Source organism: Aotus nancymaae, unplaced genomic scaffold (assembly GCF_030222135.1).
Source record: "Aotus nancymaae isolate 86718 unplaced genomic scaffold, 86718_ANA_hifiasm-v0.15.2.pri h1tg000058l, whole genome shotgun sequence".
In the NCBI taxonomy this organism is placed as follows: domain Eukaryota; kingdom Metazoa; phylum Chordata; class Mammalia; order Primates; family Aotidae; genus Aotus; species Aotus nancymaae.
In genome coordinates this window covers 6,985,467-7,128,657 of record NW_026988472.1, presented here as the reverse complement: position 1 = coordinate 7,128,657, position 143,191 = coordinate 6,985,467, and the positions used below count along the sequence as shown (strand labels likewise).

At 48.1% G+C, this 143,191-nt stretch overlaps 2 protein-coding genes and 3 long non-coding RNA genes across 16 annotated transcripts; 2 read left to right on the top strand and 3 right to left on the bottom strand.

Annotated features, from left to right (window-relative positions):
* Nucleotides 1–4,268: 4,268 nt before the first annotated feature.
* Nucleotides 4,269–9,475, bottom strand: LOC105711149 (uncharacterized). Its single transcript, XR_001105967.1, has 3 exons — nucleotides 9,379–9,475; nucleotides 6,057–6,226; nucleotides 4,269–4,574 (listed from the first exon to the last, which is right to left on the bottom strand). It is a non-coding gene; the product is annotated as an uncharacterized LOC105711149 (long non-coding RNA).
* Nucleotides 9,476–9,803: 328 nt separating this feature from the next.
* On the top strand, nucleotides 9,804–42,007 carry LOC135269896 (protein FAM156A/FAM156B). Of its 4 annotated transcripts, XM_064364341.1 has the most exons (6): nucleotides 9,804–10,356; nucleotides 12,232–12,305; nucleotides 12,889–13,226; nucleotides 15,372–15,474; nucleotides 32,715–32,797; nucleotides 40,473–42,007. In XM_064364341.1, the coding sequence occupies exon 6, from the start codon at nucleotides 40,590–40,592 to the stop codon at nucleotides 41,310–41,312; it is 723 nt and encodes a 240-aa protein (XP_064220411.1). In that variant the 5' UTR covers nucleotides 9,804–10,356; nucleotides 12,232–12,305; nucleotides 12,889–13,226; nucleotides 15,372–15,474; nucleotides 32,715–32,797; nucleotides 40,473–40,589; the 3' UTR covers nucleotides 41,313–42,007. The 4 variants fall into 4 exon arrangements, with proteins under 4 accessions (XP_064220411.1, XP_064220412.1, XP_064220414.1 ...); XM_064364342.1 differs by lacking the exon at nucleotides 9,804–10,356 and having other exon boundaries at nucleotides 12,889–13,222; XM_064364344.1 differs by lacking the exons at nucleotides 9,804–10,356; nucleotides 12,232–12,305; nucleotides 12,889–13,226; nucleotides 15,372–15,474 and adding an exon at nucleotides 30,231–30,642.
* A 13,955-nt stretch (nucleotides 42,008–55,962) lies between these two features.
* LOC135269897 (uncharacterized) lies at nucleotides 55,963–66,380 on the top strand. The gene is made up of 2 exons (XR_010338152.1): nucleotides 55,963–63,175; nucleotides 65,810–66,380. It is a non-coding gene; the product is annotated as an uncharacterized LOC135269897 (long non-coding RNA).
* On the bottom strand, nucleotides 58,819–80,322 carry LOC110569578 (uncharacterized). The gene is made up of 2 exons (XR_010338151.1): nucleotides 75,580–80,322; nucleotides 58,819–59,499 (listed from the first exon to the last, which is right to left on the bottom strand). It is a non-coding gene; the product is annotated as an uncharacterized LOC110569578 (long non-coding RNA).
* A 294-nt stretch (nucleotides 80,323–80,616) lies between these two features.
* Nucleotides 80,617–130,897, bottom strand: LOC105734474 (protein FAM156A/FAM156B). Of its 9 annotated transcripts, XM_064364337.1 has the most exons (6): nucleotides 130,767–130,897; nucleotides 130,237–130,357; nucleotides 111,357–111,530; nucleotides 109,112–109,214; nucleotides 89,818–89,900; nucleotides 80,617–82,151 (listed from the first exon to the last, which is right to left on the bottom strand). In XM_064364337.1, the coding sequence occupies exon 6, from the start codon at nucleotides 82,032–82,034 to the stop codon at nucleotides 81,312–81,314; it is 723 nt and encodes a 240-aa protein (XP_064220407.1). In that variant the 5' UTR covers nucleotides 82,035–82,151; nucleotides 89,818–89,900; nucleotides 109,112–109,214; nucleotides 111,357–111,530; nucleotides 130,237–130,357; nucleotides 130,767–130,897; the 3' UTR covers nucleotides 80,617–81,311. The 9 variants fall into 9 exon arrangements, with proteins under 9 accessions (XP_064220407.1, XP_064220405.1, XP_064220406.1 ...); XM_064364335.1 differs by lacking the exon at nucleotides 130,237–130,357; XM_064364336.1 differs by lacking the exon at nucleotides 130,237–130,357 and having other exon boundaries at nucleotides 111,361–111,530.
* Nucleotides 130,898–143,191: the final 12,294 nt, after the last annotated feature.

Sequence of the window (143,191 nt, the reverse complement as noted above, 5' to 3'; positions counted from 1 at the left end):
TTTGATTTGCGTTTCCCTGATGACTAGTGATGTTGAGCTTTTTTTTATACATTTCTTGGCCATTTGTATGTCTTCCTTTGAGAAATGTCTATTCAGATCATTTCCCTATTTGAGCGTGGATGGGTTTTTTTTGCTGTTGAGATGTTCCGCTTCCTTGTATATTCTGGATGTTAATACTCTATCTAATGAATAGTTTGCAAAATCTTTTCAATCTTCTGTAAATAAATATGGGATTTCATTTTTATTTTATTTTATTTTCGAGACTGAGATTTGCTCTTATTGCCCAGGCTAGAGTGCAATGGCACAATCTCGACTCACTATAACCTCCGCCTCAACTGTTCAGTAGATTCTCCTGCCTCAGCCTCCCAAGTAGCTGGGATTACAGGCATGTGCCACCACGCCTGGCTAATTTTTAGTAGAGCCAGGTTTCTCCATTTTAGGCAGGCTGGTTCCAAACTCCTGACTTCAGGTGATCCGCCTGCCTCGCCTCCTAAACTGCTGAAATTGCAGGCATGAGCCACTGCGTCTGGCCAGGGATTTCATTTATTTAATTTTTTTATCTGAGACAGGGTCTTCCTCTGTCACCCAGGTTGGAGTGCGGTGGCACAACCAAAGCTCACTGCAGCCTCAACCTTCCCGGCCCAAACCTTTCTCCTACCTCAGGCTCCTGAGTACCTGTGACTCCAGGTGCTCACAGCTCAGACCAGCTAGTTTTTAATATTTTTGCATAGAGAGGGTCTCGCTGTGCTGCCCAGACTGGTCACCAACTCCTGGCCTCAACTGATTCTCCCACTACAGCCTCCAAAAACCTGGGATTACAGGACTGAGCCATTGTGCCCAGCCTAAATGTGGGATTTTAGGCATTAAGCAGAGACAGCTGTTTGGGTGAGCATAGCTAAGGAGCTGGGTTCTTCAGTCAGAGAGCATCCACCAGGCATTGATTAAGCCGGGACTGTGTTCAGAGCGTTGGAGGAAATGCTGGAGATGCGACACTGGGCTCCTGTGGTTCTGCAGCAGTGCACGTCCACCAGGGAATCAGAGATGGCCACTGAGTGTGTCCCCAGGAGCCTCAGGCCCACTGGCCAGGCCCACTTGAACCTCAGTACCCGAATTCCACAGCCTGTTTTCACTCATGAGCAAATAGCTCTGCCTTAGGGCTGGTGTAGAGGAGATGGGGCAGGGAGGTGTCTATTCTTCCCTTTGCACAAAGCCCTGCAGCCAGCATGGATGCCCTCATGTCCCGTCTCCTATAAAGCAGAATCAGGCATTGAGAGGAGGGGGATGGGGCCCTCGCGACAGAGAGAGGAAGTTGGTGGGGAGACAGCAGCGCCCCCGAGTGTCAGCTCTTGGTCTGTGCCACAGAGCCTCAGCACAGCACGGCCAGCTGCTTCAGCCTCCATCCACTTCAGCTGCCTCTGCTTCACTCCCTTGCAAAGGATCTGCAGGTGTCCCTCTGTTCAAGGCCACACAGGGCACAGGGAAACCAGGTGTCCGCTGTGCCTCCTGAGTGCACTTGCCCAGGAGGCTAAAGCAGAGTTGTTCAGGGCAGATGAAGAGGATGTGGACAAGCAATCCCAGGGCTGGGGAGGCTTCCAGCACTGTCATAAGCAGCACAGACCCATGCTCTTATTCCATCGGGGCACAGGCACCCCTTCCCGACACTGGGACAGTGGCCCCTCAGCAGAAGGGCAGCTGAGGCCTTAGGGGCACAGGGTTCCACTCCATGATGGCATGAACCCTCCAAACCTAGAATGGACCCCCGTTTTGATGGGGAAAGGGCTCCACTGGTTGTGCAGGCCAGCTCCGGCCCTCCTGGGTGTGGTCTAGTCCCAGAAACAGCCTCTGAGGGCAGAACCTGGGGTCTCCCTTCACCTGGAAAACAACAGGTTACTCGGCTGCCTGGGCCCGGTTCCTGAGATCAAGACCAACTCTGTAAGGACAGAAGCTGCCCAGAAATGCTCTCCCTAATCCTCATTCCTTTCCCCACCCCATTACTACCTTTGACTCTGTTTCTGTTTCCCTCTGTCTCTGTGTCTGCCTCAAGAGGGTGGGTGATCTCTTGCTGTGACTGCATCTGACACGTGTCCTGTACCAAGTGACTTTTTAGGTGTCTCCATTGCAAGATGTCATTCTGCTGAGCTCTTTCAGGCTCTGTGTCCAGATTCTGAGGTCTCTGACCAATTTGGAGGGCAGTGTCCCAGGTCGGCAGGTCTCTGAGCTGTGGAGGGCTTGTGTCCAGGGTGACAGTCCTCTGGGCTTGTTAGGGTTTTCTCCCAGCGTGTGAGGTGTCTGATCTGCTTTAGGTGTTGTGTCTAGAATGCAAGATGTGGGAGCAGTTCTGTATTTCAGGAAGTAGGGTTTGAGCTCTCCCGAGGGTCTGTGTCAAGGATGGGACACAGTAGCGCCCCCTGGGCTCCATATCCTAGGTTGTGAGAACACTGAGGTTATTCCAAACTCACAAAAGATGTCTGATCCATTTTGGGTCCTGCGTCCTGAGTGTGTCCTCTCTGGTTATGAGTCCACACCCGAACAGTTGAGGCTGCTGACATGTTGAGTAGTTGCTGTATCTCAGGTTGTAAACTCTGCTGTGTGGGAATGGCGTGTCCCACACTCGGAGGTCTCCCAGGTGTTTCTTGCAGGTCATATTGTGCCCAAGGCCTCTGCGTTCCCTGTCCTGGTTCCCTCAACTATTTCTGTGTCTACATCCCAGGGTGGGCGCACTATAGTTTTGTGAGCTTATGTATCTGTGGTGTGAGGTCTGTGAGGTAATTGGGTTTCTACATAACAGGTTCTAAAGTTTCACAGATACACAAGGGTCTAGATTTTAAAATCTGACATCTCCAAGCAGGCTGTGTCTGTGTCCTTCACGGAGCTCTTGGAGGGCTCTGAGTTCTACAAACTGTTCAGTGTTGTGTGTCCAGAGTTGAGGTCTCTGAGCTGCTCATTTCTGGGTTGTTATCTGGGTTCTCTATGTCATTGGGGTATCTTGAGCTTTGTAACTCACCCTGTGGGGTTCCTGAGGTATTTGAGAGTCTGTGTCCAGGGTAGGAGATTTCAGAGCTGGTGGGTGATGTGAGTCCTTGTCTGTCTTCAGTCCCGTGTTCCAGGGATTGAAATGTCTGTCCTCTTTGGGAGATCATTTCCAGCATGAGAGACATTGTCACACAGCAAAGTTCAGTCATGAAGTGTTTGTGACCTTCTCCTGATGTTTGGGATTCACCCTGTGCAGTCAGTGAGAGCTTGTCTCGAGTTGGCTTTCCCAGACTTGTCCACTCCAGCCCCTCACAGCTCAGCTTACCTTTCTAGAACCCTGAGTTTACACAGCCAGCTTCCTTTACAGTCACCCCTGGGGTTGGAGTCAAGCAACTGTTTTGAGAGTAACAGGTCCCCCTCAGCACCTGTTGTGGAGATCTCAGTGTGGGGAAGTATTTCTTTTGTGTCTCTGACAAAAGACACAGTGCAGGGACCCCCTCTCTCAGGGGTGAACAGGACCTGCCCATGTGGTCCTGAGTCGTGTGGTCTGTCTCCTGCTAGACCTCACTGACACCCAGAAAATAACCTGGACATGGCGTCCCCATTGCAGCTCTCCAGAACACACGCCTCAGACCCAGGATCCCCTGTGCCCTGGTGGGATGGCAGGAGACTCTAGCTGTTTGGATCATCTTCCCAAACCCTAACTTCACTTTTACATAAGGATCTATAGAGCGGCATCTCGGCCCCTTCCCACACACAGAGCTTCTGAATGCAGGGTTCGGGGCTAGGGAAGAGAGGGAATGCAGGTAGATTCCATCAGTGGCCAGGGGAGGTGTGGGCCTGAGACCGTCCAAGCTGGAATGTAGGACTAATGGGCACAGACCATTCAAGAGAAATGTGTGTTGGGCTGAAGAAAGTAGAAACTCCCCCCAGAATGTCCTCTCCATCTCTAAAACATGCACGGTTTAATTCTGTTATTTTATGAGGCTCTTTGCACTATGATGCAAGGATGCATACAGGGCTCAGTCACACGGGGGAGAACGAGACCCTGAATGGTCTCACAGTCTAGTGGGGGAGGCAGATGTGTTCCTTCAGGCAACAAATATGGATGAAGGTCTTCTACGTGCCAGGCACTGCTTGAGGTGTGGGGATACATCAGAGAACCAAATCAATAGAAATCCGTGCCCTGAATCTGACATTCCCTGAAGGGGACATGGTAGGTGGCAGACAGCAAACCCTCCACAAGGGAATAAATTATGAACCAAAACGTACTCGAGACAGGTCTCTATCAATTACGAAGTTTATTTTGTTAGGTTAAAAATGTGCCCCTGATACAACCTGAGGAGGTCCTGATGAAACATCCCCAAGGTCATCAGGGTACAGCTTTGGTTTATACACTTTAGGGAGATGCAAGACATCAGTCGGTGCATGTACGTTGTACATTGGTTTGGTCTAAAAAGGCGGGACAACTACAAAAGGCCCACGTGCACTTGCCACGCAGTACTCGGAAGACACCAGTGCACCAGCAGGAAGCTGAACGGAAGGCAGGAGGTACCACAGTGACAGGGATGGGATCCTGTTGGGCCAGGTATGCTTCTGCTCTGCCAGTGAGACAGAAAGGGACAGTGAAGGGCCACGGATTCCCTAAGCACTTCTATGCAGCCTGCAGAGTTCAGGCAAAGGAGGGACCCGGGTAGGAGCAGTCAGAACCAGGAGGGCTTGGGGCGTGAGCTAGAACAGGCAAGGGCAGCTGACATAGCCCGCTCAGACTTGACAGATGCGCTCATCCAGGTGTTCGTGTCCTTGTCGCCGTGGACATCTGTGTTGTGGCCACAGAACCACATACTCGATTAGGAGGCCTGAACCCAGTCAACAGTCCTCCTTCCCTACAGATCTTTGGGGAGGTCCGCGTGCACTTGCCATGGGGTACTCGGACAGTTTGGTGAACCCATCACTGTAGTCCTACTGGGAGGCCAGAACTGAGCCTGGTGGAGTAACATACTGGCTGAGACATATTTTAAAATTCTGGCTGGGTGTGGTTGCTCACATCTGTAATCCCAGAACTGTAGGAGGGCAAGGCATGCATATCACTGGAGGTCAGGAGTTCAAGAACAGCTTGACCAATATGGTGAAACCCCATCTCGACTAAAAATACAAAAAAAATTTCCTGGGTGCAGTGGCACATGCCTGTAATCCCAGCTACTTGGGTGGCTAAGGCAGGAGAATCACCTGAACTCAGGAGGCAGAGGTTGTGGTGAGCCAGTATTGTGCCACTGCTCTCCATTCTGGGCGACAGAGAAAGTATCCATCTCAAATAAATCGATAAAGAAATTTGTAGGCTCTTTCATTGGGAGTTCCAGAATTAGGGAGGGAAGGAGAGTTGCAACCCTCCTCCCTGAATCCAAGGGGAGACTATCTCATCGCACAGATGACCTCTGGGCCAGGTGCGGTGGCTCACTCCTGTAATCCCAACACTTTGAGAGGACGAGGTGGGCCGATTACCTGAGGTCGGGAGTTCAAGACCAGTCTGACCAACATGGAGAAACTCTGTCTCTACTAAAAATACAAAGTTAGCTGGGCGTGGTGGCACATGCCTGTAATCCCAGCTAGTGGGGAGACTGCGGCAGGAGAATCGCTTTAACCTGGGAGGTGAAGGTTACGGTGAGCCAAGATTGTGCCATTGCACTCCAGCCTGGGCAACAGGAGGAAAACTCCGTCTCAAAAAAAAAAAAAAAATGTCCTCTGTTCATTCGATCCTCCTGGAGCATTTCTAATGCACAAAGAGCTGCTACAATCATCGCCATTACTGACCAAGTACCCTGGGTGAAATTCCTTCATTAACCAAATAAACTTGTTCTGAGCACCAACTGGACAGTCTAGGGACAGGGGGATGCTTTCAGCTGTGTCCTTTCTGGCAGATGACCCCCACACTGGTAGGGGTAAGGAGAGCCATGGCAGAATTCAAACCACAGTCCCATAGAAGCACACAGGAGAGCACCCTACCCTCACCTGAAGGCTGTGTATGTGCAAGGGTTTGGTCAGGATAGACTCTTCAGAAGAGGGGAGGTGTGGGCGGCAGTTACCTTGTTTCCACACAGCTTACAGCCCAGAGAGCCGAAGAACAGGAGGAGCCAGATTCCCATCCTCAGTCTGTTGATTTCTACACCACATTAGAAGTCTGAAAAACTCCACAGCTGTGTTGCAGCCACTAACAATGCTGCCTCTGCTCTGTTTGCCTCTAGATTCTTCTTATCTGTTAAATAAAGTGAGAATGGAGACATAATTTAGGGCGGAGGTAGATTGTGTCTCTGTGATAGGGCAAAGTGCCTCCTGGGGGAGCCCTAGAAGCTAAACTCGACTGTTAGCTGTGAGGCAAAGGACTCCGGGGCAGCTCCTATGGACTGTGTTAGAACTTTTCAAGGTGGCTATGCCCTTCCAGGGGCCTGAATCTCACACAGGTGGACGTGGTGTTGGAACCAGACTGACTATCCCATCACGGAATAATATCTGCATCTCAGCAAGGGGAACATAAGCAAAGTATGTTGTTGTGAGTTTAAAGACGCCTGGCTTTGGAGTCAGAGAACACGCGTATGAGTCCCAAATCCAGCCTCTGCTTCAGCGCCCTGACCTCTTTCAGCTTGGTTCCTTATCTGTAGATGGGGGTTTGATACTTATGTCTCTGGGTCTTTGGGAAATCAACACTGTACATGCATGGCACACAGTAGGTCCTCAACAGCCAGGCTCCAGGAATAGCCATTCACACTCTGCCATGTTAGGGGCACATCAGCATGGAGGCCAGCGTGCCAGGACAGGGTGAGTCCAGTGTACCCTCCAGCCAGGGTTCAGGCTTGAGCTGCCAGTGGCAGGACCAAGGCCATTTCCATCTTTTCTTTTATTGTCCACATGTCCAAAGCAGATGCTTCTGTTCATACACAGGTGTGCCATGCTAGGAGCTGAAATAACAGGCTGTAGTGAACGAAGCTAAGCCTCACTTAAGCTAAGTCCACTCTGGCAGGAAGGACCAGCTGTGAGGCAGGTGCTCAGCCCACATCACTTCATGCTACTGAACCTGGGGCCACAGTTCCAAACTCAATGTTCACACAACGATGAGTCTACAGGAAGAGAGATCAATGTTGTGTATCTTTATTGTAATTTATGTTTTTTGTTTTTTGTTTTTTTTGAGACAGAGTTTTGCTCTTGTTACCCAGGCTGGAGTGCAATGGCGCAATCTCGGCTCACCGCAACCTCTGCCTCCTGGGTTCAGGCAATTCTCCTGCCTCAGCCTCCTGAGTAGCTGGGATTACAGGCACACGCCACCATGCCCAGCTAATTTTTTGTATTTTTAGTAGAGACGGGGTTTCACTATGTTGACCAGGATGGTCTCGATCTCTTGACCTCGTGATCCACCCACCTCGGCCTCCCAAAGTGCTGGGATTACAGGCGTGAGCCACCACGTCCGGCCCTGTAATTTATGTTTTTATTGTATATATTTGAGTTATAAAACATGTTATAAACACAGTGAAATAATTGCTATAGTCAGGCAAATGAACATGTCACCTTCCCCAGTTACCTTCCTGCATCCTATTCTTTCCATGTAAACTTTTCCCAAAAACCCTACTCTGAGGTGACATTCCAATTGGTTGGCCCATTGGAGGAATTTTGATGAATCCTCATCATATGCTATTTAGTAAAAATAACAAACCCACTAAGTGTGCCTTTTGATCCACGTGCTCCTTAGGTAAAGTAGAATTTGCTCTCCTTCACTTGACAGCTGAAGGTAAGGAGGAATCAGGCAGAGGGGGATGGAGCAAGTACAGGCCAGACAGAAGGAATTGGGGGTATGAGGTGGTGGACATAAGAGGGAGAGTGAGAGAGAGAGCACACATGCTAGAGAGAGAGTACAAGTATCAGCCGACTGATGAACAGAGAGAGATCTAGAAAGTGAAATACTGGGGTCTGCTACAGAGGATGCATTTGGGGATAGCCAAGGCCTGATGTCCCTAATCCTGGGGGCTGGACTTTATCCTAAGGGCAGCAGACAGCCCTAGTAGAATTTCAAAAGGTTTGACATGACCAGATCAGAAGTTAAGAAAGGTGCCTCACGCACTGAGACAGAGAATGTGTGGAAGGGGTCAAGACTGGTAGCAAGAGGATGAGCTATGAATTGTTGGTGGTCATCAAGGAGGGAGATGAGGGTGACTGGACTGGGGAACTTCCTGTGGTGATGGAGAAGAGTGAGTGCCAAGATCTCACTTAGAAAGACTTGGGAGGTTGAACTGGCCAGGCTCGGTCACCCTGGGGGTGGTGAGAGAGAGGTAGCAATCAAGGATGGCTTCCAAGATCTCTGGCACAAGCTGCTGGGTAGAAGGTGGTGCCTGTCAGTGAGTCAGGCAGCACAGGAGGAGGGGCAGGTGTGCTGAGAGTGGGGATGGGTGGGTTCACTTTGGGCCATGCTGAGTAGCACATGCTGTGGGACTCAATGACATATGACTTGAATGACTTCACAGAGCTGACCTAACCACTCTGTGCCTACTGTGCCTCGTCTGTAAAATATTACTTTTTGAAAACTATAAACTGCTGCTCAGGAGGTGACTTCTTCCAGGGTTAAAAAGGAATGTACTATTCATGTATCTGCTAGGAAAGACATTGTTGCATATCACTTGACTCCTGAAATAGGCCACGGTAAAGAAATCTCTGCACACTTTCGTATTCTGGGAAATCGCTGACCACAAAGGACCAATATTCTCCCTGGGACTTAGATAAGGGTTGCTGACTGTCCACTCTGTGCCATCACTCCCAGATGGTAGATCCCACCACTCCTTGTTCTTTTGTCTCAGGAACGATTCCCTTAAACGGGAAGTCTGTCCTTCTGAAAGTAGCTAGGCACAGACAGAAACATTCCCTGTTCAGCTGGCTCAGACTTCTGCTGATTACAAAAAACCCCTGCCCCATAACTCTCTCCATTAAAAGTGGTCTACTCCTTCCTATGAAAGTAAAAGACATCCCCCCCCATTTACCCCATAGTGTGATTTCCACTTCAGGGGCATTCTCCCTACAACAGTAGCCTGAATAATTTCAATGTCTTGGATTGTTTGGTTTCTGTCTTTAAAGGGTGCATATACTGCTCATGCAAAAACAGTAAATAACGAAAATGAAACATTAAATAACGAAAATGAGACTGTAAATAACGAAAATGAAACAGCAGGTGTCCCTTCTCAGGGACACACCCTAGCGCAAAACTCCCAGCCAATCACAGGAGAAATCGGCCTCCTTCCATCCCTCCAGCCCAGTTCCCTGGTCCCTCGCCCATGAAGTAATGTTTGCCTTCCCACAGCCTCCGGAAACATTCGTCCTGTCCACGAGACGTGCTCCCGAGCGGGTCGCTCCAGGAACACAGAGGCGCACCTCCAGAAGGGGGCGGCCTCCAAGCCTCCCCTCGCAGCGGGCGCAGCTCTCGCACAGACACCCACTAGCTCCCTCTGGCGACCAGCGGCAGCCAATCGAAGCTCCAGTTTTTCGCCAGTGTCGCATCCCTGTGACGTCAACCCAACCCCGCCGACGTCGACTCAACCCCGCCATCGCTTCCTTCCGCGCTACTGCCCCTCTAGCCAGCCGGAGGGCGCCTCTTCTCGATGGTCTTAACCTTTCAATTCCAAGCGGGGCGCGCTGGCGCGTGAACGGCGGGAACCCGCTCCTGAGCGAGAACGCGTGTGAGCTAGCCCAAGAGAGACGGAGGGCGAGCAAGAGCGCAGGAGAGACTGAGAGGAGGGTGCGAGGCGGGGTGGGAGAGGCACTTCCAGAGAGACAGAGCGAGATGCTCAGATCTAGGCTGTCCCGTAGCACAGGCCAGTGTGTCTTGGGACTCGAATCCCTGGGTTGGGCCTGCCGGGAGTGGGGCTTTCGGAGGAAGCGGGTGGTTTTCGCTGTCGCCCTTAGCTCCCCGCTGTGGGAATGGCGGTGATGCAGTCTGTGGGTGACGTTATTCTCTTTCCCTGCTTAGGGATGGCCTTTTTTAGCGGAGAAAGAGGATGCTGAGACTTGCCACGGGCATTGGTAGCCGGAGGGACTACATTTGGGCTATAATCATTTTTCAACAGGTTTAGAAATCACCGTGTTCGCCGGGCGTGGTGGCTCACGCCTGTAATCCTAGCACTTTGGGAGGCCGAGGTGGGTGGATCACCTGAGGTCAGGAGTTCAAAACCAGCCTGGCCATAATGGTGAAACCCCATCTTTTTAAAAAAAAGAAAGAAAGAAAGAAATCACCGTGTTCTTGGCATCACCTCCTTCCCCACCTCCTCTCCCACCGCACAGCAGGAGACACTGTGTCTGGAGGGATTTCAAGAAAGACTGCGTTGTCTCTATTGAAACAAACCGTCCCACAAGGTTTGTTTCAATAGGGTCATGTGACAGAGAGACGTTAAGGATGTGACATATGAGTAGACGTGCATTTAATGGGCGCTGTGATTCCTGTATTCGTGTGCAGTGAATGGTCCAGGTCATTTGTGTCCAGTAGCCGCACAAGCTGTAGGGTCTCATGTTTAGAGAAGGAGGGCCTCTCCGCCCTCCACCTTGCTGGAGTACAGGCCACCATGGGCGGTAGCCCTCTGTGCCATCAGAAATGTAGTGCTCTGAGTAGGATTTCCAGCTGCATCTCCAATGCCATTTCCCTCTACTAACATATCCCTCTTGGGTACGTTGGATTTTTGTGTGGGTGTGAGAGTGGATTGGTGTGTTTTGCTCAAAAAAAGAAAAGCAAATGGCCTTGCTTGGCTGGGCTTATCAGGATACTAGCAACGGAGAGAGAAAGGACTTCTGTATTCTTTTTTTTTTTTTTTTTTTTTTTTTGAGACAGAGTCTTGCTCTGTCACCAGGCTGGAGTGCAATGGCGCAATCTCAGCTCACTGCAACCTCCACCTCCTGGGTTCAAGCGATTCTTCCGCCTCAGCCTCCCAAGTAGCTAGGACCACAGGCGCGTGGAACCACACCCAGCTAATTTTTTAATATTTTTAGTAGAGACGGGGTTTCACCGTGTTGGCCAGGATGGTCTCAATCTCTTGACCTTGTGATCCACCCACCTCGGCCTCCCAAAGTGCTGGGATTACAGGCGTGAGCCACTGCACCCGGCCAAGACTTCTGTATTCTTAGGAGCAGAATTTCAACAACTCCCTGTCAAAGGGGCAGTATGTCTTACCTGGAACGCTTTGGCATTTAATAAAACGTCCTGTGAATACTTTTCATAGGGAAGCACTGTTTTTACTGTTTCTGGTTGGAATTGGTTACATTTCAAATCATAGTTCAGAATTCGTGAAATACCTAAGTTAACTCTACATGGCAGTAATCTATTTCCTTTCCTTAGTGCGTGGTTGGAAGATGAATTCCAGATAAATGTTCAGTTCCAGGCTGGGCAATCGTGCCTGGCACAGGAAATTTAGGTTCTTGAAGGGAAAGGCCTGATATGCTAAAACAAAATGTATACCTTATTTAGCCGCTTATGAGAATATGAAGGTCAGTGGAGCCGCAGGTATGTATATGTCAGTGAATGCGAATTAAAACAGGTGGCAATATAAAGAGAGATTGGTGTCACAAATAGTGGAGTGACTTCTGTATTTCAGCAGACCTCAGTGAGAAATGGTCACCACCACTGCCTAACTGTGTGACCTTCAGTGCTACTCAGAAGTTACTCTCTGATCCTGTTACCTCATCTGCAACTGGTGCAGATAATATATATCATACCACACCCTGGGAGAAGCTGTTCCTACCACCTGGGCTATGGTGGTTTTGACTTCCTCTGTGTCAGAAGCCCCCCTTCTGCCCCCCCCACCATGGTTGTCTTTTTGTTTTGTTTTTTGGGATAGTGTCACTGTGTCACCCAGAGCAGACTGCACTGGCCTCAACCTCCTGGGTTCAAGTGATTGTCCCACCTCAGCCTCCCCAGTAGCTGGACCACAGGTGTACAGCATCGTGCCTGGCTGATTTTTAAAACTTTTTGTTGAGATGGTGGTCTCACCCTGTTGTTTGGTCTGGTCTCAAACTCCTGGGCTCAAGCAGTCCTCCCGCCTCAGCCTCCCAAAGTGCCTGGATTAGAGGTGTCAGCCACCATTTGCGGCTCCCTGGACAGTATTTTATTCTTCAAACTGAGACTTGGCCTTGGGATGGGGCTGCATTGGACAATTCACTGAAGGCACCGCTGAATGAAGTGGTCCCTCAGTAAATACTGCACAAATGTGACCTGGCCAGTGAGGTTATTTTCTTTTGTAGGTGAAAGGTGTAGCAGTCACCCAACTGACACCCATAGCATTGACCATATGAACCCAGCAACCTGACTGCCTTGGGTGAGTCTAGGTAACCTCCTTTCTCATGAGAGGATACTTGCCCTTTCTCTTCCTCTTGCTGCTCTGGACACTCGCCTTGGCCCCTCCCCGGTGCCCCTCCCTGGACTCCCAGTTGTACTCCTGCTGCTTTTCTGTGTACTCACCTACTGGGAGACCCCTGATGCCAGCACCACACTTCACTGCTGTCTTCATTTTCTTTCTCTCTTAAAAGAGGGCATTGCTGGCTTTCTTACTACCTGTTCTTTTGTTAGAAAGCTGCTAAGAATTTTATATCCTTCACTCCAGACCCAGTAGGATAGAGATGATCTGTGTAGACATCAAAAAGAATGTCTGTGAGCCATGTGTAGGACAGACTCTTTCCGCAATCTGTGTGGCATTGCCTGGCTAAGAGTCAGACTCCTTTGCCCTGGCATGGCACGAGACTAGGAACACAGTTTTCAACACCCAGAGACCTTGCACAGATCTTAGTCATTTTGCTGTAGGATTCTGCCATTTATAGAAAAAAGTCCATAGTTAATTGGGATTATTAAATGAAATCTGTGTTTTTAAACCACAGTAAATCCACTTTATATACCTTCTGCAGACTGCCGTCCATGGGGCTCATCACTGTGACTCAGCGTTTGGTCATCCAACCATGTAGAGATCACTACAATTCCACAAGTGTTCCCTGCCCTCCTTCTGCCTGTGAGGTCACCTATCCCATCTTGAGGACACAGGGATCTACTGGGTGTGTTTCCAACCTTCCAGGAGAGATCACGGAGCCTGGTGAGGGAGATACACCTGCAAAGAGAACTTCAGTGCAGTAACAGCAACGGGCATAGCCAGTGTGTTCACCAACTCATGAGAGATCACACTACCAGCATCTCCCGCTTGATTTCCCCAACAACAAACAGCTTATCCTGGAAATGACCCCTTCGGTAGGTAAGTTGGACTCCCCTTACTGTTTCCCCTAGGCATGCAGAGCTACAAAGCAAACTGATACTGGTATGTTGTGTCAGAGTGGAATCCAAGAATGGAATGCCCTGCAAGTGATGTGATTTCTAAAGCAATCAATAAATCTTTCTAAATTTCCAGGTGAAGCAACACACAGTCCTCCCTCAGTTCACAGGGAAGTGATGTGTATGGAAAAAAATCCAGTTTACTTAAGACTCTGGAAAAAGATGTTTTCCTCCCTGTAACCTTCACCCCACAAATGCCAGGAGCCGCTTCTAGTTATTTGAACATCCAAAGCTGCCCTTGGAAATTTCCAAAATGCCCCAAAGTGGGTGATGATATTCTGACTATAAACCACAAGTTTAGGATTTAAAAGAAGTATCCTAGAACTTCTTAATGACGTCAAAAGGATAGGAATGTTGCAGTCTGTACAGAGGAAACAGCGCGGTAACATGGGGAAGGACACAATGTTCCCCAGGAGGGGTTGTGGGAACCTTGTTCCTCTGTGTTAACTTTCTGTGATAAGAAAATGTTTCAAGGCCAGCCGTGGTGGGTGGTGAAGCTTCATGTCAAAGGGCAGCCACTGCCATAGGACACTGATGCTCAGGATGGTTCTGTGGTGGTCATGGCTCTGGGATCCTGGGACTGATGTCCTCCTTGGCGAGCACAGCCCTCTCCAGGCTGGGACACGGGAGGAAGGGGCCAGGTTAGGTTGTCAGACTGCCAGGGACAGCTGTCTGCTGTGGGAGAAGGAGAAGGACAGCTGAAGGGAGGAGAAGGGAGTCGAACTCCTCAGGTGAGGGGCAGGTGTCTGTTAGTGAAGGGAAGACATTGGCCCTAAGTCCTGTCATTGCTCTAGGCTCCCATGCAAGGAAATGACAGTGCAAGAAAGAAACCAAGGCTGGTGGGAGGGGGACAGTAGCTTGCGTCTCCTCCCGTCCTGTGTGTTCAATGGTCCCTGAGAGGACTCCATGCCATTTTGGGATCTAAAAGGTCACTTCCTGGCACCCCTTCATTCTCTGCCCATGAAGAGAAGAGATTCGAGATAAACAGAGGCCTTCAAGGAGAAAGGCCAGACAGAGTTGTGAGGCCTTCTCAAAGGTCCCTCTGCCCTACCTTTATGGTGAGTCTCACACTGAGTTCATCATGTCCTGTGTTCCTGTATGCTCTAAGGTCACTCTTCTCAACCTCATGTGTGTCCTGGGAAGAGAAAGATAGCCTTGCTACCAAAGGGATTTAAGAAGCTTTCTGAAAGTTCCTTAGGCTGAGCAGCAAATATCCAGATCCTAGGACACCGTTGTGGCCACACTACATGAGATTCACTGGGTGTGATTCCTGGAGTCTGCACTTTTTTTTTTTTGGAGACAGAGTTTTGCTCTGTGCCCAGGATGGAGTGCATTGGCATGATCTCAGCTCACTGCAACCTCTGCCTCCCGGGTTCAAGCAATTCTCTTGCCTCAGCTTCCCAGGTAGCTGGGAATACAGGCACATGCCACCACGCCCAGCTAATTTTGTATTTTTGGAAGTGATGGGGTTTCTCGATGTTGGTCAGGCTGGTCTCGAACTCCCGACTACAGAAGATCTGCCCGCCTCGGCCTCCGGAAGTGCTGGGATTACAGGCTTGAGCCACCGTGCCCGGCCTTGGAATCTGCACTTTTAAGATCCTAAGTTCTAACTTTCATGGAAACATGTCTGAGCAATACTAGAGCAGGGGAATAGTCTCCTTTCCCAGTTACACAGCTTCTTTCTCCTTTGTGAAGGTATAGCAGGGACAGGTTTCGTGTGTTCTCTGATGTACAAACCCAAGACCTTCAGGTGAGGAGACCGACACTGACATGCTGCCTGTTATTCTAATGACGCTCTTAGGACACTGTCTCCGAACGATACCCAGACCAATCCTTTCAAGTCTCCATCTCTTAAAGATTTGTGAAGAAATCAAATGTCTATTGCCTGTGAAGTCCCATGCTGTAAAATTCTAAATATTTTGCAGTAGTCTTTAGATCTTAGCCTTGATTGCACAAATATGCAGCACAGTAGAGTTTTCATGATGCCCGTGGCCCTTGGCTCCACCACTCACTGCTGGGTGATGCTGAGAAAGTTCCTTAACATCTCTGTGCCTTCTTTCTCCATTAGTACCATGGAAATACTACCAGTAACGTCATCTACTTCTTGGGGCAGTTTAGAGCACTGACTGTGTGAAGACATGTACAGTTGTCTGGACAGTCCCTGGCATATGGTAAGTTTCCAGTCAATTCTAAGCTGTTTTTGTTGCCGATCCCTCGTTTCCCTGGAGCATGTTCTGGAGAGACAAATGTCAAGTCTACCTTTGACCCCTTGGATGATGTGTAGATTGTCTCTTCAGCTCTTCAGGGACTCAAGGTCTGAGTCTGTGGGGCGGGGGGAAGGCATATTTTATTAGCGTAATGAATATTCAGCTCTCCCTACGGGATACTGTGGAGCCTAAATGGAGTGGTGGGGTTTCATCCTCATGAGCTTGTATGGAAAATTTGAATAGAAATTCCTCTAGGAAATTAGAACTCTAGTGACCTCTCCCTGTGACTTGTATAATGCTTGGACAAGTAAGTGGGCATTGGATAATCATAGCACAAATGCATATAAATTTTTAGAAACATTTTAAAGAGTGAAGTTTAAAGGCCAAAAATTATTATCGTATAGATTGTTCTATTGCTATTAGTTCTATTAAGTCCAACTCTCCTCCATCAAATTGTGAAGATGTGAATCCGATGGAGATACAAAGCTGTTAGCAGTTAATTTTCATTAGTGGCATTTTATTTTTTGTATACTATTCACCTCGTCTGTTGTATCTTGTGTTGATTACTTCTACCATTAATATTCGTTGTTGGCTAGGCATGATGGCTCACGCCTGTAATCCCAGAATCTTGGGTGGCCAAAGCAGGATTGCCTGAACCCAGGGGTTTGAGACCAGCCTGGGCAACATGGTGATACCTTGTCTCTGCAAGAATAAAAAAGTAAGCTGGGCATGGTGGCTCATGCCTGTATTCCCAGCTACTCAGGAGTCTGAGGTGGGAGGATTACTTGAGCCCAGGAAGTCAAGGCTGCAGTGAGAAATGAATGCACCACTAGACTCTAACCTGGGCAGTGGGAGTGAGACCCTGTCTCAAAAAAGTGAATTCATTTTTGATCTAATGAAAGACTGATGGTACTAATATTTTCTGAGCTACATCATGAGAAGATGGTATCAATTTATTGAGATCCAGAGTGAGAGGAAATGGGCAACAGGGAAAGAGAGTGGAGTGTGGAAGGAAGGTGAAGGTGTGTGGGAGCAGGGAGAGGGGTCTGGGGCAGACAGGGGCAAGGAATAACGGGGAAGAGCAGAAAGCAGAAGTTCAGAGATGTGAGAATAAAAGCTCACACTTCTGGATACTTGCTGTAGGCCAGATGTTTTTAGTGCACTCCGCCCTCTCTCTCTCTCTCTCTCTCTCTCTTCATTGACGTATGTATATACATATTAAGCTATATATACATGACTATATTTTTAAATTATGACAGAAAAGGAACTGTGAGACATAGGTTAAGAGACTAAAGAAATTGCCCAAAGTCACTTCACCAGCAAGGGCAGAGTCAAATTAGTACCCAGGCTGGAGAGGGGCATATAGACATGCGCAGTCCGACCCTGACACTCTAGAATGCACTGCAGTGTGGAATGGTCGTCCAGGTCAGAAGACAGGTGAAAGCGTCCAGCAGCATTCATGAGATGACATTATCTGCGTGTGGATTGAACATGAGGCCTCTTGAGTGCGTTTGATAATATGGGGTGGCGCGTCATTACCAGGAAAGCACAAAGATGGCCTCTGGTGCATATCAAGCTTTCTGTATGTGTTTGCTACCATGGATGTTAGCAGCAACATCCCTGTCACTGTCATTATGGGGAGAGCTTTGGTATAATATTAAACAAAACAACAGATGCAGTATTATAAACACCCTACTTATTCTCCAGTCACATAATTTTTTAAAAAAATGCATAGAAAAAAGCCTGGAAGGGAATGCACCAAATATGAAGTGTTGTTGTCTCAGCGGGAAACTCTCGATCATTTTGAAATAACATTCCTTTCACGATTTTACTTGCATTTTCTTCATTATTATTACTTAGCCACTGTTTCTATAATAATTTTTTTTTTTGGTGACGCGATCTGTTGCGCAGGCTTGAGTACAGTGGTACGATCTCAGCTCACTGTAACCTCCGCTTTTTGGGTTTAAGCAATTCTCCTGCCTCAGCCTCTTAAGTAGCTGGGATTGCAGCTGTGCGCACCCCCATCTGGCTAATATTTGTATTTTTAGTAGAGACAGGGTTTCACCATGTTGGTCAGGCTGGTCTCAAACTCCTGACCTTGTGATCCGCCCAACTGGGCCTCCCAAAGTGCTGAGATTACAGGTGTGAGCCACTTTTCCCGGCCAATAATTTTTAAAATAGATGTTCTGAAGACTCATTCTTTGAGGTATATTGAGGATTAGGGGTAAAAGGTGTTTTGATATCCTTATCAGGAGGAAAACCAGTCAGAGACCCTCAGTAGCAGCATTTAAGGCAGAAGAAAGGTTTCTGGTAGGGTAGAGAGGGCAGTGAGGGAGGCAGAGTAGTGCAGATGGAAGGTTAGCTGAAGACCGCAGGCATCCTGAGAAATGCCACATTCAGTACATGTCGAAACAAACCAAAACACCCGTATGTCCGTAAGAGGAGGCTGCTGTGCTATCGAGATGGAGATCTTTATGAAGTCTCCTTAGACCTTTCCTCTCTTCCGGCTCCTTTGTTTGTGTTGTTGCTGTAGTTATTTTGAATATAACACAATACTTCAGGTTCAGGGTACAAGACACCAGTACGCAAAAATCAATTGTTTTCTTCTTTATTTTTATTTTATGAATGGGCATAAGAATTGTACATATATATGGAGCAAGTAGTGATATTTTCATACATACAATGTATAGTGATCAAAGCAGAGTAATTAGCATATGGATTGCCTCAAACATTCATCATTTCTTTGTGCTAGGAATATTCAATGTTCTCCTAGCTATTTCAAACTATATAATATATTAATTATTTATTTTTTCAAGACAGAGTCTTGCTCTGTCACTCAGGTTGGAGTGCAGTGGCACAATCACAGCTCACTGCAACCTCTGCTTCCCAGGCTCGAATGATTCTCCTCCCTCAGACTCCTGAGTAGCTGGGATTACAGGCGACCACCACCATGCCTGGCTAATTTTTGTATTTTTAGTAGACACAAGATTTTGCCATGTTGGCCAGGCTGGTCTCAAACTCCTGACCTCAGGTGATCCACCCACCTCAGTCTCCCAAAGTGCTGAGATTACAGGTGTGAGCCACCAAACCCAGCCTATATATTATTGTTAATTATAGTCATCCTACAATGCTATGGAATGCTCTAACTTACTTCTCCTATCAAGCTGCAATTTTGATTCCTTCAACAAATCTCTCCCTATCCCCACTACCCCTTACTCTTTCCAGCTTCTAGTATCCTCTGTTTTGCCATATATATATATATACACACTTTAATTTCTAGGATACATGTGCAGAACGTACACGTTTGTTACATAGGTATATACATGCCATGGTAGTTTGCTGCACTCATCAACCCATCATCTACATTAGGTATTTGCTATAATGCTATCCCTCCCCTATACCCCAACCCCTCAACAGGCCTCAGTATGTGACATTCCCCTCTGTGTGTCCATGCGTTCTCATCGTTCAACTCTCACTTATGAATGAGAACATGTGGTGTTTAGTTTTCTGTTCCTGTGTTAGTTTGCTGATAGTGATAGTTTCCAGCTTCATCCATGTCCCTGCAAAAGACATGAACTCATTCTTTCTTATGGCTGCACAGTATTCCATGGTATATATGTGCCACATTTTCTTTATGAAGTCTATCATTGATGGGCATTTGGGTTTGTTCCAACTCTTTGCTATTGTGGACAGTGCTGCAATAAACATATTTCTATGAGAACAGTATTTTTTACCTTCCAAATATGAGTGACAATATGTGGTGTTTAAGTTTCTGTTCCTGGCTTATTTCACTTAACATAAAGCCCTCCACTTCCACCCAGGATTGCCGAGAATGACAGAATTTTGTTCTTTTTTAGGGCTGAAAAGTATTCCAATGTGTACATGTACCACATTTTTTTCATCCATTCATCTAGGCTGATTCCATAGCGTGGCTATTGTGCATAGTGCTGTAATCAGTGTGGGAGTGCAGATGTCTCTCTGACATGGCTGATATCCTTCCTTTTGAATAAATGCCCAGTAGTGGGATTGTTGGATCATATGGTGGTTGGTTCTATTGTAGTTTTTGGAGGAACCGCCCTTCTGTTCTCCCTGGTGTTTCTACTAGTTTGAATTCTCACCAATAAGTTATGACGGTTCCCTTTTCTCTGCATCCTTGCCAGCATTTGTTATTTTTTGTCTTTTTGACAATGGGCATTCGAACTTGGTGAGATGATAATTCATTGTGGTTTTACTATTATTTCTTTTCTTTTTTGGAGACAGGACCTCACTATGTTGCCCAGGCTGGTCTTGAAGTCCTGAGCTCAAGCATTCCTCCTCCCTTGGCTTCCTAAGTAGCTGGGACTACAGGCCTGCTCCATCTCAGCCAGCTCTCACTGTGGTTTTGATTTGCGTTTCCCTGATGACGAGTGACGTTGAGCTTTTTTATATACATTTCTTGGCCATTTGTATGATTTCCTTTGAGAAATGTCTATTCAGATCGTTTCCCTATTTGAACTTGGATGGTATTTTTTGCTGTTGAGATGTTCGACTTCTTTGTATATTGTGGATATTAATACCCTGTCTAATGAATAGTTTGCAAATCTTTTCAATCTTTTGTAAATAAGTAAATATGGGATTTAATTTAAAAAAATTTTTTTTGAGACAGGGTCTTGCTCTGTCACCCAGGCTGGAGTGCAGTGGTGCGATCAAGGCTCACTGCAGCCTCAACCTCCTGGGCCCAAACCTTCCTCCCACCTCAGCCTCCTGAGTACCAGGGACTCCAGGTGCTCCCAGCTAATTTTGAATTTTTTTACAGAGAGAGAGTCTTGCTGTGTTGCCCATAGTAGTCTCAAACTCCTGGCCTCAACTGATCCTCCCACTTCAGCCTCCAAAGAGCTGGGATTACAGGACTGAGCCATCGTGCCCAGCTTGAATATGGGATTTTAGGCATTAAGCAGGGACAGCTGTTTGGGTAAGCATAGCTAAGGAACTGGGTTCTTCAGTCAGAGAGCATCCACCAGGCATTGATTAAGCCAGGACTGTGTTCAGAGCACTGGAGGAAGTGCTGGAGATGAGACACTGGGCTCCTGTGGTCCTGCAGCAGTGCACGTCCACCAGGGAATCAGAGATGGCCACTGAGTGTGTCCCCAGGAGCCTCAGGCCCACTGGCCAGGCCCACTTGAACCTCAGTACCCGAATTCCACAGCCTGTTTTCACTCATGAGCAAATAGCTCTGCCTTAGGGCTCGTGTAGAGGAGATGGGGCAGGGAGGTGTCTATTCTTCCCTTTGCACAAAGCCCTGCAGCCAGCATGGATGCCCTCATGTCCCGTCTCCTATAAAGCAGAATCAGGCATTGAGAGGAGGGGGATGGGGCCCTCGCGACATAGAGAGGAAGTTGGTGGGGAGACAGCAGCGCCCCCGAGTGTCAGCTCTTGGTCTGTGCCACAGAGCCTCAGCACAGCACGGCCAGCTGCTTCAGCCTCCATCCACTTCAGCTGCCTCTGCTTCACTCCCTTGCAAAGGATCTGCAGGTGTCCCTCTGTTCAAGGCCACACAGGGCACAGGGAAACCAGGTGTCCGCTGTGCCTCCTGAGTGCACTTGCCCAGGAGGCTAAAGCAGAGTTGTTCAGGGCAGATGAAGAGGATGTGGACAAGCAATCCCAGGGCTGGGGGAGGCTTCCAGCACTGTCATAAGCAGCACAGACCCATGCTCTTATTCCATCGGGGCACAGGCACCCCTTCCCGACACTGGGACAGTGGCCCCTCAGCAGAAGGGCAGCTGAGGCCTTAGGGGCACAGGGTTCCACTCCATGATGGCATGAACCCTCCAAACCTAGAATGGACCCCCGTTTTGATGGGGAAAGGGCTCCACTGGTTGTGCAGGCCAGCTCCGGCCCTCCTGGGTGTGGTCTAGTCCCAGAAACAGCCTCTGAGGGCAGAACCTGGGGTCTCCCTTCACCTGGAAAACAACAGGTTACTCGGCTGCCTGGGCCCGGTTCCTGAGATCAAGACCAACTCTGTAAGGACAGAAGCTGCCCAGAAATGCTCTCCCTAATCCTCATTCCTTTCCCCACCCCATTACTACCTTTGACTCTGTTTCTGTTTCCCTCTGTCTCTGTGTCTGCCTCAAGAGGGTGGGTGATCTCTTGCTGTGACTGCATCTGACACGTGTCCTGTACCAAGTGACTTTTTAGGTGTCTCCATTGCAAGATGTCATTCTGCTGAGCTCTTTCAGGCTCTGTGTCCAGATTCTGAGGTCTCTGACCAATTTGGAGGGCAGTGTCCCAGGTCGGCAGTTCTCTGAGCTGTGGAGGGCTTGTGTCCAGGGTGACAGTCCTCTGGGCTTGTTAGGGTTTTCTCCCAGCATGTGAGGTGTCTGATCTGCTTTAGATGTTGTGTGTAGAATGCAAGACGTGGGAGCAGTTCTGTATTTCAGGAAGTAGGGTTTGAGCTCTCCCGAGGGTCTGTGTCAAGGATGGGACACAGTAGCGCCCCCTGGGCTCCATATCCTAGGTTTTGAGAGCACTGAGATTATTCCAAACTCACAAAAGATGTCTGATCCATTTTGGGTCCTGCGTCCTGAGTGTGTCCTCTCTGGTTATGAGTCCACACCCGAACAGTTGAGGCTGCTGACATGTTGAGTAGTTGCTGTATCTCAGGTTGTAAACTCTGTGCTGTGTGTCCCACAGTTGGAGGTCTCCCAGGTGTTTCTTGCAGGTCACATTGTGCCCAGGGCCTCTGTGTTCCCTGTCCCGGTCCCCTCAACTGTTTCTGTGTCTGCATCTCAGGGTGGGAGCACTATGGTTTTGTGGGCTCCTGGGTCTGTGGTGTGAGGCCTGTGAGGTAATTGAGTTTCTACATAACAGGTTATAAAGATGCTCACATGCACCAGGGTCTGGATTTAGAATCTATCATCTCCAAGCAGGTTTAGTGTCTGTGTCCTTCACAGAGCTCTCAGAGGACTCTGAGTTCTGTGACCTCTTCGGTGTTCTACATTAGGTATTTGCCATAATGCTATCCCTTCCCTAGCCCTCCACCCCTCAACAGGCCTCAGTATGTTGTGTGTCCAGGGTTGAGGTGTCTGAGCTGCTCATTCCTGGGTTTTTATCTGGGTTTTCTATGCTGTTTGGGTATCTTGGGCTTTGTGAGCCGCCCTGTGGGGTCCCTGAGGTATTTGAGAGTCTGTGTCCAGGGTAGGACATTTCAGAGATGGTGGGAGATGTTCTCCTAGAGGGAGGCCTCATCTGTCTTTGGTCCCGTGTTCCAGGGATTGGAATGTTTGTCCTCTTTGGGAGATCATCTCCAGCATGTAAGACATTGTCACACAGCAGATTTCAGACACGAGGTGTTTGTGACCTTTTCCTGATGTTTGGGTCTCACCCCGTGCAGTCAGTGAGAGCTTTTCTCAAGTTGGCTTTCCCAGACTTGTCCACTCTAGGCCCCCACAGCCCGGCTTACTTATCTAGACCCCTGAGTTTACACGGCCAGCTTCCTTCATAGCCACCCCTGGGGTTGGAGTCAAGCAACTGTTTTGAGAGTCACAGGTTCCCCTTAGCACCAGTTGTGGTGATCTCAGTGGGGGAAGAGTTTCTTCTGTGTCTTTGACAAAAGACACAGAGCAGGGACCCCCCTCGCTCAGGGATGAACAGGACCTCCCATGTGATCCTGGGTCATGTGGTCTGTCTCCTGCTAGACCTCATTGACACCCAGAAAACAACCTGGACGCAACGTCCCTGTTGCAGCTCTCCAGAACACACGCCTCAGACCTGGGATCCCCTGTGCCCTGGTGGGATGGCAGGAGACTCTAGCTGTTTGGATCATCTTCCCAAACCCTAACTTCACTTTTACATGATAAGGATCTACAGAGCGGCCTCTTCCTCGCAAACACACAGAGCTTCTGAATGCAGGATTCAGGCCTAGGGAAGAGAGGAGAAACAGGTAGATGCCATCTGTGGCCAAGGGAAAGGTGTAAGCCTGAGACTGTCTCAGCTGGGATGTAGGAGTAATGTGCACAAATCATTCAAGAGATACATGTGTTGGGCTGAAGAAAGTAGAAACTCCCCCCAGAATGTCCCCTCCGTCTCTAAGACATGCACGGATTAATTCTGTTATTTTGTGAGGCTCTTTGCACTATGATGCAAGGATGCATAGAGGGCTCAGTCACACGGGGGAGAACGAGACCCTGAATGGTCTCACAGTCTAGTGGGGGAGGCAGATGTGTTCCTTCAGGCAACAAATATGTATGAAGGTCTTCTATGTGCCAGGCACTGCTTGAGGTGTGGGGATACATCAGGGAACCAGATCAACAGAAATCTCTGCCCTGAATCTGAGGTTTCCCAAGGGGATGTGGTAGGTGGCAGACAGCAAACCCTCCACAAGGGAATCTAGGAAATGTTAGAAATTATGAACCAAAACATACCCGAGAAAGGTCTCAATCAGTTTAGACGTTTATTTTGCCAAGGTTAAGGATGTGCCCCTGATACAACCTGAGGAGGCCCTGATGAAACAGCTCCAAGGTCGTCAGGGTACAGTTTCGGTTTATACACTTGAGGGAGACATAAGACATCAATCCATGCATGTACGTTGTACGTTGGTTCAGTCTGAAAAGGTGAGACAACTGCAAGTTGGGGGCAGGGGGTGGCATCTTACAGGACACAGGTGGATTCACAGATTTTCAGATTGGCAGTTGTTTGAGTTTATCTAAAGACCTCCAATCCATAGGAGGGAGTGTCTGGGTGAAGATAAGGGGTTGTGGAGACCAAGGTTCTTATTATGCCAGTGAAGCCCCAAGGTAGCAGGCTTCAGAGACAATAGACTGTAAATGTTTCTTATCAGATTTCAAAAGATGCTGGACTCTTAGCTAATTCTCTCGTAGATCCGGAAAAAGAGCTGGAAAACAAAAGGGATTCTCTACAGAATTTAGACTTCCTCACAAGAGATGGCTCTGTAGGGCTATTTCAAAATGTGTCAAAGAACTATATTGTTGGGTGAAATACTTCTTTCGGGGCCTATTTGTCATGTGATGCTATACTAGTCAGGCTGGAACTTGGTGTCTTATTGCTACAGTTTTAAGATCTGTGACTTAACATAAATGCTGGTCAGTTGTACCTGAATTCCATAGGGAGAAGGGTTTAATGATGCATGTCTGACCCACCCTTCCCATTATGGCCTGAACTAGTTTTTCAGGTTAACTTTGAAATGGCCTTGACTAAGAGGAAGGGTCCATTCAGATGGTTGGTGGGTGGGGCTTAGAATTTTATTTTTTGTTTACAGAGGTGATGGGGGCTGTGTTAAAAAGAAAAAATATCCAGATGGTGGTACAGGGACTGGGAATAGGGGGAGGTTACTTATGACACAGAGTGACCAGGGTAGCCTGGGTTGAGAAGGTGACATTGTCACAAAGATGTGAAGGGGGAGGAGTCAGGCATATATCTGTGGTGAAGGCCTTCCAGACAGAGGAACCAGTTGGGAAAAAGGTCAGAGGCTGAGTCATCCCGACAGTGCACATACCACAAGGACACCAGCACACCAGCAGGAAGCTGCACAGAAGGCAGGAGGTGCCACAGTGACAGGGACAGGACCCTCTTGGGCCAGGTATGCTTCTGCTCTGCCAGTGAGACGGAAAGGGACAATGAAGGGCCACAGATGCCGAAAGCACATCTGTGCAGCCTGCAGAGTTCAGGCAAAGGTGGGACCTAGGCAGGAGCAGTCAAAACCAGGAGGGCTTGGGCAACAAGCTAGGACAGGCAAGGGCAGCTGACGCAGCCCACCCGGACTTGACAGACATGCTCATCCAGGTGTTCATGTCCTTGTCGCCATGGACATCTGTGTTGTGGCCACAGAACCACATACTTGATTAGGAGGCTGGAACCCAGTCAACAGTCCTTCTTCCCAAAAGACCCTAGGGGAGGCCCACATGCACTTGCCATGGGGTACTCGGACACTTTGGTGAACCCATCACTGTAGTCCCACTGGGAGGCTAGAACTGAGCCTGGTCGAGTAACATACTGGCCGAAACATATTTTAAAATTCTGGCTGGGTGTGGTGGCTCACACCTGTAACCCCAGCACTTTGGGAGGGTGAGGCAGGCAGGTCACTTGAGGTCAGGACTTCAAGAACAGTCTGGCCAACATGGTGAAATGTCGTCTCTACTAAAAATACAAAAAAATTAGCTGGGTGCAGTGGCGTGTGCCTGTAATCCCAGCTACTTGGGTGGCTGAGGCAAGAGAATAGCTTGAACCCAGGAGGCAGAGGTTATAATGAGCTGAGATTGTGCCACTGCACTCCACCCTGGGTAACAGAGCGAGTCTCTGTCTCAAATAAATAAAGCTGTAGCCTCTTTTATTAGGAGTTCTGGAATTAGGGATGAGAGTTACAGCCCTCCTCCCAGACTCCAAGGGAAGAGAATCTCATTGCACAGATGTCCTATGTTCACCCGGTTCTCCTGGAGCATTTCTAATGCACACAGAGCTGCTACAATCGTAGCCATTACTGACCAAGTACGCTGGGTGAAACTCCTTTATTAACCAAATTAACTTGTTCTGAGCACTGACTGGACACTCTAGGAACAGGGCAACGCTTTCGGCTGTATCCTTGCCAGCAGATGACCCCCACACTGGAGAGCCATGGCAGAATTCAAACCACAGTCCCCTAGAAGCACACAAGAGAGCACCCTACCCTCACCTGAAGGGTGTGCGTGTGCAACGGCTGGGTCGATAGACTCTTCAGAAGAGAGGAGGTGTGGGCAGCAGGCACTTTGATTCCACACAGCTTACAGCCCAGAGAGCCGAAGAACAGGAGGAGCCAGATTCCCATCCTAAGTCTGTTGATTTCCACACTACATTTGGAGTCTGATCAACTCCACAGCTGTGTTGCAGCCACTAACAATGCTGCCTCTGCTCTGTTTGCCTCTAGATTCTTCTTATCTGTTAAAGTGTGGATAGAGACGTAATTTAGGGCAGGGGTAGATTGCAAGTGTCTGTGATAGGGCAAAGTGCCTCCTGTGGAGCCCCAGAAGCCAAACTTGACTGTTAGCTGTGAGGCAAGGGATTCCGGGCTGTAGCAGGAGCAGTGGGGAACAAACCTTTTGAACACTGAACTGAGGAAGGAAGTGGCTTTTTATTTGGCCAGGAGCTGCGGGGTGCTACCTTATCCAAGAAGCTCCCCGAGCTGCAGCTTCTCTCCCCTTTTATAGGCTTACAACGCTAAAGGGGGAACTGAGGCAGAACTATGCCATTGTTCATTTGCTGGACATCCGACCTTATAATGTTTGTGGCTTTATTGATTTGCTAATTTATATACAGCGCAAGTTGGGACCAGCAAGGGAGGGGGCTTACAGAGACAAGACAAAAGCAACAAGCTGTTTGTTGGCAGAGGTGTTTCCAGGAGGGAACCTGGTCTGTAGAGATGTTGGGGCGTGAACCAGTGCCAGGCTCCAGCGGGCAGAGATAGCATTCATTTGCAGCTCTTTCCAGGTTAACAGATAGCAGAGACGCTGAGAACTAAAGAAGGAGTCATTTTCCCAGCTCTTTGGTATTTCATTTTTTTTTTCCTTCTTCACCCTCCTTCCCATCTGAAGGTGGGGGGAAAGAGGTAAAATTAAAGGAGGTGAAGGGGGGGTCTCCCCTCTCAGGGGCAGCTTCGGTGGACTGTGTTAGAACCTTGCAGGGTGGCTTTGCCCTGCCAGGGGCCTGGATCTCACACAGGTGGATGTGGTGTCAGGACCAGACTGACTATCCCATCACGGAATAATATCTGCATCTCAGCAAGGGGAACATAAACAAAGTATGTTGTCATGAGTTTAAAGAGGCCTGGCTTTGGAGTCTGAGAGAACCACATGTGAGTCCCAAATCCAGCCTTTTCTGCTTCGGTGCCCTGACCTCTTTCACCTTGGTTCCTTATCTGTTGATGGGGGTTTGATAATTACCTCTCTGGGTCTTTGGGAAATCAACACTGTACATGCATGGCACACAGTAGGTCCTCAACAGCCAGGCTCCAGGAAGAGCCATTCCCACCGTGCCATGTTAGGGGCACATCAGCGTGGGTGCCAGCATGCCAGGACAGTGTGAGTCCAGTGTACCCTCCAGCCAGGGTTCAGGCTTGGGCTGCCAGTGGCAGGACCAGGGCCATTTCCATCTTTTCTTTTTTATTGTCCACATGTCCAAAGCAGACACTTCCTTTCATACTCAGGTGTGCCATGCTAGGAGCTGACATAACAGGCTGTAGTGAACGAAGCTAAGCCTCACAGTCCACTCTGTGGGAGAAAGGACCAGATGTGAGGCAGGTCCTCAGCCCACATCACTTCATGGGGCCTGGGGCCACAATTCCAAACTCCATGTTCACACACAACAATGAGTCTGTAGGAATAAAGGAGAAATCAATGTGTGTATCTTTATTATTATTTATGTTTTTATTGTATATATTTAAGATATAAAACATGATGTTGGCCAGGTGCAGTGGCTCACACCTGTAATGCCAGCACTTTGGGAGGCCAAGGCGGGCGGATCACAAGGTCAAGAGATTGAGACCATCCTGGCCAACATGGTGAAAACCCTTCTCTATTAAAAAAATACAAAAATTAGCTGGGCGTGGTAGCGCACGCCTGTAGTCGTAGTCCCAGCTACTTGGCTACTTGGGAGGCTGAGGCAGGAGAATTGCTTGAACTCGGGAGGCAGAGGTTGCAGTGAGCCGAGATTGCACCACTGCACTCCAGCCTGGTGCCTGGTACACAACAATACTCTGTCTAAAAAAGAAAAAAAAAAACGTGATGTTATACACACATACACAGTGAAATAATTGCTATAGTCAGGCAAATGAATCTGTCACCTTCCTCAGTTACCTTCCTGCAGCCAATTCTTTGCAAGGAAACTTACCCAAAAACCCTACTCTCACATGACTTTCCAATTGGTTGGCCCACTGGGGGAATTTTCATGAATCCCCATTATATGCTATTGAGTAAAAATAACAAACCCACTAAGTGTGCCTTTTGATCCATGTCCTCCCTAGGTAAAGTAGAATTTGCTCTCCTTCACTTGAGAGCTGAAGGTAAGGAGGAATCAGGCAGAGGGGGATGGAGCAAGTACCGGCCAGACAGAGGGAAGGTGGGGTATGAGGTGGTGGACATGAGAAGGAGAGCGAGAGAGTGAGCATGCACACTAGAGAGAGAGTACAAGTGTTGGCCAACTGATGAACACAGAGAGGTCTAGAATGTGGAATACTGAGGGTGGGTGCAGCAGGAGGAGGCATCTGCTACAGAGGATGCATTTGGGGATAGCCAAGGCCTGATGTCCCTAATCCTGCGGGCTGGACTTTATCCTAAGAGCAGCAGACAGCCCTAGTAGAATTTGAAAAGGTTTGACATGACCAGATCAGCAGTTAAGAAAGGTGCCTCACGCACTGAGACAGAGAATGTGTGGAAGGGGTCAAGACTGGCAGCAAGAGGATGGGCTATGAATTGTTGGTGGTCATCAAGGAGGGAGATGAGGGTGACTGGACTGGGGAACTTCCTGTGGTGATAGAGAACAGTGTGTGTCAAGATCTCACTTAGAAAGACGTGGGAGGTCGAGCCGGGCGTGGTGGCTCAGGCCTGTAATCCCAGCACTTTGGGAGGCTGAGGCGGGTGGACCACGAGGTCAGGGGTTCGAGACCAGCCTGACCAACATGGAGAAACCCCGTCTCTTAAAAAAAAAAAAAAGTAAAAGGAGAAAGACGTGGGAGGTCAAACTGGCCAGGCTCCATCACTGTGGGGGTGGTGAAAGAGAGGTAGCAATCAAGGATGGCTTTCAAGATCTCTGGCGCAAGCTGCTGGGTAGAAGGTGGTGTCTGTCACTTAGGCAGCACAGGAGGAGGGGCAGGCGTGCCGAGAGTGGAAGTTGGTGGGTTCACTTTGGGACATGCTGAGTAGTACTTGATATGAGACTCAACGACATGACTTGAATGACTATGTGGAGGTGACCTAACCTCTTTGTGCCTCATCTGTAAAATATTACTTTTAGAAAACTATAAACTGCTGTTAATGGCGGCTTCTTCCAGGGTTAAAAAGAAAGGTACTATTCATGTATCTGCTAGAAAAGACATTGTTGCATGTCACTTGATTCCTGAAATACGCCATGGTAAAGAAATCTCTGCACTTTTATGTTCTGGGAAATCGCTGACCACAAAGGACCAATATTCTCCCTGGGACTTAGATAAGGGTTGCTGGCTGTCCACTCTGTGCCATCACTGCCAGATGGCAGACCCCACCACTCCTTGTTTTTTGTCTCAGGAATGATTCACTTAAATGGGAAATCTGTCCTCCTCAAAGTAGCTAGGCATAGACAGAAATATTCCCTGTTCAGCTGCCTGAGACTTCCGCTGATTACAAAAAAAACCCTGACCCATAAATCTCCCCACTAAAACCGGTCTACTCCTTCCTAAGGAAATAAAAGACACGGCCCTTCACCTCTCGCCCCAGTTACAGTGTGACTTCCACTTCTGGGGCGCGCTCCCTACGGCAGTAGTCTGAATAATTTCAATAGCTTGGATTGTTTGGTTTCTGTCTTGACCAGCGTGCATGTATCGCTCGAGCAAAAAAACAGTAACCAAAATGAAACAGCAGGTGTCGGTTCTCAGGGGCGCGCCCTAGCTCAAAACTCCCAGCCAATCACAGGAGAGGTCGGCCTCCTCCCATCCCTCCAGCCCAGTTCCCACGTCCCTCGCCTGTGAAGTCACGTCCGCTGCCTGGTGTCTCCTCCCGTGACCTCCGGAAGCACTCGTCCGGTCCACGATCCACGCTTCAGTGAGGACCGCTCTGGGAATGCCGCGAGGCTTCACGCCTTCTACCCTTGCAGGCAGCCGGGCGGCCTGGGTCGCAAGAAGCCACTCAGCCGCTCTCAGACAGACACCCACCCGCTCCCTCTCTCGGCTCCCAGACGGCCCGCGGCAGCCAATCAAAACTACAGTTTCTCAGCCGCCTCGCATGCCTGTGACGTCAACGAGGATAAGCCAACGCTCCCTTCCGCGCTGTGGCGCCTCTAGCCTGCCAGAGGACCACTCCTCTCGGTGGTCTTAACCCGTCAATTCTGAGCGGGCAGCGCTGCGTTTCCAAGGCCAAGGAAAGGAGGCGCCGCGCTAGTGCCTGGACGGCGGGAACCGGCTCCGGAGCGAGAACGCGCGTGAGAGAGCCCGAGAGAGACGGAGCGAGCGAGCGAGCGCGCGGGAGAAACTGAGAGCGGGTGGGGGACGGGTGGGAGAGACACATCCATAGAGACAGGGCGAGAGGCCGACACCGAGGCTGTCCCCTAGCACAGGCCGGCGTGTCTTGGGACCGGCAGGGAGCGGGGCTTTCGGAGAAAGCGGGTGGTTTTCGCCTTTGCCCTTAGCTCCCCGCTGTGTGAATGCAGTCGCGCAGTCTAGGAGTGGCGTTGTTCTCTTTCCCTGCTTGGGGGTGGCCTTTTTCAGCGGAGAAAGAGGATGCCAAGACTTGCCGCGGGCGTTGGTAGCCGGCGGAACTACACTTGGGCTGTAATCATTGTTCAACAGGTTTAGAAATCACCGTGTTCTTGGCATCACCTCCTTCCCCACCTCCTCTCCCACCGCACAGCAGGAAACACCGTGACTGGAGGGTTTTCAAGGAAGACTCCGTTGTCCCTTTTGAAACAAACCGTCCCACAAACCCTTTTTAGGACGTGTGACAGAGGGAGGGTCGTGATGTGACATGAGTAGACGTGCGTTTAGTGGGCGCTGTGATTCCTGCATTCGCGCGCAATGAATGGCCCAGGCCATTTGTGTCCAGTAGTCGCACCCACTGTAGGGTGTTAGGTTTAGAGAAAGAAGGCCTCTCTGTCATCCACCTTGCTGGAGTACAGGCCACCATGGGCGGTAGCACTCTGCGCCATCAGAAATGTAGTGCTCTGAGTACTCATGGATTTCCAGCTGCATCTCCAATGCCATTTCCCTCTACTGACATATCCCCATTGGGTGCGTTGGATTTGTGCGTGGGTGTGATGGTGGTTTGGTGTTTGCTCAGAAAAAAAAAAAGCGAATGGCTTTGCTTGGCTGGGCTTATCAGGGCACTAGCAACGGAGAGAGAAAGGACTTCTGTATTCTTAGGAGCAGAATTTCAACAACTCCCTGTCAAAGGGGCAGTGTGTCTTACCTGGAACGCTTTGGCATTTAATAAAATGTCCTGTGAATACTTTTCATGGGGAAGCACTGTTTTTACTGTTCCTGGTTGGACAGTGGTTACATTTGAAATCATAGTTCAGAATTCGTGAAATACCTAATGGCAGTAATCCATTTCCTTTCCTTAGTGTGTGGTTGGAAGATGAATTCCAGATAAATGTTCACTTCCGGGCTGGGCAATTGTACCTGGCACAGGAGATATAGGTTCTTTAATGGAAAGGCCTGATGTGCTAAAAAAAAAAAAAAAAAAAAAAAAAAAAAAAGCCTATACCGTCTTTAGCCACTTATGAGAATATGAAGGTCGGTGGAGCCGCAGGTAAGTATGTGTCAGAGAATGCGAATTAAAACAGGTGGCAATATAAAGAGAGATTGGTGTCACAAATAGTGGAGTGACTTCTGTATTTCAGCAGACCTCAGTGAGAAATGGTCACCACCACTGCCTAGATGTGTGACCTTCAGTGCTACTCAGAAGTTACTCTCTGATCCTGTTACGTCATCTGCAACTGGTGCAGATAATATATATCATACCACACCCTGGGAGAAGCTGTTCTTACCACCTGGGCTATGGTGGTTTTGACTTCCTCTGTGTCAGGAGCCCCCGTGTCTCATGCTTGCCACGGTTGTCTTTTTGTTTTGTTTTGTTTTGTTTTTGGGGGGATGGTCTCACTCTGTCACCCAGGCTGGACTGCACTGGCCTCAGCCTCCTGGGTTCAAGTGATCGTCCCACCTGGGCCTGCTCAGTAGCTGGGACCACAGGTGTACGGCATTGTGCCTGGCTAATTTTTTAAAATTTTGTTGAGATGGTGGTCTCGCCCTGTTGCTCAGGCTGGTTTCAAATTCCTGGGCTCAAGCAATTCTCCCCCTTCAGCCTCCCAAAGTGCTTGGATTAGAGGTGTGAACCACCATTCCTGGCTTCTTGGACAATATTTTATTTCTGACTGAGACTTGTCCTTGGGATGGGTCTGCATTGGGCAATTCACTGAAGGCACTGCTGAATGGAGTGGGCTGTCAGTAAATACCTGGAGGAATGGGACCTGGCCAGTGAGGTTGTTTTCTTTTGTAGGTGAAGGTGTAGCAGCCACTCGACCTACACCCACAGCATCGACCTTGTGAACCCAGCGACCTGACTGCCTTGGGCGAGTCTAGGTAAGCTCCTTTCTCACAAGAGGAGACTTGCTCCTTGTCTTCCTCTTGCTGCTCTAGCCACTGGTCTTGGTCCCTCAGAATGTGCCCCTCCCTGGACTCCTGGTTGTACTCCCGCTGCTTTTCTGTGGACTCACCTGCTGGGAGACCCCTGATGCTAGCACCATGCTTCACTGCTGTCTTCATTTTCTTCTTTCTGTCTTAAAAGTAGGCATTGCTGGCTTTACTGACTACCTGTTCTTTTGTTACAAAGCTGCTAAGAATTACAACTCCTCTACTCCAGACCCAGCAGCATAGAGAGAATCTGTGTAGGCATCCAAAAGCCGTGTGTAGGACAGACTCTTTTCTCAATCTGTGTGGCATTGCATGGCTAAGAGTCAGACTCCTTTCCCCTGGCATGGCACGAGACTAGGAGCACAGTTTTCAGCACCCAGAGACCTTGCACAGATCTTAGTCATTTTGCTGTAGGATTTTGGCACTTCTAGAAAAAGGTCCATGTGGCCAGGCGCGGTGGCTCATGCCTGTAATCCCAGCACTTTCCGAGGCGGGTAGTTCACGAGGTCAGGAATTTCAGAACAGCCTGACCAACATGGTGAAACCCCGTCTCTACTAAAAATACAAAAGTTAGCCAGGCGTGATGACGGGCACCTGTAATCCCAGCTACTCATGAGGCTGAGGCAGGAGAATTGCTTGAACCCGGGAGGTGAAGGCTCCAGTGAACTGATACCGGGTCACTGCACTCCAGCCTGGGTGACAGAGCAAGACTTCGTCTCAAAAAAAAAAAAAAAAAAAAAAAAGTCCATATTTAATTGGGATTATTAAGTGAAATCTGTGTCTTTAAATGGAAATAAATAGATTTTATAAGGGGATCTCATATCGTATTTGGAACATTGAAACAAGCATCGCATAGGACTGGCTCAATCTTTAAAAGAAACACAAAGCTCTTCCTGGCGCTCATCTCCAGGGTGTAGTCTGGATTCACTTGCTTAGCTGTTCTCTTTCTCCTTCTGCACAGGAGAAATGAAGCAAATGAGAGTGGGTAGTGCGAGAGGTGTGAGAGGTGCAGCATTTTCAGCAAAGGAACAGAAGTGGCCAGGAGAAAATGAGAGTAAGGAGTCGCAGCGTTGTACCCGATCCCCGGGCAGCTGTGGACACGCGATTCAGCCCCCAGGACTCTGCTGTCTGAACTCTTCCCTCGGGATCACTTTCTCACTTAGGCGTCAGAGGAGGCTGAACACCCAGAGAGGCAATGCCACCAAGGGTGTATGCATCTGCAATCAGGGAGACCCGGGAGGGAATTCTGTCCCTGAGTGGCTGTGTGATCTGAGGGAAGTTACTTGACCTCTCCATGCAGGAATTTCTGCCTTTGCAACGTGGAAAAATATGGATTCTGCAGAGTTGACTTGACATACTCAGTGAGATGTTTATGACGGGCCCCATACTCCTTGTTTCCTTTCATAGATATTTGTGAATGTGGATGTCCACTGGGCTCAAGGCTCTGTGGTGGGTGAACAAGACAAAGTCCCTGGCCTCTGTCAGCTCCAGGGCTGGGGGGTTGACAGACAACTACCTGTTGACAGCTGAGTGGGACTGGGGCCAGGACGGAGAAATACAGGTTGTTTTAGGAGCTTGGAGAAGGCTTCTAGCGGGGAAGTGCTATCTCGGCTGAGTCCTGCAGGTTGAATGAAAGTGAAAGTCTTGCTAGGGGCCATGGCATTCCCGAACCACCATAGGCACCCACCACTACACCCGAGTAATTTTTATTTTTAGTGGAGATGGGGTGTCACTGTGTTGGCCAGCCTGGTCTGGAACTGGTGGCCTCAAACGATCCACCCACCTCGGCCTCCCAAAGTGCTGGGATTATAGGCGTGAGCCACCATGCCCAGCCTGATGATAAATGTTAATCACATCCACAGATCCCTTCCCAGCAACATTTAGAGTAGCGTTTGACCAAAGGGGACCAGTCACCAAGTCTGGCCAAGTTGACCGATAAAACCATCACAGTGAGGGATCAGTTCCCAGATAAAACCATCCCAGTGAGGGATCGGTTCCCAGAGACATCACCTTTCATGCTGCAGGTCTGACGGCTAAACTGTCTGGGTTCCCTGTCTCCAGTAGCCCCTCCCTCTCTTCAGTAGCTGCGTGAGATGATGCAGGAAACTTGAGGCTGTGGTGTTTTATGCAGAGATTTTTGATACAAGATCTTTTCCCGGGGAGCAACTGCCTGTTGAAGGAATGACGTTGGTGAGATGATGAAGGAAGGGAAGTCACATGTCTTGCTGCAGCCGCTCCCCTCCGTACACACAGGGGACTTCTCTAGACCTCGTTGTCCATAATGCCTCTGTCAGGGATCATGAGTGACTCCATGGGTGTGGTTTGAGAATCTCTGGATGAACCTACACGTAGGACGGTAAAATGTTTCATTTCACAAAATTGATGGAGGGAGAAAGAGGAAAGAGCAATGACTATGCAGGCTGGTTGTCAGCTGACGTCTCCAGAATCTTCATATTTCTTTTTTTCCTTTGAGACAGAGTCTTGCCCTGTTGCCCAGGCTGGAGTGCAGTAGTGTAATCTCAGCTTACTACAGCCTCCACCTCCTGGGTTCAAATGATTCTCCTGCTTCAGCCTCTCTAGTGGCTGGAACTACAAGTGCCCACCACCACACCCAGCTAATTTTTTTGTATTTTCAGTAGAGCTGGGGTTTTGCCATGTTGGCGGGGCTGGTCTCTAACTCCTGATCTCAGGTGATCAGCCCGCCTCGGCCTCCCAAAGGGTGGGATTACAGGTATGAACCACCACGCCCAGCCCTCATTTCTTCCTATAAAGGTGTTGTTGGCTGGGCACAGTGGCTCATGCCGGTAATCCCAACAATTTAGGAGGCTGAAGCACGAGGAACACTTTGAGCTCAGGAGTTCGAGACCAGCCTAGGCAACATGGTGAAACCCCGTCTCTATAAAAAATACAAAAGTTAGCCAGGCATGGTGGCTCTCGCCTGTAGCGTAAGCTGCCCGGGAGGCTGAGGCTGGAGGGACAATTGAGCCCAGGAAACGGAGGTTGCAGTGAGCTAACATTCTGCCACTGCACACCGGACTGGGCAACAGAGCAAGACCCTGCCTCAACAAAAAAAGGGGGGAAAGGGTTGTGAGGACTTTTTTCTCTCTGAGAATTAGCTTCTCCATGTAGAAATAGATCCTGAGAGAATCCTTGTGACACCTGAAAATTGGCTGGGTGGTAATTGGGGTAGGATAGTTTTCCCGCTGGGCAGGGTGGCTCACACCTGTAATCCCAGCACTTTGGGAGGCCAAGGTGGGTGGATCACGAGGTCAAGGGATCCAGACCATCCTGGCCAACATGGTGAAACTCCATCTCTACTAAAAATACAAAAATTAGCCGGGTATGGTGGTGGGCACCTGTAATCCCAGCTACTCGGGAGGCTGAGGCAGGAGAATCGCTTGAACCCGGGAGGCAGAGGTTGCAGTGAGCCGAGATCGCACTATTGCACTCCAGCCTGGGCAACAAGAGCAAAACTCCGTCTCACAAAAAAAAAATCATTTTCCACACGTTTCACACATAAGCGTTTGTGTAATACGGTGGTGGCCCAAAGGATGTCAGGGAACTAACTCGTAGGGAAGATAGATTTCAATTTCTGAAAGATTAACCCTTTCTGGGGTGTGTGTGTGTGTGTGTGTGTGTGTGTGTGTGTGTGTGTGTGCAGTACATATTCAAACTGTTTCTGATTTGGTTCTTTCCTACCCCGGTGTGTGCTGGTAGCCACAATTTGGTGAATAAACGTTCAGAGGACCAGCATCCTCTCAAGAAAACTAGTGAATTCTTGGTTTCCAAGTTTGTCAAAAGAATAGAGCCTGGGAGGCTGGTCCGAAGTTTCCATTTAGCATTTAATGTCAATTTTTGGTTGCATTCATCTAAGATGTATTTATCAAAAGAATACAGAGAGATACCCTTATTGCAAAATATGCCATTGGGTTTTTTCACTTAACCTACAGCAAGATTGACTTCTTTCCCTCGGGAGTATAGTTCTGTGAGCTTTAACACAGGCTTACGTTCTTGTCACCACCATCACCACGGTCAGGATGCAGAACAGTCCCATCACCCCAGGACACTCCCTGGAACTGCCCCATCGCGGTTACCCCTCCCTCACCCGCATCCCTGGTGTAAAGTGATCTGTTTCCTTCCCTCTAGTTTTGTCTGGGGGAGAGTGTCGTGTCAGTGACGCCATATGGTTTGTGGCCTTGTGAGGTGGGCTTCCTTCTTTTGGCCTGATGAACATGTTGAGTGAGTGTCGGATGCTTCTGTCCTAGGCTGAAAAAGCAGTTTCACTGTGTGGAAGATCACAGGTGTTCAGCCAGCCTTCCACCAAAGGACGTTTTCCTCTCTCCAGTTTGGGGCAGTTTTGCATCGAGCTGCTTTTATCATTCAGTGCGAGCTCTTTTGTGAACCTAAGTTTTTGTATTTCTCTAGGGTAGATCCCCAGGAGTGGGATGGCTGGGTCCTATGGTAAACATCTGTTTCACCTACAAGAAACTGCCAAGATGCTTCTCCAAGTTGCTCTGCTATTTCGCCCTCCCAGCTGCAAAGTGTGAGAGTTCCAGTCGCCCAGCATGTTCTCCTCGCTTGGCGTTGCCAGTACTCACGATGTTAATTTGCGTTCCCCTAGTGCTCAGTGACGTTAAATATGGTTTCATGTGCTCCCGTTCAAGTCTTTCCCCCATTTTCTAGTTGGGGTGTTGATTTTCTTATTGTGGAGTTTTGATAATGTGCCATGTATTTTGGATGTGAGATCTCAGTCAGGTCAATGATTCTCAAACATTTCCTCCTAGTGGTGCAACTTTGATTTTCTTTTTCGGAACACACTAGCTCTTACACAGCCAAGGTTTTATTTTATTGTCTCTTATTGATTGATTGATGATTTTGAGACAGGGTCTCGCTCTGTAGCCCAGACTGGAGGGCAGTGGCTCGATCTCGGCTCACTTCAACCTCTGCCTACTGGGCTCAAGTGATTCGCCTGCCTCAGCCTCCACAGTAGCTGGGGACTACACGCATGTGCCACCGTGCCAGCTAATTTTTATATTTTTTGGCACAGACAGGGTTTCACCATGTTGGCCAGTCTGGTCTCGAACACCTGCACTCAAGTGAACCAGCCACCTCAGCCTCCGGCAGTGTTGGAATTATAGGCAGGAGCCACCGTGCCCGGCCGGACCTAGAGTTTTAAATTTTGCCAGAATTCTATTCATCCATCTTTCCCTTCCATGGATCGTGCATCTCACGTCATGTCCTAGCCTCCCCTCACAAAGATGTCCTCCTACGGTTTCTTTCCAAAAGTCTTAGTATTGAACTTTGCCGTGTAGGTCTCTGAAGCATTTTTCCTCAACTGCACATAAAGGTTGAGGTTGAGGCGCATCTCCTCGCATAAGGACACGGTGCCTCGTGTATTGTAAAGCTTATCCTTTCTCCATTGGATTCCCTCTCACATCCGTGTCAAAACTGACTGGCCACATCTCTGTGGATGGATTCATGGACTCTGCTTTCTTCCATGGATCTATATGTCTACCCCTGTAATCCAGCAATCTCCATTATTACAGCTTTAGAGCAAATGTGAAAATCCAATAACACGATCTCTCTGAATCCCTTCTGCTTTTTGGAACATCGGCTATTCCACGTGAATTGTCGAATCTGCTTGTTTATATGTGTAAATGTCCCTCAAGGATTCTGACTGGCAGGCACTGCATTCATTCTACACATCAAGTTGGGGACAGTTGACTTTTTCCCTTCTTGAGTCTTTAAATCTGGGAACACATTGTTTCTCTCCATTTAACCAAATCTTCTTTGATCTCTTCATTACTGTTTTGTAGTTTTCGGTACACAGACCCATTCCATGTGTTTAAGCTCTATACGTAACGGTCTCACTGTGTTTGTAGCTTTTGTAAACGGTATTCTTTCTTAAATTTAGGTTTCCAGTTACTCATGGGATTGTTTTCCGTGTGTTGACTTTCTCTCCTGTATCGCTGCTAAGCTCTCATTAATGAGCACTAAGGTCTTATTGGCTCTGAGAGTCTGGGGGAGATGCATGGCTTGTTCCATGTAGACGATCACATGACCTACGAAAAAGAGTACTTTGGTTTCTTGCTGTCTCCGGTGCGTGCCGTGACTCTTCTGGCACTATAGCACTGACTAGGCCTCCAGCGTGACGTTGAATAGACGTCCCTGCCTGGTTCACATCCTCAGGCAGAAAGCATCCAGTCTTTGACCATTGAGTGGCTTGTTAGTTGTAGGTTTGACTGTTTACGGCCTTTTTGTGGGGGAGGAAGTTGTCTTGTGTCCCTAGGGTGCTAGTTTTTATATCACCAGTGGACTTTGAATCTAGTCAGATGGTTTTTCTGCATAGCTTGATGTGATCCTGTCATTTTTGTTCTTCACCTGATCTCTCAATCTGTGGATTACATTGATGGATTTTCAGGTATGGGAAGAACAGTCCTCACATTCCCTCTATAAAACCCAGTTGATCGTGGCTCATTCTTCTTCTCACATATTGCTCCATTCAAACTGCTAGGTTTTTGTTGAATACTTTGGTGCCTGTGTTAGGAAAGAATATTGGTCTGTCATTTTCTTGGTATCCCTGCGGTGCTGGTCTCATAAAATCGGTGGGACGCATTCCCTCTGCTTTGTTTCCTAGAAGAAGTTGTGTAAGTTGCTGCTATTTCTTCATTTAATGTTTGTTAGAATTTGCCAGAAAAACTGTCTTGGCCCAGAGATGTCTTTGCAAATGTGTTTACCTGTGAATTCAGTTTATTTAAAACATACAGGACCGTGCACACAGTTCAGTGTTTGAAATCCATCCTATGTGAGTTTTGGTAGCTTGTGGTTTTCGAGTATGTGCTACATTTCCTCTGACCTGTGCAATGTGAAGCTGTAGAATCACGTGTATTCTTACCATGTTGACCATTTTATGTTTTCTGTGTCTGGAGTGAAATCTCTTCTTGCGTTCCTGATATTGGTAACTTGTTTCTTTGCCCTGTTTCCCCCCAGTCAGTCCTGCCACGTGTTTATCACTTCAAAGAACCAGCTTTTGGACTAATTGAATTCCTGTATGTTTTTTTCTGTTTGAAGTCTCCTGGGGGTTTTTGCTTCTGTTGCTTAGCAAAATAAATTCTTATCTACAGTAGGAATTCGGAGACGATTTCCATAGGTATGAGCAGCCTTTTTGACTAGACACAAACCCAGTGCAGGAAGACGAACATGCAAAAGGGTGTGCCCCCATGGTGCAAACGCTTACAATTGAGTAAAAGTCTCCCTTGTGAATGGAAGAAAATAAACGCTCATGGGGAGAGCACCTGTGAGTCACGCATTGATTATTCTTCAGATGATGCTTGGGAAGGGTTTGGAAAATGTCAGCGGGGAATCAGCATCACCGAACTGCATCGCATCCTTTTGCACCCCGGGTCACGTGGATGCATTAATTGGTATCATTTCTCAGTCCTTTATTAGATGGCATTAGTATTCTCAGCTGCTGAGATGTATGATCTCACATCGTCCTCAGAAGAAGCCTAGAAGGGGGTGTCTGTATAATCCCCATTTGACGCACAGGAAGTGGAGGGACAGAGAGGTTGAGTCAGATGAATAATCATGTGTTTTCTTGTTGTCTTATCACCTTGTGTTGCAGTCTGGGTTCTGCCTGCACACATTCCTCGCTACCTTCTTGGTGTCTGAGAACCTCCAGCTTCACCACCCTTTCTAGACCCAAGGGCCTGGTGGAGCTTCCAGCTGGGACCACACCTCCATGGATCCACTCCAGAAACAGAATCCAGCATCGCCTTCTAAATCTTTCCCGATGGCAGCTGCAGAGACTTCCCGGGAAGGCCCAGCGCCCTCGCAGCCTTCGTACTCGGAGCAGCTGATGATGGGCCTCAGTAACCTGAGCCCTAGTCCTGGCCTCAGTAACCCGAGCCCCGGTCCTGGCCTCAGTAGCCTGAGCCTGGGCCCTGGCCCCAGCAGCCTGAGCCCCGGCCCTGGCCCCAGCCACTCCGCGCCTCTCCCCGAGGGGCTGCTCCACCAGCGGTACAGAGAGGAGAAGACGCTCGAAGAGCAGCGGTGGGAGAGGCTGGAATTCCTTCAGAGGAAGAAAGCATTCCTGAGGCACGTGAGGAGGAGACACCGCGATCACATGGCCCCCTACGCTGTTGGGAGGGAAGCCAGAATCTCCCCGTTAGGTGACAGAGGTCAGAATCGATTCCGATGTGAATGTCGATACTGCCAGAGCCACAGGCCGAATCTTTCTGGGATCCCTGGGGAGAGGAACAGGGCCCCACTTCCCTCCTCCTGGGAGACGCTGGTGCAGGGCCTCAGTGGCTTGACCCTGAACCTAGGTACCAACCAGCCCGGGCCTCTGCCTGAAGCGGCGCTCCAGCCGCAGGAGGCAGAGGAGAAGCGTCAGCGAGAGAGGCAGCAGGAGAGCAAAATAATGTTTCAGAGGCTGCTCAAGCAGTGGTTAGAGGAAAACTGAGATGCGCACCCACCTGGGATGGAGACCCGGAGGGACTCAGACGGAGCCCGCGTGTTGGCAGCGCCTGGGCGTGGGACCATTTTGGGGACGAAACAGCAAGCTGCGGTCGGATGAGTGCCAGGACCCGTTTACGGGGACACGTGGGAATCCTCCCAGCATGACGCTTGACCGACCCCAGGAAGGTCCTCATCTTTGGTGCCTGCCATTCTCAGATGGCCGCGAGGCATCCTGTGGCAAGGGACACTGCGTCCCAGCGGTCCCCGCCGCGTCTCACCTGCCTCCCGTGATGCATGTTGTCGCTTTCCCACCCTGGACCTCCGTCTCTCTTCCCTTCCTGCTGTCCGTAAGAGATCACATGTCAGTGTAGTGTGAATGCCTTGTCGCTGTCCTATATGCTTTTGCACCACTGAGTTGACTGCCTCCGAGACGCAGTACTAGGCCTGCTGACATGCAGCGCGCTGCCCTGAGATCCAGTTTCAAGAACGGGCAGCTAAACACAGTGTGGGAAAGGGATGTGGAATGAGAACTTGGTGGTCCGCCGCTGTACTGTTTGCGTAAACTTTTATGTATGTGGTAAGCTACGTGTATATCAATGTCGCCTTGCCCCTAACAGTCGAGTAGTATTCTCCCTTGCAGGAATTTCTGATGGGGTTCCTCATCACCAATACCAAATAAATACATGTAGGAATGGAAAATAGGTGTAGAATTCAGGTTTGTTCCTCCGTATTGATTTTTCTCGTTAGATCTGGGCTGGCTCCCTTGAAATCTCCCAGCAGCGGATCCGGGCTTATTGAGGGAAGCTCTAAGCTGTGGAGACTGGGAACGGGGGAGGGAGGGCACCAGAGAACACAGCCCAGTCACTGGATGCGGCGAGACCAGCAGCCAGGCAGCACCACGGCTTCGAAGAGAGGCTTCCTGCCCACAGGAGACGTGGAAGCAGAGTCTGCCGCCCACGGTGAGAGCCCTGCGTGTTGGCGCCAGTGCTGGTGCCCCGGCCTGGGGGATGCGGGGCTGGCCATTGCTTGCGGTGTGGTACGCCCGGGTGGGTGAACCTGAGCAGCAGTTTGCAACTGCTTCGTGAGAACCAGAGCGTCCTTGGGTTCTTCCAGAATCTAACTGGGATTATTTAGACATCTGTGTCTTTTGATTGCAGGAAGAACCAATGACTAAATCTACCTTTCTTTTAACCTCTGCAGAATCCTGAGGTGTGACCCCAGCCAGTACCCGCATGACTCCTCTGAACTGAAAACAAACTCTGCTTTGTGCCAGTCCGTTTTTAGGTATTCCCCAGAGCTGTCTCGCTGCAAAAGCCTGTATGCCTACTGCCAACAGAAGTGGCTTGAAAACAAGTAAGTGTTTTAGATTCTGATGCTGGGATCTCATGAGAGAGCTTGACAGTTGAGGTGACCCAGCTCCAGGGAGAAGGTAAAAAAAGGAAAAAAGCAGGGCTTTTCCCTCTTGAAACACAAAGGCCTAAATGCAGACCAGTGAATTGAGGAGGGTTTCAAAGGGGTTCGAGGCCTTGCCCTTTGGCCTATGTTTCCTAGGGTTCTGACAGTATTTTCCCCACTTTCACATATTAGCTGCCTTCCTCCACTTCCACAGACCCATCCTCTAGCAACATTTTCAGTTCCACTGTATGAATTTGGAAAGCAGAACACCAGAGAAGTTAGGGAACCAGCCCATGGCACCAGCAGAACTAGCACACGAACCTAGGCAGGCTGGGATCGGAGGTGGCCCCCTTCGGCAGTTCACCTCTGTGAAGGCTGTGGGTGAACTGCCTAGAGCAGGGCCTTTGGTGGTCATTTCATAGCTGGTAGCACCAAATCTTGACGAGACCCGTTGCCGAATCCTCCGCACGGTGCCGTGGGGCAGGTACAATCATCCCCACCTTGCGGAGAGTTTGTGGAGGTCCTAAAGCGGTGGCCGGGGATGCATGCCTCTGTCTGACTCCCCAGCCACCGAAATGCTGTCTCGCAGACCTTCTCAGTCAGCCCAGCAGGCACACCCGGTCCGTGCTACCAGTGATAGCATTTCAGCAATCATCAGGGTTTCCATTTCCTCACCCTGCCTCTCTCCCTTGCGGGCTTCGTCGACTGTCATGCTGGGGAGGTCAGGAGGAGTCACAGAGGTAGCCCTGCTCTGGCTGATTGATTGATTGATCAGGGAGAGAGATCAGACCCCGTCTTAGTCTCTGTCCTTCCGCTATATCATGAAATACCACAGGCTGGGTGCTCTGGATTAGATGTGGCGTGTTTATCCCTACCAAGAGTCAGGTTGAAGTTTAACGCCCAGTGCTGCAGTGTTGGGAGGTGGGTCCTAGAGGGAGGTGTTTGGGTCATGGTGAGGATCCCTCATGAAAGACTCAGTGTCCTGTGATGCCATCCTTCTGGGCTGAGTTCTTGCTCTCACGGGTATGGATTAGTTGGCAGGAGAGCGGGTTGTTCACAGGAGTCTGGCCTCCCCGGATTCTCTCTCCCTTCCTCCTTCCTATGTGATCTCATTGCACACGCCGGCTCCCCCTCCACTTCCCACCATGAGTTGAAGCAGCCCGAGGCCCTCCCCAGATGCAGTTGCCCAAGACTGAATGTTTTGGCCACCAGAATTGTGAGCCAGATAAACCGATTTTTTTCTTTTTAAAAGATGTATTTATTTTAATTTTTTTAGACACAGGGTCATGCTCTGTTGCCCAGAGGAGAGCCCAGTAGCACGATCATGGCTCAGTGCAGCCTTGAATTCCTGGCTCGAGTGATCCTCCCACCAGAGCCTCCCGAGTAGCTCAAGCCTGTGCCACCATGCCAGGCCAAGTTTTAAGTTTTTTGTAGAGACAGCGTCTGGCTATCTTGCCCAGGCTGATCTCCAGCTTCTGGCCTCAAGGGATCCTCCCCGCTCGGCCTCCCAGAGTGATGGGAGCCACCGGCATGAGCCACCGTGCCTGGCCTCCAATTTTCTTTAGAAATTACCCAGTCTCAGGTATTCTGAGATAACAAAGCAAAATGGACCAAGAAAGCAGGCAATTTGTAATGGAAACAAATTTATTTCTCATGACCCTGGATGCTGGGATGTCCAAAACAAAAGTCCCAGTATCTGGTATCTGGCAAGAGTCTTCATCCATCATGAATATTCCTGCAAAAATCCCCAGCAAAATATTAGCAAACCCCAATCCAATTCCTCACAGGGCAAAAGGTGGAAGGGCAAGCCGGGAAGAGTGTTATGTCCTCGCATAGCAGAAGAGGAAAAGAGAGAACAAACCACTGCTGCAAGCTCCTTTCATTCTCTCACGAGGGCTCTGCCGTGATGGCCTGAACACCTGCCGTCGTTCCACACCTCCCAACACTGCTGCAGTGGGGATTAATTTCACCGTGAGTTTTGGAGGGAACACAAACATTGAAACCCTAGCAGATACGCATCGTTGTGTGAGAGAACAGGTGGCTGATCCTGTGTGGTCCCGGTCCCAGGAGATGAAAGGAGTGAGGAGGATCTGAGTTGGAAAAAGCAGACATCAGGGGCTTCCTTGGGGAGCTCACAGATGCTCAGTGCCACGGGGTTTTGGGTCTCCAGGAACAGGCATGGAAAATGGGTGAGTAGAGGAAACTGAGGCACTCTGCACACGCGCCACGTCCTCACCTCCAGGTCTTTATCCCTATACCTGTCTATGGGGGACGGAGGGGACCTGGTGGTCGTGTCTGAGACACCATCCTATCCCAAGTTACAGACTAGGACGTGCAGTCCTGTGATGTCCACAGATGTCCAGTATGCGAAATTCTACAGCAGAGGCCGAACCCAAACCAAAGGCACCGGCAGGCGAGAAAGGATGGGGACAGAGAAAGGTGCAAGTGCAATGATCACGTGGGACATCTGAGTAGACCTGGAGCGGGTAAGGAAATAGACTACATTAAACATCTTCCCACTAGGGACAGTCTAGGCTCCGCCGCCTCATTAGTGAAGTCTGTCCGACATTTACAAAATACATGATACCAACTCTTCATGGATTCTTTCAGAATATAGAGGAGGAGGGAACACTTCCCAACTCACCCTCTGAAAATTTTATTACTCTGCTCCTAAAGCCAGACAGAGGCTGGGGGCGGTGGCTCACGACTGTAATCCCAGCACTTTGGGAGTCCGAGGTGGGTGGATCACCTGAGGCCAGGAGTTCTTGACCAGCCTGACTAACCATGGTGAAACCCTGACTCTACTAAAACTAGAAAAATTAGCCAGGTATGGTGGTGGGCACCTGTATTCCCAGCTACTCAGGAGGCTGAGGCAGGAGCATCGCTTGAACCTGGGAGGTGGAGGTTGCAGTGAGTCCAGATTGCACCTCTGCACTCCATCCTGGATTGGCACAGTGAGACTTGTCTCAAAAACATAATAATAGTAATAAAGCAAGACACAGACAGCAATAATAATAATAAAGCAAGACAGAGAGAGCAGAAGGATACCTTAAACCAACATCCATCATGAATATGCCTGCAAAAATCCCCAGCAAAATATTAGCAAACTAATCCAGTCATACGTACAGTGGGCTATGCAACATGACCAAGTGTCATTTATTCTAGGAATGCAGGACTGGCTTAACATTCAAATTTCAGTTAAGGTAATCTACCCTGCTGATATAATAGAGAACGGGAACTAGATCATCATCATCACAGACAGAGAAAAGCATTTGACGGTATCCGAGATCCATTCGTGATAAAACCACGCCTATACACAGACATGTACTCCAATGTTTGCTGCAGCATTTTTCAGGAAGGCCCCAGAGTGGAAACAAGCCAAATGTCTACCAGTGGGTAAAAGGATAAAGAAGTGGTATATCCATATAGCCGAATGTTACTGAGCCGTGACGAGGAACACGCTACCGATGCATGTGGCAGCGTGTTTGAGCCTCTAACACGTTATGCTAATTGACAGATGTCAGACACAAAAGACCACTTATTGCACAAGTCAGTTTATAGGAAATGCCCAGAGAGGCAGCTCTACAGAGAGAAAAAGTAGCTTACTGGTTGCCTGGGCAGGCCTGGCGGTAAACTAACGGCGATTGACTGCTGCTAGCGGGTACCAGAGATCTTTCTGGGGTGATGGAAGTACTCTGAAACTGGATGGTGGTGAGAGCTACAAAACTGTCAGTTTACTAAAACTCACTGTATTGTTCCCTTGACATATGTGAAGTTTGTGGCAAACAAATTATACCTTAGTAAAGCCATTTAAGAAACTGTAGTACAGGCTGGGCGTGGTGGCTCACACCTGTGATCCCAGCGCCTTGGGCGGCGAGGCGGGCGGATCACCTGAGGGCGGGAGTTTGAGACCAGCCTGACCAACAGACAGAAACCCTGTCTCTACTAAAAATACAAAATTAGCCTGGCGTGGGGGTGCGTGCCTGTAATCCCAGCTACTCAGGAGGCTGAGGCAGGAGAATCTCTTGGACTCAGGAGGCGGAGGCTGCCGTGAGGCTAGATCACACCATTGCACTCTAGCCTGGGCCACAAGCAAAATTCGTCAAAAAAAAAAAAAAAAAAAAAAAAGTACTGCAAATGTGACCATAAGTCCTTGAGGAAAGGGTATGCAGTTTTGTTTTGTTTTGTTTTGTTTTGTTTTTTTTACAACAGTAAGCAATATCCTCTCTCTTTCCCTCTTCTGCGTCCCGCCTACATGTCCCGCCTGGTCGCCTGTCTCCTCCACGTACACTTGATGCTCCAGCCAGATAGACTGTGCACACCTGGGCAGAGGGAGTGCTGGTGAGTGCATGTGTCTACATGTGTGTCTGTGTACGGTGTGTGCGCGTTCCTGCGCAGGCACTCTGTGGGTGCACGCTCTAGTGACTGTACATCCCCTGTCTGTGGGCAGGCTCCCGTAATCCATGCTGCCTCCTGAATTCCACGGCTGGTTTTTCTGTTTGCCAATCTCAGGGACCTGGCTTCGGTTTCCCTGGTAACCAACCTCAGTCCTCAGCTTCAACCTCTGAGCACAGGAAGACATCCAGAGTGGGGAGGGGTGGTGTCTCACCCACAGGGTCCCTGCCAGAGCTGAGCCCCCCGATGGGATGAGTGGCAGCACGGTTACCAAGACAACAGAACCTCTCCACCCCTTCCCACCTGCAAGGCTCTTCTCTCTCTCCTGGGCCTGCCGAGTATCAGGTTGGAAAGGGAAAGCTGTGGCATAAACACTCTCCTAAGTCTTTCAACCTGCTCCAGATGTGGCTGTAGAATACATACGTTAAAAGATGGTCTTGAAAAAGAAGGCGGCCGGGCGTGGTGGCTCCCGCCCGTAATCCCAGCACTTTGGGAGGCCGAGGCGGGCCGATCACGAGGTCAGGAGTTCGAGACCATCCTGGCCAACATGGTGAACCCCCGTCTCTACTAAAAATACAAAAAATTAGCTGGGCATGTTGGCACACATCTAATCCCAGTTACTCTGGAGGCTGAGGCAGGGGAATCGCTTGAACCCGGGAGGCGGAGGTTGCAGTGAGCCAAGATCGCACCACTGCACTCCAGCCTGGTGACAGAGCAAGACTCTGTCTTAAAAAAAAAAAAAAAAGAGAGGGCAACCCACACGTTTTTTTCCAATTCATTAACTGCAAGCAAGGCTATGAAGTCCAAGGTTATATTTTAAAAAGAGGACAGGAGAAGGGAAGTGTGTGCTTATGTGTCTCAACGTCAGCTGTGCGTCAGGTCTCTCGTGGAGCATTTGTCCAAGAGCAGATGCCGGGCCCTATCCCCCGAGAGTCTGACTTAGCATGTCTGGAATGGGGCCCCAGCGTGAGTATCATCTTACAGCTCCTCTTATGAAAGCCAAGGTGGCAGCTGCAGAAAGGGAACCATCCTCACAGGAAGAAAAGCGTATCTGAAAGGTCCCGCGTCAGAGGACAAGCAGGACGTCATTGTTCCCTGATATGCTGGTAGTTTCTAGGGCTAATAGATTTCCCGGGCTAAGGAAAGGTAAAAACCATTCACAGAAGCGTGAGTGCATGTTTTACAGCTGACACTGTGCTTGCTTTCCTCCTTATTCCTGAAATCAAAATTTTGACGGGAACGTGCTGCATTTGCCAATGAAACATATCACTTGTTATTTCTGGCGAGAATCTCGTATGCTTGAGGTATTTTCAAGGTGAGTAAAACATCGCATAGGTACCTTTACGAGACATCACACGATAGTTCTTTAAATCTAGACATGGCTCAGATTCGTATCAGCTGATGTGGATGAATCAGCTCCCAGGCTTATGTATTGAGTGTGTTGAGACGCATGGTTCACATTTTATTATAATTAGTGATATCAGATGAATCCTTCTGCTTAGATAAAGGGCCATATAGGACTAGGTAATATATACGATGAAAAATACAATTCAGCCATCCCTTGTTTCATGTGCTCCGTGGAGACCCACCTCCACAAACTTCTCTTTTTTCTTCAGCTGTTTCTTCTGAATATTAAGCTCTGTGTCTCTAAATGATGGGCTCCTACTGCTATGTCCCGATCTAGGGATTTAGAGGTTATCTGTTGAGTGCTCAGAGGAGATGAGCATTTCGGTGTCTGAGATACATTCCAGGGCCAGAGTCCGCCCTTTGGCCTTCCCTGTGGGGGCCACCAGAGTCTCTGCCAATACGAAGCCTTCACAGGAGACTCTTTCCTCATCTGTGGCAATGTGGAGGTCACGGTTGCCTTTTTCCAAAGCCTGCAGAGTCACGGGGTGATCAGCAGCCAACCTAGCAGAATTCCTGGGTTCTGGGGATCAGGAACTGAGTGGACGGCAGTGCCAACCCATGAGACAAGGGACACGGTCGGGGGGGTCACCCGCTGATTTTTTGGGCTTGTGGGATATCTGAATGGAAATGCTCCTTAAACCATGCCCTTTGGGGGCTCTGGGGCTCATCTGGGATTTTCCCAGTGGAGTTCCTGATGGAGGAATCCATCAGCACACAAGCAGAGAAGGACGGAACCAACTCTGGGTGGCGATGTGGGCACCCAGGGTCACCTACAGAATGAGGAGCGTCCAGGCCAAAGGTTGCAAGCCAGGAAATAACAACACTTTTGAGATAGTCAATGTAAAAGGACCAAGGAGAAGACTCAGAAGTAATGGCCTCGGGGTGGAAGGAAAGTCAGGGGCGGCTTCACAGATGCTGAGAAACAGCGTATTGAAAAAGGGAACGTGAACTGTGGCCAGGACAGCATTGGGTACTTTGATTTGGCATTGCAGAACCAGTTGGAGATTCCAGCTGGGGAACGTTGTGTGGCTGTGGGGCTCACTGAGAAGGAAGCAGGCAGAGGTAACCATTAACTCTGCTGCCGTGGTCTACGGGTTCAAGAACCTTGGCTTGAAAGGGTTCAGAGACCCGGGCTGAGGGAAGCTTAGGGCTGAGGACTCGTCAGGGTGTGTCGTCTTCTCCTCCCCAAACAGGTGAGAGGAAAATCATGAGGTTCAGGTGCCAGACATGCATGACGATCTCGAGGCCTGGTAATAGATGGCCCAGGCAGACAGGTATATGAGCCTCGTGGCGTTTCTCTGAAGTTGAGCATAGAGGAACAGCGGTTTGCAAGCAGCGGTGGGGTTGCAGGAAGGCTCCTACCACCACTGTCCTTCCCTCTTTCTTACCACCGTGACCCGTGGTGGGGGCCGAGAGACACCTCACCTTCTGTGGAAATGGCCTAAAGGGATGGTGTCCACAGATTGCAAGAGCGTGACCTAAGTCGGTAGAGTGTGCAATCGGGCAGGCAGGAGTTGAGAATATGTGAAAGGTGGCATCAGAGGGAGGAGGAATCCCGCTGGGGGAGCATGGAGCAGTCTTGTGATGAGAGTGGTGGACCTACGGGGCTTGGAGTTGGGGTGATGGAAGGGGCTGGGTACATGGGGCACTTGGCTGGTCTGGAGATTCAGACCGAATGCCTGGTGCGAGGAGGTTTCTCTGCTTGGGACGACAGAAGCATGAGGAGCCATCAGAAGCCAGAAGAGGTTGGTCATGTCTGTGGCCCTGGCCAGGATGGACTTCCAGCCTCCTTAAACCTAAGCCCTACGGTGAGAGTGGCCTCATAGTGTCATCCCTGGTGGTGAGGAGGCTGTGCTTTTGGGCCCATCAGGGGAGGATCAGAGACACTTTGCCACAGGGTGACACAACAGAACTCCCCTGGGATTCCGGCCTCTGCAAAGCTGGGGTAGCAGGGTCTGAGTCCTCAGATCACCACGATGGGGCTGCAAGGAGCCCTGTGCTCCGGTATTCTTTGCAAGTGCAAGTAGAGCCCCGAGTCTGGAGGTTCACATGTCTTGCAGCAGGGCACCTGTACCAGGCCGCCGTACATCATGGTGGGCTGTGCTCCCCAGTGAAGGAGCAGGGTGCAGTCCAAGAAAGATTCCGGCCATCACTACCTGGCCACAGCCCAGGTGCCATTGGGAACTGAAGGCCTTTGTCAAGGAAACCCGTCGTTGCAAAGCTCCTTAAACTGTCTTTGACTGGTGTGGGTGGGGGCGGGGGGTCTCCAGGTATCTACCTGGGAGGTAGCCCCTATAAGGAAAGGGGACCACATGGGGCATGAGTGTGACAAGAGGAGAAGCAAGCCCTTCGTCCAAATTGACCCTTGAGAGATCCCAGGATGAGACCTAAGGGCCCTGGGAGCCTTGTTTTTGGGTCTGGTTTCTGGTGTACCTTTGCCAGCCTCTAGGGCCTCAGAGCGCTGCTGGGGCATGAAGAAGAAGTGCAGCAGAAGTCGTGACTTTCTCAAGAGCCCAATCAGAATCTGGAAGCGGTGGCGTGGCCTTGGAGTTCCAGGTACTCGAGAGGCTGAGGTGGGAGGACGGCTTGAGCCGAGGAGTTCAAGGCTGTAGTGAGCTATGTATGCACCACTGTACTTTAGCCTGGGTGACAGAGCAAAACCTTATCTCAAAAAAGAACCAACAAACCCCGAATCAGGCAATGCGTATAGAAATGTTCGCTAAATCGTACACCTCCATGTAAACTAAGAGGGGTGTTACTGATTTTGCTTCTGCGACCTAACTGTAGCTGCTGCTTCTATTAGTAACAGAATTCTATTATTAAATGAAACCACACTCAGAGGACCCAAGATAGCTGACTCGCCCAGGGCTGGAGAAGCGGGACCTGCCCCAAGGGCCGTGCCCGTGCACGAGGGCGCGTGGCGTCTGTGAGACATGAGGTTCTACCTTGGAGAATGGGTTTCTGCCAGAATACGATGATGGGAGACAATTCTAGGTCTGTCAGGAGCCACTGAAATTCTCCCCTGTACCTGTCAGCTCTTGAGAGGAAACTGGCATTGTGTACATTTCAAAGAAATAAGAAGGGGAAAAAACCCTCCTCCTCCTTTTTTTTTTTTTCTTTTGAGAGAGTCGCGTCGCCCAGGCTGGAGTGCAGTGGCACAATCTCGGCTCACTGCAACCTCCGCCTCCCGGGTTCAAGCGATTCTCCTGCCTCAGCCTCCCGAGTAGCTGGGCTTCAGGTACGTGCCACCACGCCCGGCTGATTTTTTGTATTTTTAGTAGAGACGGAGTTTCACCGTGTCAGCCAGGATGGTCTCCACCTCCTGACCTCATGATCTGCCCGCCTCGGCCTCCCAAAGTGCTGGGATTACAGGCGTGAGCCACTGCACCCGGCCGCCCTCCTTGTTTTAATAGGAAATTTTGTCTTGCTGCGTTTCTTCCAGACATTGTTCTCTGGCTGTAGAAACATTTTCTCACACCACCCTCCAGGGCTCAGGCCCTGGGAAGTGTGGCCTATCTTAATAAAGAACACTGGAGCCCGGCATGGCTGGGACGGCAGTGATGGCCCTCAAGGAGGCCCTGCTCACCTCAGTGACAGCTCTCATTGGCTGTTCCACTCTGCGTGTCTCTCTGGTTTCTCCTCTTTCTGTACTCTGTTTGAGGGGGGCGGTCTATTTATGGGGAGTTAAAATCGTCTCAGATGAGTAAATAAGAGGTGGCAGCCATGCACGCTGGTGCACACCTGTAATCCCAGTGATTTCGGAGGCTGAGGCAGGAGGGATGCTTGAGCCCAGGGATTCGAGACCAACCTGGGCAACGTAATGAGACCTCATCTCTACAAAGAATAAAAACATTAGCCGGCTATGGTGGTGCAAGATTGTCGTCCCAGCTACTGGGGTGGCTGAGGTGGGAGGATCTCTAGAGCCCAGGAGTTTGAGGCTACAGTGAGCTACGATCGTGCTACACTACTCCAGCCTAGGTGACAGAAAAAAAGAAAAAGAAAAGAAGGAAACAAGAAGGAAAAAAACCCATTCCGTTTAGAAAAATCCGTGGCTTACTGCTTTTCTCTAGGCATCCTTTCCTGGCTCTGGAAACAGTTTTTGACTCCAGGCTCCATGGCTCAGGCCCTGGGAAATGGCGTCTGTCTTAATATAAGTACAGTAGAGCCTGGGGTAGCATCGGGAGGGGAACGACAGCTTCCCTATTCTCTGTGTGTGTCTGATTCTCTGCTCTTTCTGTGTCCTGTTTTGGGGATCTGCTTACAGGGGGTTAAAATTGTCGTCGGTTGTAGTAGAGAAGACAGGTGTGTCCCATTTTCTTGCTACCGTGGGTCGATAAGACGGGGTGCAGAGCAAGAGTCGGAGGGGGATGGTGTTTAGGGAGCACAAACTCACTCATGCCCCTCATACCCCACAAGCACATTGGTTGATTTATTCTCTCTGACTGATGTGACATTCATCTTGCTTGTCCACCCTCTGGACTGGATAGTAAAGGGAAAGGAACCCGCTGGATTTTCGTCTGATCTGGTGTCATCTGATGCTGTCATGTAACCGGTCCATTTGTATAAATGCTCAATGTGTTTTCGCAAAAATGATCAGTCTCTCGGATTGCCACCCCACCTCTCTACTCCTGTCCAAGATGGGGAAGGGGCGTATATGGCTTTCGAGTCTCCATGGTGATGTGGGAAAGGGCCTATGACATCTGATGTTGATTGCAGTAGCCTAGGTGGTTTCTTGGGGAAGGCTCACTCTTGTCCCTCAGTCCTGCTGGCACTGCTGCCCTGCTCATCCATGCGTGAGGCTGGCATAACTTGCATTTTTGTCTCCTCTCTCATCTTGATCGGGACCTGTGCTCCCTGGCTGACTTGGCCTCAGCCCACCCGTGCTGGCATCTACAGACCCCTCTCAATCTGGGCCTCATCCTCCCCCGACCCCTGGCCAGTGCTGTCCACTCCACAGCCTCAGCTGCAGGGTCACCTAGCCCCTATCTGGCTGATGCTCGCTTCATGGTAGCACCCGGGGGTTTTCAATCAGCCACTTGCACATGCCCCTCTCAGGCATTGTAGAGCCCTGAGGTCTCCCAAAACAGCAGGAACCAAGATCAGCTCTACAAAGCGAAATTCTTCAACTCCAGACAGCCCTCTGCCCAAAGAGGTTACTGAGTCATTCTGCAAAATGAACTCCATATTTGCATGGGGTAAAACCCTCTTTTACTGGGAGCCTCTCTCCACTCCTCTGTCACACCTTCCTCCTCTGAGATGTGTGACTCTGTCACTGCCTCTGGGGACCTCCTACCCCCTGTGACTAGAACAGGACACTTTGTTTGGCTTGTCTTTCCTGTTCACCTCAGACTTGCCCTATTATATTCAGGTCAAAAAGTGCACAGTTGGGAATTTGTACTTTGTTCAGAACAATGAGAGAATATGTTTCCCAGGGCCTGAGCCATGGAGCTTGGAGTCAAAAATATGCCCAGAGCCAGGAAAAGCAGCAAGTCAGAGATCCTTATAAAAAGAAGGGGAGATAATTCCTCACTGTTTCTCTCTCTCTCTTTGTGTGTGTGTGTGTGTGTGTGTGTGTGTGTGTGTGACACCACCCCATTGTGTCACCAAGGCTGCAGTATAGTGGCACGATCATAGCTCACTGCAGCCTCAAACTCCTGGGCTCAAGAGATCCTTCCACCTCAACGACCCCAAAATACAGATTAAGGACAAAAGCTCTATTAAAGGGAGTTGAGGAGGCCGAGGCCTCAATTCCAGGCAGTTTTTGTTGAAGGGCAACACATTCTGTGCCAGCAGCTGCTGAAGGACATGTGGCGAGAGGGTGGGTTTTTCCTCCTTTGCTTGTGGAGTGCTCCAAAGTAGAGGGGGCAGTTGATGACTTGGAAAAGAGCAGGGATCGTTGCAGGAGTAAAGCCCCTGAGAAGGTGGGAGGCATGGGATCCTGAACTGAAGTGAGGGGCTGGCTTCAGTTAGGAGGACCGTATGCAGAAGGGCGGCAGAGAATGCCAGGGCAGGCATGGGTAGACTGGGCTTGGGAAGCCCTAAGAGTTCCCAGCGGATTGCTTCTGTCTTCTCAGGGAATCCTTAGGATAGGCCACTGAAATGGAAGAGGGTTCCTAGCATCGTTGGGGACTACGGTAGCAGTGGAGGTAGGATGGGAGTGAAAGTGAGCCGCAGTCTCCCATGGTCATGGAGAAAGGTACAATAATTCGTAAGGCGTTAAGGTTTTTCTCATCAGTGCTCAGCTGTTAAGACAGAGGCAGGGCGCCCATCCATTACTGCACATCTTGGAGGGGCGCGGTCCTTTCGGACGCCCAGGGCATGATTGTGGGCGGAGGAGACTTAGGTGGGCAGGAGGAGACACCTGTGCACTTAGAGGTGCTGGCCGTGGCCTGGTTAGCCGCAGGGGCGGTTGAGATCGCCGGGGAGGATCAGCGAAGTTAGGGCTGCGGGGAGGATGTTGGGTGTTCCACGTAAGAAGCGTGTTTGCTCGCTGGGTGGGAGAATAGCCCGGGATCTGACACGAGTCTGGAACGTGGGGCGGTTGGGGCAGTCGCGTCCCTCAGCCGTGGGCTCCCTACAGCAGAGAAGAAAGCCTGCGGCGAACACCAGGAAGAAGACCGGAGCCGACCCCCACCCAAGTCTCCGACGCGGAGGCCCGAGCCCGTCAATCCTAGGCCAGCCACGCCCCTCAGGCTGCGTTATTCCGGCGTCGGCGGAACTTCCTGCGCGGTTGCTATGGTTGCGAGGGGGCGACTAGTGGGGGAGGCCGGAGCCTCAGGAACTTAATGCGCGGTTGCTGTGGTTACGGGGGCGGGACTAGTGGGGGGGCCGTCCGAAGCCGCAGGAACTTCCTCCGCGGTTGCTGTGGTTGCGAGAGCGGGACTTCCTAACGGTTGCTATGGTGGCGAGGGCAGGACTGGAGAGGCTTTTGTGTAGGGCTCGGTCCCTCTTCCCTGTTCGCCGAAGCCATTGCAACCGTTTCTAGTCCCATCTCGGCTTGTCATTGTCTTCCCGTTTGCCTTTGCCAGCCGAGGTCTCCGGGCTCGAGGCGGAAAAGCAGCGGAGAAAATGGAATTTTCTCTGCGTTTGGTGGCGCTCGGTTTTCCTGGCCGGCAGGTGGCATTGTTGCTCCGTGGAGTCCCTGCTCGTTTCCCGCCCCGCCCTTTGCTACGGAAAAAACGCTGCCGAGCCTTCTCCGAGAAAACAGGCTTTTTCTTTTTTCCCTCCTTAGGGTCTGCGCCGGCCTGGCGCGTCCCGGAGCCTGAGTTGCCGCCTTCTGCTGGGGGATCCCTTGGTGAAACTCGGCGCCTGTGGACAAAGGCCTTTTGCTTTTCAAATCGGCCTGTCTCCCGCAGGACTACCCTCCTCCCTTAGCAACCCTTATTCTGCTGGTCTTGTCCTTTTCCCCCCATGTCGTCCTGGCGCCTGTGTATCTTAATCAATTTTTAATTTTTTTTTTTCTTTTTTTTTGAGACAGAGTCTTGCTTTGTCGTCCAGGCTGGAGTGCAGTGGTGCGAGGCTTATTGCAACCTCCGCCTTGCGGGTTCAAGCGAGTCTCTTGCCTCAGCCTCCACCATCACACCCCGCTAATTTTTGTCTTTTTAGTAGAGACGGGGTTTCACCATGTTGGCCATGATGGTCTCTAACTCCTGACCTCAGGTGATCAGCAGGCATAGGCCTCCCAAAGTGCTGGGATTACAGACCTGAGTCACAGCACGGGGCCCTTCAATGTATTCTTTCATTAGGGAGGGCGTTTAGCCTCACTGAAGAACATTGCGAGACGAGACAACGCTGAATAAAGTAAATGAATCTTAGCCACTGCCCCATCACACAGCAATGATCATTATGCTTTGTGGTATTTCCTTAGAGGGTTTTTCATCCATAAAGGAGCATTTTCCACATACTAAGATTCCTACTTGCATCACGACTTCAACATTCTTCTTTTTAAACCCGGTTTCACATTTTTGAAAAATGCTTTTTGTAACTTTTGTCGTTTTGATTGAAATAATAATGCAAACGTTTTCTGGAATGTTGATAGTTCCTGTAAAACTCGAGTGCACAATTCATTGATTCTATATCCAAAGACAGCTGTCACTGTGTCCTCGTGTGAGGGCAGGAGCTGTGGTCTGTATGTGTTCTTTTGCCCTCAGCACCTGGAAGAGCACTTAGGACTTACTGGGTGCCTAGTAAACGTTGTGAATTAAACTTATATTTACATTTCCAGTCAATTTTCCTTATACATGTAGAGTCAATCTTTTCATTACCCTGGACTATAATATAGCACCGGTTTTCTACATGATTATTTTTTTGTTTAGCATTTTGTAGTGAGCATTTGCCTTTGTCGTTAACATTTCTTAAATGTCTGTCTTGCATCCGTCAGGCCAATTCACTTAGGGAAGGTAATTTTACTTGTTTATGATATTCAGGAAAGAGTTCAGGGCTTTGCATGTAAAACACTCCTTCATTCCATAAAAATCTCACTGAGGCTTTTTAGTATAGACGGGGTAATTCAGTAAGTTGTAGCCTAGAATTGCCTAGATAGAGAAGGATATTTTATTCTGTGTTTTGATCAGCTTTCAATATATTTGCTGTCTTCCCAGAACACTGCCCTAGATCAAGTCAATTCATAGAAATGAGATTCTGGAAGGCATGCTAAGGTTATCTGGGCTAGTGGTAAGAAGCTACAGTCAACCTAACTTGCTGCATTGATTTGGTGATGTAATAACGTACTGGGGGCATAAAGAAAAATACACTAAATATGAACTTAGGAGCCCAATTCCCAACATGTCATTGGAGTCAGGGACACCATCACTTGACTGGAAGCAGTATATGTCAACCAAGACTGATCTGACTGCAGTGGTCTTTCTCAATGTCTAGCTATTACTTCTCAATATCTAGCTATTACTTCTCAATGTCTAGCTTTGGGTATGCCTCATATAACTGAAAAAAATCACATACTTCTTACCAAAAAGGTGGAGGGGGCTCACTGTAAACAGCACTGTACACAAATAATCAGTTAATTTATGCAGACAACGTCTTTACCATAAAGCTGCGGTTTGGACAAGCAATTCTCCACCAATACTCACTTCCTCTCACAGGGCCTCATGCCAGGCCTTGGGCCAGGGCTCAAGAGAACTTCCTTTCTATTAATAGTTCCTGCCCTGCCAGCCTTACCTGTTTGACTGAGTCACTTTGCTTCTCTAGGCTTGCTCTTTCCTGGGCCTGCAGGAGGATCCAGGGAGGGGTGTGGTGAGAGTGTCCCTGTTCCCAGCACAGCAGCTCCTCTTTTTTCTCTTATGCATTGGATTTGTTTTTTTTCCAAGAAACATTCTTTTAACAAAAACTTTGAAATCCACTGGTCTACATGATTTCTAAGATTTCCTCTGTGCTCAGTCTCCCACACATGACAGGAAGGAAGATGGGAGAGAAATGAAGTTGTGAAAATGAGTCGGTACAGCCATCCATAGGAGTAGCAGCCACTACAATGTAATCGCTCTGCTTAGGTCTCCAGCACTGTCAAGTTACTGTACTGGCCCCTGGCTTAATAAAAAAGACTATTTGAAGAGAAACTTTTATCTTTTGTTAAAGCTAATATATTTTTGCTGCCTCATTAAATAGATTAGCCTGTGTCCTAGCTAAATAGTTATATAAGTGTATGGACTACAGCATCACTGAAAACCAAGCTCTATAGAAATTTGAGTCCTTTTTGTCAATTTAGTGATCCAAATACCAAATCATAGTTTTTCCTATGTTTGTTTCCTAGTGACATCTTAGGATGTATTTTGGTTTTGGCACAGACACCCTTTGTATTTTAAAGATGTAGGGACCCCATCTCTACAAAAAAAAAAATTTTTATTAGCCAGGTATGGTTCCAGCTACTCAAGAGTCTGGAGTGGGAGGATTGCTTGAGCCCTGTAGTTGAAGGCTGCAGTGAGCTGTGATCATGCCATGGCACTCCAGCTTGAGCAACAGAGCAAGACCTTGTCTCAAAGAAAAAAAAAAAGATGTAAAGAAAGTCTTTACTCTCCCTAAAATTATGATTCCAGAGACTGTATTCTTATCTATTTCAAATCATGTGCCTAAGATTTATTGAGCATATACTATGTGTTGGGTACTATGCTGAGTCCTTTACATGTATTATTAATCTCATTGATCACAGAAACCTTTGGAGATGGTTACTGGTTACTATAATTATTCCTGTTTAACAGATGAGAAAACTGCTACTTAAGAGACATCAGTGCTTAGGTGTGTGATGCTAAAGATGTTTGTATAATGTGAACCCCATGATGACTCAAGGGACAGATTTCCTCATATTTCTTTTTTCTTTTTTTTTTTGAGACAGGGTCTCTATCACCCAGGCTGGAGTGCAGTGGTGCAATCATGGCTCACTGCAGCCTCGACCTCTGATCCTCCCACCTCAGCCTCCCAAGTACCTCTGGCTAATTTTTAAAAATTAAAAACAAATCCCAGAACTTTGGGAGGCTGAGGTGGGAGGTTCACTTGAGGTCAGGAGTTCGAGACCAGCTGGGCCAACATGGTGAAACCCTGTTTCTACTAAAAACACAAAAATTGGCCAGGCATGGTGGGGCATGCCTATAGTCCCAACTACTCAGGAGGCTGAGGCACGAGAATTGCTTGAACCCAGGTGGCAGAGGTTGTGGTGAGCCGAGATTGTCTCACTGCATTCCAACCTGGGCAACAGAGTGAAACCCTGTCTCTAAATAAATACATGAATTAATTAATATTTCCAGTCCCTCCTCTTAGATAAGATGAACTCCTTTCATTGCCAGCACATTCTTTTTTGGAGAGAAAACAAAATAGTAAGGATATATCATATTCAGGAACTGAGTCAAGAAGGCTTCCATAATGGATCCGAGGAGCAGTTTGTTCTTTGGTCTTCTGTTCCTTAGCTGTGGCATGGATCATCCATTTGGATAGGAGAGTGCTGCTGGTCTTAACTAGATGTGATTGGATAGACTTCATGAGGAGTATTGCTATGAGAACAAAAAGAAAAATTATCACTATTTCTTGGGGGAAAAAAAGTGCATCCCCAGGACTGTATCCCTGTTGGGAACATTCAAGGGAAAAGGTCATATTCTTAGCCACCCAATGATAACCCAGAGGTCCCAGCGATCAGGACTATGTGGTAATTCATCAAAAAGACATCAGAAAGGTGTAGGGGGATATATGTACTGCAGTCGTCATTGACAACTGCACAAGTGCATCCATCTCCTAGATCTGCTGGGATGATGGCTAATGCCAGATGATAGACAACAACTGCTGGAGTTCTGGCATTTCTTGAGTGATTGTGTTAATATTTTTGGTGACATCACTGGTGGCTTGGTTGGCTTCATAACTGAGAGCATGGAAAATTTGGGCATTGGGTTGAGCTTCTTCAGTAACCCACACAGCTGCTTGTCCAGAAAAGCCTGCAACCTGAGACCTGTCCCTTTTGGTGGCAAATTCATCTAAAACGATTCCAAGTCTTTTAGCTTTTGCAGACAGTTCCTGTTCATCCGCTGGAGAGAATGGGTGTTTTGCAGAGGGATGTTCTCACTCTTGACAATGGACTGTTCTTCTGTCCAGAAGTGAGAGTTTTTACTCCACTTCTAAAAAGTTGGTAAGTTGTCAAAACTCTATCCAAATGTGTAATCAGAAAGGGAAAAAGAGATGGGTAACATGACTATCCAATTGGCTGGTTAAAAAAAAGGCAGTGAACCCACAACAAAGTATTCTCCAGGGAAGAAAAAAAAATCCCGATTGTCGCAATTTATCATGTAGCTTTCCTGAGAGTGGCTGGTGTTGGGGCTAAACCCAGGGTACCCAACCACTTCATTTGGGCTAATAACCTGGCAGGTTTTCCTTGCAGTAGTAGCTTAGGCCCACAAATTTATGATTACAAACAAACACTTCCTTTGGATAAAAACAAGTTAATCTCCTTTGGTGTGTATACTGGGTAGGGGGTGATAATTTTGGAGAGTTGTCAGAGGTCCAGTTTGTATGAGAATGTGCCTCAGTTGGCAGTAGTAATGGTGGAGAGATTTCTTTCCGGGTAGGAAATAGAGGAGATATAAAATAGAATTGACAGGAAAAGGTGCAGAGCCAATAGATGACATTAGGTTCATAAGCCTGAGCAAGAAAATGAGAAAGATTTGGGGTATTGAGTAAGGGCAGAGGAGAAAGGGAGCAGGAAATGGGGAGAACACGGAGAAGAAACAGAAATAGCAGAGCGAGGATAGAAGTTGGTAGCGATCGTATAATTTTTGGCTTACAAAGTTTCTTAATTATAATTTCAGTAAAATGAGCAAGTAGAGATTCCCCAGATAGAAAGTACAAATTCTAATTTTCTTAAAAGTCATAGTAAGAGCTGGTGCCTTAGAGCAAGGCAATTAAGGAAATTTGTTGTGATGCAGGGAGTTGTATAAAGTCCATCTGTAAATCCTCAAAAGGTCCCTAGAGTTCTGGTTTCTGTCCATGTCCCACATTTACAGTTTGTCCAGGATTATAAAGTGTTGCAGGTGGAACATACCCTGGGGACATCGTCTGCTACTCAATTAAAGATTTCCCCACCAGTGTTGGCCCAGAGGAGTTTTCAAGTTTGTTTACTGTGCTGGATCATAGCCTACACATTTTTCATCAAGCTCCAATTCAGACTGGAAAGGCCAAACAGCAGTCTTGGTATCTCCATTGCCCATCTGATGGAAGAGAATATTGGGTTTCTTCCAATATCTCATTTTATTGTGGTAAAATATACATAACATGCCATTTACTCTTTTAACCATTTTTAAGTATACAGGTCAGTTCCATTGAGTACAGTCACATTGTTCTGCAGGCACCAGCACCATCCATCTCCAGAACTCTTTTCATCTTGCAAAACTGAAACTCTGTCCCCACTGAACCATAACTCCATATTCCCTGCTCCTTCCAGCCCCAGCAACCACCATTCTACTCCGTGTCAATGAATGTGACTACCCTAAATACCTCATATAAGTGGAATTATATAATGTTTGTCTTTGTGACTGTCTTATTTCACTTAGTATGTCTTCAAGGTTTTTTAATGATATAGCATGTGTCAGAATGCCCTTCCTTTTGTAAGGCTGAATAATACTCCATTGTCTTTATATACCACATTTTGTGTATTTGTTCGTCTGTCAATGGACAGTTGGCTTGCTTCCACATTTTGGCTATTGAGAATGCTGCTATGAAAATGGGTGTTTAAATATCTGTTTGAGTCCCTGACTGCAATTCTTTTGGGTATATACCAAGAAGTGGAATTGCTGGATCAGATGGCGATTCTATGTTTAATTTTTTGAGGAACTGCCATTCTCCCTTATCTCTTTTATAGAATCAAATGCTTGTGACTGCAGTTTTCCCAAGATTTCATAGATATGGTCTGAAGGAACCAGACCATCAGTAGTTTGCTGAACTTGAATGAGAGCGGATTGTTTGGCATACCAGCCAAGGACTTTCCTTTTGTTTCACAGGTTTATTTCCTAGTAGGAGCTTTGACTACACTTATATCCAATTCCTGGAGCAAGGTTTCTAGTAAAGCTCAACCTTGCTCACCACACTTAACACAAGTACCAGCCACAGGTAGGACACTCTGTCGTTTCCATAGAATACTGAAATCATAAACCACAGCACCAGCACAGGTGCTTGTCTAGCTGTGTTGTATTTGTAGAGGCCCTTTTGTTTCCCTCAGGTGAAGCTGAGGGCCATAAGACTGTGTGTGCAGTTTTCTCCTTGTTTATCATGCTTTCTTCAAAATACTGAGCTAAGTGTTGTAACTCATGGATGGGTATGACTTGCCCACCTATTTCTGCTTCTGAACAGCAACTGAGATTTCAGGCTTAGGTTTATTAACAAAAAAGGAGAACTCCTTGGCAGTATTAGTATTAATGCCCAACCTCCAGTATTCCTGAAAATAGTCTCTACTCTCTATAGTTAGAGATAGATTCATCCTGCCTTTGTCAACAGGGTTGGATTGTTCTCTAGTAATTATGAGGGGCGTAAACTTCAGGGATAGCCTTTTAAAGACACTATCCTATTTCCTGGGCTTTTACATAAGCAAAGCAAGTGCAATTTTTAGCGGAGTTACCTAAATCCTAATTTATGGTGGCCTTGTCAAACCAGAGTCAGGGATCTCCTGGTCCTACTTTAGTAGGTGTGCTAAATGATACAGATCAAGGAGCTCAGAGTGGCCGGGTACGGTGGCTCATGCCTGTAATCCTTTGGGAGGCCAAGACAGGTGGATCACCTGAGGTCAGGAGTTCGAGACCAGCCTGGCCAACATGGTGAAACCCCTTCTCTTCTAAAAATACAAAAAATTAGCCAGGTGTAGTGGCGGGCACCTATAATCCCAGCTACTCGGGAGTCTGAGGCAGGGGAATGCTTGAACCTGGGAGTTAGAGGTTGCAGTGAACCAAGATCGTGCCATTGCACTACAGCCTAAGCAACAAGAGTGAAACTCCATCTTAAAAAAAAAAAAAAAAAAAAAAGGAGCTCAGGAGCATAAGCCCCCAAACCACCCCAAATACATTTCTTTCATTTTCAGGATTTGGGAGATCTTTGACTATGGCATGGAAGTCAGCCCACAACCAGGGTTCCAAGGTCACAGGATTGGGGTCAAGAACTGCTTGGGAAGGGGGTGGTGAAGGTCTGCATCTAAAGGTAAGAGGGAGGTGGGGAAAGGTAGGAAGAGGAGGAAGGGGCACAAAGGAGAGCAAGGACCAGGAAAGCAGGGTAGCCAACAGGGACTGGCGTTATAAGAAGAGGCAGAAGCAGACTTAGACCAAGGGGAGGAGGTCTTTGTAGGGAGAAGGCTGAAGGTTTTTCAAAGAGACCTCCATAGATTAGAGTCTGCCTGGATTGTCTCTTTTCTCAGTGGCTTCTTACCAATTAAAGAAAGCCACTCATGGTAAGTGAGCTATCTTACCTTCTTTTTGTTTTAAGGTGCTGAGCCAAAGTCCAGGTTTTCACATATTTAAGAGCCCCAAAAGGACTCTTTCAATAATTCAAGACAGTCTTTCTTGAAGTCACTCATAGAATGTCAGTGACAATACAAATGGGTATTATGTTTCCTGCAATATACACCAAGAGTGTAAAGTTAAAGTGTTCATGCCTTTCCATCTAGTAAATCTACTTCTGGTAATCTATTAAAAATAACCAGAGCTGGGTGAGGTGACTCATGCCTGTAATCCCAGCACTTTGGGAGGCCGAGACAGGTGGATCGCCTGAGGTCAGGAGTTTGAGACCAGCCTGGCCAACATGGTGAGATGTCGACCACGACCTGCGGAGGTCTGGCCTGCAGAGGTCTGGCCTGCAGACCCTGACTCAACGACGGATGAATGATTGCACTCTCACACCATAACAGTGATACAAGTGGGTTAGTGATAGCCGCTGGCTGCTTTCAGAGGGCGAAATACACAACCAATCGACCCAGACTCCCTCTCCATGGTTACATTTATTCAGCATGAATTTTACAACAGAGGTTCTAAGTCAACACACTTGTGGATAATTAACATGGTTGAAAGAATGGTTTTATGACTGATAAAAGCTTTAGGTTCTGGGCCCTGAGTAAACACTATTAACAGGTAATTCCCCTTTTTCTGGGCCCTGAGTAAACACTATTAACAGGTAATTCCCCTTTTATCTCCTCCTGACAGGACCACCCCGCACAAAATTTACATGAGTAAACACAGTGGAGACAAAGGGGTAAACAGACTTAAACTGGGAAAGGTTTTGATCATCTCCCTTTCCTATGCTAACGTCAACGAGGCGGCTGCCTTCACCCTGCCCCAGTAAAACCTTTTGGCCTTCCAAAAGGTTTGAGATGACACTCTATAACTTTTCCTAATATTTAATATTTTGCCAGCCACCCCAAGTGACTATCAACAACATGGTAAAACCCCGTCTCTACTAAAAATACAAAAATTAGCTGGGCCTGGTATCGGGCACCTGTAGTCCCAGGTACTCAGGAACCTGAGGCAGGAGAATTGCTTGAACCCAGGAAGCGGAGGTTGCAGTGAGGCGAGATTGCACCATTGCACTCCAGCCTGGGCAACAAGAGCGAAACTCCATCTCAAAAAAAAAAAAAAAAAAATCAGAGATAGTAAAAAATATATATGTACTAAAATATTCATTTTATGGAGGGACAATCTTTGAGGAATGTATCAATATGCTTTCCTCCTACACATTTCCTTGCATGAATTTTCCTAGCAATTACTAGAGTGCATTTTCTACCAGAAGGCAAAAATGGGAAATGAAAACACATAGCAGCTATAACTAAATTTCGAGACCAGATTCTATTACATGCACTCTAAAAAAAAAAAGTCTGGCTTAAAAATCTGGCTGGGTGCCATGGCTCACGCCTGTAATACCAACACTTTGGGAGGCTGAGGCAGATGGATAGCTTGAGGCCAGGAGTGTGACACCAGCCTGGCCAACATGACAAAACCCTGTCTCTACTAAAAAGACAAAATCAACTGGGCGTGGTAGTACATGCTTGTAATCCCAGCTACTCAGGAGGGTGAGGCATGAGAATTGCTTGAACCTGAGAGGCAGAGGTTGCAGTGAGCCACCATTGCCACTGCACTCCAGCCTAGGTGACAGAGACCTGTCTCAAAAAAAAAAAAAAAAAAAAAATTCTGTACCTACTACCCATGTAACAGAAAATATTGCAGATAGCAAGAGTAGTATGACATCTATGACTGCCAGGACCCAATCCAAGAACCTGTGGGACTATTTATGATAAACAATGCCCTGAAGTAGATGCTGTTACCACCCTTAATCTACACTTGTGGAAACAGGCACACAGAGGTGGAGTCAGTTGTCAAGGGTCTCAGGGCCCCTTAAAGAGAGCAATGACATTCACCAATGTCCCTGGTCTGTCAGACTCTAGGATTACACACTGGCTTGCAGAATGCTTTCCTGCCCCCAGTATAAAAAGAAAAGACACGCTGGGGAAGTATGTAAAACAGCCAGCAAAACATTTTTTAAAAAAAATCATGGCAGTCACTGCTCACAGAAATAGTGCAAGATGGAAAGAAAAAATAAGCCATGTAGGAAACTGTTCAAAGAGTACGATCTAAGTATTATGAAATGACACTTTTTTTTGAGATAGGGTCTCTGTTCCGTCACCCAGGTTGGAGTACACTGGTGCAATCAATCGATGTTCACTGCAGCCTAGACCTCCTGGGCTCAAGCAACCCTCCTACCTCAGCCCGAAAAGCTGTGGCTCCCAAAAGCTGGGACTATCAGTATACACCACCACAGCCTGCTAATTTTATTGTTTATGTTTTGTAGAGACGGAGTCTCACTATGTTGCCCAGGCTGGCCTCCAACTCCTGAGATCAAGCAATCCTCCTGCCTCTGCCTCCCAAAGTGCTAGGATTACAAGCTGGAGCCAAGACATCTGGCCTATTTTTTAAAAAATCACCTGGAAGAAATTAGTACCTGTATTTGTATTCAACAAATGTCTATATTGAGAAGACAAAGCCAGGCACTGTTCTGGTGGTGTGCTGAAAATACGTTGGTGAGCAAAAACAAAGCAAAACAAATGTAGTTCCTGTCATTATAATGATCACTTTCTGATATTAACCTTTGAAATAAATGGGCAGGGGTTATTTCTGTTATCCAGCTTAATTATTAAATTGGTCTTGGCTCTTCTATACTACATATTATATTAGCAAAAGACATGAATAAAATTTTTTCAAGTCTTCTTGAAATAATTTGTGGGACACCTTAATGCTAAATAGAATCGCTTAAATGTTTTTGAAAGACATGATGCAAATATCAATCTCATTATGTTTAAAATCTACCTTTATAGATAAAAAACCTTTAAAGAAATAATAAAATATGATTAGTGATTATGGCATGTTGATGTAACTGTGGAGTTTTCTTCATTATATTTTATCTCTCCTCCACTGCTATGAAAAGATTGATTGTATATGTATAAAGAAAAATGATGGAAAATATATTTTATTTTACAATGTTTATCAGGCACCCAGTAAGTTCTAAGTGCTGTTGCAGGTACTAAGGACAAAAGACTAGAACACAGACCGCAGCTCCTGCCCTCATAAGAGAACACAGTGACAGCTGTCTATGGATCAGGAGTTACTGAATTGTGCACTGTAGTTTTAGAGAAACATTTAACATTCCAGAAAATGTTTGCATTATTATTTTAATCAAACGACGAAAATCACAAAAGCTATTTTTCAGAAATGTGAAACCGAGTTTCAAAAGAAGGAAGTTGTGACGCAAGTAGGAATTTCAGTATGTGGAAAATGCACCTTTATGGATGAAAAAACCTCTAAGGAAATTTCAGAAAGCATAATGAGGGCCCACCGCTGCGTGATGGGACGCTGGCTAAGATTCGTTTTCTTTATTCTGCGTTATCTCGCCTCGCAATGTTCCCTAGTGAGGCTGAACGCCCATCCTAATCAAAGAATATATTGATGAATGCCCCCAAGCCCCAGGACTACGTGGGGAAAAGAGAATGCCAAGACTATTCAGAGCAGCAGAATAATAAGGTTGCTAAGGGACGCAGGCGACCAGCAGGAGACAGGCCGATTTGAAAAGCAAAAGGGGTTTGTCCACTGGTGGTGAGTTTCAGCGAGGAACCCGCCCACGCACACGCTAGACGGGAGGGAAAAAAAAAGCCTCTTCCCTCGGAAAAGGCTCGGCGATGTTTTTTCGCTCGCGAAGGGCGGGGCGGGAGGGGAGCAAGGCCGCTCCACGGCGGAACACTACCACCTGCCGACCACAGAAACCAAACGCCACCAATAGCAGAGAAAATTCCATTTTCTCCGCTGCTTTTCGGCTACGAACCCTCTACAAAAGGATCCCCCTAGTCCCGCCCTCGCAACCATAGCAACCGCGCAGGAAGTTCCTCCGCTGCCGGAATAACGCAGCCCAGAGGCTGTGCTGGCCTAGGATTGACAGGCTCTGGGCCTGTGCTTCGGAGCCCGGGGAGGTCCGCACCAGTATCCTTCCTGGTGTACACAGCAGGCTTTCTTATCTACTCTGGGTAGCTGACGGCTGAGGGACGCTACTGCCCCAACCGCCCCACGTTTGAGACCTGTGCCAGTCCCCGGGCCATTCCCCTCCCACTCAGCCAGCCTTTGAACACGCTTCTCACATGGCACATACAATGTCCTCCACGCAGCCCTTATTCCGACGATCTCAATGTCCCCCGAGGGTGACCAGGCCACAACCAGGACCTCTCCGTCCTCAGGGGTCTCCTCCTGCCCACCTGGGTCTCCTCCTGCCCACCTAAGTCTCCTCCGCCCACAATCATGCCCTGGGCGTCCGAAAGGACCGCGCCCCTCCAAGATGTGCAGTAATGGATGGGCGCCCTGCCTCTGTCTTAACAGCTGAGCACTGATGAGAAAAACCTTAACGCCTTACGAATTATTGTACCTTTCTCCATGACCATGGGAGACTGCGGCTCACTTTCACTCCCATCCTACCTCCACTGCTACCGTAGTCCCCAACGATGCTAGGAACCCTCTTCCATTTCAGTGGCCTATCCTAAGGATTCCCTGAGAAGACAGAAGCAATCCGCTGGGAACTCTTAGGGCTTCCCAAGCCCAGTCTACCCATGCCTGCCCTGGCATTCTCTGCCGCCCTTCTGCATACGGTCCTCCTAACTGAAGCCAGCCCCTCACTTCAGTTCAGGATCCCATGCCTCCCACCTTCTCAGGGGCTTTACTCCTGCAACGATCCCTGCTCTTTTCCAAGTCATCAACTGCCCCCTCTACTTTGGAGCACTCCACAAGCAAAGGAGGAAAAACCCACCCTCTCGCCACATGTCCTTCAGCAGCTGCTGGCACAGAATGTGTTGCCCTTCAACAAAAACTGCCTGGAATTGAGGCCTCGGCCTCCTCAACTCCCTTTAATAGAGCTTTTGTCCTTAATCTGTATTTTGGGGTCGTTGAGGTGGAAGGATCTCTTGAGCCCAGGAGTTTGAGGCTGCAGTGAGCTATGATCGTGCCACTATACTGCAGCCTTGGTGACACAATGGGGTGGTGTCACACACACACACACACACACACACACACACACAAAGAGAGAGAGAGAAACAGTGAGGAATTATCTCCCCTTCTTTTTATAAGGATCTCTGACTTGCTGCTTTTCCTGGCTCTGGGCATATTTTTGACTCCAAGCTCCATGGCTCAGGCCCTGGGAAACATATTCTCTCATTGTTCTGAACAAAGTACAAATTCCCAACTGTGCACTTTTTGACCTGAATATAATAGGGCAAGTCTGAGGTGAACAGGAAAGACAAGCCAAACAAAGTGTCCTGTTCTAGTCACAGGGGGTAGGAGGTCCCCAGAGGCAGTGACAGAGTCACACATCTCAGAGGAGGAAGGTGTGACAGAGGAGTGGAGAGAGGCTCCCAGTAAAAGAGGGTTTTACCCCATGCAAATATGGAGTTCATTTTGCAGAATGACTCAGTAACCTCTTTGGGCAGAGGGCTGTCTGGAGTTGAAGAATTTCGCTTTGTAGAGCTGATCTTGGTTCCTGCTGTTTTGGGAGACCTCAGGGCTCTACAATGCCTGAGAGGGGCATGTGCAAGTGGCTGATTGAAAACCCCCGGGTGCTACCATGAAGCGAGCATCAGCCAGATAGGGGCTAGGTGACCCTGCAGCTGAGGCTGTGGAGTGGACAGCACTGGCCAGGGGTCGGGGGAGGATGAGGCCCAGATTGAGAGGGGTCTGTAGATGCCAGCACGGGTGGGCTGAGGCCAAGTCAGCCAGGGAGCACAGGTCCCGATCAAGATGAGAGAGGAGACAAAAATGCAAGTTATGCCAGCCTCACGCATGGATGAGCAGGGCAGCAGTGCCAGCAGGACTGAGGGACAAGAGTGAGCCTTCCCCAAGAAACCACCTAGGCTACTGCAATCAACATCAGATGTCATAGGCCCTTTCCCACATCACCATGGAGACTCGAAAGCCATATACGCCCCTTCCCCATCTTGGACAGGAGTAGAGAGGTGGGGTGGCAATCCGAGAGACTGATCATTTTTGCGAAAACACATTGAGCATTTATACAAATGGACCGGTTACATGACAGCATCAGATGACACCAGATCAGACGAAAATCCAGCGGGTTCCTTTCCCTTTACTATCCAGTCCAGAGGGTGGACAAGCAAGATGAATGTCACATCAGTCAGAGAGAATAAATCAACCAATGTGCTTGTGGGGTATGAGGGGCATGAGTGAGTTTGTGCTCCCTAAACACCATCCCCCTCCGACTCTTGCTCTGCACCCCGTCTTATCGACCCACGGTAGCAAGAAAATGGGACACACCTGTCTTCTCTACTACAACCGACGACAATTTTAACCCCCTGTAAGCAGATCCCCAAAACAGGACACAGAAAGAGCAGAGAATCAGACACACACAGAGAATAGGGAAGCTGTCGTTCCCCTCCCGATGCTACCCCAGGCTCTACTGTACTTATATTAAGACAGACGCCATTTCCCAGGGCCTGAGCCATGGAGCCTGGAGTCAAAAACTGTTTCCAGAGCCAGGAAAGGATGCCTAGAGAAAAGCAGTAAGCCACGGATTTTTCTAAACGGAATGGGTTTTTTTCCTTCTTGTTTCCTTCTTTTCTTTTTCTTTTTTTCTGTCACCTAGGCTGGAGTAGTGTAGCACGATCGTAGCTCACTGTAGCCTCAAACTCCTGGGCTCTAGAGATCCTCCCACCTCAGCCACCCCAGTAGCTGGGACGACAATCTTGCACCACCATAGCCGGCTAATGTTTTTATTCTTTGTAGAGATGAGGTCTCATTACGTTGCCCAGGTTGGTCTCGAATCCCTGGGCTCAAGCATCCCTCCTGCCTCAGCCTCCGAAATCACTGGGATTACAGGTGTGCACCAGCGTGCATGGCTGCCACCTCTTATTTACTCATCTGAGACGATTTTAACTCCCCATAAATAGACCGCCCCCCTCAAACAGAGTACAGAAAGAGGAGAAACCAGAGAGACACGCAGAGTGGAACAGCCAATGAGAGCTGTCACTGAGGTGAGCAGGGCCTCCTTGAGGGCCATCACTGCCGTCCCAGCCATGCCGGGCTCCAGTGTTCTTTATTAAGATAGGCCACACTTCCCAGGGCCTGAGCCCTGGAGGGTGGTGTGAGAAAATGTTTCTACAGCCAGAGAACAATGTCTGGAAGAAACGCAGCAAGACAAAATTTCCTATTAAAACAAGGAGGGCGGCCGGGTGCAGTGGCTCACGCCTGTAATCCCAGCACTTTGGGAGGCCGAGGCGGGCAGATCATGAGGTCAGGAGGTGGAGACCATCCTGGCTGACACGGTGAAACTCCGTCTCTACTAAAAATACAAAAAATCAGCCGGGCGTGGTGGCACGTACCTGAAGCCCAGCTACTCGGGAGGCTGAGGCAGGAGAATCGCTTGAACCCGGGAGGCGGAGGTTGCAGTGAGCCGAGATTGTGCCACTGCACTCCAGCCTGGGCGACGCGACTCTCTCAAAAGAAAAAAAAAAAAAGGAGGAGGAGGGTTTTTTCCCCTTCTTATTTCTTTGAAATGTACACAATGCCAGTTTCCTCTCAAGAGCTGACAGGTACAGGGGAGAATTTCAGTGGCTCCTGACAGACCTAGAATTGTCTCCCATCATCGTATTCTGGCAGAAACCCATTCTCCAAGGTAGAACCTCATGTCTCACAGACGCCACGCGCCCTCGTGCACGGGCACGGCCCTTGGGGCAGGTCCCGCTTCTCCAGCCCTGGGCGAGTCAGCTATCTTGGGTCCTCTGAGTGTGGTTTCATTTAATAATAGAATTCTGTTACTAATAGAAGCAGCAGCTACAGTTAGGTCGCAGAAGCAAAATCAGTAACACCCCTCTTAGTTTACATGGAGGTGTACGATTTAGCGAACATTTCTATACGCATTGCCTGATTCGGGGTTTGTTGGTTCTTTTTTGAGATAAGGTTTTGCTCTGTCACCCAGGCTAAAGTACAGTGGTGCATACATAGCTCACTACAGCCTTGAACTCCTCGGCTCAAGCCGTCCTCCCACCTCAGCCTCTCGAGTACCTGGAACTCCAAGGCCACGCCACCGCTTCCAGATTCTGATTGGGCTCTTGAGAAAGTCACGACTTCTGCTGCACTTCTTCTTCATGCCCCAGCAGCGCTCTGAGGCCCTAGAGGCTGGCAAAGGTACACCAGAAACCAGACCCAAAAACAAGGCTCCCAGGGCCCTTAGGTCTCATCCTGGGATCTCTCAAGGGTCAATTTGGACGAAGGGCTTGCTTCTCCTCTTGTCACACTCATGCCCCATGTGGTCCCCTTTCCTTATAGGGGCTACCTCCCAGGTAGATACCTGGAGACCCCCCGCCCCCACCCACACCAGTCAAAGAGAGTTTAAGGAGCTTTGCAACGACGGGTTTCCTTGACAAAGGCCTTCAGTTCCCAATGGCACCTGGGCTGTGGCCAGGTAGTGATGGCCGGAATCTTTCTTGGACTGCACCCTGCTCCTTCACTGGGGAGCACAGCCCACCATGATGTACGGCGGCCTGGTACAGGTGCCCTGCTGCAAGACATGTGAACCTCCAGACTCGGGGCTCTACTTGCACTTGCAAAGAATACCGGAGCACAGGGCTCCTTGCAGCCCCATCGTGGTGATCTGAGGACTCAGACCCTGCTACCCCAGCTTTGCAGAGGCCGGAATCCCAGGGGAGTTCTGTTGTGTCACCCTGTGGCAAAGTGTCTCTGATCCTCCCCTGATGGGCCCAAAAGCACAGCCTCCTCACCACCAGGGATGACACTATGAGGCCACTCTCACCGTAGGGCTTAGGTTTAAGGAGGCTGGAAGTCCATCCTGGCCAGGGCCACAGACATGACCAACCTCTTCTGGCTTCTGATGGCTCCTCATGCTTCTGTCGTCCCAAGCAGAGAAACCTCCTCGCACCAGGCATTCGGTCTGAATCTCCAGACCAGCCAAGTGCCCCATGTACCCAGCCCCTTCCATCACCCCAACTCCAAGCCCCGTAGGTCCACCACTCTCATCACAAGACTGCTCCATGCTCCCCCAGCGGGATTCCTCCTCCCTCTGATGCCACCTTTCACATATTCTCAACTCCTGCCTGCCCGATTGCACACTCTACCGACTTAGGTCACGCTCTTGCAATCTGTGGACACCATCCCTTTAGGCCATTTCCACAGAAGGTGAGGTGTCTCTCGGCCCCCACCACGGGTCACGGTGGTAAGAAAGAGGGAAGGACAGTGGTGGTAGGAGCCTTCCTGCAACCCCACCGCTGCTTGCAAACCGCTGTTCCTCTATGCTCAACTTCAGAGAAACGCCACGAGGCTCATATACCTGTCTGCCTGGGCCATCTATTACCAGGCCTCGAGATCGTCATGCATGTCTGGCACCTGAACCTCATGATTTTCCTCTCACCTGTTTGGGGAGGAGAAGACGACACACCCTGACGAGTCCTCAGCCCTAAGCTTCCCTCAGCCCGGGTCTCTGAACCCTTTCAAGCCAAGGTTCTTGAACCCGTAGACCACGGCAGCAGAGTTAATGGTTACCTCTGCCTGCTTCCTTCTCAGTGAGCCCCACAGCCACACAACGTTCCCCAGCTGGAATCTCCAACTGGTTCTGCAATGCCAAATCAAAGTACCCAATGCTGTCCTGGCCACAGTTCACGTTCCCTTTTTCAATACGCTGTTTCTCAGCATCTGTGAAGCCGCCCCTGACTTTCCTTCCACCCCGAGGCCATTACTTCTGAGTCTTCTCCTTGGTCCTTTTACATTGACTATCTCAAAAGTGTTGTTATTTCCTGGCTTGCAACCTTTGGCCTGGACGCTCCTCATTCTGTAGGTGACCCTGGGTGCCCACATCGCCACCCAGAGTTGGTTCCGTCCTTCTCTGCTTGTGTGCTGATGGATTCCTCCATCAGGAACTCCACTGGGAAAATCCCAGATGAGCCCCAGAGCCCCCAAAGGGCATGGTTTAAGGAGCATTTCCATTCAGATATCCCACAAGCCCAAAAAATCAGCGGGTGACCCCCCCGACCGTGTCCCTTGTCTCATGGGTTGGCACTGCCGTCCACTCAGTTCCTGATCCCCAGAACCCAGGAATTCTGCTAGGTTGGCTGCTGATCACCCCGTGACTCTGCAGGCTTTGGAAAAAGGCAACCGTGACCTCCACATTGCCACAGATGAGGAAAGAGTCTCCTGTGAAGGCTTCGTATTGGCAGAGACTCTGGTGGCCCCCACAGGGAAGGCCAAAGGGCGGACTCTGGCCCTGGAATGTATCTCAGACACCGAAATGCTCATCTCCTCTGAGCACTCAACAGATAACCTCTAAATCCCTAGATCGGGACATAGCAGTAGGAGCCCATCATTTAGAGACACAGAGCTTAATATTCAGAAGAAACAGCTGAAGAAAAAAGAGAAGTTTGTGGAGGTGGGTCTCCACGGAGCACATGAAACAAGGGATGGCTGAATTGTATTTTTCATCGTATATATTACCTAGTCCTATATGGCCCTTTATCTAAGCAGAAGGATTCATCTGATATCACTAATTATAATAAAATGTGAACCATGCGTCTCAACACACTCAATACATAAGCCTGGGAGCTGATTCATCCACATCAGCTGATACGAATCTGAGCCATGTCTAGATTTAAAGAACTATCGTGTGATGTCTCGTAAAGGTACCTATGCGATGTTTTACTCACCTTGAAAATACCTCAAGCATACGAGATTCTCGCCAGAAATAACAAGTGATATGTTTCATTGGCAAATGCAGCACGTTCCCGTCAAAATTTTGATTTCAGGAATAAGGAGGAAAGCAAGCACAGTGTCAGCTGTAAAACATGCACTCACGCTTCTGTGAATGGTTTTTACCTTTCCTTAGCCCGGGAAATCTATTAGCCCTAGAAACTACCAGCATATCAGGGAACAAGGACGTCCTGCTTGTCCTTTGACGCGGGACCTTTCAGATAGGCTTTTCTTCCTGTGAGGATGGTTCCCTTTCTGCAGCTGCCACCTTGGCTTTCATAAGAGGAGCTGTAAGATGATACTCACGCTGGGGCCCCATTCCAGACATGCTAAGTCAGACTCTCGGGGGATAGGGCCCGGCATCTGCTCTTGGACAAATGCTCCACGAGAGACCTGACGCACAGCTGACGTTGAGACACATAAGCACACACTTCCCTTCTCCTGTCCTCTTTTTAAAATATAACCTTGGACTTCATAGCCTTGCTTGCAGTTAATGAATTGGAAAAAAACGTGTGGGTTGCCCTCTCTTTTTTTTTTTTTTTTAAGACAGAGTCTTGCTCTGTCACCAGGCTGGAGTGCAGTGGTGCGATCTTGGCTCACTGCAACCTCCGCCTCCCGGGTTCAAGCGATTCCCCTGCCTCAGCCTCCAGAGTAACTGGGATTAGATGTGTGCCAACATGCCCAGCTAATTTTTTGTATTTTTAGTAGAGACGGGGGTTCACCATGTTGGCCAGGATGGTCTCGAACTCCTGACCTCGTGATCGGCCCGCCTCGGCCTCCCAAAGTGCTGGGATTACGGGCGGGAGCCACCACGCCCGGCCGCCTTCTTTTTCAAGACCATCTTTTAACGTATGTATTCTACAGCCACATCTGGAGCAGGCTGAAAGACTTAGGAGAGTGTTTATGCCACAGCCTTCCCTTTCCAACCTGATACTCGGCAGGCCCAGGAGAGAGAGAAGAGCCTTGCAGGTGGGAAGGGGTGGAGAGGTTCTGTTGTCTTGGTAACCGTGCTGCCACTCATCCCATCGGGGGGCTCAGCTCTGGCAGGGACCCTGTGGGTGAGACACCACCCCTCCCCACTCTGGATGTCTTCCTGTGCTCAGAGGTTGAAGCTGAGGACTGAGGTTGGTTACCAGGGAAACCGAAGCCAGGTCCCTGAGATTGGCAAACAGAAAAACCAGCCGTGGAATTCAGGAGGCAGCATGGATTACGGGAGCCTGCCCACAGACAGGGGATGTACAGTCACTAGAGCGTGCACCCACAGAGTGCCTGCGCAGGAACGCGCACACACCGTACACAGACACACATGTAGACACATGCACTCACCAGCACTCCCTCTGCCCAGGTGTGCACAGTCTATCTGGCTGGAGCATCAAGTGTACGTGGAGGAGACAGGCGACCAGGCGGGACATGTAGGCGGGACGCAGAAGAGGGAAAGAGAGAGGATATTGCTTACTGTTGTAAAAAAAACAAAACAAAACAAAACAAAACAAAACTGCATACCCTTTCCTCAAGGACTTATGGTCACATTTGCAGTACTTTTTTTTTTTTTTTTTTTTTTTTGACGAATTTTGCTTGTGGCCCAGGCTAGAGTGCAATGGTGTGATCTAGCCTCACGGCAGCCTCCGCCTCCTGAGTCCAAGAGATTCTCCTGCCTCAGCCTCCTGAGTAGCTGGGATTACAGGCACGCACCCCCACGCCAGGCTAATTTTGTATTTTTAGTAGAGACAGGGTTTCTGCCTGTTGGTCAGGCTGGTCTCAAACTCCCGCCCTCAGGTGATCCGCCCGCCTCGCCGCCCAAGGCGCTGGGATCACAGGTGTGAGCCACCACGCCCAGCCTGTACTACAGTTTCTTAAATGGCTTTACTAAGGTATAATTTGTTTGCCACAAACTTCACATATGTCAAGGGAACAATACAGTGAGTTTTAGTAAACTGACAGTTTTGTAGCTCTCACCACCATCCAGTTTCAGAGTACTTCCATCACCCCAGAAAGATCTCTGGTACCCGCTAGCAGCAGTCAATCGCCGTTAGTTTACCGCCAGGCCTGCCCAGGCAACCAGTAAGCTACTTTTTCTCCCTGTAGAGCTGCCTCTCTGGGCATTTCCTATAAACTGACTTGTGCAATAAGTGGTCTTTTGTGTCTGACATCTGTCAATTAGCATAACGTGTTAGAGGCTCAAACACGCTGCCACATGCATCGGTAGCGTGTTCCTCGTCACGGCTCAGTAACATTCGGCTATATGGATATACCACTTCTTTATCCTTTTACCCACTGGTAGACATTTGGCTTGTTTCCACTCTGGGGCCTTCCTGAAAAATGCTGCAGCAAACATTGGAGTACATGTCTGTGTATAGGCGTGGTTTTATCACGAATGGATCTCGGATACCGTCAAATGCTTTTCTCTGTCTGTGATGATGATGATCTAGTTCCCGTTCTCTATTATATCAGCAGGGTAGATTACCTTAACTGAAATTTGAATGTTAAGCCAGTCCTGCATTCCTAGAATAAATGACACTTGGTCATGTTGCATAGCCCACTGTACGTATGACTGGATTAGTTTGCTAATATTTTGCTGGGGATTTTTGCAGGCATATTCATGATGGATGTTGGTTTAAGGTATCCTTCTGCTCTCTCTGTCTTGCTTTATTATTATTATTGCTGTCTGTGTCTTGCTTTATTACTATTATTATGTTTTTGAGACAAGTCTCACTGTGCCAATCCAGGATGGAGTGCAGAGGTGCAATCTGGACTCACTGCAACCTCCACCTCCCAGGTTCAAGCGATTCTCCTGCCTCAGCCTCCTGAGTAGCTGGGAATACAGGTGCCCACCACCATACCTGGCTAATTTTTCTAGTTTTAGTAGAGTCAGGGTTTCACCATGGTTAGTCAGGCTGGTCAAGAACTCCTGGCCTCAGGTGATCCACCCACCTCGGACTCCCAAAGTGCTGGGATTACAGTCGTGAGCCACCGCCCCCAGCCTCTGTCTGGCTTTAGGAGCAGAGTAATAAAATTTTCAGAGGGTGAGTTGGGAAGTGTTCCCTCCTCCTCTATATTCTGAAAGAATCCATGAAGAGTTGGTATCATGTATTTTGTAAATGTCGGACAGACTTCACTAATGAGGCGGCGGAGCCTAGACTGTCCCTAGTGGGAAGATGTTTAATGTAGTCTATTTCCTTACCCGCTCCAGGTCTACTCAGATGTCCCACGTGATCATTGCACTTGCACCTTTCTCTGTCCCCATCCTTTCTCGCCTGCCGGTGCCTTTGGTTTGGGTTCGGCCTCTGCTGTAGAATTTCGCATACTGGACATCTGTGGACATCACAGGACTGCACGTCCTAGTCTGTAACTTGGGATAGGATGGTGTCTCAGACACGACCACCAGGTCCCCTCCGTCCCCCATAGACAGGTATAGGGATAAAGACCTGGAGGTGAGGACGTGGCGCGTGTGCAGAGTGCCTCAGTTTCCTCTACTCACCCATTTTCCATGCCTGTTCCTGGAGACCCAAAACCCCGTGGCACTGAGCATCTGTGAGCTCCCCAAGGAAGCCCCTGATGTCTGCTTTTTCCAACTCAGATCCTCCTCACTCCTTTCATCTCCTGGGACCGGGACCACACAGGATCAGCCACCTGTTCTCTCACACAACGATGCGTATCTGCTAGGGTTTCAATGTTTGTGTTCCCTCCAAAACTCACGGTGAAATTAATCCCCACTGCAGCAGTGTTGGGAGGTGTGGAACGACGGCAGGTGTTCAGGCCATCACGGCAGAGCCCTCGTGAGAGAATGAAAGGAGCTTGCAGCAGTGGTTTGTTCTCTCTTTTCCTCTTCTGCTATGCGAGGACATAACACTCTTCCCGGCTTGCCCTTCCACCTTTTGCCCTGTGAGGAATTGGATTGGGGTTTGCTAATATTTTGCTGGGGATTTTTGCAGGAATATTCATGATGGATGAAGACTCTTGCCAGATACCAGATACTGGGACTTTTGTTTTGGACATCCCAGCATCCAGGGTCATGAGAAATAAATTTGTTTCCATTACAAATTGCCTGCTTTCTTGGTCCATTTTGCTTTGTTATCTCAGAATACCTGAGACTGGGTAATTTCTAAAGAAAATTGGAGGCCAGGCACGGTGGCTCATGCCGGTGGCTCCCATCACTCTGGGAGGCCGAGCGGGGAGGATCCCTTGAGGCCAGAAGCTGGAGATCAGCCTGGGCAAGATAGCCAGACGCTGTCTCTACAAAAAACTTAAAACTTGGCCTGGCATGGTGGCACAGGCTTGAGCTACTCGGGAGGCTCTGGTGGGAGGATCACTCGAGCCAGGAATTCAAGGCTGCACTGAGCCATGATCGTGCTACTGGGCTCTCCTCTGGGCAACAGAGCATGACCCTGTGTCTAAAAAAATTAAAATAAATACATCTTTTAAAAAGAAAAAAATCGGTTTATCTGGCTCACAATTCTGGTGGCCAAAACATTCAGTCTTGGGCAACTGCATCTGGGGAGGGCCTCGGGCTGCTTCAACTCATGGTGGGAAGTGGAGGGGGAGCCGGCGTGTGCAATGAGATCACATAGGAAGGAGGAAGGGAGAGAGAATCCGGGGAGGCCAGACTCCTGTGAACAACCCGCTCTCCTGCCAACTAATCCATACCCGTGAGAGCAAGAACTCAGCCCAGAAGGATGGCATCACAGGACACTGAGTCTTTCATGAGGGATCCTCACCATGACCCAAACACCTCCCTCTAGGACCCACCTCCCAACACTGCAGCACTGGGCGTTAAACTTCAACCTGACTCTTGGTAGGGATAAACACGCCACATCTAATCCAGAGCACCCAGCCTGTGGTATTTCATGATATAGCGGAAGGACAGAGACTAAGACGGGGTCTGATCTCTCTCCCTGATCAATCAATCAATCAGCCAGAGCAGGGCTACCTCTGTGACTCCTCCTGACCTCCCCAGCATGACAGTCGACGAAGCCCGCAAGGGAGAGAGGCAGGGTGAGGAAATGGAAACCCTGATGATTGCTGAAATGCTATCACTGGTAGCACGGACCGGGTGTGCCTGCTGGGCTGACTGAGAAGGTCTGCGAGACAGCATTTCGGTGGCTGGGGAGTCAGACAGAGGCATGCATCCCCGGCCACCGCTTTAGGACCTCCACAAACTCTCCGCAAGGTGGGGATGATTGTACCTGCCCCACGGCACCGTGCGGAGGATTCGGCAACGGGTCTCGTCAAGATTTGGTGCTACCAGCTATGAAATGACCACCAAAGGCCCTGCTCTAGGCAGTTCACCCACAGCCTTCACAGAGGTGAACTGCCGAAGGGGGCCACCTCCGATCCCAGCCTGCCTAGGTTCGTGTGCTAGTTCTGCTGGTGCCATGGGCTGGTTCCCTAACTTCTCTGGTGTTCTGCTTTCCAAATTCATACAGTGGAACTGAAAATGTTGCTAGAGGATGGGTCTGTGGAAGTGGAGGAAGGCAGCTAATATGTGAAAGTGGGGAAAATACTGTCAGAACCCTAGGAAACATAGGCCAAAGGGCAAGGCCTCGAACCCCTTTGAAACCCTCCTCAATTCACTGGTCTGCATTTAGGCCTTTGTGTTTCAAGAGGGAAAAGCCCTGCTTTTTTCCTTTTTTTACCTTCTCCCTGGAGCTGGGTCACCTCAACTGTCAAGCTCTCTCATGAGATCCCAGCATCAGAATCTAAAACACTTACTTGTTTTCAAGCCACTTCTGTTGGCAGTAGGCATACAGGCTTTTGCAGCGAGACAGCTCTGGGGAATACCTAAAAACGGACTGGCACAAAGCAGAGTTTGTTTTCAGTTCAGAGGAGTCATGCGGGTACTGGCTGGGGTCACACCTCAGGATTCTGCAGAGGTTAAAAGAAAGGTAGATTTAGTCATTGGTTCTTCCTGCAATCAAAAGACACAGATGTCTAAATAATCCCAGTTAGATTCTGGAAGAACCCAAGGACGCTCTGGTTCTCACGAAGCAGTTGCAAACTGCTGCTCAGGTTCACCCACCCGGGCGTACCACACCGCAAGCAATGGCCAGCCCCGCATCCCCCAGGCCGGGGCACCAGCACTGGCGCCAACACGCAGGGCTCTCACCGTGGGCGGCAGACTCTGCTTCCACGTCTCCTGTGGGCAGGAAGCCTCTCTTCGAAGCCGTGGTGCTGCCTGGCTGCTGGTCTCGCCGCATCCAGTGACTGGGCTGTGTTCTCTGGTGCCCTCCCTCCCCCGTTCCCAGTCTCCACAGCTTAGAGCTTCCCTCAATAAGCCCGGATCCGCTGCTGGGAGATTTCAAGGGAGCCAGCCCAGATCTAACGAGAAAAATCAATACGGAGGAACAAACCTGAATTCTACACCTATTTTCCATTCCTACATGTATTTATTTGGTATTGGTGATGAGGAACCCCATCAGAAATTCCTGCAAGGGAGAATACTACTCGACTGTTAGGGGCAAGGCGACATTGATATACACGTAGCTTACCACATACATAAAAGTTTACGCAAACAGTACAGCGGCGGACCACCAAGTTCTCATTCCACATCCCTTTCCCACACTGTGTTTAGCTGCCCGTTCTTGAAACTGGATCTCAGGGCAGCGCGCTGCATGTCAGCAGGCCTAGTACTGCGTCTCGGAGGCAGTCAACTCAGTGGTGCAAAAGCATATAGGACAGCGACAAGGCATTCACACTACACTGACATGTGATCTCTTACGGACAGCAGGAAGGGAAGAGAGACGGAGGTCCAGGGTGGGAAAGCGACAACATGCATCACGGGAGGCAGGTGAGACGCGGCGGGGACCGCTGGGACGCAGTGTCCCTTGCCACAGGATGCCTCGCGGCCATCTGAGAATGGCAGGCACCAAAGATGAGGACCTTCCTGGGGTCGGTCAAGCGTCATGCTGGGAGGATTCCCACGTGTCCCCGTAAACGGGTCCTGGCACTCATCCGACCGCAGCTTGCTGTTTCGTCCCCAAAATGGTCCCACGCCCAGGCGCTGCCAACACGCGGGCTCCGTCTGAGTCCCTCCGGGTCTCCATCCCAGGTGGGTGCGCATCTCAGTTTTCCTCTAACCACTGCTTGAGCAGCCTCTGAAACATTATTTTGCTCTCCTGCTGCCTCTCTCGCTGACGCTTCTCCTCTGCCTCCTGCGGCTGGAGCGCCGCTTCAGGCAGAGGCCCGGGCTGGTTGGTACCTAGGTTCAGGGTCAAGCCACTGAGGCCCTGCACCAGCGTCTCCCAGGAGGAGGGAAGTGGGGCCCTGTTCCTCTCCCCAGGGATCCCAGAAAGATTCGGCCTGTGGCTCTGGCAGTATCGACATTCACATCGGAATCGATTCTGACCTCTGTCACCTAACGGGGAGATTCTGGCTTCCCTCCCAACAGCGTAGGGGGCCATGTGATCGCGGTGTCTCCTCCTCACGTGCCTCAGGAATGCTTTCTTCCTCTGAAGGAATTCCAGCCTCTCCCACCGCTGCTCTTCGAGCGTCTTCTCCTCTCTGTACCGCTGGTGGAGCAGCCCCTCGGGGAGAGGCGCGGAGTGGCTGGGGCCAGGGCCGGGGCTCAGGCTGCTGGGGCCAGGGCCCAGGCTCAGGCTACTGAGGCCAGGACCGGGGCTCGGGTTACTGAGGCCAGGACTAGGGCTCAGGTTACTGAGGCCCATCATCAGCTGCTCCGAGTACGAAGGCTGCGAGGGCGCTGGGCCTTCCCGGGAAGTCTCTGCAGCTGCCATCGGGAAAGATTTAGAAGGCGATGCTGGATTCTGTTTCTGGAGTGGATCCATGGAGGTGTGGTCCCAGCTGGAAGCTCCACCAGGCCCTTGGGTCTAGAAAGGGTGGTGAAGCTGGAGGTTCTCAGACACCAAGAAGGTAGCGAGGAATGTGTGCAGGCAGAACCCAGACTGCAACACAAGGTGATAAGACAACAAGAAAACACATGATTATTCATCTGACTCAACCTCTCTGTCCCTCCACTTCCTGTGCGTCAAATGGGGATTATACAGACACCCCCTTCTAGGCTTCTTCTGAGGACGATGTGAGATCATACATCTCAGCAGCTGAGAATACTAATGCCATCTAATAAAGGACTGAGAAATGATACCAATTAATGCATCCACGTGACCCGGGGTGCAAAAGGATGCGATGCAGTTCGGTGATGCTGATTCCCCGCTGACATTTTCCAAACCCTTCCCAAGCATCATCTGAAGAATAATCAATGCGTGACTCACAGGTGCTCTCCCCATGAGCGTTTATTTTCTTCCATTCACAAGGGAGACTTTTACTCAATTGTAAGCGTTTGCACCATGGGGGCACACCCTTTTGCATGTTCGTCTTCCTGCACTGGGTTTGTGTCTAGTCAAAAAGGCTGCTCATACCTATGGAAATCGTCTCCGAATTCCTACTGTAGATAAGAATTTATTTTGCTAAGCAACAGAAGCAAAAACCCCCAGGAGACTTCAAACAGAAAAAAACATACAGGAATTCAATTAGTCCAAAAGCTGGTTCTTTGAAGTGATAAACACGTGGCAGGACTGACTGGGGGGAAACAGGGCAAAGAAACAAGTTACCAATATCAGGAACGCAAGAAGAGATTTCACTCCAGACACAGAAAACATAAAATGGTCAACATGGTAAGAATACACGTGATTCTACAGCTTCACATTGCACAGGTCAGAGGAAATGTAGCACATACTCGAAAACCACAAGCTACCAAAACTCACATAGGATGGATTTCAAACACTGAACTGTGTGCACGGTCCTGTATGTTTTAAATAAACTGAATTCACAGGTAAACACATTTGCAAAGACATCTCTGGGCCAAGACAGTTTTTCTGGCAAATTCTAACAAACATTAAATGAAGAAATAGCAGCAACTTACACAACTTCTTCTAGGAAACAAAGCAGAGGGAATGCGTCCCACCGATTTTATGAGACCAGCACCGCAGGGATACCAAGAAAATGACAGACCAATATTCTTTCCTAACACAGGCACCAAAGTATTCAACAAAAACCTAGCAGTTTGAATGGAGCAATATGTGAGAAGAAGAATGAGCCACGATCAACTGGGTTTTATAGAGGGAATGTGAGGACTGTTCTTCCCATACCTGAAAATCCATCAATGTAATCCACAGATTGAGAGATCAGGTGAAGAACAAAAATGACAGGATCACATCAAGCTATGCAGAAAAACCATCTGACTAGATTCAAAGTCCACTGGTGATATAAAAACTAGCACCCTAGGGACACAAGACAACTTCCTCCCCCACAAAAAGGCCGTAAACAGTCAAACCTACAACTAACAAGCCACTCAATGGTCAAAGACTGGATGCTTTCTGCCTGAGGATGTGAACCAGGCAGGGACGTCTATTCAACGTCACGCTGGAGGCCTAGTCAGTGCTATAGTGCCAGAAGAGTCACGGCACGCACCGGAGACAGCAAGAAACCAAAGTACTCTTTTTCGTAGGTCATGTGATCGTCTACATGGAACAAGCCATGCATCTCCCCCAGACTCTCAGAGCCAATAAGACCTTAGTGCTCATTAATGAGAGCTTAGCAGCGATACAGGAGAGAAAGTCAACACACGGAAAACAATCCCATGAGTAACTGGAAACCTAAATTTAAGAAAGAATACCGTTTACAAAAGCTACAAACACAGTGAGACCGTTACGTATAGAGCTTAAACACATGGAATGGGTCTGTGTACCGAAAACTACAAAACAGTAATGAAGAGATCAAAGAAGATTTGGTTAAATGGAGAGAAACAATGTGTTCCCAGATTTAAAGACTCAAGAAGGGAAAAAGTCAACTGTCCCCAACTTGATGTGTAGAATGAATGCAGTGCCTGCCAGTCAGAATCCTTGAGGGACATTTACATATATAAACAAGCAGATTCGACAATTCACGTGGAATAGCCGATGTTCCAAAAAGCAGAAGGGATTCAGAGAGATCGTGTTATTGGATTTTCACATTTGCTCTAAAGCTGTAATAATGGAGATTGCTGGATTACAGGGGTAGACATATAGATCCATGGAAGAAAGCAGAGTCCATGAATCCATCCACAGAGATGTGGCCAGTCAGTTTTGACACGGATGTGAGAGGGAATCCAACGGAGAAAGGATAAGCTTTACAATACACGAGGCACCGTGTCCTTATGCGAGGAGATGCGCCTCAACCTCAACCTTTATGTGCAGTTGAGGAAAAATGCTTCAGAGACCTACACGGCAAAGTTCAATACTAAGACTTTTGGAAAGAAACCGTAGGAGGACATCTTTGTGAGGGGAGGCTAGGACATGACGTGAGATACACGATCCATGGAAGGGAAAGATGGATGAATAGAATTCTGGCAAAATTTAAAACTCTAGGTCCGGCTGGGCACGGTGGCTCCTGCCTATAATTCCAACACTGCCGGAGGCTGAGGTGGCTGGTTCACTTGAGTGCAGGTGTTCGAGACCAGACTGGCCAACATGGTGAAACCCTGTCTGTGCCAAAAAATATAAAAATTAGCTGGCACGGTGGCACATGCGTGTAGTCCCCAGCTACTGTGGAGGCTGAGGCAGGCGAATCACTTGAGCCCAGTAGGCAGAGGTTGAAGTGAGCCGAGATCGAGCCACTGCCCTCCAGTCTGGGCTACAGAGCGAGACCCTGTCTCAAAATCATCAATCAATCAATAAGAGACAATAAAACAAAACCTTGGCTGTGTAAGAGCTAGTGTGTTCCGAAAAAGAAAATCAAAGTTGCACCACTAGGAGGAAATGTTTGAGAATCATTGACCTGACTGAGATCTCACATCCAAAATACATGGCACATTATCAAAACTCCACAATAAGAAAATCAACACCCCAACTAGAAAATGGGGGAAAGACTTGAACGGGAGCACATGAAACCATATTTAACGTCACTGAGCACTAGGGGAACGCAAATTAACATCGTGAGTACTGGCAACGCCAAGCGAGGAGAACATGCTGGGCGACTGGAACTCTCACACTTTGCAGCTGGGAGGGCGAAATAGCAGAGCAACTTGGAGAAGCATCTTGGCAGTTTCTTGTAGGTGAAACAGATGTTTACCATAGGACCCAGCCATCCCACTCCTGGGGATCTACCCTAGAGAAATACAAAAACTTAGGTTCACAAAAGAGCTCGCACTGAATGATAAAAGCAGCTCGATGCAAAACTGCCCCAAACTGGAGAGAGGAAAACGTCCTTTGGTGGAAGGCTGGCTGAACACCTGTGATCTTCCACACAGTGAAACTGCTTTTTCAGCCTAGGACAGAAGCATCCGACACTCACTCAACATGTTCATCAGGCCAAAAGAAGGAAGCCCACCTCACAAGGCCACAAACCATATGGCGTCACTGACACGACACTCTCCCCCAGACAAAACTAGAGGGAAGGAAACAGATCACTTTACACCAGGGATGGGGGTGAGGGAGGGGTAACCGCAATGGGGCAGTTCCAGGGAGTGTCCTGGGGTGATGGGACTGTTCTGCATCCTGACCGTGGTGATGGTGGTGACAAGAACGTAAGCCTGTGTTAAAGCTCACAGAACTATACTCCCGAGGGAAAGAAGTCAATCTTGCTGTAGGTTAAGTGAAAAAACCCAATGGCATATTTTGCAATAAGGGTATCTCTCTGTATTCTTTTGATAAATACATCTTAGATGAATGCAACCAAAAATTGACATTAAATGCTAAATGGAAACTTCGGACCAGCCTCCCAGGCTCTATTCTTTTGACAAACTTGGAAACCAAGAATTCACTAGTTTTCTTGAGAGGATGCTGGTCCTCTGAACGTTTATTCACCAAATTGTGGCTACCAGCACACACCGGGGTAGGAAAGAACCAAATCAGAAACAGTTTGAATATGTACTGAACACACACACACACACACACACACACACACACACACCCCAGAAAGGGTTAATCTTTCAGAAATTGAAATCTATCTTCCCTATGAGTTAGTTCCCTGACATCCTTTGGGCCACCACCGTATTACACAAACGCTTATGTGTGAAACGTGTGGAAAATGATTTTTTTTTTGTGAGACGGAGTTTTGCTCTTGTTGCCCAGGCTGGAGTGCAATAGTGCGATCTCGGCTCACTGCAACCTCTGCCTCCCGGGTTCAAGCGATTCTCCTGCCTCAGCCTCCCGAGTAGCTGGGATTACAGGTGCCCACCACCATACCCGGCTAATTTTTGTATTTTTAGTAGAGATGGAGTTTCACCATGTTGGCCAGGATGGTCTGGATCCCTTGACCTCGTGATCCACCCACCTTGGCCTCCCAAAGTGCTGGGATTACAGGTGTGAGCCACCCTGCCCAGCAGGAAAACTATCCTACCCCAATTACCACCCAGCCAATTTTCAGGTGTCACAAGGATTCTCTCAGGATCTATTTCTACATGGAGAAGCTAATTCTCAGAGAGAAAAAAGTCCTCACAACCCTTTCCCCCCTTTTTTTGTTGAGGCAGGGTCTTGCTCTGTTGCCCAGTCCGGTGTGCAGTGGCAGAATGTTAGCTCACTGCAACCTCCGTTTCCTGGGCTCAATTGTCCCTCCAGCCTCAGCCTCCCGGGCAGCTTACGCTACAGGCGAGAGCCACCATGCCTGGCTAACTTTTGTATTTTTTATAGAGACGGGGTTTCACCATATTGCCTAGGCTGGTCTCGAACTCCTGAGCTCAAAGTGTTCCTCATGCTTCAGCCTCCTAAATTGTTGGGATTACCGGCATGAGCCACTGTGCCCAGCCAACAACACCTTTATAGGAAGAAATAAGGGCTGGGCGTGGTGGTTCATACCTGTAATCCCACCCTTTGGGAGGCCGAGGCGGGCTGATCACCTGAGATCAGGAGTTAGAGACCAGCCCCGCCAACATGGCAAAACCCCAGCTCTACTGAAAATACAAAAAAATTAGCTGGGTGTGGTGGTGGGTACTTGTAGTTCCAGCCACTAGAGAGGCTGAAGCAGGAGAATCATTTGAACCCAGGAGGTGGAGGCTGTAGTAAGCTGAGATTACACTACTGCACTCCAGCCTGGGCAACAGGGCAAGACTCTGTCTCAAAGGAAAAAAAGAAATATGAAGATTCTGGAGACGTCAGCTGACAACCAGCCTGCATAGTCATTGCTCTTTCCTCTTTCTCCCTCCATCAATTTTGTGAAATGAAACATTTTACCGTCCTACGTGTAGGTTCATCCAGAGATTCTCAAACCACACCCATGGAGTCACTCATGATCCCTGACAGAGGCATTATGGACAACGAGGTCTAGAGAAGTCCCCTGTGTGTACGGAGGGGAGCGGCTGCAGCAAGACATGTGACTTCCCTTCCTTCATCATCTCACCAACGTCATTCCTTCAACAGGCAGTTGCTCCCCGGGAAAAGATCTTGTATCAAAAATCTCTGCATAAAACACCACAGCCTCAAGTTTCCTGCATCATCTCACGCAGCTACTGAAGAGAGGGAGGGGCTACTGGAGACAGGGAACCCAGACAGTTTAGCCGTCAGACCTGCAGCATGAAAGGTGATGTCTCTGGGAACCGATCCCTCACTGGGATGGTTTTATCTGGGAACTGATCCCTCACTGTGATGGTTTTATCGGTCAACTTGGCCAGACTTGGTGACTGGTCCCCTTTGGTCAAACGCTACTCTAAATGTTGCTGGGAAGGGATCTGTGGATGTGATTAACATTTATCATCAGGCTGGGCATGGTGGCTCACGCCTATAATCCCAGCACTTTGGGAGGCCGAGGTGGGTGGATCGTTTGAGGCCACCAGTTCCAGACCAGGCTGGCCAACACAGTGACACCCCATCTCCACTAAAAATAAAAATTACTCGGGTGTAGTGGTGGGTGCCTATGGTGGTTCGGGAATGCCATGGCCCCTAGCAAGACTTTCACTTTCATTCAACCTGCAGGACTCAGCCGAGATAGCACTTCCCCGCTAGAAGCCTTCTCCAAGCTCCTAAAACAACCTGTATTTCTCCGTCCTGGCCCCAGTCCCACTCAGCTGTCAACAGGTAGTTGTCTGTCAACCCCCCAGCCCTGGAGCTGACAGAGGCCAGGGACTTTGTCTTGTTCACCCACCACAGAGCCTTGAGCCCAGTGGACATCCACATTCACAAATATCTATGAAAGGAAACAAGGAGTATGGGGCCCGTCATAAACATCTCACTGAGTATGTCAAGTCAACTCTGCAGAATCCATATTTTTCCACGTTGCAAAGGCAGAAATTCCTGCATGGAGAGGTCAAGTAACTTCCCTCAGATCACACAGCCACTCAGGGACAGAATTCCCTCCCGGGTCTCCCTGATTGCAGATGCATACACCCTTGGTGGCATTGCCTCTCTGGGTGTTCAGCCTCCTCTGACGCCTAAGTGAGAAAGTGATCCCGAGGGAAGAGTTCAGACAGCAGAGCCCTGGGGGCTGAATCGCGTGTCCACAGCTGCCCGGGGATCGGGTACAACGCTGCGACTCCTTACTCTCATTTTCTCCTGGCCACTTCTGTTCTTATGCTGAAAATGCTGCACCTCTCACACCTCTCGCACTACCCACTCTCATTTGCTTCATTTCTCCTGTGCAGAAGGAGAAAGAGAACAGCTAAGCAAGTGAATCCAGACTACACCCTGGAGATGAGCGCCAGGAAGAGCTTTGTGTTTCTTTTAAAAATTGAGCCAGTCCTATGCGATGCTTGTTTCAATGTTCCAAATACGATATGAGATCCCCTTATAAAATCTATTTATTTCCATTTAAAGACACAGATTTCACTTAATAATTCCAATTAAATATGGACTTTTTTTTTTTTTTTTTTTTTGAGACGAAGTCTTGCTCTGTCACCCAGGCTGGAGTGCAGTGACCCGGTATCAGTTCACTGGAGCCTTCACCTCCCGGGTTCAAGCAATTCTCCTGCCTCAGCCTCATGAGTAGCTGGGATTACAGGTGCCCGTCATCACGCCTGGCTAACTTTTGTATTTTTAGTAGAGACGGGGTTTCACCATGTTGGTCAGGCTGTTCTGAAATTCCTGACCTCGTGAACTACCCGCCTCGGAAAGTGCTGGGATTACAGGCATGAGCCACCGCGCCTGGCCACATGGACCTTTTTCTAGAAGTGCCAAAATCCTACAGCAAAATGACTAAGATCTGTGCAAGGTCTCTGGGTGCTGAAAACTGTGCTCCTAGTCTCGTGCCATGCCAGAGGAAAGGAGTCTGACTCTTAGCCATGCAATGCCACACAGATTGAGAAAAGAGTCTGTCCTACACACGGCTTTTGGATGCCTACACAGATTCTCTCTATGCTGCTGGGTCTGGAGTAGAGGAGTTGTAATTCTTAGCAGCTTTGTAACAAAAGAACAGGTAGTCAGTAAAGCCAGCAATGCCTACTTTTAAGACAGAAAGAAGAAAATGAAGACAGCAGTGAAGCATGGTGCTAGCATCAGGGGTCTCCCAGCAGGTGAGTCCACAGAAAAGCAGCGGGAGTACAACCAGGAGTCCAGGGAGGGGCACATTCTGAGGGACCAAGACCAGTGGCTAGAGCAGCAAGAGGAAGACAAGGAGCAAGTCTCCTCTTGTGAGAAAGGAGCTTACCTAGACTCGCCCAAGGCAGTCAGGTCGCTGGGTTCACAAGGTCGATGCTGTGGGTGTAGGTCGAGTGGCTGCTACACCTTCACCTACAAAAGAAAACAACCTCACTGGCCAGGTCCCATTCCTCCAGGTATTTACTGACAGCCCACTCCATTCAGCAGTGCCTTCAGTGAATTGCCCAATGCAGACCCATCCCAAGGACAAGTCTCAGTCAGAAATAAAATATTGTCCAAGAAGCCAGGAATGGTGGTTCACACCTCTAATCCAAGCACTTTGGGAGGCTGAAGGGGGAGAATTGCTTGAGCCCAGGAATTTGAAACCAGCCTGAGCAACAGGGCGAGACCACCATCTCAACAAAATTTTAAAAAATTAGCCAGGCACAATGCCGTACACCTGTGGTCCCAGCTACTGAGCAGGCCCAGGTGGGACGATCACTTGAACCCAGGAGGCTGAGGCCAGTGCAGTCCAGCCTGGGTGACAGAGTGAGACCATCCCCCCAAAAACAAAACAAAACAAAACAAAAAGACAACCGTGGCAAGCATGAGACACGGGGGCTCCTGACACAGAGGAAGTCAAAACCACCATAGCCCAGGTGGTAAGAACAGCTTCTCCCAGGGTGTGGTATGATATATATTATCTGCACCAGTTGCAGATGACGTAACAGGATCAGAGAGTAACTTCTGAGTAGCACTGAAGGTCACACATCTAGGCAGTGGTGGTGACCATTTCTCACTGAGGTCTGCTGAAATACAGAAGTCACTCCACTATTTGTGACACCAATCTCTCTTTATATTGCCACCTGTTTTAATTCGCATTCTCTGACACATACTTACCTGCGGCTCCACCGACCTTCATATTCTCATAAGTGGCTAAAGACGGTATAGGCTTTTTTTTTTTTTTTTTTTAGCACATCAGGCCTTTCCATTAAAGAACCTATATCTCCTGTGCCAGGTACAATTGCCCAGCCCGGAAGTGAACATTTATCTGGAATTCATCTTCCAACCACACACTAAGGAAAGGAAATGGATTACTGCCATTAGGTATTTCACGAATTCTGAACTATGATTTCAAATGTAACCACTGTCCAACCAGGAACAGTAAAAACAGTGCTTCCCCATGAAAAGTATTCACAGGACATTTTATTAAATGCCAAAGCGTTCCAGGTAAGACACACTGCCCCTTTGACAGGGAGTTGTTGAAATTCTGCTCCTAAGAATACAGAAGTCCTTTCTCTCTCCGTTGCTAGTGCCCTGATAAGCCCAGCCAAGCAAAGCCATTCGCTTTTTTTTTTTCTGAGCAAACACCAAACCACCATCACACCCACGCACAAATCCAACGCACCCAATGGGGATATGTCAGTAGAGGGAAATGGCATTGGAGATGCAGCTGGAAATCCATGAGTACTCAGAGCACTACATTTCTGATGGCGCAGAGTGCTACCGCCCATGGTGGCCTGTACTCCAGCAAGGTGGATGACGGAGAGGCCTTCTTTCTCTAAACCTAACACCCTACAGCTTGTGCGGCTAGTGGACACAAATGGCCTAGACCAGCCACTGCGCGCGAATGCAGGAATCACAGCGCCCACTAAACGCACATCTCATATGTCACATCACGACCCTCCCTCTGTCACACGTCCTAGAAAGGGTTTGTGGGACGGTTTGCTTCAAAAGGGGCAACGGAGTCTTCCTTGAAAGTCCTCCAGTCACGGTGTTTCCTGCTGTGCGGTGGGAGAGGAGGTGGGGAAGGAGGTGATGCCAAGAACACGGTGATTTCTAAACCCGTTGAACAATGATTACAGCCCAAGTGTAGTCCTGCCGGCTACCAACGCCCGCGGCAATTCTCGGCATCCTCTTTCTCCGCTGAAAAAGGCCACCCCCAAGCAGGGAAAGAGAACAACGCCACCCCTAAACTGCGCCACCGCCATTCCCACACTGGGGAGCTAAGGGCGGCGGCAAAAACCACCCGCTTCCTCCGAAAGCCCCACTCCCGGCCGGCCCAACCCAGGGATTCGAGTCCCAAGACACCGTAGCCTGTGCTAGGGGACTGCCTCGGTGTCGGCCTCTCGCTCTACAAATCTCTCTCCCACCCACCCCCACTCTCAGTTTCTCCCGCGCGCGCGCTCGCTCGCTCGCTCGCTCTCCGTCTCTCTCGGGCTCTCTCACGCGCGTTGTCGTTTTGGAGCCGGTTCCCGCCGTCCAGGAGCCCGGCGGGGCCTCCTTTCCCGGGCCTTAGAAACGCAGCGCGGCCCGCCCAGAATTGAAGGGTTAAGACCACCGAGACGATTCACCCTCCGGCGGGCTAGAGGCGCCACAAAGCGGAAGGGGGCGTCAGCGAGGACGAGCGGACGTCACAGGAATGCGACACTGCTAAGAACCTGGAGCTCTTATTAGCTGCTGCGGGCGGCCGGGGACCCGAGAGGAGTGAGTATGTGTACGAGAGCGGCTCAGTGGCTTCTCTACTCATGCCGCCCAGGTCGCCTGCGAAGGGAGAAGGCGTGGAGATCACCCCTTCCGGAGGAGCGCCGCGGCGTCCCCGGAGCGGCCCTTTTTCGTGGCTCGTGGGCGGCACGAGTGCTTCCGGAGGTCATGGGGAGAGAATCCACGCAGCGGAAGTTCACAGGCGAGGGACGTGGGAACTAGGCTGGAGGGATGGGAAGAGGCCGACTTCTGTCATTGGCTGGGAGTTTTGAGCTAGGGCGCGACCTTAAGAGCTGACACCGGCTGTTTCATTTTCATTAGTTACTCTTTTTGCATAAGCGATACATACACCTTGGTAAAGACAGAAACGAACCAATCCAAGACATTGAAATTACTCAGGTTACTGCCGTAGGGTGAGCGCCCCAGAAGTGGAAATCACACTGTCGGGGTAAATGGAGGGGGGAAGGGGGTGTGCCTTTTGCTTTCATAGGAAGGAGTAGACAGGTTTTAGTGGGGAGATTTATGGGGCAGGAGTTTTTTGTAATTAGCGGAAGTCTCAGCTAGCTGAACAGGGAATGTTTCTCTCTCTGCCTATCTACTTTCTGTAGGACACACTTCCCATCTAAGAGAATCATTCCTGAGACAAAAATAACAAGGTCTGCCATTTGGGAGTCATGGCACAGAGTGGAGAACCAGCAACCTTTCTCTAACTCCCATGGAGAATATAGGTCCTTTATAAAGGTCAGTGATTTCCCAGAACAAGAAAGTGCCTAACCTCTCTCTGTGCCTACCGCGCCTCATCCGTAATAGGATGGCACAGAGATTTCTTTACCATGGCGTATTTCAGGAATCAAGTGACATGCAACAAGGTCTGTCCTAGCAGATACATGCATAGTACATTCCTTTTTAACCCTGGGAGAAGCCGCCTCATGAACAGCAGTTTATAGTTTTCAAAAAGTAGTATTTTGTGGTCTAAATGCAGGAAGGAAAATCAACCATTATCCTAGAATATTATCTTAATTTCATTTTACAATTGAAGTAACTGCGCCACAGAGAGCTTAAGTAACTTTCCCAAAGTCACACAAGAAATAAATGGTGGAGTTACAATTTAAATCCAGGTGTCTGTGGCTTCATCCCCTTCGTGCTGTGCAGCCATACACTGTCATTTCCAAATGCACACATGTGGCTCGATCCTCCCTGAGTCTACAGATTTTCTGCGCTGACAACCCCACAGGCCCGTTGCACTCACTTCCTCCCATCCAGCCTCCTGGACAGTGGGAGATGACTTCTTAAAGAAGAGTGTTAGACATCCTTGGTCCCAAAGGCCCTACCCAGCCCCTGGAGGGAGAGGTGGGCTTCAAGAGGAAGATTAGAGGATTTGAAGGGAGAGTGTGTTTGTCTGAAGGACAGGCTGATGGGCTATTACAGCACACATGTGATAATAAACACCTGTGACTTTGAATACATAAATTCAAAGTAACAGGTGTTTATTATCACATGTATTACTTCTTTAGTATTGGCAATACATGCCGAATGGTGATGATACCCAAAGCAGATAGGTAAAATCAAGCCACTATATGGGCAAATTGAGACAGTCCCATTTTACTTGGGAGGAGCGCACAAGAAAATACCACTCTGCAGTATAAAAGGAGAACCTTCTCCTAGACTCAACAAATGAAACAAATTAGTCATATTTTCTAATTATTCTTATTCTCCTATTACAAATGAGGTGTGGTAGGCACACAGAGGTTAGGGCAGCTCTGCGAAGTCATTCAACTCATATGTCTTTAGGTCCCAGAGCAAGGACTACTGAGCATGTCCCAAAGTGAACCCACCCATCCCCACTCTCAGCACACCTGCCCCTCCTCCTGTGCTGCCTGACTCACTGACAGGCACCAACTTCTACGCAGCAGCTTGTGCCAGAGATCTTGAAAGCCATCCTTGATGGCTACCTCTCTCTCACCACCCCCAGGGTGACAGAGCCTGGCCAGTTCAACCTCCCAAGTCTTTCTAAGTGAGATCTTGACACTCACTCTTCTCCATCACCACAGGAAGTTCCCCAGTCCAGTCACCCTCATCTCCCTCCTTGATGACCACCAACAATTCATAGCTCATCCTCTTGCTGCCAGTCTTGACCCCTTCCACACATTCTCTGTCTTAGTGCGTGAGGCACCTTTCTTAACTGCTGATCTGGTCATGTCAAACCTTTTCAAATTCTACTAGGGCTGTCTGCTGCTCTTAGGATAAAGTCCAGCCTCCAGGATTAGGGACATCAGGCCTCGGCTATCCCCAAATGCATCCTCTGTAGCAGATGCCTCCTCCTGCTGCACCCACCCTCAGTATTCCACATTCTAGACCTCTCTGTGTTCATCAGTTGGCCAACACTTGTACTCTCTCTCTAGTGTGCATGCTCACTCTCTCGCTCTCCCTCTCATGTCCACCACCTCATACCCCACCTTCCCTCTGTCTGGCCGGTACTTGCTCCATCCCCCTCTGCCTGATTCCTCCTTACCTTCAGCTCTCAAGTGAAGGAGAGCAAATTCTACTTTACCTAGGGAGGACATGGATCAAAAGCACACTTAGTGGGTTTGTTATTTTTACTCAATAGCATATGATGGGGATTCATGAAAATTCCCCCAGTGGGCCAACCAATTGGAATTTCACCTCAGAGTAGGGTTTTGGGATAAGTTTACTTGCAAAGAATAGGATGCAGGAAGGTAACTGAGGAAGGTGACAGGTTCATTTGCCTGACTATAGCAATTATTTCACTGTGTATGTGTGTATAACATGTTTTATACCTCAAATATATACAATAAAAATAAATTATAATAAAAATACACGACATTGATCTCTCTATTCCTGTAGACTCATCGTTGTGCGAACGTGGAGTTTGGAATTATGGCCCCAGGTTCAGTACCATGAAGTGATGTGTGCTGAGGACCTGCCTCACAGCTGGTCCTTCCTGCCACAGAGTGGACTCTGAGGCTTAGCTTCATTCACTACAGCCTGTTATGTCAGCTCCTAGCATGGCACACCTGAGTATGAAAGGAAGTGTCTGCTTTGGACATGTGGACAATAAAAAAGAAAAGATGGAAATGGCCCTGGTCCTGCCACTGGCAGCCCAAGCCTGAACCCTGGCTGGAGGGTACACTGGACTCACACTGTCCTGGCATGCTGGCACCCACGCTGATGTGCCCCTAACATGGCAGAGTGTGAATGGCTATTCCTGGAGCCTGGCTGTTGAGGACCTGCTGTGTGCCATGCATGTACAGTGTTGATTTCCCAAAGACCCAGAGACATAACTATCAAACCCCCATCAACAGATAAGGAACCAAGCTGAAAGAGGTCAGGGCGCTGAAGCAGAGGCTGGATTTGGGACTCATACGCAGGTTCTCTGACTCCAAAGCCAAGCCTCTTTAAACTCACAACAACATACTTTGCTTATGTTCCCCTTGCTGAGATGCAGATATTATTCTGTGATGGGATAGTGAGTATGGTCCCGACACCACGTCCACCTGTGTGAGATTCAGGCCCCTGGAAGGGCATAGCCACCCTGAAAAGTTCTAATGCATTCCATAGGAGCTGCCCCAGAGTCCCTTGCCTCACAGCTAACAGTCGAGTTTAGTTTCTAGGGCTCCGCCAGGAGGCGCTTTGCCCTATCACAGAGACACTTGCAGTCTACCCCCGCCATAAATTACGTCTCCATCCTCCCTTTTTTTTACCAGATAAGAAGAATCTAGAGGCAGACAGAGCAGAGGCAGCGTTGTTAGTGGCTGCAACACAGCTGTGGAGTTGATCAGACTCCAAATGTAGTGTGGAAATCAACAGACTGAGGATGGGAATCTGGCTTCTCCTGTTCTTCGGCTCTGTGGGCTGTAAGCCGTGCAGAATCAAAGTGCCTGCTGCCTACATCTCTGCTCCCCTGAAGAGTCTATCCTGACCCAACCCTTGCACACACACACCCTTCAGGTGAGGGTAGGGTGCTCTCCTGTGTGCTTCTAGGGGACTGTGGGTTAACTTCTACCATGGCTCTCCTTACCCCCACCAGTGTGGAGGTCATCTGCCAGAAAGGATACAGCCGAAAGCATCCCCTCGTCCCTAGCATGTCTAGTTAGCACTCAGAACAAGTTTATTCAGTTAATAAAGGAATTTCACCCAGGGTACTTGGTTGGTAATGGCTATGATTGTAGCAGCTCTGTGTGCATTAGAAATGCTCCAGGAGAATCCAGTGAACAGAGGACATCTGTGCAATGAGATTCTCTTCCCTTGGAGTTGGGGAGGAAGGTTGTAACTTTCCTCCATTCCCTAATTCTGGAACTCCTAATAAAAGAGGCTACAATATTATTTATTTGAGACAGAGACTTGCTCTGTCACCTAGGCTGGAGTGCAGTGGCACAATCTCAGCTCACTGCAACCTCCACCTCCTGGTTTCAAGCGATTCTCCTGCCTCAGCCACCCAAGTAGCTGGGATTACAGGTGCGCGCCACTAGGCCTGGCTAATTTTTTTGTATTTTTTATCGAGATGGCATTTCACCATGTTGGCCAGGCTGTTCGCAGTCTTGACCTCAAGTGATCTGCCTGCCTCACCCTCCCAAAGTGCTAGGATTACAAGTGTGAGCCACCAAACCTGGCCAGAATTTTTAAATATGTCTCGGTCAGTATGTTACTCCATCAGGCTCAGCTCTTGCCTCCCAGTAGGACTAAAGTGATGGGTTCACCAAAGTGTCCGAGTACCCCATGGCAAGTGCACGTGGACCTCCCCCAAGATCTGTAGGGAAGGAGGACTGTTGACTGGGTTCTGGCCTCCTAATCAAGTATGTGGTTCTGTGGCCACAACACAGATGTCCACGGCGACAAGGACATGAACACCTGGATGAGCATGTCTGTCAAGTCCGGGTGGGCTGCGTCAGCTGCCCTTGCCTGTCCTAGCTTGTTGCCCAAGCCCTCCTGGTTTTGACTGCTCCTGCCCAGGTCCCACCTTCGCCTGAACTCTGCAGGCTGCACAGATGTGCTTTTGGCATCTGTGGCCCTTCATTGTCCCTTTCCATCTCACTGGCAGAGCAGAAGCATACCTGGCCCAACAGGATCCCGTCCCTATCACCGTGGCACCTCCTGCCTTCTGTGCAGCTTCCTGCTGGCGCGCTGGTGTCCTTGTGGTATGTGCACTGTGTCGGGATGACTCAGCCTCTGACTTTTATTCCCAACTGGTCCCTCTGTCTGGAAGGCCTTCACCACAGATATCTGCCTGACTGACTCCTCCCCCTTCACATCTTTGTGAAAATGTCACCTTTTCAACCCAAGCTACCCTGGTCACTCTGTGTCATAATTAACCTGCAGCCCACCCAGTTCCTCCCCCATTCCCAGTCCCTGTACCACCATCTGGATATTTTTTAACAGAACCCCATCACCTTTGTAAACTAAAAATAAAATTGTAAGCCCCACCCACCAGCCATCTGAATTGACCCTTCCTCTAGGCCGAGGCCATTCCATAGTTAACCTGAAAAACTAGTTCAGGCCATGATGGGAAGGGTGGGTCAGACATGCGTCATTACACCCTTCTCCCTACGGAATTCAGGTACAACTGACCAGCATTTGTGTTATCTTAAGGAAGAGATCTTAAGGCTTTAGCAATAAGATACCAAGTTCAAGCCTGACTAGCATAGCATCACATTACAAATAGGCCCAGAAAGAAGTCAAAGTATTTCACCCAACAATATAGTTCTTTGACACATTTTGAAATAGCCCTACAGAGCCATCACTTGTGAGGAAGTCTACATTCTGTAGAGAATCCCTTTTCCTTTCCAGGTCTTTGTCCTGACCTAGAAGAGAATTAGCAAAGAGTCCAGCACCTTTTGAAGTCTGATAAGAAACATTTACAGCCTATACTCTCTGAAACCTGCTACCTCGGGGCTTCATTGGCATAGGAACCTTGGGCTCCACAATGCCTTATCTTAATCCAGACACTCCCTCCTATGGGTTGGAGGTCTTTAGATAAACTCAAGCAATTGCCAATCTGAAAATCTTGGAATCCACCAATGACCTGAAAGACCCCCTCTGCCCCACCAACCTACAATTGTCCCGCCTCTTCAGACTGAACCAATGTACATTGTACATGCACCGATTGATGTCTTATGTCTCCCCAAAGTGTATAAACCAAAGCTGTACACTGACGACCTTGGAGATGTTTTGTCAGGACCTCCTGAGGTTGTGTCAGGGGCACGTCCTTAACCTTGGCAAAATAAACTTCTTAATTGAGACCTGTCTCAGGTACATTTTGTTCATAACTTCTAACATTTCCTAGATTCCCTTGTGGAGGGTTTGCTGTCTGCCACCTACCACGTCCCCTTCAGGGAACATCAGATTCAGGGCAGGGATTTCTGTTGATTTGGTTCCCTGGTATCCCCACACCTGAAGCAGTGCCTGGCATGTAGAAGACCTTCATAGATATTTGTTGCCTGAAGGAACACATCTGCCTCCCCCACTAGACTGTGAGACCATTCAGGGTCTCGTTCTCCCCCGTGTGACTGAGCCCTCTATGCATCCTTGCATCATAGTGCAAAGAGCCTCACAAAATAACAGAATTAAACCATGCATGTCTTAGAGACGGAGGGGACATTCTGGAGGTAGTTTCTACTTTCTTCAGCCCAACACAGATTTCTCTTGAATGGTCTGTGCCCATTACTCCTACATTCCAGCTTAGAAGGTCTCAGGCCCACACCTTCCCCCAGCCACAGATGGCATCTCCCTGCGTCCCTCCCTTCCCTAGCCCCGAGCCCTGCATTCAGAAGCTCTGTGCGTTTGTGAGGAAGGGGCCGCTCTGTAGATCCTTATCATGTAAAAGTGAAGTTAGGGTTTGGGAAGATGATCCAAACAGCTAGAGTCTCCTGCCATCCCACCAGGGCACAGGGGATCCTGGGTCTGAGGCGTGTGTTCTGGAGAGCTGCAACAGGGACACCGTGTCCAGGTTATTTTCTGGGTGTCAGTGAGGTCTAGCAGGAGACAGACCACATGACTCAGGACCACATGGGCAGGTCCTGTTCATCCCTGAGAAAGGGGGCCCTGTTTTGTGTCTTTCGTCAGAGACACAGAAGAAACCCCTCCCCAAAATCAGATCTCCACAACTGGTGCTGAGGGAGAGTTGTGACTCTCAACAGAGTCACCTGACTGCAACCCCAGGGGTAGCTGTGAAGGACGCTGGCCGTGTAAACTCAGGGGTCTAGATAAGTAAGCCAGGCTGTAAGGGGCTGGAGTGGACAAGTCTGGGACATCCAACTCAAGACAAGCTCTCACTGACTGCACAGGGTGAGACGCAAACATCAGGAAAAGGACACAAACACCTCATGTCTGAAATTTGCTGTGTGACAATGTCTCACATGCTGGAGATGATCTCCCAAAGAGGACAGACATTCCAATCCCTGGAACACGGAACCAAAGACAGACCAGGACTCACATCTCCCACCAGCTCTAAAATGTCCTACCCTGGACACAGACTCTCAAATGCCTCAGGGACCCCATAGGGCGGCTCACAAAGCCCAAGATACCCAAACAGCATAGAAAACCCAGATAAAAACCCAGGAACCAGCAGCTCAGACACCTCAACCCTGGACACACAACACTGAACAGTTCACAGAACTCACACACCTCCGAGAACTCAGTGAAGGAAGACACAGACACTAAACCTGCTTGGAGATGACCGATTCTAAAATCCAGATGCTTGTGCATGTGAGCAACTTCAGAACCTGTTATGTAGGAACCCAATTACCTCACAGACCTCACACCCTGGACCCAGATGCCCACAAAACCATAGTGCTCCCACTCTGAGATGCAGACACAGAAACAGTTGAGGGGACCGGGACAGGGAACACAGAGGCCCTGGGCACAATGTGACCTGCAAGAAACACCTGGGAGACCTCCAACTGTGGGACACACAGCACAGAGTTTACAACCTGAGATACAGCAACTACTCAACATGTCAGCAGCCTCAACTGTTCGGGTGTGGACTCATAACCAGAGAGGACACACTCAGGACGCAGGACCCAAAATGGATCAGACATCTTTTGTGAGTTTGGAATAATCTCGGTGCTCTCAAAACCTAGGATATGGAGCCCAGGGAGCGCTACTGTGTCCCATCCTTGACACAGACCCTCGGGAGAGCTCAAACCCTACTTCCTGAAATACAGAACTGCTCCCACGTCTTGCATTCTACACACAACATCTAAAGCAGATCAGACACCTCACACGCTGGGAGAAAACCCTAACAAGCCCAGAGGACTGTCACCCTGGACACAAGCCCTCCACAGCTCAGAGACCTGCCGACCTGGGACACTGCCCTCCAAATTGGTCAGAGACCTCAGAATCTGGACACAGAGCCTGAAAGAGCTCAGCAGAATGACATCTTGCAATGGAGACACCTAAAAAGTCACTTGGTACAGGACACGTGTCAGATGCAGTCACAGCAAGAGATCACCCACCCTCTTGAGGCAGACACAGAGACAGAGGGAAACAGAAACAGAGTCAAAGGTAGTAATGGGGTGGGGAAAGGAATGAGGATTACGGAGAGCATTTCTGGGCAGCTTCTGTCCTTACAGAGTTGGTCTTGATCTCAGGAACCGGGCCCAGGCAGCCGAGTAACCTGTTGTTTTCCAGGTGAAGGGAGACCCCAGGTTCTGCCCTCAGAGGCTGTTTCTGGGACTAGACCACACCCAGGAGGGCCGGAGCTGGCCTGCACAACCAGTGGAGCCCTTTCCCCATCAAAACGGGGGTCCATTCTAGGTTTGGAGGGTTCATGCCATCATGGAGTGGAACCCTGTGCCCCTAAGGCCTCAGCTGCCCTTCTGCTGGGGGGGCTACTGTCACAGTGTGGGGAAGGGGTGCCTGTGCCCCGATGGAATAAGAGCATGGGTCTGTGCTGCTTATGACAGTGCTGGAAGCCTCCCCCAGCCCTGGGATTGCTTGTCCACATCCTCTTCATCTGCCCTGAACAACTGCTTTAGCCTCCTGGGCAAGTGCACTCAGGTGGCACAGCAGACACCTGGCTTCCCTGTGCTCTGTGTGGCCTTGAACAGAGGGACACCTGCAGATCCTTTGCAAGGGAGTGAAGCAGAGGCAGCTGAAGTGGATGGAGGCTGAAGCAGCTGGCCGTGCTGTGCTGAGGCTCTGTGGCACAGACCAAGAGCTGACACTCAGGGGCGCTGCTGTCCCCAGCCAATCAACCTCCCTATGTCGCGAGGGCCCCATCCCCCTCCTCTCAATGCCTGATTCTGCTTTATAGGAGATGGGATATGAGGGCATCCATGCTGGCTGCAGGGCTTTGTGCAAAGGGAAGAATAGACACCTCCCTGCCCCATCTCCTCTACACGAGCCCTAAGGCAGAGCTATTTGCTCATGAGTGAAAACAGGCTGTGGAATTCGGGTACTGAGGTTCAAGTGGGCCTGGCCAGTGGGCCTGAGGCTCCTGGGGACACACTCAGTGGCCATCTCTGATTCCCTGGTGGACATGCACTGCCGCAGAACCACAGGAGCCCAGTGTTGCATCTCCAGCATTTCCTCCAGCGCTCTGAACACAGTCCTGGCTTAATCAATGCCTGGGGGGATGCTCTCTGACTGAAGAACCCAGCTCCTTAGCTATGCTCACCCAAACAGCTGTCCCTGCTTAATGCCTAAAATCCCATATTTAAGCTGGGCACAATGGCTCAGTCCTGTAATCCCAGCTTTTTGGAGGCTGAAGTGGGAGGATCAGTGGAGGTCAAGAGTTGGAGACCACTCTGGGCAACACTGCAAGACCCTCTCTCTATAAAAAAATTCAAAATTAGCTGGGAGCACCTGGAGTCCCTGGTACTCAGGAGGCTGAGGTGGGAGGAAGGTTTGGGCCCAGGAGGTTGAGGCTGCAGTGAGCCTTGATCGCACCACTGCACTCCAACCAGGGTGACAGAGTAAGACCCTGTCTCAAAAAAAATTCTTTTAAATTAAATCCCATATTTACTTATTTACAAAAGATTGAAAAGATTTGCAAACTATTCATTAGACAGGGTATTAATATCCACAATATACAAAGAAGTCGAACATCTCAACAGCAAAAAATACCATCTAAGTTCAAATAGGGAAATGATCTGAATAGACATTTCTCAAAGGAAGTCATACAAATGGCCAAGAAATGTATAAAAAAAATCTTAACGTCACTAGTCATCAGGGAAACGCAAATCAAAACCACAGTGAGAGCTGGCTGAGATGGAGCAGGCCTGTAGTCCCAGCTACTTAGGAAGCCAAAGGAGGAGGAATGCTTGAGCTCAGGACTTCAAGACCAGTCTGGGCAACATAGTGAGGTCCTGTCTCCAGAAAATAAAAGAAATAAATGCTGGCAAGGATGCAGAGAAAAGGGACCTGTCATACCCTATTGGTGAGAATTCAAACTAGTAGAAACACCGGGGAGAACAGAAGGGAGGTTCCTCCAAAAACTACAATAGAACCAACCACCATATGATCCAACAATCCCACTACTGGGCATTTATTCAAAAGGAAGGATATCAGCCATGTCAGAGAGACATCTGCACTCCCACACTGATTACAGCACTATGCACAATAGCCACGCTATGGAATCAGCCTAGATGAATGGATGAAAAAAATGTGGTACATGTACACATTGGAATACTTTTCAGCCCTAAAAAAGAACAAAATTCTGTCATTCTTGGCAATCCTGGGTGGAAGTGGAGGGCTTTATGTTAAGTGAAATAAGCCAGGAACAGAAACTTAAATGCCACACATTGTCACTCATATTTGGAAGGTAAAAAATGCTGGTCTCATAGAAATAAAAAGTAGAACAGAGGATACTAGAGGCTGGAAAGGGTAACCAGTGGCAGGGATAGGGAGAGATTTATTAAAAAATACAAAATTAGGCTGGGTGGGGTGGCTCACGCCTGTAATCCCAGCACTTTGGGAGGCCAAGGTACGTGGATCACTTGAGGTCAGGAGTTCGAAACTAGCCTGTCCAACATGGGGAAACCCCATCTCTACTAAAAATACAAAATTAGCCAGGCATGGTGATGCATGCCTGTAATCCCAGCTACTCGGGAGGCTGAGGCAAGAGAATCACTTGAACCTGGGAGGCGGAGGTTGTAGTGAGCCAAGAAGATGCCACTGCACTCCAGCCTGGGTAACAAGAGCAAAACTGCATCTCAAAAAAAGAAATACAAAATTACAGCTTGATAGGAGAAGTTATAGTGTTCCATAGCATTGTAGGATGACTATAATTAACAATAATATATAGACCGGGCATGGTGGCTCACACTTGTAATCCCAGCACTTTGGGAGACTAAGGCGGGTGGATCACCTTAAGTGAGGAGGTTGAGAGACCAGCAGGGCCAACATGGCGAAACCTTGTCTCTACTAAATATACAAAAATTAGCAACACATGGTAGTGGCTGCCTGTAATCCCTGTAACCTGGGACTCTGAGGCAGGAGAATTGCTTGAGCCCAGGAAGTAAAGATTGCAGTGAGCTGAGATCGTGCCACTGCACTCCAGCCTGGGTGACAGAGCAAGACTCTGTCTTGAAATAATAAAAAAATAATATATAGTTTGAAATAGCTAGGAAGACATTGAATATTCCTAGCACAAAGAAATGATGAATGTTTGAGACAATCCATATGCTAATTACTCTGCTTTGATCACTATACATTTTATGTATGAAAATATCACTACTTGCCCCCTATATATGTACAATTCTTATGCCCATTCATAAAATAAAGAAGAAATACAATTGATTTTTGCATACTGGTATCTTGTACCCTGAATCTGAAATACCGTGTTATATTGAAAATAACCACAGCAACATCACAACTAAAGGCCAGTTCAGCTACTGAGAAGATTGATTCAAACCCCAACACCAGTGCCCTGGCAGAAAAAGAAAAGAAGATACACTACATGCAGAGGAAAAAATTTAAAGTTATCCATCAGACTTTTCATCAGAATCTATGCAACCCAGAACTTTGTAGTCAGCACTTTTTTTTTCTTTGAGACAGAGTCTCACTCTGAAGCCAGGGCTGGAGTGCAGTGGTGCAATCTTGGCTCACTGCAACCTCCGCCTCCCAGATTGAAGTGATTCTCCTGCCTCAGCCTCCCGATTTGCTGGGATTACAGAAGCCTGCTACTACGCCCAGCTAATTTTTTGCATTTTTAGTAGAGACAGGATTTCACCATGTTGGCCAGGCTGATCTTGAACTCCTGACCTTACAGCACAATTTTTTTTAAATGAAGGTGACATAAACACGTTTACACAAACAGGCAAATAAACAAAAATAGGGAGAAAAATCATTGTCAACAGATTTGTCCTACAAAACATGTTAAAGGAAGTTCTTGGCTCAGAAGGAAAACAGAAAGAACTTTGGATGTACACACAGAACTTAACAGTGCTGAACATGGAACAAGATTTTTTTTTTTTTTTCGAGACAGAGTCTCGCTCCGATTCCCAGGCTGCAGTGCAGTGGCACAATCTTGGTTCACTGCAACCTCAGCTACCCAGGATCAAGGGATTCTTGTGCTTCAGCCTCCCAAGTAGCTGGGACTACAGGTACACACCACCATATCCAGCTAATTTTTATGTATTTTAGTAGAGGCAGGGTTTCACCATGTTGCCCAGGCTGGTCATGAACTCCTGAGCTCAGGCAATCTGCCTGCCTTAGCCTCCCAAAGTGCTGGGGTTACAGTTGTGAGCCACTGCACCAGGCCGATTTTTGAAACAATTTTTTAAGTTTCTTTTTTATAGAGAAAATGTCTCCCTGTGTTTCACAGGCTCCCAGGCTTCTGTCAAACACCTGGGCTCAAGCAATCCTCCTGCCTCAGCCTCCTGAAGTGCTGGGATTACAGGCGTGAGGCACCATGCTGAGCCAAGATTTTTTCCTTGTAGCTAATCTCTTTAAAAGAAAATTGACTATCAAATAGTAACAGGGATTCTGACACAGGTAGAAATATAATGTGAGACAACAATAGCAGAAAGGTGGGGAGAAAGGAAATGGAAGTACACAGCTGTAAGAGTCTTACAGTGTCCATGTAGTGGTAGGATATTACTGGAAGTCTGGAAGGAATTTTTGCATTTTAAGTGTGGGATCAGTAGATAGACCATTATCTTACAATTTGACATAAACTCCATGAGGGCGGGGATGTGTCTTTTTTTGTCATATGCCCCACTCAGCACAGTACCCAGGAGATAGCTGGGGTTTGGTAAATGACTGTTCAACAAATGAAGTCTTTTTTTTTTTTTTTTGAGACAGGTTCTCACTATGTGGCCCAGGCCGGAGTGAAGTGGCCTGATCATGGCTCACTGCAACGTCCGCCTCCTGGGCAGAGGAAAGTGGCTTTATTTCAGAGAAACAGCAAGGTGATGGACTAACACCCTGTGGAACCATCTTAAGGGGCATGAATCCCAAGCTTCTTTTTACACTGGGAAAGGGAGAATCAGGAGAGGGTGAGTTCAGGAGGATAATGGTGAGCACAGACATGTAGGTGTCAACAGGAGCCCAAGGAGGTTGCAAAACGTCTTTGTCCTTGGTGAGGTCACAGTGCTCCCACAAACCTTTCACACAACATTGCTGCTTGTGTGTACATCTCCTCAGGCTGGGTTCTGAAACGGACTATTATCATCCTTGCTTTGAAGTTAAACCCTACACTAAATTCCTCCCATAGTTAGCTTGGCCTACGTGTGGGAATGAGCAAAGGCAGTTAGCCCCTCAGGTAAGAAGCAAGACAGAGCCAGCCCTGGTGGATTTCTCTCACTGTTACAGGTGCGCCCTCCCTCTCTGTTAAACAAACACACAGGCCCACACAAACACCCGTTCCCCTGGCACCGATTCAGATCAGTGGGCAGCTTCTGGGCAGCCCCCCTGACCTGCATTAGGAGGCTGAAGGGCACTGGAACTTTAGCTCAAGGGCGGCCTTGAAGCTTCCTGAAGGTGCCACGGCATGACGCACAGCCAAGCCCAAGAGCTTTCTGGGTCTATGGGTGGTAAGGGCCGGGGACCTTTATACCTTTATGCAGGCAGTGCCCCCTTGTCACAGCTTCTGGTGAATCTTCAGAATGCTCATCACTAGGTGCAGTCATTCCCTCACACACCTCAGGCCAGGGGGGCTTCTCAGCACAGTAATGGAGCACTCCCTCGTCTTAGCAGGAAAACAAACCTAGGAAACAGAAGCTTAACCACTTGTGCACTAGTAATGTCATAGATCACACTGGCTTTCACTCCCCCAGGTCTTTCCGGGACCGACCCAACCCAGCCCTGATCATCACAAACTAATGATCACAACAACCTATATGTGCCTCTCACTTTGTACTGTTGGTGTCATGGGGGGAGTGTTGAGTCTAACTATTGCACTGTGTGTTTTCTCTGTTTCCCTGATCTCAATCTGTAGGGTTCCGGATACCAAGACAGGTGCCCCAGGCCACTCTCGGAAGTGATGATGCTGCAGGTGGGCCGGGCCTTGACCTCAGCACAGCTCGCCAGCAGCAGCGCCTTGCAAGGGCCATGTGCTGCCCAATTGTGCCGCTGGAGCGGAAGGAGAGGAAAGGTCTAAGGAGACTTCATAAAGATCTCCATCTCGATAGCACAGCAGCCTCCTCTTACGGACATGCGGGTGTTTTGGGTTATTCTGACATGTACCGACAGTGGCATTTCTCAGGATGCCTGGGGTCTTCAGCTAACCTCCCATCCGGACCACTCTGCCTCCCTCACTGCCCTCTCTACCCTACCTCAAACCTTTCTTCTGTTTTAAATGCTGCCCCTGGGGTCTCTGACTGGTTTTCCTTCTGATAAGGACAGCAAAACGCCTTTTACCCCTAATCCTCAAGATACCTAAGAGAATGAGCCTTCAGAACAACTATTTTAAAAATTATTATAGAAACAGTGGCGGTATAATAGTAAAGAAGAAAATGCAAGTAAAAGAGTGATAGCAATGTTATTTCAAAATGATTGAGAGTTTCTCACTTAGACAATGACACTTCATATGTGATGCATTCCCTTCCAGGCTTTTTTCTATGCATTTCTTTAAATTATGTGATTGGAGAATAAGTAGGGTGTTTATAATACTGCATCTGTTGTTTTGTTTAATATTACACCAAAGCTCTTTCCCATAATGACAGTGACAGGGATGTTGCTGCTAACATCCATGGTAGCAAACACATACAGAAAGCTTGATATGCACCAGAGGCCATCTTTGTGCTTTCCTGGTAATGACGCGCCACCCCATATTATCAAACGCACTCAAGAGGCCTCACGTTCAATCCACACGCAGATAATGTCATCTCATGAATGCTGCTGGACGCTTTCACCTGTCTTCTGACCTGGACGACCATTCCACACTGCAGTGCATTCTAGAGTGTCAGGGTCGGACTGCGCATGTCTATATGCCCCTCTCCAGCCTGGGTACTAATTTGACTCTGCCCTTGCTGGTGACGTGACTTTGGGCAATTTCTTTAGTCTCTTAACCTATGTCTCACAGTTCCTTTTCTGTCATAAGGGACAGTAACATTAATAACACACACCTGACAGTGTTGCTATGAGCACTAAATGACTTATTAGATATACACACATATAATTTAAAAATATAGTCATGTATATATAGCTTAATATGTATATACATACGTCAATGAAGAGAAAGAGAGAGAGAGAGAGAGAGAGAGAGAGAGAGAGGGCAGAGTGCACTAAAAACATCTGGCCTACAGCAAGTATCCAGAAGTGTGAGCTTTTATTCTCACATCTCTGAACTTCTGCTTTCTGCTCTTCCCCGTTATTCCTCGCCCCTGTCTGCCCCAGACCCCACTCCCTGCTCCCACACACCTTCACCTGCCTTCCACACTCCACTCTCTTTCCCCGTTGCCCATTTCCTCTCACTCTGGATCTCAATAAATTGATACCATCTTCTCATGATGTAGCTCAGAAAATATTAGTACCATCAGTCTTTCATTAGATCAAAAATGAATTCACTTTTTTGAGACAGGGTCTCACTCCCACTGCCCAGGTTAGAGTCTAGTGGTGCATTCATTTCTCACTGCAGCCTTGACTTCCTGGGCTCAAGTAATCCTCCCACCTCAGACTCCTGAGTAGCTGGGAATACAGGCATGAGCCACCATGCCCAGCTTACTTTTTTATTCTTGCAGAGACAAGGTATCACCATGTTGCCCAGGCTGGTCTCAAACCCCTGGGTTCAGGCAATCTTGCTTTGGCCACCCAAGATTCTGGGATTACAGGCGTGAGCCATCATGCCTAGCCAACAACGAATATTAATGGTAGAAGTAATCAACACAAGATACAACAGACGAGGTGAATAGTATACAAAAAATAAAATGCCACTAATGAAAATTAACTGCTAACAGCTTTGTATCTCCATCGGATTCACATCTTCACAATTTGATGGAGGAGAGTTGGACTTAATAGAACTAATAGCAATAGAACAATCTATACGATAATAATTTTTGGCCTTTAAACTTCACTCTTTAAAATGTTTCTAAAAATTTATATGCATTTGTGCTATGATTATCCAATGCCCACTTACTTGTCCAAGCATTATACAAGTCACAGGGAGAGGTCACTAGAGTTCTAATTTCCTAGAGGAATTTCTATTCAAATTTTCCATACAAGCTCATGAGGATGAAACCCCACCACTCCATTTAGGCTCCACAGTATCCCGTAGGGAGAGCTGAATATTCATTACGCTAATAAAATATGCCTTCCCCCCGCCCCACAGACTCAGACCTTGAGTCCCTGAAGAGCTGAAGAGACAATCTACACATCATCCAAGGGGTCAAAGGTAGACTTGACATTTGTCTCTCCAGAACATGCTCCAGGGAAACGAGGGATCGGCAACAAAAACAGCTTAGAATTGACTGGAAACTTACCATATGCCAGGGACTGTCCAGACAACTGTACATGTCTTCACACAGTCAGTGCTCTAAACTGCCCCAAGAAGTAGATGACGTTACTGGTAGTATTTCCATGGTACTAATGGAGAAAGAAGGCACAGAGATGTTAAGGAACTTTCTCAGCATCACCCAGCAGTGAGTGGTGGAGCCAAGGGCCACGGGCATCATGAAAACTCTACTGTGCTGCATATTTGTGCAATCAAGGCTAAGATCCAAAGACTACTGCAAAATATTTAGAATTTTACAGCATGGGACTTCACAGGCAATAGACATTTGATTTCTTCACAAATCTTTAAGAGATGGAGACTTGAAAGGATTGGTCTGGGTATCGTTCGGAGACAGTGTCCTAAGAGCGTCATTAGAATAACAGGCAGCATGTCAGTGTCGGTCTCCTCACCTGAAGGTCTTGGGTTTGTACATCAGAGAACACATGAAACCTGTCCCTGCTATACCTTCACAAAGGAGAAAGAAGCTGTGTAACTGGGAAAGGAGACTATTCCCCTGCTCTAGTATTGCTCAGACATGTTTCCATGAAAGTTAGAACTTAGGATCTTAAAAGTGCAGATTCCAAGGCCGGGCACGGTGGCTCAAGCCTGTAATCCCAGCACTTCCGGAGGCCGAGGCGGGCAGATCTTCTGTAGTTGGGAGTTCGACACCAGCCTGACCAACATCGAGAAACCCCATCACTTCCAAAAATACAAAATTAGCTGGGCGTGGTGGCATGTGCCTGTATTCCCAGCTACCTGGGAAGCTGAGGCAAGAGAATTGCTTGAACCCGGGAGGCAGAGGTTGCAGTGAGCTGAGATCATGCCAATGCACTCCATCCTGGGCACAGAGCAAAACTCTGTCTCCAAAAAAAAAAAAGTGCAGACTCCAGGAATCACACCCAGTGAATCTCATGTAGTGTGGCCACAACGGTGTCCTAGGATCTGGATATTTGCTGCTCAGCCTAAGGAACTTTCAGAAAGCTTCTTAAATCCCTTTGGTAGCAAGGCTATCTTTCTCTTCCCAGGACACACATGAGGTTGAGAAGAGTGACCTTAGAGCATACAGGAACACAGGACATGATGAACTCAGTGTGAGACTCACCATAAAGGTAGGGCAGAGGGACCTTTGAGAAGGCCTCACAACTCTGTCTGGCCTTTCTCCTTGAAGGCCTCTGTTTATCTCGAATCTCTTCTCTTCATGGGCAGAGAATGAAGGGGTGCCAGGAAGTGACCTTTTAGATCCCAAAATGGCATGGAGTCCTCTCAGGGACCATTGAACACACAGGACGGGAGGAGACGCAAGCTACTGTCCCCCTCCCACCAGCCTTGGTTTCTTTCTTGCACTGTCATTTCCTTGCATGGGAGCCTAGAGCAATGACAGGACTTAGGGCCAATGTCTTCCCTTCACTAACAGACACCTGCCCCTCACCTGAGGAGTTCGACTCCCTTCTCCTCCCTTCAGCTGTCCTTCTTCTCCCACAGCAGACAGCTGTCCCTGGCAGTCTGACAACCTAACCTGGCCCCTTCCTCCCGTGTCCCAGCCTGGAGAGGGCTGTGCTCGCCAAGGAGGACATCAGTCCCAGGATCCCAGAGCCATGACCACCACAGAACCATCCTGAGCATCAGTGTCCTATGGCAGTGGCTGCCCTTTGACATGAAGCTTCACCACCCACCACGGCTGGCCTTGAAACATTTTCTTATCACAGAAAGTTAACACAGAGGAACAAGGTTCCCACAACCCCTCCTGGGGAACATTGTGTCCTTCCCCATGTTACCGCGCTGTTTCCTCTGTACAGACTGCAACATTCCTATCCTTTTGACGTCATTAAGAAGTTCTAGGATACTTCTTTTAAATCCTAAACTTGTGGTTTATAGTCAGAATATCATCACCCACTTTGGGGCATTTTGGAAATTTCCAAGGGCAGCTTTGGATGTTCAAATAACTAGAAGCGGCTCCTGGCATTTGTGGGGTGAAGGTTACAGGGAGGAAAACATCTTTTTCCAGAGTCTTAAGTAAACTGGATTTTTTTCCATACACATCACTTCCCTGTGAACTGAGGGAGGACTGTGTGTTGCTTCACCTGGAAATTTAGAAAGATTTATTGATTGCTTTAGAAATCACATCACTTGCAGGGCATTCCATTCTTGGATTCCACTCTGACACAACATACCAGTATCAGTTTGCTTTGTAGCTCTGCATGCCTAGGGGAAACAGTAAGGGGAGTCCAACTTACCTACCGAAGGGGTCATTTCCAGGATAAGCTGTTTGTTGTTGGGGAAATCAAGCGGGAGATGCTGGTAGTGTGATCTCTCATGAGTTGGTGAACACACTGGCTATGCCCGTTGCTGTTACTGCACTGAAGTTCTCTTTGCAGGTGTATCTCCCTCACCAGGCTCCGTGATCTCTCCTGGAAGGTTGGAAACACACCCAGTAGATCCCTGTGTCCTCAAGATGGGATAGGTGACCTCACAGGCAGAAGGAGGGCAGGGAACACTTGTGGAATTGTAGTGATCTCTACATGGTTGGATGACCAAACGCTGAGTCACAGTGATGAGCCCCATGGATGGCAGTCTGCAGAGGGTGGGAGGGGAACGCCACAGGTCTCTGCCTTAGGAGCCATGCAGCAGAGTGAGAGCAACCTGCAGTACTGATCTCAGTTATGCCCTCTAAGGGTCCCGGATGTAGGCAGCCTATTGGTTAGGGTTCTTCTGTGTGTGGGTGTGTGGAGACAGAGAGACAGAGACAGAGACAAAGAGAGCATTTACTGGCTCATATAACTGTGGAGGCTGGCAAGTCTAAATTGTACAGAGCAGAATGTCAGGCTGGAGACTGAGGGAAGAGGTGATGTAGCTCAAATCCAAGGCATTCTGGAAGCAGAATTTCTTTCTTCAGGGGGGATGGGAGTCTTTTTTTTCTTTAAGTCTTTCAAGTGATTGAATGAGGCCCAGCCACATCATGGAGTGTAATTTGTATTACTCAGTCTACTGATTTTAATATTAGTCTCATCTTAAAAAACGCCTCCATAGAGATACCTAATCTGGTGTTAGAACAAATACACGTGTACTGTGGCCTAGTCAAGTTGGCACATCAAGTTTACCATCACGGCCAACTAATACAAATCCCTGTAACCATGAAGGTCTATCTTAGAAAGGCAAGTGAGTTCCTAACTAAGATTGCTGAGCCTCCATTTCAGGCTCAGCACCAATCTGGCCAGGAAGCTGAAGCTGATGTGAATGCCTTCCAGGGATGAGGCAGCGTCAGGACAGTCAGGGCCCACATGAAAATACAATCCCAGAAGGCACACATAGTACCCCTGGATACCAAGACTTTACCCTTGTTAGGGCACCCCTAGCAGGACATAGGCAGGAGCTGGCAAAGGCCCCCAATGTGCCATCCCACAGTGGGACCTTTCCCTCTAGGGTTCCTCGTCCAGTCCAAACAACTCATTTGTGTCCTTGGTTTCAGAGGGACTGACAGAAGGCAGGCAGTCCAGGTTCTGTTAACCATTGATACCAGTTCCTCCTCTTCACAAGCATGAATGACATTTGTAGACGTTCTGCATGGGATGTTCAGTAGCTGGGTTGACCCTGCTGACCCCTAGTTGTAGCTCTGTCAGGTGCAATTGTGCACTCAGCAGTCAGTATGATTTCCACATACAGCAATTTGGGAAGGCTGAATAGGGAGCATTTTTTCAGGAAAAGCGGAAGGTTTTCAGGAACCATTTTGAAAAACAGAGATCACCATGTCCCCACTCTCTCTGGCTGTACCCTTTCCAGGTGTCAGGTTTTGTGTTTTTTTAATTGTTAAAAAATCAGTGTGTACCATTCTGTAATCAAAACTTTCCATTTCTTGCAAATCAAAACTATGATGAGATTTTCATCTCGCCCCAGTTAAAATGGCTTATATCCAAAAGACAGGCAATAACAAATGCTGGTGAGGATGTGGAGAAGGGAACCCTCATATACTCTTAGGGGGAATGCTAGTTAGTACAACCATTATGGAGAACAGTTTGGAAGTTCCTTTAAAAACTAAACATAGAGTTACCGTATGATCCAGCAATCCCGCTGCTGGGTATATACTCAAAAGAAAGGAAATCAGTATATAGAAGAGATATCTGCACTCCCATGTTTGTTGCAGCTCTGTTCACAGTAGCCAAGATATGGAAGCAACCTAAGTGTCCATTAAAGAAAATGTGATACTACTATTTAGCCATAAAAAAGAATGAGATCCAGTCATTTACAACAACATAAATGGAACTGGAGGTCATTATGTTAAGTGAAATAAGCCAGGCACAGAAAGACAAACATCACATGTTCTCACTTATTTGTGGGGTGTAAAAACTAAAACAATTGAACTCATAGATATAGAGAGTAGAAAGATGGTTACCAGAGGCTGGGAAGGGTAGTGCGGAGTGGTGGGGAAGTGAGGATGGTTAATGGGTATAAAAAACAGAATGAATATAACCAACTATTTGATAGCACAACAGGGTGATTATAGCCAATAATAACTTAATTGTACGTTTTGAAATAAAAGAGTATAATTGGATTGTAACACAAAAGATAAATGCTTAAGGGGATATGTGTGATTATTACATATTACATGCCTGTACCAAAATATTTCATGTACTCCATAAATATATACACCTACTATGTAGTACCCACAAAAATTAGAAATAAAATATAATTTGCAACTAAAATTCCAGGTGATTTCAAACATACATGGAAAATAGAGAATGAGAGAAGAAGGATGGTAAAGTATTCTGAAATTTCATTTTGTTTGAAAGAATGGAATTTTATAAATATTAATTCACAAATCTGATAATAATTATTGGCATATATACGTATGTTTATTTAAAATATGTATTTGTCTTTAACACTAGTAGGACATAAATCACATCAGTATCTTTCTTTTTTTTTTTTTTGAGACGGAGTCTTACTCTGTTGCACAGGCTGGAGCGTGGTGGCGCGATCTTGGCTCACTGTAACCTCCACCTCTGGGTTCAGCCAATTCTCCTGCCTCAGCCTCCCAGGTAGCTGGAACTACAGGCGCCACTACCACACCCAGCTAATTTTTTGTATTTTTAGTAGAGGCAGGATTTCACCATGCTAGCCAGGATGGTCTCGAACTCCTGACCTTGGGATACGCCTGCCTCAGCCTCCCAAAGTGCTGGGATTATAGGCATGAGCTACTGTGCCCAGCCAGTATCTTTCAAACCAATAGAAGAGGGTAAAAGAAAATTAAGCTCCATCAATGTAGCAACAGTTAAGAGAAGAAATATGAAATATTTTTTTAAATGTAGTAAATGGGAAATATAAGCCCAATGTACCAGTGACTTTATAGATGTGAATTGCTTAACTTCATTTGTTAAAAGACAGAAATGATCAGATTCTGTGTTAAAATCCAGACATATGTTCATAAAATAAGACATCCTTAAAGTACTTAAGGTAAATGGATGGAAAGAGATAGAGCCATACTAATGTCAAATATAGTAGAATTCATAGTAGCGATATTAAATAGAATTTAAAACACTATTTCATATATATATATATATATATATATATATTTTTTTTTTTTTTAATGGAGTTTCGCTCATTACCCAGGCTGGAGTGCAATGGTGTGATCTCGGCTCACCGCAACCTCCCCCTCATGGGTTCAAGCAATTCTCCTGCCTCAGCCTCCTGAGTAGCTGGGATTACAGGCACGCACCACTGTGCCCAGCTATTTTTTTGTATTTTTAGTAGAGACGGGGTTTCACCATGTTGACCAGGATGGTCTCGATTTCTTGACCTTGTGATCCACCCGCCTCGGCCTCCCGAAGTGCTGGGATTACAGGCGTGAGCCACTGCGCCTGGCCACTATTTCATATTTATAAAAGTTTCGATAAACCAACAATATGTTCATAGTGATTAGCTCTAGCATATCCATATAACTGTGTAAGAATATTATTACCAAAAAACCTATTAGCTAATCTGACTTACTAATTAATATAGGTGCAAAAATCTTACATAAATATTACTTAGTTATTCATTTGACAGTGTAGCAAATGAATCACACACTAAAATCAGATGTTAGAAGCACAGGCTGGTGTAACATTAGAAAGTGAATTAATGGGTAAGCACAGTGGATCATGCCTATAATCCTAGCACTTTGGGAGGCCAAGACAGGAGGACTGCTTGAGACAAGAGTTCAAGACCAAGCTGGCCAAATAGCAAGACCCCATCTCAAAAAACAAATAAATGAAATTTTTAAAAACTTACAAATATATTTAGAAAAAGTCAGGCTGGGTATGGTGGCTCATGATTGTAATCTCAGCACTTTGGAAGGTCGAGGTGGGTGGATCACTTGAGGTCAGGAGTTCAAGACTAGCCTGGCCAACATGGTGAAACCCCATCTCTACTAAAAATAAAAAAATTAGCTGGGCATGGTGGTGGGCACCTGTAATCCAGCTACTCCGGAGGCTGAGGCAGGAGAATCGCTTGAACCTGGGAGGTGGAGGTTACAGTGAGCCAAGATCGCGCCACTGCACTCCAGCCAGGGTGACAGAGATTCCATCTCAAAAATAAATAAATAATTTTTAAAAAAGAAAGTAAATTAATGTAAGTAATGATATATTAATGAGTTTAAAAAATAATCTCAATAGATATTATAAAGATACTTGATGAAATTCAATATATACTTGGAATAAAATCAAATATCTCTTTTTTTAAAAAAAACCTTTCCATTTCTTTAATTATCCTCTACCATCCTCTAGAGCTTTTCTCTGAAATAATCATATGCAAGAGGGACAAAAGAATTTTCAGAGAAAAAAATTTTAATAAATCAACCAAAATACACATCATGTTCAGAAACTAATCAGGATGAAATTCCAGATTTAAAAACAAATTTAAATAGGTTTGCATAACTTCTTATCCCTTTTGTCTCTATCATTTATCTAGTGAGCAGCCTGGAAAAGCTCAATGCTTTACTGGTGACAGCTGTATTAAATGGTCAAAGTGCCTTACCGAGGTGTGTGTACCAGGGAAACAGAGCCAGGTTATTAGTCCTCTGTTGTGTAGGGGCCAAGGGCCTTGGCCCTTTAAAGGTTCACTGGAAATGACTAACATAAAGGCAGATTAATAGGAGAAAAGGCATACAAACTTACTTAACATGTATACATGGGAGCCTTCAGAATTAAGATCCAAAGATAGAGAGGCCATTGTCCATTTTCATGTTTAGGTTCACCAAAGTATGGACAGCCATGAAGAAATATGATTGAACAAAAAGAGTAGGAGCTAATGCAAATAGACTGAGTGGGGAAACCCAGCAAGGCCCGTCTGTCTGGACTCTTCTAGGCCTTTCTGAGCAGCATTCCTTCCTTCTGAGTGTGGGACAGAACCCTCTCCAGAATCGAATGGGGGTCTTACAACCTACAGTCAAACAAGGTAGGTCATATCATTTCTTTATGGCCCACTTTTTTTTTAATTTCCCACTGGCAATATGATACAGCCCACTTTTACATAGAAAGGCAGAGGGAAAATTAGTCATATTTTCAAGTTTGACAACTAGCTTTGGGGAAAAGGAATTCTGGTTTCTATGGCCTGCCTTGGGGAAGAGGGATCCTAGTTTCTATGGCTAGCTTCGGGAGAAAATGGGACTGAGAGACAGGAGGGCAGGAGAAGGTCAAAGAAAAACTTTTTCTTCTGAGGGTGCCTCCATTTTGGAGTACTGTTTTCTGAGCACAAGTTTACACTTACAAATTGTAATTAGTCTAGAAGGTGGAACCCAGCTGGGCACAGTGGCTCATGCCTGTAAGCCCTGCACTTAGGGAGGCCAAGTCAGGAGGACTGATTGAGCCCAGGAATTTGAGACCAGCCTAAACAACATAGGGAGACTCCGCCTCTATAAAAAGACAAGAAAATTAGCCTGGCATCCTGGCAAACGCCTGTGGTCTCAGGTACTCGTGAAGCTGAGGTGGGAAGATTGCTTGAGCCCAGAAGGTCGAGGCTGCAGTGAGCCATGATCGCACCACTGCGTGCCCTCAATCACATCGGGGTCACCACCTGAGATGTGAGTTCCACCGCCACAGAAGTCTGACCTACAGACCCTAACCCAAATACAGATGAATGAATGCACTCTAACACTATTACAGTGTTTCGAGTGGGCTAGGGCTGGTCATTGGCTGCTTTCAGAGGGTGAAATGCAACCAATTCAACCAATGGACCCAGACCCTCTGCCCCTCACCTATTTATTCCCGCAACATTTTAAAACAGAGGTTCTAAGTTAGCACACTTGTGGCTACTTAACATGGTTAAGAGAATGGTTTTAAGACTGATAAAAGCTTTTGGTTCCGGGGCCCAGAGTAAATGCAATTAACGGGTAATTCCCCTTTGATCTTCCCCGCGAGACCACCCAGCACAAAATTAACATGAATAAACAGTTAGAATGGAGACAAATGGGTGTGGGGTAAGGCCTTTTGATCAGTCTCTCTCTTTCTAACTTAACATAATGGATTGGCCGCCGCCTTCGGCCTGCCCCAATAAAACCTTTTGGCCTTCCAAAAGGTTTGAGACTAATCTATAACTTTCCCTAATATATCTTTAATATTTTCTGTAATATTTTGCCAACCACCCCGAGTGAATCTCAACACCACTGCACTGCAGCCTAGGCAACATAGGGAGACCCTGTCTCAAAAAAAGGAAAAAATACCCCTCCAGCCTTCCCTGAAGGGGATGGTCCCTCTAGCATTTATAACATTAAAGGATATAGCATTTCACATCAATTTTATCATACATCCAGATGCAACAGCCATAAAACAAACAGCCATTTTTAATTCCTTTTTTTTGGCTCTCATTGCAATTATAGGGTTAACATCACAGCTGCCAGAGGAGATTCCGTCTGGAAGGCTGGGAGAGGCTGCAGTAGCAGCAGCAAAGCTGAAGAAAAGGCTGGAGGAATTTTTCTTTTTGTTCCCTTTGGTTTATCTAAGCTTTGCTCCAGCCCAGGGAACTGATTTAATTTTTTCCTTCCTTGGAGGAGAGAAAAACCCAAATTTTTAACATTTTTCGCCCAACCCAACATTACTTATGTGAATCCCCAGGCCCTTTCTTCTGTTTGGAGGAGAGAACAAAAACCAAAATCTTGACCTGGCTGTGCTCCCACCCCCCAATCTCCAGCGTGGCAAAAGACGCCAAGGAATGCAGTGATCCAAGTCTCCTGGCGTTGGGTGTGCTCTTTTTAAATTCTATAAGTAACATTTACCTCTCACAAGAGACAACAGCTAGCTGCTGTTTCACAGCATGTGTGATGCCATAATCACCTGAGCACAAAAGTTTCATCACCCACTACTCCTTCATTCTTTCTTTACTCAAACAAAGCTTTCACCATATTTTAGTGAGTCGGGCTCATTCTGGCAAATCCCACCACTGTCACAACTGTGTCAGGGGTCCCCAAGACCACTCCCATTTTTGATTATTTGCTGGAAGGACTCACAGTCAGCATGTAGCCAGACTCATGGTGGTGAAAATTTATTACAATAAAAGTATACACCAAAATCAGCACAAAAAAAGGCATATGAGGCAATATCTTGAGGAAACCAGCCCAAGTTTCCAGTAGTCCTTTTTTAGGATTGTCACAGAATTCGCTCCTCCAGAAATCAACTGTGACATGTGTGATGTGACATATTTTCTATCAGAGCAGCTCACTAGAGATTCAGTGTCCAAGACTTTTATTGGGGGCTGGTCACACAGGCACCCTCTGCCTAGCATGTGCCAAGATTCCAGACTTCCAGAATGAAAGCACCTATCCAGCATAAACTATATTTTGTACAAACAGTTTAGGCAGAGGAAGGGAAACATGGGAATCCTTCCCTAATCCAAGTTCCGTGATGCCAGGCAAGGGCAAACATGGTAAGCAGGCCCTTCCAAGGAAAGTCTCAGGCTTCCTATATTATTAACCCTTTTCTGCCAGCACGCAACAACAGACCTTCAAAACACAAAAGCAGGCCAGGCATGGTGGCTTGTGCCTGTAATCCCAGCACTTTGGGAGGCCAAGGTGGGTGGATCACCTGAGGTCAGGAGTTTGAGACCAGCCTGCCAACATGGCGAAATCCCATCTCTACTAAAAAATACAACATTTAGTTGGGTGTGGTGGCACACACCTGTAATCCCAGATAGAAGGCTGAGGCAGGAGAATCACTTGAACCAGGAGGCAGAGGTTGCAGTGAGCTGAGATCGCACCACTGCACTCCAGCCTGAGTGACAGAGTAAGACTCTGTCTCAAAAAACAAAACAAATAAACAAAAAACCCCACAAAATCAAAATCCCACATAGAGGAAAAGATGAACAAATTTACAATTATAGTTGGAGATTTCAACACTCTCTCAATAATATATAGAAACAGTAGAAAGAAAATTAGCAAGGATATAGAAGAACTGAATGACACCATTTACCCTCTGAATTGTATTTACATTTACAGAACCATCTACACAACACCACTAGGATATACATTCTTTTCTAGTACATATGGACACTTCAGCAAAATAGCCCATACCTTGGTCACAAAATAAACCTTAACAAACGTAAAATAATTTAAATCATACAGAGCATGTTCTCTGATCAAAATAGGAAAAATAAAAAAACACCAAGGAGTAAGATAAAGTAAATAGGAAAATCTCCAAACTTAGAAATTAAACCATCCATACATTTCTAAATAATCCAAGAGTCAGCTGGGCGCAGTGGCTCACACCTGTAATCCCAGCACTTTGGGAGGCCAAGGCGGGCAGATCACAAGGTCAGGAGATCGAGATCTTCCTGGCTAACATGGTGAAACCCCGTCTCTACTAAAAATACAAAAAATTAGCCGGGTGTGGTGGCAGCGCCTGTAGTCCCAGTTACTCGGGAGGCTGAGGCAGAAGAATCGCTTGAACCCGGGAGGCGGAGGTTGCAGTGAACAGAGATCATGCCACTACACTCCAGCCTAGGTGACATAGTGAGATTATGTCTCAAATAAATAAATAAATAAGTATCCACGAGTCAAGGGGCAATACAAGGGAAATTAGAAAATATTTTAGCTGGGTGCGGTGGCTCACGCCTGTAATCCCAGCACTTTGGGAGGCTAAGGCGTGTCGATCACGACGTCAAGAGATCGAGAACATCCTGGTCAACGTGGTGAAAGCACGTCTCTACTAAAAATACAAAAACTTAGCTGGGCATGGTGGTGCGTGCCTGTAATCCCAGCTACTCAGGAGGCTGAGGCAGGAGAATTGCCTGAACCCAGGAGGCGGAGGTTGCGGTGAGCCGAGATCGCACCATTGCACTCCAGCCTGGGTAACAAGAGCGAAACTCCGTCTCAAAAAAAAAAAAAAGAAAATATTTTAAACTGAATGAAGATGAAAATACAACATATTAAAATTTGCAGGATGCAGGTAAATCAGTGCTAGGGAGTAAATTTATACCATTAAATGTTTATATTGGAAAAAAATAAAGGACCCAAACCAATTATGAAACTTTCCACCATAAGACACTAGAAAAAGAAAATAAAAATAACCCAAAGTAAGCAGAATGAGGGAAATAAGGATTGGAGCTGCAATCAGTAAGACTGAAAACAAACAAAACAGAGAAAATCAATGATCTAAAAGCTCATTCTCTGAAAAGTTTAATACAAGTTAGAGACCCCACAAAAATGAAAATAATACTATGAATAACTAATGTATACTAATTCATAAGTATATGAATGCATATACATTCAGCAACTTAGATGAAAATGAAACAATTGCTTGAAAGACACAAACTACCAAAGCTTATTCAAAAATAGATCGTTGGCCACTGGCTCATGCCTGTAATCCCAGCACCTTAGGAAGCCGAGGCGGGCAGATAACTTGAGGTCAGGAGTTCAAGATCAGCCTGTCCAACATGGCGAAACTCCGTCTCTACTAAATAATAATAATAATAAAATAAATGGGGGCTGGGGGCAGTGGTTTACACCTGTAATCTCAGCACTTTGGGAGGCCAAGGCGGGCAGATTATGAGGTCAGGAGTTCAAAACCAGCCTGCCCAATATGGTGAAACCCATCTAAATAGAAGTATACCTATTAAAAGATGGAATTGACAGTTAAAATATTTACCAAATCATGTTATAAGATCAGCATTACACTGACACCAAAATCAGCCAAAGACAGCATTGAGAAAACAACAACTATAGTGTAATCTCTCTCATGAACACAGATTCAGAAAATTATCAACAAAATATTATCAAGAAAATATTTGGTTAATAATACATCCAATAATATGTAAAAAGGATAATGCACCAAGACCAAGTGGGATTTATCCTGGGAATGCAAAGCTGGTTCAATATTCAAAAATATGTCAATGCAATCTACCATATTAATTTACCTAAAAAAAACGCAAACTCCAACCACATGGTCACAATTGATACAGATAAAGCCTTTGACAAAATTCAACAGTCATTCATAATTAAAAAAAAAAAAAAAACACTCAGCAAACCACAAGTAGAAAGAAGCTTGCTCAACTTGATATGGAGCAACTAAAAAAATATCTTGGCCGGGCCTAGTGGCTCATGCCTGTAATCCTAGCACTTTGGGAGGCTGAGGTGGGCGGATCACGAGGTCAGGAGATCGAGACCATCCTGGCCAACATGGTGAAACGCTGTCTCTACTAAAAATACAAAAAAATTAGCTGGGCGGGGTGATGCACGCCTGTAGTCCCAACTACTCAGGAGGTTGAGGCAGGAGAATTGCTTGAACCCAGGAGGCAGAGATAGCAGTGAGCCGAGATCGTGCCACTGCACTACAGCCTAGGCAACAGTGCAAGATTCTGTCTCAAAAAATAAAAATCTTACACCTTATATTATACTTAATAGAGAAAGACTAACTGCTTTCTCCATAACTTCAGGAACCAAACAAGGTTGCTCACTCTCACCCCTGTTATTCAATATTGTACTGAAAGTTCCAATCAGTTTAAAAAGGCAAGAAAAAGAAATAAATGGCTTACAGATTGGAAAGGAGGGACTACAACTACTCCAGCTCACAGATGTTATGATTATCTACATAGAAATCTTGTCAAATTCATAAAAAATACTTCTCGAATGAACACGGGAGTTAAGCAACATTATAGAATATATGTTCAACAACAACAAAAAGCAAAGCACTTCTATAGACTAGCAACGAACTGCTTGGAACAAACACTTTTAAAACTACACAATACCATTTACAATAGCTACCCCTCAAACTCTAAGAAAATATGTGCAGGAATCATATGCAGAAAACCATCAGAAGCTAATGAAAGAAATAAAGAAACAACTAAATAAAGAGACATACTATACTCATGGATTAATAGACTCATTATAGGAATGATGTCACCAAACTGATGTACAGATTTCAGGCAATTCCAATCAAATTCCCAGGAGAATTTTTTGTAGATACAGACTGATTCTAAAATTTATGTGTAAAGGTAAAGGAGCTATAACAGCCAAAATAACTTTGAACTTTGAGAGGCTGAGGCAGGAGAATTGCTTGAGCCCAGAAGGTTGAGGCTGCAATGAGTCGTGATCATGCCACTGCACTCCAGCCTGGGTGACAGAGTGAGACTCCATCTCTGCAAAAAATAAAAAAAAACTTAGCCAGATGTGCTGGTGCATACCTGTAATCCCAGCTACTCAGGAGGCTGAGGTCGAAGGATTGCTTGAACCTGAGGCCAAGGTACAGCAAACTGTGATCGTGGTACTGCACTCTAGCCTAGGTGACAGAGAAAGACCCTGTCTCAAAAAAAAAAAAAAAAAAAAAAAACTATTTGCCTTATTTTCGTGGATACTTCAGTAGAAAGAGAACAGTCTTTTCAACAAATGGTGTTGGAAACATTGGACATTCAGGATATTTATCCTAGAAGAAGGAAAATTTATGTTTACACAGAAATCCACGCACAAATGTTTATGGCGGCTCTATTCATAATTGCACCAACTTAGAAATGGCCCAAACGTCTTTCAATGGGTGCATGGATAAAGAAAATCTGCTACACTCATACAATGGAATATTATTCAGAAAAAAAGAAGGAACTATTGATATATTCAACAACTTGAATGAAACTCAAGGGGCCAGGCACAGTGGCTCACGCCTGTCATCCTAACACTTTGGGAGGCAGAGGTGGATGGATCACAAGGTCAGGAGTTCGAGACAAGCCTGGCCAAATGGTGAAATCCCATCTCTACTAAAAATACAAATATTAGCTGGGCATGGTGGCACGAGCCTGTAATCCCAGCTACTCGGGAGGCTGAGGAAGGAGAATTGCTTGAACCTGGGAGGCGGAGGTTGCAGTGAGCTGATATAACGCCACTGCACTCCAGCCTGGGCGACAGAGCAACACTCCATCTCAAGAAAAAAAAAGAAAAGAAAAGAAAGAAACTCAAAGGCACTATGCTGAATGAAGAAGCCAGTCTCAAAAGATTACAGGCTATATTATTTCATTTCTATGATATCCTGGAAGAGACAATAGCATTATGATAGAGAACAGATCAGTGGGTGTCAGGGCTTAGGGGTTGGGGAAGGAAGTGACTATACAAGGGCAGCGCTAAGAACCCAGGAAGTTCTTTGGGGTAATGCATATGTCCCAGATACTGACTGCAATGGTGGTTATATCAATCTTTGCATGCGTTCAAATTCATACAACTGTACCTCAAGTGTCCATTTTACTGTATAATTTCAAAAGTTAAGAAAATCTGCCCATCAGGCAGGTTAGAATCCTTGCTATCTGTAAAAATGTTATAATAAAGCATATGCACGCCTAAACACTATTTTTATTTGCTTTTGAGCCATGTAGAAAGGGAATCACATAGGATATCCTCTTTTGTAACTCACTTCTTTCACCTAACATTATGTCTCTGTACGGTCTAGCTCATTCCTTCTCATACCTGTGCGGTAATTCATACTGTGAATCTGGCAGAATTTATTTATGCAACTTCTTATTGGTGTATAATTGGGTTGCTTCCAGTTTTTAGCTATTGCAAATAGGGTTACTCTATGAACATTATTACATGTACAAGAATGCTCAGCCAAGCATGGTGGCTCACACCTGTAATCCTAGCACTTTGGGAAGCCGAGGCAGGCAGATCACAAGGTCAGGAGTTCGAGACCAGCCTGGCCAATATGGTGAAGCACCATCTCTACTAAAAATACAAAAATTAGCAGGTCATGGTGGTGGGTACCTGTAGTCCCAGCTACTAGGGAGGGTGAGGCGGGAGAATCGCTTGAATCCAGGAGGCGGAGGTTGCAATGAGCCGAGGTTGTGCCACTGTACTCAAGCAGCCTGGACAACAGACAGAGTGAGACACCATTTCAAAAAAAAAAAAAATGCTCATCACAAAACAGGATGTTCAAAAAGTAAATCAAACACTAACTAACCATCCAATAGGAGAATGACTGAATAAACTATGGCTACAATAAATGATGGCATATGATCCAAATCACATCAGAACAGGTGAGTCATTATTTGGATCAATTACCCAAGTGTTAGCCTGGTGGCTGTTGTGATGATGATGCACGGATCTAATGACTGCATGTGGGTCACAGTCATGGTGAGCTCACTGGGCTCATCTCAGGGCTCCGCATGGGCAGAGATGAGGACAAACAGGAAGGAACAGTGACACAGTGGCTGGCCACCCCAGAACAACAGAGACAACCTCACCTGGTCCCCAGCCCACGGATCTGCTCACAGCCTCAGAACTTCCCCCGCCTAACTGTCCTGAGCACTTCCAGGAAGGCAGCCCCTGGCCGTGCCTGAGGTGGCCGCATCCGTCCTTTCCCCAAACCCTGACCCTCTCCTCCTCCTCTTGGGCCAAATCTGCTTTCTCCACACCTCGGCTCCCCTCCATTCATGAGCATCCCCTGCATGATGGGGATGTGATGATGCCCATTGCGCAGGTGAGGAGACTGAGGCCTGTAGAGGGCAGCAGCTGGGCCTGCAGCTGCACAGCAGGTCAGTGGGCCTGTGCTGGGTGGGCCGTGCCTCAGCCCACAGCTGTGCACCCCCTCAAGCTGTACGGAGATTGTCTGCTGCCTCCTCTCCTGAGGGATCCTCCTGGCCAGTGTCTCCCCCAGACCACCAGGCCTGGAGCTTCTAGACCCGGAGTTCAGGCCCTGGGAGAGGACTGGGTGGAGGCAGAGCCGGCAGCTGGCCAGGATCTGGCTAGGGTGTTGATGGTTTTTTCCTGAGCCCCAGGCTCTGTTGGGGTCTGTCCCCAGTATTTTCAGGATCCAGGCCAGTGCCCTCAGGACTAGCCAACGTATAGCCTGACCTGCCCTGGGCACGGGCCTCAGAGCAGTGCATCTTGTAGAAGAAAGCATATAATGCAATCATTAAATAAGAAAAGATAAAATTATATGAGAATTTTCCTTTAGCCATGGAAATGAGCTCAAGGAAAAGGAGCAGGAAGGAGTGAAAAGCCATCTGCAGATGACCCCAAACAGCCTGGAGCTCATGCACCCTGAGGCCTGTGACTTCACCACGAGTGAATGTTTAAGACTATTCTCTGTCTTCTCTGAGGCTTTCCTGGTCTTGGAGATGAGATTACTCCTGCTGGCAAAGCTGGGTATCACTGCAACGAGACTGCGCTGTGCCTAGAGACACCAACCTCACCGTGGGACCACAGCCTTCTGTCAGGGTTCCCTGACTGAAAGGAAAAGGTCACTTTGACCTAGCAGGAAGCTCAGGTTTGGACTCGGTCTCATCCTGGGCAATAGACACCGAGAAGAGGAAGTGGAGGGGTTGTAGGATGTGGGTGGGTGACAGCAGGGCTGAGGGCTGAGGACAGAGAGAGCAGGGACCATTGTGAGACTAAGATGCTGGCTCTGGCCAGGAATGGTGGCTCATGCCTGTAATCCCAGCACTTTGGGAGGCTGAGGCGGGTAGATCACTTGAGGTCAGGAGTTTCAGACCAACCTGGTCATCATGGCGAAACCCCATCTCTACTAAAAATACAAAAATTAGCCAGGCATGTTGGCACATGCCTGTAATCCCAGCTACTCAGGAGACTGAGGCAGGAGAATCGCTTGAACCCTGGAGATGCAGGTTGCAGTGAGCCGAGATTGCGCCACTGCACTCTAGAGTGAGCGGCAGAATGAGACTGTCTCAAAAAAAAAAAAAAGTAACAAAAGAGATGCTGGCCCTGGTCACAAGGAGGAGGAAGAGAAGTACCAGGAAGTCCTCTGCAAAGGACTGTGCTAAGAGCTGGGGCTGATGAGAATACAGAAGGCCCTCACCTGTGAATGGGTGAAAGAAGTAGAGTTGACAGTCTCGGAGTTGGGTGAGAAAAGCAGGATTCATGTTAAGTGGTCAGCCAGTGTCTGGTACAGAATCATGCTGAGGGGAATGCTGATAGTATTGGTATGAATGGTTGTATTAGTCAGAGTTCTCCTGAGATATCTAGATATAGATAAATAAGAGGGGATTTGTTATGGGAATTGGTTCATGTGACTGTGGAGGCTGAGAAGTCCCTCCACTTCCGTCTGCAAGCTGGAGAGCCAGGAAGGTGGATGGTATGATTCAGTCTGAGTCCAAAGGCCTGAGAACTGGCAGAGCCAGGGGCGTAAGTCATGGAGTCTGAAGGCTTGAAAACCTGGAGTTCTGATGTCCAAGGGCAGGAGAAGATGGGGTGTCCCAACTCCAGAAGACAGCCTTCTTCTTGTACCTGTGCCCTCGAGGGATTGGACAATGCCCACCCACGTGGATCTTCCTCCCTCGGTCCACTGATTCAAAGGCCAGTCTCTTCCGGAAACACCCTCACAGACATATCCGGAGATAATGGTTTGCCAGCTATCTGGGTTTTTCTTAACTCTGTCAAGCAGACACCTAAAATTAACCATCACAATGGTGATATGAAAGGCCTCACTCTGTGAACTGCCTGAGACATGCTGTTCTCCGCTACAGGATGAGCACTCACTGTCTTGGTCCATCTGTCTACCTCTGTGGCCCCAGTACGGGGACAATAACAGTTACCATCGAGGCTTGCCAAAGAAGACGGTATGTGGTCGGCAGAAGAGTGTCCCCAAACACATCCATGTCATTCTCCCTAGAACCTCTTCCAGCCGGGGGATGCCACTGGGCATGTACTCAGTCTTGCCCTGTGCCCGGCACTGCTCTCGGTGACTGACCAGTCACCTCACCTCTCCTTCACATAACCCTGTGAGGAGGAAAATTATTACCCTGATGACAGACAAGCAAAGGGAGGCACAGAGAGCTGAAGCTACTTGCCCACAGTATCACCCGGGGCAATTTAGTCCCAGCCAGTGTCAGTCCAGCCCCTGCTCCTGTCCACCCTACTACCCTGCCTCGACTAATAGACCTGTCTAACATGGGCTCAGGAGGAGGGCAGTACACACGTTTTCTCCAAAGCCCACACCTACCCTACTTGGCAGGCATTAGCCCCCTTTATAAATGGGGAACTGAGGCTGGTCAAGGACAGGTGATTTGCCCAAGGTCACACCACCAGGGCTTGGGGTTCCAGGCTTTTATGAAGTCCGCCAGGCCCCAAAGCCCAGGTGTCCCAGGCTATTGTGGGTGTGAATGAGGCCTGAGGGGAGATGGACCCCAACATCTGAGGACAAAATGGACAGGTCCTGTCTATCCCCTGAGAGACGATGGCCCTCTTTATGGCTGGTGTCAGGAGCACAGGATAGATTCCCCACCAGACAATCTCCACAAGCAGGCCTGAGGGAGCCTCTAGGATAGAAGGCAGGACCTGGAGCCAGGGGAGATTCTGCAGGAAGGAGGCCACCTACACTGTGTGGTCCACACCAGGAGGCCGGGGGCGCTGCGAGCCTGTGTGCAGGAGTCACGGACACTCATGCTACTCCCACTTCCCACTGCACTCTGTTTCACTTGTGAGGGTTTTTTGTGTGTGTGCCTGAGAGTGCATAAAACATGAGTGTATGTTTTAATGGCAATTAATAAGCTGCACATTCATGTAATAACCATAAAGTTCAAGGCCCATCACCATCCCAGAAGTCCCCAGGGTCCCTTCTCAATCAGCGTGTTTTTCCTCAAGTCCCCCATCTTCCCCTTTCTGCCTGTCTCTTCCACCCCAGTTCCCTTCTCATTCCTAAAGTCCTGCCCTCCATCAGAAGTAGAAACGTCGTCCTGGCCATGGTTCCCGTATTATCATTAATCATTTCTACTGGCTGGCTGGCTGGCTGACTTTCAGTGTGGATGGCACCTTCCCTCCAGCTGTGGGGCTCAAGCCCTGTGTCTCCCGTGGCACAATAGAAGGTTATGCCTCTTTTAGGAATCTCAGGTGTGAGCAGGAAAACAGGCTCAGGGCACTTCTCTGAGCCTCAGGTCCTTCATCTGTGACATGGGAGAACCCCACCTCCCTCTCAGGTTGTGGGAAAAATAGAGATGGGGACACCGGGCACCTGTAGTGAGTGCTACGTGTCAAAACCTGGGATGAGGCTTTCTTTACCATCACACATCCTTGAGATCCCGGACCCACCAGGCGCTTCCCCTGCTCCAGAGCTGTTGCACTTGCTGTTCCTCCTGCCTGGAAAGCTCTTCCCTCAGGTAATTACAAGGCCTGCTCCTCACTGCCTCCAGGTCTCTACTCAGTCATCACCTCTCCAGGGATGCCTTCCCCGCACAGCCTGAATAAAATAGCATCCTGCCCACTTACCCATTTCCCTGGCCCTGTCTTAACATTTTTTTTCTTTCTTCCTTTTTTTTTTTTTTTTGAGACAGAATCTCACTCTCTCACCCAGGCTGGAGTGCAATGGCGCAACATTGGCTCATTGCAACCTCTGCCTCCTGGGTTCAAGCAATTCTCATGCCTTAGCCTTCCAATTAGCCTACCAGGCACCTGCCACCATGTCCAGCTAGTTTGTGTATTTTTAGTAGAGATGGGATTTCACCATGTTGGCCAGTCTCGCACTCATGACCTCAGGTGATCTGCCCACCTCAGCCTCCCAAAGTGCTGGGATTACAGGCATGAGCCACCGCCCAGCCCCTGTCTTAACTTTCTATGTAGCACTTACCACCCTGTGACGTGCTACATATTTACTGACCAACTCTAGGAAATCAGGGATGTTGTTATTTTTGGTTTCTGTTGTATCCACAGAATCTAGAACAGTACTCAGATATACAGATGTTCAGAAAATTCTTGTTGAAGGACGGTTGTAGTGGGGCCCTTTATACACATTGCTAAGATGCATAGATGCCCTCCAAGATGGATATTGGCCCCATTGTATTGATTATGATACATACTTGGTTCAAGGAAACAAGTGACTTGCCCAATGTCACACAATCAGGACTTGGGGGCTCCAGGCTTTGAAATCATGTCTGCTAGCCTCCAAAACCCACAGTTCCTGGACAGAGCTCTCACAACCAAAAAAGTAAGAAATTTCACTCTTGAGACACAGAACCCCAAACAGCTCAGATACGCAAAGACACCAAAAACAGTTCACTAATCTCACAACCTGAAACAGACTCCAAAATCCCTGCATAGAGACCTCGCAACTTGACACAGACCCCCAAACAGAACAGAGAGCACACATGCTGTGCCAAAACCCCCACACATAACAGACCAAAGTTCTCACTCCTGGGAAACAAATTAAAACTATTCAGATGTCTCACACCCTAGAGAGAGGCCCCCCAAACCATTCAGACACCTCCCAACCTAATACAAAACAGAAACAGAAGTTCAAATAACTCAGAAACATCACATCATCTTAAGATAAAGTCCCCAAAGAAATCAGAGAACCTACATTCTGTGCAGAGACCCCTCTCCCCCAAACAGCTCAGATACTTTACAGCTTAAGCAAAATTGTCCCCACCAACACCAGCTCAGAAACATCACAACTTGGGACCCAGAATTGCAAACAGCTCTGAGACTTCATTCACATCCTGGGGTGCAGAAACCTACATAGAGCTCTCACACCCAGGGACACAAATGCCCAAAAAGGTCAGAAGATGCACACCCAGGCCAGGCATGGTGGCTCATGTCTGTAATCCCAGCACTTTGGGAGACCGAGGTGGGAGGATCAGTTGAGGCCAGGAGTTCAAAACCAGCCTGATCAACATAGCGAGACCCTGTCTCTACAAAATAAAAAATAAAAAACAGCCGGACATGGTAGTGCACACCTGTAGTCCCAGCTACTCGGGAGGCTGAAGCAGAAGGATCGCTGGAGCCCAGGAGTATGAGGTTGCAGTGAGCCGTGATCAGCCACTGCACTCCAGCCTGCGTGACAGAGTGAGACTCCACCTGGAAACAAGAGAAAAGAAGAAAAGAAGGGACATCCAGACACATAGGCACACAAAGCCCAAGAAACCTCATACGGTGGCACACAAAATCCACTCAGATAAAATATCCCACTCAGACACAATCTGGTCCCCAAACGGCCCAGAGTGATCAAATATACCCAAACGGCATCTGAGATGCCATACCTAAAGACACACATCCCCAAAACTACCTTACCCGCTTTACTTCCCAGGCAAACACCAAACAAGCTCAGAGACCACTCCCTGGACATTGAGTGTAGCAGGAAGAATGATGGTGCGGTGCCAAAAGCACCAGACTAGGCTTGTGACGGAGTTAAGGGTAAACAAGACTGAAAGAGTTAAGGGTAAACAAGACTGAAAGAGCTCACGTGAAGCAAATGACTAGTGCAAACCTTGCTGGGGTGGCATCTCCAGCCCCTTTGGGACAGTCGGTTGGTGAGTAGGCCAAAGAACTCTACTCTAAAAAGCTGCACACACCCTCCTCGCTCCAGCTGCCTGAACTCCAGCTCCGCAATCAACATGCCTGTCCCAAATTGAAGGCCAATGGGAACCAGGGACGCGACGAGGGAGGCAGGGCCTAGCCGGTCCATCCGGAGCCACTCCGCGCCCCGGAAAAGCTTAGTCCGGCGCTCACGCAGTGACCAATCACCGCCCGGGACGGCCTTCGACCCCGCCCTTTACATCTCGAAGCCAATCGCTTGCCCCTTTGCGGTCCCCGGCGGGATTTAACTACGTAGAAACGAAGAGGTGGAGGTGAAGTGAAAATGATGGCTGCACCAGGCTCGAACGGGCTGGGAGAACCGAGTGGTGAGAGTAAGGAAGGACCTAACGGGGCGGGAACTGTGGTGGATTCTCCACGTGGGTTTAAAGAGACCCTTAGTCCTGTCACACACAAGAGATTATTCCAAAATGGACAGGCGGAGTGGACTGTCCTTCCTCTGCGCTCCTCAATGGTACGTCCCAGGATTGAACTGTTCCATCCCGCGCGCCCCTTGGTGGTGCAAACGAGGAACAGCTAGGCGATGCAGATGCCCATGGACCATTCTGGGCTGCCCCTTAAAGGGTGAGAGGGCATAGTCAGGACAAAAACTGACTGCATACCTACTGCAATCTTGAACAAGAGAAAAGCGTTCCTAAGCAGCAGCCTTCCAGTACCTTCCTGCAGTGTCCACCATCAAACATTTACTGCTTGTTGGGCATTGTGCTCACTTGTGCCTCCCTGGGTAATGCAGAATAGGTCTAATGGGGGGCCTGCTGGCCTGGGAACCCAGCCACAGCCCCCCGGGGCAGGAGGGATGGAACTCCTGACTGGGGTCAGAAGGCCTGATGTGGGCCAGGTGTCTATTCTTGACTGTCAGTAATGGGTGAGAGGGACAGCAGGATCTTCAAGCTCTGTTAGGGAAAGGGCCATTTCTCAGCGCCCCCAAGGAGAATGAGTAGGTCAAATAAATCCTGTCACCCCTGAATATGTTCCCTAGCAGAATCCTCAACCTGTCTAGCTATGTCTCTCACTAGAACTTTGCATTTGTTTATTCATTTGCTAATTTATTCATTCTGTCTAAATTATGTGCCAGGCACTGTTATAGGTGTTAGGAATACAGCTGTGTGGAAAGAGACAAAAACTTGCCCTCATGGAGCCTTCATTCTATTGGGATCATATGGCTCAAAAACCTAAGCATGTAATTTGTCAGGTGGTGTTAATTGCTGTAATGAAAGTTAAGTCAGGGTAGTGAAATAGAAGAGGGAGGATCCCACCTAGAAAGAATAGCCTAGGAAGATCTTTCTGAGAATGTGAAATTGACATTTCAATAGGAGATGAATATCTGGGAGAAGCATTCTGGCAGAGGTAAGAACCAGTGCAAAAGTGCTGCCTAGCATGTGTGAGACACAGTGAGGAGCCCAGTGTTGCTGTGGGAGGTGGGAGATGAGCTCAGAAAGGTAATGAGGACCAGATTATATAGGACCTTCTGGGCGATGGCAAGGACTGTGACTTACTCTGAGTGAGCCATAGGAAAGTTTTTAGCAGAGAAGCTCCTATGCTTCTTTCAAAGGCCAGAGGCCCAGGTCACTCAAAGTATAGGGAGGACCTCCTGTTTTTTCCCAGGAACTCCTTCCCCAGCCCCTCTGTAACTGAATATGCCTTTCCTGGATAATCCCTTAGACTTGGAAGATATCTTCCCAACTTCTCCCCAGAAAAATCCATGTCAGAGGGTGATATTAGAAGAAGCTGATCAAGGGCCCTCAGAGCATGAGTGAGGTCACACCCAGCCCCATGTCTGAGAGAGAAACAAAGTAACAGACACAGAGAAGACAAGAAGAAAAGAAAGAGTATTAGAGAGACAAGGACAGAGAGACTATTTCTGGCAGCTGGCTGTTCCTGCTGAATTAGACCCACAGCTCTGGACCCCTGTGTATGCTGCTAGGTGCTGTGCCTGTCACTACAGAGGAAAGGAAGCCTCTCCCCAGAAACTTGACAAGGGATTGACTCAGCTGCCGTTGGCCTGGGCCTCAGTCATGAGGGAAGACCCACCCCACTTCCTTGACACACGTTGGGACCCTCTACTCAACAGGATAAGGACATGGTCCAATTATGGGGAGGCTCATGCTGTATACAGAGTCCCCATACTCCCTCCAGTCCTTGACTGCCCTCCTGCTGACTCTCAGTGCTGAAAAAAAAAAAACTTTTTTTTTTTTTTTTTTTTTTTTAGACAGGGTCTCACTCTGTCACCCAGGCTGCAGTGCAGTGGCACTATCACAGCTCACAGCAGCCTCAACCTCCTGGCTCAGGCAATCCTCCTACCTGAGCCTCCCAAGTAGCTGGGACCATAGGTGCACACCACCATGCCCAGCTGATTTTTTGGTTTTGGTTTTGTTTTTTTTGAGACAAAGTTTCCCTCTGTCACCCAGGCTGGAGTGCAGTGGTGTGATCTTGGCTCACTGCAAACTCCACCTCCTAGGCTCAAGCGATTCTCATGCCTCAGCCTCCCAAGTAGCTGGAATTATAGGTGTGTGCCACCACGCCCAGCTAATTTTTGTATTTTTAGTAGAGACAGAGTTTCGCAGTGTTGGCCAGGCTGGTCTCAAACTCCTGGCCTCAAGTGATCCACTCGCCTTGGCCTCCCAAAGTGCTGGGATTATAGGCGTGAGCCACTGCGCCCAGCCTGATTTTTTTGTATGTTTTGTAAAGACAGAGTTTTGCCATGTTGCCCAAGATGGTTTTGAACTCCTGGGCTCAAGCCATCTGCCTGCCTTGGCCTCCCAGAAGTGCTGGGATTATAAGCGTTAGCCACCGTGCCTGGCCTGAAAAAAATTCTTTCAAGGGGGAAGGAGAGGCAGGAATCTCCACATTTACCCACAGCAAATGTAGAGATTCCTGCCTCTCCTTACCCCTTGAAATTTATCCATTGGCCTCATGCCAATGGCCTAGCAGACGAATCTGTGATATTTCCCCACCTATGTGGATACTCTTTACCTCACACCACCACTTCCACAGGTAATGTGAGGATTGCATTCTGGACATCCATTACCAAGCAGGGTGTACCACAGAGAGACAGAGAGGCAAACATCCTGCCAGTGAGTCAGTGACAGGGCCCTTGAGGCCCTGGGCAAACCTCTCCCTTTACCCTTTCCTTGTCATCCACCACTGACCTCAGCTGTGCCTGAGCCTTTCCCTGACTCCTCCAGTGAGTCCAAGTTTACAGCCAGTTCCTCCCTCCTCATGAGGACTGTGTGCACAGGCTCCACCCTCACTGGGCTTCAGGCTCCTCATCTGCAAATGGTGACCTCCTCATTGGCAATTTGGCAGATTGAGTTAACATGGGTTACGTGGGTTTGTCACAGGGGTCGGCCTCGAGCAAGGATGGAATTAATGTCTGCAGACATTGTGATTAGTATTTGTAGCACGGGCTCCTACATGCTACACTGAGGACTTGCCCTCCCTGAGGATAAGGATCCTGTGTTTTCATCTCTGTGATACCAGGGCACCTGGTTCTATCCCTGTGAGAGAGAGGGCCATCCTGCCTTACTCACAAAAATATCCTGATATATGAGCAGCTCGGAGACCTAACTCTCTGGACAAAGACCTCCCACAAATATTCAAAGACCCCATGCCTTAGACAGTGCCCACAAACAGTTCAGAGACCTCTCACCCTAGACACCAACCACCAAACAGCTCAAAGATGCCACACCTCAGGACACAGACCCCCCCCCAACCAACTCAGAGAATTTCTACCTCGAGGTAACAGCTCCCAACAACTCAAGGACCTCACACACCAACCCACAAAGAGCTTACCGGCTGCACGCTGGGACACATACCCACAAAGAATCAGCTCAGGGCTGCTGTGTGATGCTGAGCCTCTGTACCATCCAGCCCTGTTAGGAAGAGGCCTTGGGTCTTGTAATTCCCCACAGTCTGCAGTCACCACCTTTTTGTCATGAGGAAGGCAGGTTCACACCAGGGATGGGGAGGACCCTCTGGGACTGAGGGGTTCAGAGAATGAGCTCTTATATCTGGGTCCCAGGAATGGCCATCATCTGACCAACCCTGATCACCTTTGGTCCTGGTGACTTTTTTATCCTGCCCCATGGGGGCTTCAGGGTAAATCCAAGAACACAATAGGAGACCCCTGGACCCCATCATCTTTGCCATCTCTCAGCACCTACTGTGGGTTACTGGATCTCAAAGAGAGAGTAGAGGTCTTCCTTTCACCCTGCCAACAGCAACCCTTATTATGGTCCTTCTGAACATCCTGGTCCTTTCCCCAAACCTCCTCTCCTATTGGCAGCTGCCGCACCTCCTCTCTCTCCCCAGCTTCCCACCCTTGTGGGCCACCAGGGCTCCCCTTCCACCCCACAGACCTCTTTACCTCCCTACCCCAGCCCTAGTCACGGGGCCTTAGTTACACCCTCTCATGCCCACTTTGGTTCTCTCACCTGGCACGTAGGCCTACCTCAGAGGACCCCCTCAGGACCCTCCCTGCTCCCTGAAAGTGCTCCTGCCCCCACACAGGGTTCTGTCACAACATCCCTGTTAGGGCAGAACTGGAAATCTCTCACAGATCCAGATGAAACTCCAGACCCAGACTGAGAGTCCAGGGCAATTCACCTAGGGCTGGAGGAGGCAGGGTGAGATTCCTGAAGGAGGTGCTGGGGTGTCACCCCAGGAGATGGGAAGACACTGCAGAGCTGAGTCTGTGAGGACAGAGAAGGGACCATGAGAAGGACAAGGGCAGTGTTAGCGCTGGGAGTGTGCCGACTGCGGTCCTCTAGGTGTTGGCATCTGGCCCCAGCTCTGCCCAACCCTGGCTGGAGGGCCCCAGCCAGGGATCTGCCTTCTTGGTGCTTCAGTGTCCTCATCAGTGACAGAGGCAACAGGGCTTTCTTCCAAGGGTGCTAGTGGGGATTAAATGAGATAGCACATAAGAAAGAAGTGCTTAGGACACTGCAAGTCAGATCTGTGATGACCTAAAACTTAGAGCCCCGGGCACTGAGCACCAGATGACGCCTTGCAAGTGGTCTCACTAAGCCCTGCCTGTGACTTGGGAAGCATCTTCAGCCTCATACTCAATAGCAGTCCAAGTCTTGAAGACTGGATCCCACTTATCATCCAGTCCTTAAAGCCCAGGCTCTGCTCTACAAACTCTGACCCATCAACCACTGTGCCTGACCATGCACAAGCCCAGGGATCCAGGGACTGGGCTTTGCAAGTGTGTCCCACTGTACCCTGTAAGAGCCAGACCTGGCAGTCTCCAGGTGAACTTCTGTTGGAAACAGATGCTTGGTGCCACGAAGAAAAATCAGCACTGAGACAAAGGATCTCTCAGCAAAGCAATTTTTACTTTTTTACCTCCTGCACTGCAGGAAGGGTACCCTCGCTAGCCATCTTCCCACAAGAGTACAATGAACAAAGGAAAATCAGACATATTTATCCCTTACGCATTTGGGGTTGTCCTTACTGCTGTGTCTGATCTCCATTGGTTGGAGCCAGACCTCATAATCTAAACGAAAACCCGACTGGCTAACAACTTAAAACTTTTCTAAATGGGTAAGGGGCATAGGCTGCAAGCTAGGACATGCCTGTGAGCACCTCCAGCACAGATATCTTGGTTAAAGTACAAGGACATAGAATATACTAAGTGCCTGTAAGCATGGCATGTCTAACAGCTACATAGGATAGGGCTTAACAGAGTTATTAGCAAATTTATTCTTTAACAAGAAAGGAAACTTTTTTTTTTTGAGACAGAGTCTCACTCTGTCACCAGGCGCCAGGCTGGAGTGCAGTGGCACAATCTCGGCTCACTGCAACCTCCGCCTCCCAGGTTCAAGCAATTCTCCTGCCTCAGCCTCCTGAGTAGCTGGGACTACAGGCACACACCACCATGCCCAGCTAATTTTTGTATTTTTAGTAGAGACGGGGTTTCACCATTTTGGCCAGGATGGTCTCGATCTCTTGATCTCGTGATCCGCCTGCCTTGGCCTCCCAAAGTGCTGGGATTACAGGCTTGAGCCACCGCGCCCGGCCCCAAGAAGGGAAACTTTAAAGAGGAGCTTTTTTACTTCCCACAGCTTCCCAGAGCAGTCCTTGATTCAACACCTTCCTCGTCCCACAACAGACTGACTGCCCCTTTGCAGGCTCTTGGTTTATTCAAATCTGTAGAACAGAGATGGATGTGGCCGAAAATGGGACTAGAGGGATCTCCAAGAAGTTGGAGAATGGGTGTCCTCTTGGGGCTGGGTGGAAACCAGGAGGACAGATTGCCACATGGGGTGCTGGCCATGGTGCTCTCCCTGCTGTCAAAAGGTGGGGCTGATCTCATTGGTGGGCGGGGGTGGGCTTTATTGTCCCTCCACACACAGTATTCGTATTCTTACGAAATAGAACCTCCCTTCCCCTGTGGTATCTCGCATAATGGTGTGTTCATTTCCAGTACCCACGATGGTGTGTTCTATCCTCCACACCTCATCTCCCCTCCTCCCTGCCACCTGCACACTAACAGGAGGTGAGACCCAAGAGGGGCCAGCTATTTCATACTTAGGTCCTGTGAATTACTCTGATGGTTCCCAAACCTTAGTGTGCATCACGAATCACCTAGAGAGGTTGTTAAAACACAGATTGCTATGGGCCTCACCTTTCAGAGTTTCTGATTCAGTGGGTCTGAGGTGGGGCCCAAGACTTTTTTTTTCCTTTTTCTTTCTTTTTGTTTTGTTTTTGAGACAAAGTCTCTCTCTGTCACCCAAGGCTGCAGTGCAGTGGCCGAACTCGGCTCACTGCAACTTCTGCCTCCCAGGTTCAAGTGATTCTTGTGCCTCAGGCTCCCAAGTAGCTGGGACTACAGGCGCATGCTACCACTCACGGCTAATTTTTGTATTTTTAGTAAGGACGGGGTTTTACCATATTAGCCAGTCTGGTCTCGAACTCCCACCTCAGGTGGTCTGCGCACCTCAGCCTCCCAAAGTGCTGGGATTACAGGCGTGACCCACTGTGCTCAGCCAAGACTGCATTTCTAACTGTGCCCAGCTGCCCTTCCACACAACTAAATTGACTTGTATTCCCATCTTCCTCCACTGTATTACTAGTAGACCAGCCTTTCCCCATCTTTTTCTCCCTCTCTCCCCAACAACACACCCAGATAAAGTCTCATCACCAGACCCTGAAGATCTTAAAGGGAGCAAAGGTCTAAGCATCCAGTCCACTGCCACAGAGCTCCTGCCCCATGAGTGGTGACTATGCCAGTCAACAAACTTTTCTTCTCCTGCACCACTGATGCATAATATCAAAGCAGCACCTATCAAAATGAAAAATCCTTAGATGTAAGCCCTTAGAATGTTACATCCATGGAGGCAGGGGCATTTTTCTGTCCAGTTTCCTCAGTCTCCCCAGTGTCCACCACACAGCAGGAATTCGCTGCATGATTGTTGAATGACTGAACTCTTTCTCCCAGCAATTCCACTTAAAAGAATGTAGAATGAAGAAACACACACATAGCACAGAGCTTAGTATACAAGGAAGATAGTGGCAAACAATCGGGGAAAACCTCTTCTCAATGTCCATCGATAGTCAATGATCATTGGATGGTAAATGAACAATGAGAGATTTGTGTTATATCAGGGAGAGTTCACTGGCCATGGAACAGAAAGAGGGGACCAGACTACACTGCTATACTGGTCAAAGGAATCTTCTTGAGGACATGTTCTTAATGGGGGAAGGGGGAAAGTTCATAGTGGGACCTGGGGTGTGGGGGTGTGTGTGTGTGTGTGTATGTTTAAATACAGAGAAATGTATTTGAAGAAAACAAGGGAACACCCAGATCTCACCCCACTGGTAAGCTGGGAAGGGAGAATGGCCTGTGTAGTCCGTGTACAGATGTACTAATGCAGTCTTATATTTCTTTTTTTGAGACAGGGTCTCAATCTGTGTTACCCAGGCTGAGTGCAGTGGTATGATCACAGCTCACTGCAGCCTTGATCTCCTGGGCTCTAGAGGTCCTCCCACTACAGCCTCCCAAGTAGCCGAGGCTACAGGCGTGTGCCACCACACCTGGCTATTTTTTAAATTTTTTGTAGAGACAGGATCTGACTATGTTGCCCAAGCTGGTCTTGAACTCATGAGCTCAAGTGATCCTTCCACCTCGACCTCCCAAAGTTCTGGGATTGCAGGTATGAGCCAACCTGCCCAACCTATTGGAGTCTTTTACACCAGGCCCATATTCGAGTATTATTTGAGTAACTATAAAGCAAAGTCATGATGAAAGCAATCCCTGCACCACAGAGGACTTTTGTGTGAAGGTATCTGGAGGATGTCCAGGAACAGGGTTCTCAGTTACATGCCCCAAGGGCCAGACAATGTGCATAAGAGAACCCAGCTCATCTCCAGGTAAGGAAGATGAGCACAATGATTATGTTAAATGTTCCCTGCCAACCACCCTCTGGAGTGAATACTAACAGAAGTCGGAGCTGGTGCAGATCCCAGCTTCTCCTCCTCTAATTAGCTGTGTGACTGGGGGTCATTCCCTTGCCCTCTATGTGTCTTAGTCTTCTCCACTGTGAAACAGAGTCAATCCTCATAGATTGTAGTAAAGAGTAAATGAGGTGATCCCAGTAAGAGTCATCTTAGCTGTGAAGTGAGTCCTTGGTTAAACCATATATATAGATAGATAGATATATAGTCCATGTGCAGATGTACTAATGGAGTCTTATTTTTCTGAGCCATACACATACACACACACACACACACACACACACACACACACACAAGTTCTCACAAGACCTGGCACAGAATAAATGTGAGATAAACATTAGCCAGTATTATTGTCTTTTTTTTTTTTTTTTTTTTGAGAGAGTCTCACTCTGTTGCCCAAGCCAGACTGCAGTGGCATGATCTCAGCTCAGTGCAACCTCTGCCTCCTGGGTTCAAGTGATTCTCCTGCTTCAGCAACTCCCCCCATCGAATAGCTGGGACCACAGGTGTTTGCCAACATACCCGGCTAACTTTTTTCTTTTTCTTTTTCTTTTTTTTTAAAGAAAGAAAGAAAGAAAGAAAAAGAATAAAGAAGAGGAAGAAAAAGGAAGAGAAAGAGAGAGAGAGAATGGGAGTATTGCTTTCTTGCCCAGGCTAGAATGCAGTTTAGTAATGGGTATTGAAAACCTCTTTTATGCCAATAATTATACTTGATGTAAACAGGAAGGAATAAGGGAAGAAAATAACAAACAAGCAGCCAAACAATATTTCATTTAAACCTATGAAATGCTATGCGATTACTGAGGAGTGATTTACTTCCAATTATGTAGTCACTTATGGAATAGGTGTGAGGTGGTAATGTATGTTTTATGTATTTGAAGTGGAGAGTTCTATAAATGTTTATTAAGTTTACTTGTTCCGGGTCTGAGTTCAAGTCCTGAATGTCCTTGTTAATTTTCTGTCTCATTGATCTATAAAATCGTTAGCTCCTCTTGTTACATTGATCCTTTTACCATTATGTAATGTCCTTCTTTGCCTCTTTTGCTCTTTGTTGCTTTAAAGTCTACTTTATCAGAGGCGAGATTTGCATCTCCTGCTTTTTATTTATTTGTTTATTTTTACTCTCTGATTGGTTGATAAATCTTCCTCCTTCTCTTTGTTTTGAGTCTTTGTGTATCATTGCATGTGAGATGGGTCTGGATGCAGCATACTGATGGGTTTTGGCTTTTTATCCGATTAGAATATATATAAGTTTAATACTGGAATTTGATGCTAGCTGGCTGTTTTGCCCATTAGTTAGTGTAAATTTTTCGTTGTGTTAATGCTCTTTTCTTTTTGAATATTTTTGGAAAGGCTGATATTGGTTGTTCCTTTATATGTATAGTGCTTCTTTCAGGAGCTCTTGTAAAGCAGGCCTGGTGGTGGTGAACTCTCTAAGTACTTGTTTGTTCGCAAAGGACTTAATTTTTCCTTCGATTATAAAGCTTAGTTTGGCTGGATAGGAAATTCTGGGTTGAAAGTTCTTTTCTTTAAGGATGTTAAATATTGGTCCCCACTCTTTTCTGGCTTGTAGGGTTTCTGCTGAGAGATCTGCTGTAAGTCTGATAGGTTTCCCTTTATGGGTAACCTGACCTTTCGCTCTAGCTGCCCTTAGTATTTTCTCCTTCATTTCAACCCTAATAAATCTGGCAATTATGTGCCTTGGGGTTGGTCTTCTTGAAGAATATCTTTGTGGTGTTCTCTGTATTACCTGGAGTTGAATATTACCCTGCCTTGCCAGGTTGGGAAAGTTTTCCTGAATGATATCCTGAAGAGTATTTTCCAACTTGGATTCATTCTCTTCATCACATTCAGGTACACCTATCAAACGTAAATTAGGTCTTTTCACATAGTCCCATATTTCCTGGAGACTTTGCTCATTCTTTTTCATCCTTTTTTCTCCAATCTTGTCTTCTCGTTTCATTTCACTGAGCTGGTTCTCGACTTCTGATATCCTTTCTTCTACTTGATCAATTCGACTGTTTAAACTTGTGCATGCTTCGCGAAGATCTCGTGTTGTGTTTTTCAGCTCCATCAATTCACTTATATTCCTCTCTAAATTGTCCATTCTCGTTAACATTTCGTCAAACCTTTTTTCAAGGTTCTTAGTTTCTTTGCATTGGGTTAGAACAAGTTCTTTTAATTCACAGAAGTTTCTTATCACCCACGTTTTGAAACCTGCTTCTGTTATTGGAACACACTCGTAATCTATTAAGCCTTGTTCCGTTACTGATGAGGAATTACGATCCCCTGTAGAGGGAGAGGCATTCTGATTTTGAGTATTCTCTGCCTTTTTACGTTGATTTCTTCCCTTCATTATATATTTATCCGTCTGTCGTCTTTGTAATTACCAACTTTCTAACTAGGTCTCTGAGCAGACGTCCAACTTGTTGATTCCCAGCGCCGAAATCTGAGCAATCCACTGCGCCGGCCAAAACAGCGGTGTTAAGATGGATGGTGCTTTTCTGCCCGGGAATCTCCGGACTCTGCACCAAAAACTGGCGCGCTAAGGCACCAGCAAAACCGCCGCGCCGGCCACAAGAGTCGCCCTGGCGACACGTGGGGCTCCTCTGCTGGGAATCTCCTGGTCCGTGAGCAACAAATATTCGTCTGAAAGTGTGGTGTCCTCTCATTCTCTGCGCTTTCACTGGGAGCTACGTGCCCGAGCTGCTAGTGATCAGCCATCTTGGATCTCTCTCTTACTTTTTTATTTTTAGTAGAGGCAGGGTTTCACCACGTTGGCCAGGCTGGTCTCGAACTCCGACCTCAAATGATTTGCCAGCCTCAGCCTCCCAAAATGCCGAGATTACAGGCATGAGCCACCACACCCAGGTGTTTTTGTCAATATTGTTTCCAGAGATGCTCTATTTTAATGGTCAGTTAACTCCTTTAATACTGATAACATCTCTGGGTGGTGGTTATTATTATTAATCACTGTTTTACAGATGATTAAACTGAGGCACTGTTCATCAGCTAACTGACTTACTCAAACTGACTTACCAGGGCCAGAGGAGAAAAGCTAGTACTTATGTCCAGGTCTGTCTGGCCCCAGAGCTCCTGTCTATATGCCTGGCTGTGCCTTATTCCATGGCAATATCAGTAATAGTAGTAGCCACTGAGGTCATAAAGGTAGCCAAAGCTGCACATAGACCCCTGAAAGAAATTCAGTCCTCACAACATGCTGAAGAAAGACTAGACATTTGAAGTACTCTCAGTCTCACTGAGTCACTCCTCCCTGTCCATGTCCTGGGAGCTGGGAGAATCCATCCTATGGGTTCTGTCTTCAAGGGCCATCTGAGCTACTTACAGAATCAGGTCCAAAGCTGAACTGAGCAACACCCATCTCTTTCTGCACTGCTGGGCAGGGCATGCTAATGGCATCTGTTCTAGGGACTTTCTACCCCTGGGCCCAGCTGACCCTTCATGAGCTCCTTCCTGGCACTCTCCCCTTCAAGTGGCTCCAACAGCCCACATTCATCCCTGCTTCTATTAATAGACCAGTGAATAAGGAGACCTAGATACAAAGAGGTTAAACAGCTTGCCCAGGGACCCACCAAAGCCTGAATTTACACACTGCGCTTTCTGATGCTAGGTGTCTCGTCCTAAAACAACATTCTATTCTGCCTCTAGGAGTAGGTACTCTTTAATTGATGCCCTCATGTCGGGTACTTTACACATGATACATCTTCATCATCATAATTGGTAATTGTCATGATAGCAACAGCTGTTAAATTTTTACACTAGCAGAACATGAGGAGTTTCCTTCAACCTCTTCATCACAGGTCACACATACACACATATCATATGAGAAAGATTGCCAAC

What these genes read in the sequence shown, in the direction of transcription:
- LOC105734474 (XM_064364337.1), bottom strand. Translation starts at nt 82,034, where the DNA reads ATGGATCCACTCCAGAAACAGAATCCAGCATCGCCTTCTAAATCTTTC.
- LOC135269896 (XM_064364341.1), top strand. Translation starts at nt 40,590, where the DNA reads ATGGATCCACTCCAGAAACAGAATCCAGCATCGCCTTCTAAATCTTTC.